The following is a 144,179-nucleotide window of genomic DNA, read 5'->3' as shown; positions in this document are numbered from 1 at the left end:
TCATGAGTTTACACTTTTGCTGATCAGAACTGCCTTCAAAATTGTCACAACATATCGTCTGGCGATAACTGTAGATGGTGCAGGTATAGAACTTGGCATGAAAGTTTAGGTATAACTGACATTCCTCCACGGCGAGCACTAAAGAAAACAGGGAAATGTGACAGTTCCATAGTGCAACAGTGTATAGCAGCTCATCAGTTTACCACCTGAAAAAAAATATAACAGATCTCTTGTGTTACTAACTACTAGTATTAGATGTTTTGTCACAGCAGTAAGTAATAGCCTATCAACTTGAGCTGTATTTTTGTGCTACGCTAGCAAACTCTATGTGTAAACATAGAGTTACCTAGCGAAGCACAAAAAAAGTATTAAAGTATAAATACCGCCGTCACTGTCTTTACCAATAAGATTTTACCATCATAGTTTTATTACTCTACTTCAACCTTCCAAATCTAATGGTTAGTTATCGATACAACATTTGCTGTACTCTAACTGTATGTAGGGCAAACCTGACAATAACTCATTTACCATAAAACTTTGCAATTGATCAGGTACCATAGCACCTTACAATAGAGAAAATACATATCTTTCTATCAATGCTAGTCACTTTTATATGTTTACACGCAAAATAAAAATCACCTTTAGTCAGGAAAAATGGAAAAACTTTAGAAACGTACCTCAAGCCTAATCATTATTTCGCAATTCATGAATTTACACTCTTGCTGATCAGAACTGCCTTCAAAATTGTCACAACCTATCGTGTGGCGATAACTGTAGATGGTGCAGGTATAGAACTTGGCATGAAAGTTTAGGTATAACTGACATTCCTCCACGGCGAGCACTAAAGAAAACAGGGAAATGTGACAGTTCCATAGTGCAACAGTGTATAGCAGCTCATCAGTTTACCACCTGAAAAAAAATATAACAGATCTCTTGTGTTACTAACTACTAGTATTAGATGTTTTGTCACAGCAGTAAGTAATAGCCGATCAACTTGAGCTGTATTTTTGTGCTACGCTAGCAAACTCTATGTGTAAACATAGAGTTACCTAGCGTAGCACAAAAAAAGTATTAAAGTACAAATACAGCCGTCACTGTCTTTACCAATAAGATTTTACCATCATAGTTTTTTTACTCTACTTCAACCTTCTAAATATAATGGTTAGTTATCGATACACCATTTGCTGTACTCTAACTGAGTGAAGGGCGAACCTGACAATAGCTCAGTTACTATAGAACTTTGCAAATGATCAGGTACCATAGAACCTTACAATTGATCAAGTACCAAAAACCTTACGATACATCAGGTACTACAGAGCCTTACAATATATCAGGTACCATAAAGCTTCATAATAGATAAGATACCATAGAACCTAACAATATATCAGGTACAATAGATGATTGTTTGACTTATAGAATAAAGAAGTAACTTGTACTGGTAAATATCAGCATTACTTACAAGAGCTTAACACTTTCACTATATCTGAACCAATAATATTTGAATTAGCACTTACAAGTTAAGTAAAAGTGCACAAACTAAACATAGTCAAAATAGAATAATATGACAAGCAAATTCAACACTCATGTTTATTTGAAAACAACTGTTTTAAAACTATCTGGTGATGTCAATTCTACATTGTCAGGTTGACTGGTACCTTTGCAGTAGAGAACAGCGAGCTGACTTTTTGGATTTATCAGATCTTGTGGGAAGTTGAGCTTTTTACCAGTAGGTGTTACTGGTATGACAGTAAGCGGGTGTATGGTAACTGGTATGGTAAGCGTGTGACCTCATTAAGGTTGATAACAGCTTGTCCTCACTGTCAAAGGCATGCAGAAGCAAAAGGTTCCAAATGTCCTCTGCTACTCTGAATTAAAGAAAAAATAACCATGTCATAAAAACCAATCATATGTTAACTAGTTTCAAAAGAATTCTCAACTTTAACCAGATGTGAAGCAATTGAACAGTTTCTTTTTCAGTGAATAATTTAGTGAGCATACTCAATGAATAATATGCAACATGTGCATTCTATGCTATCATATGAGTCGTGTCCTTTTGTCTGTCTGAAACAACAATTACAGGTTTAGAAAAACATTACATTGCGTAGGATTCGAATTTGCAACCTTCAATCCACTACACCCAAATAGAATAGATACCATAGAACCTTACAATATATCAGATACCATTGAACCTGATAATATATCAGATATCATAAAACTTTGCAATCGGTCAGGTACCATAAAACTTTAAAATAGAGAAAATACATATCTTTCTATCAATGCTAGCCACTTATTAAAATTTACACGCAAAATAAAAATTACTTTTAGTCAGGAAAAATGGAACAACTCTAGGAACGTACCTCAAGCTGAATCATTATTTCGCAATTCATGAATTTATACTCTTGCTGATCGGAACTGCCTGCAAAACTGTCACAATCTATCGGGTGGCGATAACTGTAGATGGTGCAGGTATAGAACTTGGCATGAAAGTTTAGGTATAACTGACATTCCTCCTCGGCGAGCACTAAAGAAAACAGGGAAATGTGACAGTTCCATAGTGCAACAGTGTATAGCGGCTCATCAGTTTACCACCTCAAAAAATATAACAGATCTCTTGTGTTACTAACTACTAGTAAAAGAGGTTTTGTCACAGCAGTAAATAATATCAACTTGAACTGTATTTTTGTGCTACGCTAGGTAATTCTATGTGTAAACATAGAGTTACCTAGCGTAGCACAAAAAATGTATTAAAGTATAAATACCGCCGTCACTGTCTTTACCAATAAGATTTTACCATCATAGTTTTATTACTCTACTTCAACCTTCCAAATCTAATGGTTAGTTATCGATACAACATTTGCTGTACTCTAACTGTATGTAGGGCAAACCTGACATTAGCTCATTTACCATAGAACTTTGCAATTGATCAGGTACCATAAAACTTTAAAATAGAGAAAATACATATCTTTCTATCACTGCTAGCCACTTATTAAAATTTACACGCAAAATAAAAATTACTTTTAGTCAGGAAAAATGGAACAACTCTAGGAACGTACCTCAAGCTGAATCATTATTTCGCAATTCATGAATTTATACTCTTGCTGATCGGAACTGCCTGCAAAATTGTCACAATCTATCGGGTGGCGATAACTGTAGATGGTGCAGGTATAGAACTTGGCATGAAAGTTTAGGTATAACTGACATTCCTCCTCGGCGAGCACTAAAGAAAACAGGGAAATGTGACAGTTCCATAGTGCAACAGTGTATAGCGGCTCATCAGTTTACCACCTCAAAAAAATATAACAGATCTCTTGTGTTACTAACTACTAGTAAAAGAGGTTTTGTCACAGCAGTAAATAATATCAACTTGAACTGTATTTTTGTGCTACGCTAGGTAATTCTATGTGTAAACATAGAGTTACCTAGCGTAGCACAAAAAATGTATTAAAGTATAAATACCGCCGTCACTGTCTTTACCAATAAGATTTTACCATCATAGTTTTATTACTCTACTTCAACCTTCCAAATCTAATGGTTAGTTATCGATACAACATTTGCTGTACTCTAACTGTATGTAGGGCAAACCTGACATTAGCTCATTTACCATAGAACTTTGCAATTGATCAGGTACCATAGCACCTTACAATAGAGAAAATACATAGCTTTCTATCAATGCTAGTCACTTTTATATGTTTACACGCAAAATAAAAATCACCTTTAGTCAGGAAAAATGGAAAAACTTTAGAAACGTACCTCAAGCCTAATCATTATTTCGCAATTCATGAATTTACACTCTTGCTGATCAGAACTGCCTTCAAAATTGTCACAACCTATCGTGTGGCGATAACTGTAGATGGGGCAGGTATAGAACTTGGCATGAAAGTTTAGGTATAACTGACATTCCTCCACGGCGAGCACTAAAGAAAACAGGGAAATGTGACAGTTCCATAGTGCAACAGTGTATAGCAGCTCATCAGTTTACCACCTGAAAAAAAATATAACAGATCTCTTGTGTTACTAACTACTAGTATTAGATGTTTTGTCACAGCAGTAAGTAATAGCCTATCAACTTGAGCTGTATTTTTGTGCTACGCTAGGTAATTCTATGTGTAAACATAGAGTTACCTAGCGTAGCACAAAAAATGTATTAAAGTATAAATACCGCCGTCACTGTCTTTACCAATAAGATTTTACCATCATAGTTTTATTACTCTACTTCAACCTTTCAAATCTAATGGTTAGTTATCGATACAACATTTGCTGTACTCTAACTGTATGTAGGGCAAACCTGACATTAGCTCATTTACCATAGAACTTTGCAATTGATCAGGTACCATAAAACTTTCAAATAGAGAAAATACATATCTTTCTTTCAATGCTAGTCACTTTTATATGTTTACACGCAAAATAAAAATCACCTTTAGTCAGGAAAAATGGAAAAACTTTAGAAACGTACCTCAAGCCTAATCATTATTTCGCAATTCATGAATTTACACTCTTGCTGATCAGAACTGCCTTCAAAATTGTCACAACCTATCGTGTGGCGATAACTGTAGATGGTGCAGGTATAGAACTCGGCATGAAAGTTTAGGTATAACTGACATTCCTCCACGGCGAGCACTAAAGAAAACAGGGAAATGTGACAGTTCCATAGTGCAACAGTGTATAGCAGCTCATCAGTTTACCACCTGAAAAAAAATATAACAGATCTCTTGTGTTACTAACTACTAGTATTAGATGTTTTGTCACAGCAGTAAGTAATAGCCTATCAACTTGAGCTGTATTTTTGTGCTACGCTAGCAAACTCTATGTGTAAACATAGAGTTACCTAGCGTAGCACAAAAAATGTATTAAAGTACAAATACAGCCGTCACTGTCTTTACCAATAGGATTTTACCATCATAGTTTTATTACTCTACTTCAACCTTCTAAATATAATGGTTAGTTATCGATACACCATTTGCTGTACTCTAACTGAGTGAAGGGCGAACCTGACAATAGCTCAGTTACTATAGGACTTTGCAAATGATCAGGTACCATAAAGCCTTACAATTGATCAAGTACCAAAAACCCTACGATACATCAGGTACTACAGAGCCTTACAATATATCAGGTACCATAAAGCTTCATAATAGATAAGATACCATAGAACCTAACAATATATAAGGTACAATAGATGATTGTTTGACTTATAGAATAAAGAAGTAACTTGTACTGGTAAATATCAGCATTACTTACAAGAGCTTAACACTTTCACTATATCTGAACCAATAATATTTGAATTAGCACCTACAAGTTAAGTAAAAGTGCACAAACTAAACATAGTCAAAATAGAATAATATGACAAGCAAATTCAACACTCATGTTTATTTGAAAACAACTGTTTTAAAACTATCTTGTGATGTCAATTCTACATTGTCAGGTTGACTGGTACCTTTGCAGTAGAGAACAGCGAGCTGACTTTTTGGATTTATCAGATCTTGTGGGAAGTTGAGCTTTTTACCAGTAGGTGTTACTGGTATGACAGTAAGCGGGTGTATGGTAACTGGTATGGTAAGCGTGTGACCTCATTAAGGTTGATAACAGCTTGTCCTCGCTGTCAAAGGCATGCAGAAGCATAAGGTTCCAAATGTCCTCTGCTACTCTGAATTAAAGAAAAAATAACCATGTCATAAAAACCAATCATATGTTAACTAGTTTCAAAAGAATTCTCAACTTTAACCAGATGTGAAGCAATTGAACAGTTTCTTTTTCAGTGAATAATTTAGTGAGCATACTCAATGAATAATATGCAACATGTGCATTCTATGCTATCATATGAGTCGTGTCCTTTTGTCTGTCTGAAACCACAATTACAGGTTTAGAAAAACATTATATTGCGTAGGATTTGAATTTGCAACCTTCAATCCATTACACCCAAATAGAATAGATACCATAGAACCTTACAATATATCAAATACCATTGAACCTGATAATATATCAGATATCATAAAACTTTACAATCGGTCAGGTACCATAAAACTTTAAAATAGAGAAAATACATATCTTTCTATCAATGCTAGCCACTTATTAAAATTTACACGCAAAATAAAAATTACTTTTAGTCAGGAAAAATGGAACAACTCTAGGAACGTACCTCAAGCTGAATCATTATTTCGCAATTCATGAATTTACACTCTTGCTGATCAGAACTGCCTTCAAAATTGTCACAACCTATCGTCTGGCGATAACTGTAGATGGTGCAGGTATAGAACTTGGCATGAAAGTTTAGGTATAACTGACATTCCTCCTCGGCGAGCACTAAAGAAAACAGGGAAATGTGACAGTTCCATAGTGCAACAGTGTATAGCGGCTCATCAGTTTACAACCTCAAAAAAATATAACAGATCTCTTGTGTTACTAACTACTAGTAAAAGAGGTTTTGTCACAGCAGTAAATAATATCAACTTGAACTGTATTTTAGTGCTACGCTAGGTAATTCTATGTGTAAACATAGAGTTACCTAGCGTAGCACAAAAAAAGTATTAAAGTATAAATACCGCCGTCACTGTCTTTACCAATAAGATTTTACCATCATAGTTTTATTACTCTACTTCAACCTTCCAAATCTAATGGTTAGTTATCGATACAACATTTGCTGTACTCTAACTGTATGTAGGGCAAACCTGACATTAGCTCATTTACCATAGAACTTTGCAATTGATCAGGTACCATAGCACCTTACAATAGAGAAAATACATATCTTTCTATCAATGCTAGTCACTTTTATATGTTTACACGCAAAATAAAAATCACCTTTAGTCAGGAAAAATGGAAAAACTTTAGAAACGTACCTCAAGCCTAATCATTATTTTGCAATTCATGAATTTACACTCTTGCTGATCAGAACTGCCTTCAAAATTGTCACAACCTATCGTGTGGCGATAACTGGAGATGGTGCAGGTATAGAACTTGGCATGAAAGTTTAGGTATAACTGACATTCCTCCTCGGCGAGCACTAAAGAAAACAGGGAAGTGTGACAGTTCCATAGTGCAACAGTGTATAGCGGCTCATCAGTTTACCACCTCAAAAAAATATAACAGATCTCTTGTGTTACTAACTACTAGTAAAAGAGGTTTTGTCACAGCAGTAAATAATATCAACTTGAACTGTATTTTTGTGCTACGCTAGGTAATTCTATGTGTAAACATAGAGTTACCTAGCGTAGCACAAAAAATGTATTAAAGTATAAATACCGCCGTCACTGTCTTTACCAATAAGATTTTACCATCATAGTTTTATTACTCTACTTCAACCTTCCAAATCTAATGGTTAGTTATCGATACAACATTTGCTGTACTCTAACTGTATGTAGGGCAAACCTGACATTAGCTCATTTACCATAGAACTTTGCAATTGATCAGGTACCATAAAACTTTCAAGTAGAGAAAATACATATCTTTCTTTCAATGCTAGTCACTTTTATATGTTTACACGCAAAATAAAAATCACCTTTAGTCAGGAAAAATGGAAAAACTTTAGAAACGTACCTCAAGCCTAATCATTATTTCGCAATTCATGAATTTACACTCTTGCTGATCAGAACTGCCTTCAAAATTGTCACAACCTATCGTGTGGCGATAACTGTAGATGGTGCAGGTATAGAACTCGGCATGAAAGTTTAGGTATAACTGACATTCCTCCACGGCGAGCACTAAAGAAAACAGGGAAATGTGACAGTTCCATAGTGCAACAGTGTATAGCAGCTCATCAGTTTACCACCTGAAAAAAAATATAACAGATCTCTTGTGTTACTAACTACTAGTATTAGATGTTTTGTCACAGCAGTAAGTAATAGCCTATCAACTTGAGCTGTATTTTTGTGCTACGCTAGCAAACTCTATGTGTAAACATAGAGTTACCTAGCGTAGCACAAAAAATGTATTAAAGTACAAATACAGCCGTCACTGTCTTTACCAATAGGATTTTACCATCATAGTTTTATTACTCTACTTCAACCTTCTAAATATAATGGTTAGTTATCGATACACCATTTGCTGTACTCTAACTGAGTGAAGGGCGAACCTGACAATAGCTCAGTTACTATAGGACTTTGCAAATGATCAGGTACCATAAAGCCTTACAATTGATCAAGTACCAAAAACCCTACGATACATCAGGTACTACAGAGCCTTACAATATATCAGGTACCATAAAGCTTCATAATAGATAAGATACCATAGAACCTAACAATATATAAGGTACAATAGATGATTGTTTGACTTATAGAATAAAGAAGTAACTTGTACTGGTAAATATCAGCATTACTTACAAGAGCTTAACACTTTCACTATATCTGAACCAATAATATTTGAATTAGCACCTACAAGTTAAGTAAAAGTGCACAAACTAAACATAGTCAAAATAGAATAATATGACAAGCAAATTCAACACTCATGTTTATTTGAAAACAACTGTTTTAAAACTATCTTGTGATGTCAATTCTACATTGTCAGGTTGACTGGTACCTTTGCAGTAGAGAACAGCGAGCTGACTTTTTGGATTTATCAGATCTTGTGGGAAGTTGAGCTTTTTACCAGTAGGTGTTACTGGTATGACAGTAAGCGGGTGTATGGTAACTGGTATGGTAAGCGTGTGACCTCATTAAGGTTGATAACAGCTTGTCCTCGCTGTCAAAGGCATGCAGAAGCATAAGGTTCCAAATGTCCTCTGCTACTCTGAATTAAAGAAAAAATAACCATGTCATAAAAACCAATCATATGTTAACTAGTTTCAAAAGAATTCTCAACTTTAACCAGATGTGAAGCAATTGAACAGTTTCTTTTTCAGTGAATAATTTAGTGAGCATACTCAATGAATAATATGCAACATGTGCATTCTATGCTATCATATGAGTCGTGTCCTTTTGTCTGTCTGAAACCACAATTACAGGTTTAGAAAAACATTATATTGCGTAGGATTTGAATTTGCAACCTTCAATCCATTACACCCAAATAGAATAGATACCATAGAACCTTACAATATATCAAATACCATTGAACCTGATAATATATCAGATATCATAAAACTTTACAATCGGTCAGGTACCATAAAACTTTAAAATAGAGAAAATACATATCTTTCTATCAATGCTAGCCACTTATTAAAATTTACACGCAAAATAAAAATTACTTTTAGTCAGGAAAAATGGAACAACTCTAGGAACGTACCTCAAGCTGAATCATTATTTCGCAATTCATGAATTTACACTCTTGCTGATCAGAACTGCCTTCAAAATTGTCACAACCTATCGTCTGGCGATAACTGTAGATGGTGCAGGTATAGAACTTGGCATGAAAGTTTAGGTATAACTGACATTCCTCCTCGGCGAGCACTAAAGAAAACAGGGAAATGTGACAGTTCCATAGTGCAACAGTGTATAGCGGCTCATCAGTTTACAACCTCAAAAAAATATAACAGATCTCTTGTGTTACTAACTACTAGTAAAAGAGGTTTTGTCACAGCAGTAAATAATATCAACTTGAACTGTATTTTAGTGCTACGCTAGGTAATTCTATGTGTAAACATAGAGTTACCTAGCGTAGCACAAAAAAAGTATTAAAGTATAAATACCGCCGTCACTGTCTTTACCAATAAGATTTTACCATCATAGTTTTATTACTCTACTTCAACCTTCCAAATCTAATGGTTAGTTATCGATACAACATTTGCTGTACTCTAACTGTATGTAGGGCAAACCTGACATTAGCTCATTTACCATAGAACTTTGCAATTGATCAGGTACCATAGCACCTTACAATAGAGAAAATACATATCTTTCTATCAATGCTAGTCACTTTTATATGTTTACACGCAAAATAAAAATCACCTTTAGTCAGGAAAAATGGAAAAACTTTAGAAACGTACCTCAAGCCTAATCATTATTTCGCAATTCATGAATTTACACTCTTGCTGATCAGAACTGCCTTCAAAATTGTCACAACCTATCGTGTGGCAATAACTGGAGATGGTGCAGGTATAGAACTTGGCATGAAAGTTTAGGTATAACTGACATTCCTCCTCGGCGAGCACTAAAGAAAACAGGGAAGTGTGACAGTTCCATAGTGCAACAGTGTATAGCGGCTCATCAGTTTACCACCTCAAAAAAATATAACAGATCTCTTGTGTTACTAACTACTAGTAAAAGAGGTTTTGTCACAGCAGTAAATAATATCAACTTGAACTGTATTTTTGTGCTACGCTAGGTAATTCTATGTGTAAACATAGAGTTACCTAGCGTAGCACAAAAAATGTATTAAAGTATAAATACCGCCGTCACTGTCTTTACCAATAAGATTTGACCATCATAGTTTTATTACTCTACTTCAACCTTCCAAATCTAATGGTTAGTTATCGATACAACATTTGCTGTACTCTAACTGTATGTAGGGCAAACCTGACATTAGCTCATTTACCATAGAACTTTGCAATTGATCAGGTACCATAAAACTTTCAAATAGAGAAAATACATATCTTTCTTTCAATGCTAGTCACTTTTATATGTTTACACGCAAAATAAAAATCACCTTTAGTCAGGAAAAATGGAAAAACTTTAGAAACGTACCTCAAGCCTAATCATTATTTCGCAATTCATGAATTTACACTCTTGCTGATCAGAACTGCCTTCAAAATTGTCACAACCTATCGTGTGGCGATAACTGTAGATGGTGCAGGTATAGAACTTGGCATGAAAGTTTAGGTATAACTGACATTCCTCCACGGCGAGCACTAAAGAAAACAGGGAAATGTGACAGTTCCATAGTGCAACAGTGTATAGCAGCTCATCAGTTTACCACCTGAAAAAAAATATAACAGATCTCTTGTGTTACTAACTACTAGTATTAGATGTTTTGTCACAGCAGTAAGTAATAGCCTATCAACTTGAGCTGTATTTTTGTGCTACGCTAGCAAACTCTATGTGTAAACATAGAGTTACCTAGCGTAGCACAAAAAATGTATTAAAGTACAAATACAGCCATCACTGTCTTTACCAATAGGATTTTACCATCATAGTTTTATTACTCTACTTCAACCTTCTAAATATAATGGTTAGTTATCGATACACCATTTGCTGTACTCTAACTGAGTGAAGGGCGAACCTGACAATAGCTCAGTTACTATAGGACTTTGCAAATGATCAGGTACCATAGAGCCTTACAATTGATCAAGTACCAAAAACCTTACGATACATCAGGTACTACAGAGCCTTACAATATATCAGGTACCATAAAGCTTCATAATAGATAAGATACCATAGAACCTAACAATATATAAGGTACAATAGATGATTGTTTGACTTATAGAATAAAGAAGTAACTTGTACTGGTAAATATCAGCATTACTTACAAGAGCTTAACACTTTCACTATATCTGAACCAATAATATTTGAATTAGCACCTACAAGTTAAGTAAAAGTGCACAAACTAAACATAGTCAAAATAGAATAATATGACAAGCAAATTCAACACTCATGTTTATTTGAAAACAACTGTTTTAAAACTATCTTGTGATGTCAATTCTACATTGTCAGGTTGACTGGTACCTTTGCAGTAGAGAACAGCGAGCTGACTTTTTGGATTTATCAGATCTTGTGGGAAGTTGAGCTTTTTACCAGTAGGTGTTACTGGTATGACAGTAAGCGGGTGTATGGTAACTGGTATGGTAAGCGTGTGACCTCATTAAGGTTGATAACAGCTTGTCCTCGCTGTCAAAGGCATGCAGAAGCATAAGGTTCCAAATGTCCTCTGCTACTCTGAATTAAAGAAAAAATAACCATGTCATAAAAACCAATCATATGTTAACTAGTTTCAAAAGAATTCTCAACTTTAACCAGATGTGAAGCAATTGAACAGTTTCTTTTTCAGTGAATAATTTAGTGAGCATACTCAATGAATAATATGCAACATGTGCATTCTATGCTATCATATGAGTCGTGTCCTTTTGTCTGTCTGAAACCACAATTACAGGTTTAGAAAAACATTATATTGCGTAGGATTCGAATTTGCAACCTTCAATCCATTACACCCAAATAGAATAGATACCATAGAACCTTACAATATATCAAATACCATTGAACCTGATAATATATCAGATATCATAAAACTTTACAATCGGTCAGGTACCATAAAACTTTAAAATAGAGAAAATACATATCTTTCTATCAATGCTAGCCACTTATTAAAATTTACACGCAAAATAAAAATTACTTTTAGTCAGGAAAAATGGAACAACTCTAGGAACGTACCTCAAGCTGAATCATTATTTCGCAATTCATGAATTTACACTCTTGCTGATCAGAACTGCCTTCAAAATTGTCACAACCTATCGTCTGGCGATAACTGTAGATGGTGCAGGTATAGAACTTGGCATGAAAGTTTAGGTATAACTGACATTCCTCCTCGGCGAGCACTAAAGAAAACAGGGAAATGTGACAGTTCCATAGTGCAACAGTGTATAGCGGCTCATCAGTTTACAACCTCAAAAAAATATAACAGATCTCTTGTGTTACTAACTACTAGTAAAAGAGGTTTTGTCACAGCAGTAAATAATATCAACTTGAACTGTATTTTAGTGCTACGCTAGGTAATTCTATGTGTAAACATAGAGTTACCTAGCGTAGCACAAAAAAAGTATTAAAGTATAAATACCGCCGTCACTGTCTTTACCAATAAGATTTTACCATCATAGTTTTATTACTCTACTTCAACCTTCCAAATCTAATGGTTAGTTATCGATACAACATTTGCTGTACTCTAACTGTATGTAGGGCAAACCTGACATTAGCTCATTTACCATAGAACTTTGCAATTGATCAGGTACCATAGCACCTTACAATAGAGAAAATACATATCTTTCTATCAATGCTAGTCACTTTTATATGTTTACACGCAAAATAAAAATCACCTTTAGTCAGGAAAAATGGAAAAACTTTAGAAACGTACCTCAAACCTAATCATTATTTCGCAATTCATGAATTTACACTCTTGCTGATCAGAACTGCCTTCAAAATTGTCACAACCTATCGTGTGGCGATAACTGGAGATGGTGCAGGTATAGAACTTGGCATGAAAGTTTAGGTATAACTGACATTCCTCCTCGGCGAGCACTAAAGAAAACAGGGAAGTGTGACAGTTCCATAGTGCAACAGTGTATAGCGGCTCATCAGTTTACCACCTCAAAAAAATATAACAGATCTCTTGTGTTACTAACTACTAGTAAAAGAGGTTTTGTCACAGCAGTAAATAATATCAACTTGAACTGTATTTTTGTGCTACGCTAGGTAATTCTATGTGTAAACATAGAGTTACCTAGCGTAGCACAAAAAAAGTATTAAAGTATAAATACCGCCGTCACTGTCTTTACCAATAAGATTTTACCATCATAGTTTTATTACTCTACTTCAACCTTCCAAATCTAATGGTTAGTTATCGATACAACATTTGCTGTACTCTAACTGTATGTAGGGCAAACCTGACATTAGCTCATTTACCATAGAACTTTGCAATTGATCAGGTACCATAAAACTTTAAAATAGAGAAAATACATAGCTTTCTATCAATGCTAGCCACTTATTAAAATTCACACGCAAAATAAAAATTACTTTTAGTCAGGAAAAATGGAACAACTCTAGGAACGTACCTCAAGCTGAATCATTATTTCGCAATTCATGAATTTATACTCTTGCTGATCGGAACTGCCTGCAAAATTGTCACAATCTATCGGGTGGCGATAACTGTAGATGGTGCAGGTATAGAACTTGGCATGAAAGTTTAGGTATAACTGACATTACTCCACGGCGAGCACTAAAAAAAACAGGGAAATGTGACAGTTCCATAGTGCAACAGTGTATAGCAGCTCATCAGTTTACCACCTGAAAAAAAATATAACAGATCTCTTGTGTTACTAACTACTAGTATTAGATGTTTTGTCACAGCAGTAAGTAATAGCCTATCAACTTGAGCTGTATTTTTGTGCTACGCTAGCAAACTCTATGTGTAAACATAGAGTTACCTAGCGGAGCACAAAAAATGTATTAAAGTACAAATACAGCCGTCACTGTCTTTACCAATAAGATTTTACCATCATAGTTTTATTACTCTACTTCAATCTTCTAAATATAATGGTTAGTTATCGATACACCATTTGCTGTACTCTAACTGAGTGAAAGATGAACCTGACAATAGCTCAGTTACTATAGGACTTTGCAAATGATCAGGTACCATAGAGCCTTACAATTGATCAAGTACCAAAAACCTTACGATACATCAGGTACTACAGAGCCTTACAATATATCAGGTACCATAAAGCTTCATAATAGATAAGATACCATAGAACCTAACAATATATCAGGTATAATAGATGATTGTTTGACTTATAGAATAAAGAAGTAACTTGTACTGGTAAATATCAGCATTACTTACAAGAGCTTAACACTTTCACTATATCTGAACCAATAATATTTGAATTAGCACCTACAAGTTAAGTAAAAGTGCACAAACTAAACATAGTCAAAATAGAATAATATGACAAGCAAATTCAACACTCATGTTTATTTGAAAACAACTGTTTTAAAACTATCTTGTGATGTCAATTCTACATTGTCAGGTTGACTGGTACCTTTGCAGTAGAGAACAGCGAGCTGACTTTTTGGATTTATCAGATCTTGTGGGAAGTTGAGCTTTTTACCAGTAGGTGTTACTGGTATGACAGTAAGCGGGTGTATGGTAACTGGTATGGTAAGCGTGTGACCTCATTAAGGTTGATAACAGCTTGTCCTCGCTGTCAATGGTATGCAGAAGTATAAGGTTCCGGATGTCCTCTGCTACTCTGAATTAAAGAAAAAATAACCATGTCATAAAAACCAATCATATGTCAACTAGTTTCAAAAGTATTCTCAACTTTAACCAGATGTGAAGCAATTAAACAGTTTCTTTTCAGTGAATAATTAAGTGAGCATACTCAATGAATAATATGCAACATGTGCAATCTATGCTATCATAAGAGTCGTGTCTTTTTGTCTGTCTGAAACCACAACTAAAGGTTTGGAAAAATATTACATTGCGTAGGATTCGAATTTGCAACCTTCAATCCACTACACCCAAATAGATTAAATACCATAGAACATTACAATATATCAGATACCATTGAACATTATAATATATCAGATATCATAAAACTTTACAATTGATCAGGTACCATAGCACCTTACAATCGAGAAAATACATAACTTTCTATCAATGCTAGTCACTTTTTAATGTTTACAAACAAAATTAAAATTACCTTTAGTCAGGAAGAATGGAACAACTCTAGGAACGTACCTCAAGCTGAATCATTATTTCCCAACTCATGAATTTATACTTTTGCTGATCGGCACTGCCTGCAAAATTGTCACAATTTATCGGTTGGCGACAACTGCAGATGGTGCAGGTATAGAACTTGGCATGAAAGTTTAGGTATAACTGACATTCCTCCTCGGCGAGCACTAAAGAAAACAGGGAAATGTGACAGTTCCATAGTGCAACAGTGTATAGCAGCTCATCAGTTTACCACCTGAAAAAAAATATAACAGATCTCTTGTGTTACTAACTACTAGTATTAAATGTATTGTCACAGCAGTAAGTGATATCAACTTGAACTGTATTTTTGTGCTACGCTAGCAAACTCTATGTGTAAACATAGAGTTACCTAGCGTAGCACGAAAAATGTATTAAAGTATAAATACAGCAGTCACTGTCTTCACCAATAAGATTTTTACCATCATAGTTTTATTACTCTACTTCAACCTTCCAAATCTAATGGTTAGTTATCGATACAGCCTTTGCTGTACTCTAACTGTATGAAGCAAACCTGACAATAGCTCAGTTACCATAGAATTTCGCAATTGATCAGGTACCATAGAGCCTTACAATTGATCAAGTACCAAAAACCTTACAATACATCAGGTACTACAGAGCCTTACAATATATCAGGTACCAATAAGCTTTATAATAGATAAGATACCATAGAACCTAACAATATATCAGGTACAGTAGATGATTGTTCAACTTATAGAATAAAGAAGTAACTTGTACTGGTAAATATCAGCATTACATACAATAGCTTAACACTTTCACTATATCTGAACCATTAATATTTAATTTATCACTTACAAGTTAAGTAAAGTGCACAAACTAAACATAGTCAAAATAGAATAATATGACAAGTAAACTCGACACTGATGTTTATTTAAAAACAACTGTTTAAAACTATCTTGTGATGTCAATTCTGCATTGTCAGGTTGGCTGGTACCTTTGCAGTAGAGAACAGCGAGCTGACTTGTTGGATTTATCAGATCTTTTGGGAAGTTGAGATTTACCAGTAGGTGTTACTGGTATGCAAGCGTGTGACCTCATTAAGGTTGATAACAGCTTGTCCTCGCTGTCAAAGGCATGCAGAAGCATAAGGTTCCAAATGTCCTCTGCTACTCTGAATTAAAGAAAAAATAACCATGTCATAAAAACCAATCATATGTTAACTAGTTTCAAAAGAATTCTCAACTTTAACCAGATGTGAAGCAATTGAACAGTTTCTTTTTCAGAGATTAATTTAGTGAGCATACTCAATGAATAATATGCAACATGTGCATTCTATGCTATCATATGAGTCGTGTCCTTTTGTCTGTCTGAAACCACAATTACAGGTTTAGAAAAACATTACATTGCGTAGGATTCGAATTTGCAACCTTCAATCCACTACACCCAAATAGAATAGATACCATAGAACCTTACAATATATCAGATACCATTGAACCTGATAATATATCAGATATCATAAAACTTTACAATCGGTCAGGTACCATAAAACTTTAAAATAGAGAAAATACATATCTTTCTATCAATGCTAGCCACTTATTAAAATTTACACGCAAAATAAAAATTACTTTTAGTCAGGAAAAATGGAACAACTCTAGGAACGTACCTCAAGCTGAATCATTATTTCGCAATTCATGAATTTATACTCTTGCTGATCGGAACTGCCTGCAAAATTGTCACAATCTATCGGGTGGCGATAACTGTAGATGGTGCAGGTATAGAACTTGGCATGAAAGTTTAGGTATAACTGACATTCCTCCTCGGCGAGCACTAAAGAAAACAGGGAAATGTGACAGTTCCATAGTGCAACAGTGTATAGCGGCTCATCAGTTTACCACCTCAAAAAAATATAACAGATCTCTTGTGTTACTAACTACTAGTAAAAGAGGTTTTGTCACAGCAGTAAATAATATCAACTTGAACTGTATTTTTGTGCTACGCTAGGTAATTCTATGTGTAAACATAGAGTTACCTAGCGTAGCACAAAAAATGTATTAAAGTATAAATACCGCCGTCACTGTCTTTACCAATAAGATTTTACCATCATAGTTTTATTACTCTACTTCAACCTTCCAAATCTAATGGTTAGTTATCGATACAACATTTGCTGTACTCTAACTGTATGTAGGGCAAACCTGACATTAGCTCATTTACCATAGAACTTTGCAATTGATCAGGTACCATAAAACTTTCAAATAGAGAAAATACATATCTTTCTTTCAATGCTAGTCACTTTTATATGTTTACACGCAAAATAAAAATCACCTTTAGTCAGGAAAAATGGAAAAACTTTAGAAACGTACCTCAAGCCTAATCATTATTTCGCAATTCATGAATTTACACTCTTGCTGATCAGAACTGCCTTCAAAATTGTCACAACCTATCGTGTGGCGATAACTGTAGATGGTGCAGGTATAGAACTTGGCATGAAAGTTTAGGTATAACTGACATTCCTCCACGGCGAGCACTAAAGAAAACAGGGAAATGTGACAGTTCCATAGTGCAACAGTGTATAGCAGCTCATCAGTTTACCACCTGAAAAAAAATATAACAGATCTCTTGTGTTACTAACTACTAGTATTAGATGTTTTGTCACAGCAGTAAGTAATAGCCTATCAACTTGAGCTGTATTTTTGTGCTACGCTAGCAAACTCTATGTGTAAACATAGAGTTACCTAGCGTAGCACAAAAAATGTATTAAAGTACAAATACAGCCGTCACTGTCTTTACCAATAGGATTTTACCATCATAGTTTTATTACTCTACTTCAACCTTCTAAATATAATGGTTAGTTATCGATACACCATTTGCTGTACTCTAACTGAGTGAAGGGCGAACCTGACAATAGCTCAGTTACTATAGGACTTTGCAAATGATCAGGTACCATAGAGCCTTACAATTGATCAAGTACCAAAAACCTTACGATACATCAGGTACTACAGAGCCTTACAATATATCAGGTACCATAAAGCTTCATAATAGATAAGATACCATAGAACCTAACAATATATAAGGTACAATAGATGATTGTTTGACTTATAGAATAAAGAAGTAACTTGTACTGGTAAATATCAGCATTACTTACAAGAGCTTAACACTTTCACTATATCTGAACCAATAATATTTGAATTAGCACCTACAAGTTAAGTAAAAGTGCACAAACTAAACATAGTCAAAATAGAATAATATGACAAGCAAATTCAACACTCATGTTTATTTGAAAACAACTGTTTTAAAACTATCTTGTGATGTCAATTCTACATTGTCAGGTTGACTGGTACCTTTGCAGTAGAGAACAGCGAGCTGACTTTTTGGATTTATCAGATCTTGTGGGAAGTTGAGCTTTTTACTAGTAGGTGTTACTGGTATGACAGTAAGCGGGTGTATGGTAACTGGTATGGTAAGCGTGTGACCTCATTAAGGTTGATAACAGCTTGTCCTCGCTGTCAAAGGCATGCAGAAGCATAAGGTTCCAAATGTCCTCTGCTACTCTGAATTAAAGAAAAAATAACCATGTCATAAAAACCAATCATATGTTAACTAGTTTCAAAAGAATTCTCAACTTTAACCAGATGTGAAGCAATTGAACAGTTTCTTTTTCAGTGAATAATTTAGTGAGCATACTCAATGAATAATATGCAACATGTGCATTCTATGCTATCATATGAGTCGTGTCCTTTTGTCTGTCTGAAACCACAATTACAGGTTTAGAAAAACATTATATTGCGTAGGATTCGAATTTGCAACCTTCAATCCATTACACCCAAATAGAATAGATACCATAGAACCTTACAATATATCAAATACCATTGAACCTGATAATATATCAGATATCATAAAACTTTACAATCGGTCAGGTACCATAAAACTTTAAAATAGAGAAAATACATATCTTTCTATCAATGCTAGCCACTTATTAAAATTTACACGCAAAATAAAAATTACTTTTAGTCAGGAAAAATGGAACAACTCTAGGAACGTACCTCAAGCTGAATCATTATTTCGCAATTCATGAATTTACACTCTTGCTGATCAGAACTGCCTTCAAAATTGTCACAACCTATCGTCTGGCGATAACTGTAGATGGTGCAGGTATAGAACTTGGCATGAAAGTTTAGGTATAACTGACATTCCTCCTCGGCGAGCACTAAAGAAAACAGGGAAATGTGACAGTTCCATAGTGCAACAGTGTATAGCGGCTCATCAGTTTACAACCTCAAAAAAATATAACAGATCTCTTGTGTTACTAACTACTAGTAAAAGAGGTTTTGTCACAGCAGTAAATAATATCAACTTGAACTGTATTTTAGTGCTACGCTAGGTAATTCTATGTGTAAACATAGAGTTACGTAGCGTAGCACAAAAAAAGTATTAAAGTATAAATACCGCCGTCACTGTCTTTACCAATAAGATTTTACCATCATAGTTTTATTACTCTACTTCAACCTTCCAAATCTAATGGTTAGTTATCGATACAACATTTGCTGTACTCTAACTGTATGTAGGGCAAACCTGACATTAGCTCATTTACCATAGAACTTTGCAATTGATCAGGTACCATAGCACCTTACAATAGAGAAAATACATAGCTTTCTATCAATGCTAGTCACTTTTATATGTTTACACGCAAAATAAAAATCACCTTTAGTCAGGAAAAATGGAAAAACTTTAGAAACGTACCTCAAGCCTAATCATTATTTCGCAATTCATGAATTTACACTCTTGCTGATCAGAACTGCCTTCAAAATTGTCACAACCTATCGTGTGGCGATAACTGGAGATGGTGCAGGTATAGAACTTGGCATGAAAGTTTAGGTATAACTGACATTCCTCCTCGGCGAGCACTAAAGAAAACAGGGAAGTGTGACAGTTCCATAGTGCAACAGTGTATAGCGGCTCATCAGTTTACCACCTCAAAAAAATATAACAGATCTCTTGTGTTACTAACTACTAGTAAAAGAGGTTTTGTCACAGCAGTAAATAATATCAACTTGAACTGTATTTTTGTGCTACGCTAGGTAATTCTATGTGTAAACATAGAGTTACCTAGCGTAGCACAAAAAATGTATTAAAGTATAAATACCGCCGTCACTGTCTTTACCAATAAGATTTTACCATCATAGTTTTATTACTCTACTTCAACCTTCCAAATCTAATGGTTAGTTATCGATACAACATTTGCTGTACTCTAACTGTATGTAGGGCAAACCTGACATTAGCTCATTTACCATAGAACTTTGCAATTGATCAGGTACCATAGCACCTTACAATAGAGAAAATACATAGCTTTCTATCAATGCTAGTCACTTTTATATGTTTACACGCAAAATAAAAATCACCTTTAGTCAGGAAAAATGGAAAAACTTTAGAAACGTACCTCAAGCCTAATCATTATTTCGCAATTCATGAATTTACACTCTTGCTGATCAGAACTGCCTTCAAAATTGTCACAACCTATCGTGTGGCAATAACTGTAGATGGTGCAGGTATAGAACTTGGCATGAAAGTTTAGGTATAACTGACATTCCTCCACGGCGAGCACTAAAGAAAACAGGGAAATGTGACAGTTCCATAGTGCAACAGTGTATAGCGGCTCATCAGTTTACCACCTGAAAAAAAATATAACAGATCTCTTGTGTTACTAACTACTAGTAAAAGAGGTTTTGTCACAGCAGTAAATAATATCAACTTGAACTGTATTTTTGTGCTACGCTAGGTAATTCTATGTGTAAACATAGAGTTACCTAGCGTAGCACAAAAAAAGTATTAAAGTATAAATACCGCCGTCACTGTCTTTACCAATAAGATTTTACCATCATAGTTTTATTACTCTACTTCAACCTTCCAAATCTAATGGTTAGTTATCGATACAACATTTGCTGTACTCTAACTGTATGTAGGGCAAACCTGACATTAGCTCATTTACCATAGAACTTTGCAATTGATCAGGTACCATAAAACTTTAAAATAGAGAAAATACATAGCTTTCTATCAATGCTAGCCACTTATTAAAATTCACACGCAAAATAAAAATTACTTTTAGTCAGGAAAAATGGAACAACTCTAGGAACGTACCTCAAGCTGAATCATTATTTCGCAATTCATGAATTTATACTCTTGCTGATCGGAACTGCCTGCAAAATTGTCACAATCTATCGGGTGGCGATAACTGTAGATGGTGCAGGTATAGAACTTGGCATGAAAGTTTAGGTATAACTGACATTACTCCACGGCGAGCACTAAAAAAAACAGGGAAATGTGACAGTTCCATAGTGCAACAGTGTATAGCAGCTCATCAGTTTACCACCTGAAAAAAAATATAACAGATCTCTTGTGTTACTAACTACTAGTATTAGATGTTTTGTCACAGCAGTAAGTAATAGCCTATCAACTTGAGCTGTATTTTTGTGCTACGCTAGCAAACTCTATGTGTAAACATAGAGTTACCTAGCGGAGCACAAAAAATGTATTAAAGTACAAATACAGCCGTCACTGTCTTTACCAATAAGATTTTACCATCATAGTTTTATTACTCTACTTCAATCTTCTAAATATAATGGTTAGTTATCGATACACCATTTGCTGTACTCTAACTGAGTGAAAGATGAACCTGACAATAGCTCAGTTACTATAGGACTTTGCAAATGATCAGGTACCATAGAGCCTTACAATTGATCAAGTACCAAAAACCTTACGATACATCAGGTACTACAGAGCCTTACAATATATCAGGTACCATAAAGCTTCATAATAGATAAGATACCATAGAACCTAACAATATATCAGGTATAATAGATGATTGTTTGACTTATAGAATAAAGAAGTAACTTGTACTGGTAAATATCAGCATTACTTACAAGAGCTTAACACTTTCACTATATCTGAACCAATAATATTTGAATTAGCACCTACAAGTTAAGTAAAAGTGCACAAACTAAACATAGTCAAAATAGAATAATATGACAAGCAAATTCAACACTCATGTTTATTTGAAAACAACTGTTTTAAAACTATCTTGTGATGTCAATTCTACATTGTCAGGTTGACTGGTACCTTTGCAGTAGAGAACAGCGAGCTGACTTTTTGGATTTATCAGATCTTGTGGGAAGTTGAGCTTTTTACCAGTAGGTGTTACTGGTATGACAGTAAGCGGGTGTATGGTAACTGGTATGGTAAGCGTGTGACCTCATTAAGGTTGATAACAGCTTGTCCTCGCTGTCAATGGTATGCAGAAGTATAAGGTTCCGGATGTCCTCTGCTACTCTGAATTAAAGAAAAAATAACCATGTCATAAAAACCAATCATATGTTAACTAGTTTCAAAAGTATTCTCAACTTTAACCAGATGTGAAGCAATTAAACAGTTTCTTTTCAGTGAATAATTAAGTGAGCATACTCAATGAATAATATGCAACATGTGCAATCTATGCTATCATAAGAGTCGTGTCTTTTTGTCTGTCTGAAACCACAACTAAAGGTTTGGAAAAATATTACATTGCGTAGGATTCGAATTTGCAACCTTCAATCCACTACACCCAAATAGATTAAATACCATAGAACATTACAATATATCAGATACCATTGAACCTTATAATATATCAGATATCATAAAACTTTACAATTGATCAGGTACCATAGCACCTTACAATCGAGAAAATACATAACTTTCTATCAATGCTAGTCACTTTTTAATGTTTACAAACAAAATTAAAATTACCTTTAGTCAGGAAGAATGGAACAACTCTAGGAACGTACCTCAAGCTGAATCATTATTTCCCAACTCATGAATTTATACTTTTGCTGATCGGCACTGCCTGCAAAATTGTCACAATTTATCGGTTGGCAACAACTGCAGATGGTGCAGGTATAGAACTTGGCATGAAAGTTTAGGTATAACTGACATTCCTCCTCGGCGAGCACTAAAGAAAACAGGGAAATGTGACAGTTCCATAGTGCAACAGTGTATAGCAGCTCATCAGTTTACCACCTGAAAAAAAATATAACAGATCTCTTGTGTTACTAACTACTAGTATTAAATGTATTGTCACAGCAGTAAGTGATATCAACTTGAACTGTATTTTTGTGCTACGCTAGCAAACTCTATGTGTAAACATAGAGTTACCTAGCGTAGCACGAAAAATGTATTAAAGTATAAATACAGCAGTCACTGTCTTCACCAATAAGATTTTTACCATCATAGTTTTATTACTCTACTTCAACCTTCCAAATCTAATGGTTAGTTATCGATACAGCCTTTGCTGTACTCTAACTGTATGAAGGGCAAACCTGAAAATAGTTCAGTTACCATAGAATTTCGCAATTGATCAGGTACCATAGAGCCTTACAATTGATCAAGTACCAAAAACCTTACAATACATCAGGTACTACAGAGCCTTACAATATATCAGGTACCAATAAGCTTTATAATAGATAAGATACCATAGAACCTAACAATATATCAGGTACAGTAGATGATTGTTCAACTTATAGAATAAAGAAGTAACTTGTACTGGTAAATATCAGCATTACATACAATAGCTTAACACTTTCACTATATCTGAACCATTAATATTTAATTTATCACTTACAAGTTAAGTAAAGTGCACAAACTAAACATAGTCAAAATAGAATAATATGACAAGTAAACTCGACACTGATGTTTATTTAAAAACAACTGTTTAAAACTATCTTGTGATGTCAATTCTGCATTGTCAGGTTGGCTGGTACCTTTGCAGTAGAGAACAGCGAGCTGACTTGTTGGATTTATCAGATCTTTTGGGAAGTTGAGATTTACCAGTAGGTGTTACTGGTATGCAAGCGTGTGACCTCATTAAGGTTGATAACAGCTTGTCCTCGCTGTCAAAGGCATGCAGAAGCATAAGGTTCCAAATGTCCTCTGCTACTCTGACTTAAAGAAAAAATAACCATGTCATAAAAACCAATCATATGTTAACTAGTTTCAAAAGAATTCTCAACTTTAACCAGATGTGAAGCAATTGAACAGTTTCTTTTTCAGTGAATAATTTAGTGAGCATACTCAATGAATAATATGCAACATGTGCATTCTATGCTATCATATGAGTCGTGTCCTTTTGTCTGTCTGAAACCACAATTACAGGTTTAGAAAAACATTACATTGCGTAGGATTCGAATTTGCAACCTTCAATCCGCTACACCCAAATAGAATAGATACCATAGAACCTTACAATATATCAGATACCATTGAACCTGATAATATATCAGATATCATAAAACTTTACAATCGGTCAGGTACCATAAAACTTTAAAATAGAGAAAATACATATCTTTCTATCAATGCTAGCCACTTATTAAATTTTACACGCAAAATAAAAATTACTTTTAGTCAGGAAAAATGGAACAACTCTAGGAACGTACCTCAAGCTGAATCATTATTTCGCAATTCATGAATTTATACTCTTGCTGATCGGAACTGCCTGCAAAATTGTCACAATCTATCGGGTGGCGATAACTGTAGATGGTGCAGGTATAGAACTTGGCATGAAAGTTTAGGTATAACTGACATTCCTCCTCGGCGAGCACTAAAGAAAACAGGGAAATGTGACAGTTCCATAGTGCAACAGTGTATAGCAGCTCATCAGTTTACCACCTGAAAAAAAATATAACAGATCTCTTGTGTTACTAACTACTAGTATTAAATGTATTGTCACAGCAGTAAGTGATATCAACTTGAACTGTATTTTTGTGCTACGCTAGCAAACTCTATGTGTAAACATAGAGTTACCTAGCGTAGCACGAAAAATGTATTAAAGTATAAATACAGCAGTCACTGTCTTCACCAATAAGATTTTTACCATCATAGTTTTATTACTCTACTTCAACCTTCCAAATCTAATGGTTAGTTATCGATACAGCCTTTGCTGTACTCTAACTGTATGAAGGGCAAACCTGAAAATAGTTCAGTTACCATAGAATTTCGCAATTGATCAGGTACCATAGAGCCTTACAATTGATCAAGTACCAAAAACCTTACAATACATCAGGTACTACAGAGCCTTACAATATATCAGGTACCAATAAGCTTTATAATAGATAAGATACCATAGAACCTAACAATATATCAGGTACAGTAGATGATTGTTCAACTTATAGAATAAAGAAGTAACTTGTACTGGTAAATATCAGCATTACATACAATAGCTTAACACTTTCACTATATCTGAACCATTAATATTTAATTTATCACTTACAAGTTAAGTAAAGTGCACAAACTAAACATAGTCAAAATAGAATAATATGACAAGTAAACTCGACACTGATGTTTATTTAAAAACAACTGTTTAAAACTATCTTGTGATGTCAATTCTGCATTGTCAGGTTGGCTGGTACCTTTGCAGTAGAGAACAGCGAGCTGACTTGTTGGATTTATCAGATCTTTTGGGAAGTTGAGATTTACCAGTAGGTGTTACTGGTATGCAAGCGTGTGACCTCATTAAGGTTGATAACAGCTTGTCCTCGCTGTCAAAGGCATGCAGAAGCATAAGGTTCCAAATGTCCTCTGCTACTCTGACTTAAAGAAAAAATAACCATGTCATAAAAACCAATCATATGTTAACTAGTTTCAAAAGAATTCTCAACTTTAACCAGATGTGAAGCAATTGAACAGTTTCTTTTTCAGTGAATAATTTAGTGAGCATACTCAATGAATAATATGCAACATGTGCATTCTATGCTATCATATGAGTCGTGTCCTTTTGTCTGTTTGAAACCACAATTACAGGTTTAGAAAAACATTACATTGCGTAGGATTCGAATTTGCAACCTTCAATCCGCTACACCCAAATAGAATAGATACCATAGAACCTTACAATATATCAGATACCATTGAACCTGATAATATATCAGATATCATAAAACTTTACAATCGGTCAGGTACCATAAAACTTTAAAATAGAGAAAATACATATCTTTCTATCAATGCTAGCCACTTATTAAATTTTACACGCAAAATAAAAATTACTTTTAGTCAGGAAAAATGGAACAACTCTAGGAACGTACCTCAAGCTGAATCATTATTTCGCAATTCATGAATTTATACTCTTGCTGATCGGAACTGCCTGCAAAATTGTCACAATCTATCGGGTGGCGATAACTGTAGATGGTGCAGGTATAGAACTTGGCATGAAAGTTTAGGTATAACTGACATTCCTCCTCGGCGAGCACTAAAGAAAACAGGGAAATGTGACAGTTCCATAGTGCAACAGTGTATAGCGGCTCATCAGTTTACCACCTCAAAAAAATATAACAGATCTCTTGTGTTACTAACTACTAGTAAAAGAGGTTTTGTCACAGCAGTAAATAATATCAACTTGAACTGTATTTTTGTGCTACGCTAGGTAATTCTATGTGTAAACATAGAGTTACCTAGCGTAGCACAAAAAAAGTATTAAAGTATAAATACCGCCGTCACTGTCTTTACCAATAAGATTTTACCATCATAGTTTTATTACTCTACTTCAACCTTCCAAATCTAATGGTTAGTTATCGATACAACATTTGCTGTACTCTAACTGTATGTAGGGCAAACCTGACATTAGCTCATTTACTATAGAACTTTGCAATTGATCAGGTACCATAGCACCTTACAATAGAGAAAATACATAGCTTTCTATCAATGCTAGTCACTTTTATATGTTTACACGCAAAATAAAAATCACCTTTAGTCAGGAAAAATGGAAAAACTTTAGAAACGTACCTCAAGCCTAATCATTATTTCGCAATTCATGAATTTACACTCTTGCTGATCAGAACTGCCTTCAAAATTGTCACAACCTATCGTGTGGCGATAACTGTAGATGGTGCAGGTATAGAACTTGGCATGAAAGTTTAGGTATAACTGACATTCCTCCACGGCGAGCACTAAAGAAAACAGGGAAATGTGACAGTTCCATAGTGCAACAGTGTATAGCGGCTCATCAGTTTACCACCTGAAAAAAAATATAACAGATCTCTTGTGTTACTAACTACTAGTATTAGATGTTTTGTCACAGCTGTAAGTAATAGCCTATCAACTTGAGCTGTATTTTTGTGCTACGCTAGCAAACTCTATGTGTAAACATAGAGTTACCTAGCGTAGCACAAAAAATGTATTAAAGTACAAATACAGCCGTCACTGTCTTTACCAATAAGATTTTACCATCATAGTTTTATTACTCTACTTCAACCTTCTAAATATAATGGTTAGTTATCGATACACCATTTGCTGTACTCTAACTGAGTGAAGGGCGAACCTGACAATAGCTCAGTTACTATAGGACTTTGCAAATGATCAGGTACCATAGAGCCTTACAATTGACCAAGTACCAAAAACCTTACGATATATCAGGTACTACAGAGCCTTACAATATATCAGGTACCATAAAGCTTCATAATAGATAAGATACCATAGAACCTAACAATATATCAGGTACAATAGATGATTGTTTGACTTATAGAATAAAGAAGTAACTTGTACTGGTAAATATCAGCATTACTTACAAGAGCTTAACACTTTCACTATATCTGAACCAATAATATTTTAATTAGCACCTACAAGTTAAGTAAAAGTGCACAAACTAAACATAGTCAAAATAGAATAATATGACAAGCAAATTCAACACTCATGTTTATTTGAAAACAACTGTTTTAAAACTATCTTGTGATGTCAATTCTACATTGTCAGGTTGACTGGTACCTTTGCAGTAGAGAACAGCGAGCTGACTTTTTGGATTTATCAGATCTTGTGGGAAGTTGAGCTTTTTACCAGTAGGTGTTACTGGTATGCAAGCGTGTGACCTCATTAAGGTTGATAACAGCTTGTCCTCGCTGTCAATGGCATGCAGAAGTATAAGGTTCCGGATGTCCTCTGCTACTCTGAATTAAAGAAAAAATAACCATTATAAACTGTTAAAAAAGAAATTTCTAATAGTCCAGTATTATGTACCTTTGAAATAAATGCTAAACATAGAGTTTCTGCCGATGCTAGTAGAAATGCACTAGGCACAGTTTTGTTACAGTATAACGAAGAAGATGCGTGGCAACCTGTAGAATATGCTTCTAGGAAACTGACTGAAACTGACAGTAGATATGCCATAGTTGAAAAGGAAGCTTTAGCTACGGTATGGGCATGTGAGAAGTTTGATTAATATTTAGTTGGTAGAAAATTTGAAATAGAAACTGACCACAAGCCTTTAATTGCAATTTTAGGTGAAAAGGATTTGTCTAAGCTACCTGTAAGAGGACAACGTTTTAAGTTAAGACTAATGAAATATGATTATGACATTTTTCACACTCCTGGAAAAGATATGTTTATTGCTGATTTGCTTAGCCGTCCGAACAGTGGGGCTGTTTGTGATGAGGTAAGTAAAACTGTTTGTAATAAGCTAGAAGCTTATGTCAACTCGATAGTTTGCTCTTCTGAATATGGGGATGTTAAAGAAGAGAAACTAAGAGAAGAGGTTAGTAAAGATTCAGACGCTCTCAAGTGTATAGAGTATTTTTAATCTGGTTGGCAATCTGAATTGGATGATTTTCATAAAGAACTGATAGGTTTATATGGATCGTGAGAGATTAAGTAGTTATAATAATATATTGTTATATGACTCTAGGCTGTATATTCCTAAGTCATTAGGACTAAAGTATTTAGAAATTTGTCATGAAAGTCATCAGGGCATAATGAAACGTCGTAGACGAGCTCAGTGCCATTTTTGGTTGTCTGGTTATAGTAAGGAAATTGCAGATTATATAAATAGATGTAATGTTTGCATTACGCATAGTAAAGTCAAACACCAGCCTATGGTGATAGGTTCGGATATACTTATGTTTGATAACGAATATTATCTGATAGCTATAGACTATTATTCAAAGTGGATAGAATGTCTGCATATAGAATCACAAACTGCTAGAGAGATAATTCGAGTACTCAAGTATCTGTTTTCTTGATTTGGTATACCCAACGTTATCAGGTTTGCTAATGGAACTTGTCATGCTAGTAAACAATTTAAAAACTTTTGAGAGAAAATGGGTTTCATTCTAACTACTAGTAGCCCACGGTATCCTTGTTCTAATGGTTTAGCAAAAAGTGCCGTAAAATTGTTAAAGGATTATGGGAGAAAAGTCGAGATAAAGATGTGGCTTTGTCTGCATATAGGACTACACTTTTGGCTTCAGGATATACGCCAAGTGATCTGATTTTTAGTCAAGCTATTAGATCAAACTTGAGCTTCCCATTAGAAAGTGATGAAGACTATGAACTGTTTGAAGAAAATGAAGTTAGCCGCAAAAACAAAATTAGGAAACATTGGGATAAAAAGTATAGTTTCTAAGTTAGACCAGTTAAAAGCTGGTCAAATGGTTTATGCAAAACCCTCTACTGATGTAGGTTCAAAAGGTATAGTTTTGAGAAAGGATAAATCTTCTGAAAGTTACTGGGTCAATGTAGGCATGAGTGAAATACGCAGAAATAGAAAACATTTGTTTTTGTTGAAATCTGATGACGAAAATACATCGTTTGACTCTTCTGATGATATTGTCTTCCCTTGGGTAGCTACTCCTAAAAAAATGACAACTCTGAAGTAGTAGAAAATGCCAACGGTTTATCTGAAAGTCAGGAGAACATGATCCCTGATTTAGAGCTTCTTGAACAAGGGCAGGAAACACCTGGTGTGGCTGAGCACGTGGAGGAAACTCCCGACATCGGTGAACACGAGGAGGAGACTTCTGTTGTTGAGAATAGACTTGTTCTAGAAAATAGTAATGTTTGCCTAGAAGAAATTCTAGAAATGGAATTGTGCCTCTTAGTAAAAGACCTGCCGTCACTATCTCAGGTCGAGTTAGTAAACCACCTAAGAAATACGATATGGAATATTATAAATGTTTTTGTTATAGTTTCAGATTGATATCTGACAAATCTTACTTCTCACTGGACTATCACTTATGAATAGTGCTGGCGATTCGCCGGGAGGTGGTGGTGCCGAGAGCAGCCGTGTAAGTAGAGGCAGGGGTGGGGTGTGAAGGTGACAAAGGATTCGGAGGGTAACACGGTGTTTAGTAAGCAGAAGGTGAGCGAGTCGGGTAAGAATGAGGGCGAAGGTAAGAAAGAAGTGTACGGTAAGCCAGGTAACATTAAGTGTGTTGTCTGCAAAAGCATTAAAGACCATTAGGCTGCTCAGTGTCCTGGATTTATTTGTTATAAATGTAAAGTTCAAGGACATTATGCTGTAGGTTTCAAAAAGATATTGTGTAGATTTCGTGGGAAGTTAGACCATGGACTTGAAGGTTGTAATTTTTGTGGGTCTTCCTATAGAGATATTGCAGCGGGTATTAAGCGTAGAGTGGAGGAGGGTAACAATAGGGGACCAGACTCTAAGTTGAAGAAGCCTAGTTCGAGTTTACCCTCTGTTGCTAAGATGGATAGTTTTGCAGAACAGATGGAGACAGAGTATGTTTCGACTGAGACTACCATCAGGCAGAGGAAAGCTATGATGTTGCATAGGAGGAGGCAAGTAGAGGAGCAGTACAAGCACGCATTGTCTGCTATAAAGAAAGACATAAGAGAGTTGGAGGAGGAGATTAAGAGTGAGGAGTATAGAGAGGCTCTGTTGCACTTGTCTGCTGTAAAGCAAAAGAGGGCTCAGAGGAGGGGTGCAAGGGACGCGAGTTCTGTAACGATTACCGGAAAGGAGAGTAAGGTTGAGGAATCCAAAGAGGAGATCCAATCTGAAACCTCCGTTGTGAGAGTAGTCCCTAGCAGAGATGCTAGTTTTGAGAAGAGTAAGGTTGAGGAACCCAAAAAGGAGGTCCAACCTGAAAGCTCCGGAAAGAGTGGCAATGACGACCAGCTCGCTGGTTCCGAGCTAGAAGTTCAGAGTGGCAACAACGACCAGTTCGCTGGTTCTGAGTCAAAAGTTTAGAGTGGAAATGACGACCAGCTTGCTGGTTCCGAGCCAAAAGTTTCAGATAACCCGGTGGTAATGGAGGCGAAACCTGAGAAGGCCAATTGGTATGGGGATATTGTCAGTATGAAGGTGATTTGGGTAAATGAAGATGAGATAGATTGAGACGGACTGGGTTGCGAGTAAAACTGTTAAATTTGCGATAACTGATGACTGAAGAAAAGACGAGTAATTAAACAGAATATTGGGTGAGTAGAAAGATTTTTATCTCATCTTCGATACGGTAACTATGATTTGAAGCTTTTGTGACTAACTAACCTGCTTGGCTTGATAACCCCGCGTCATTGAATTTAACTCTCTTCTTGAGAGATTATTTGTTCTGCTGATTGTGGTTGCACTTGGGTGAATTTGAGTGTATTGGAGTCAAAGTTTGTATTTTGGATTAGGCAGTGTAGTCTTGAGAAAAAAAGAGCATGTTATATATTCATACCGTAACATGTTCAGCAATAAAGAGCCACAGCTAAATCAGGGGTTCCCAACCAAGAGGGAATTGCCCCCTGGGGGGAATTTTGAACATACAGGGTGGAACAAAGAGGTGTTTGACTTTTTAGAGTTTTGTTGGTACCCTTTAGTGTAAGCTCGAGTGCCTTCCTCTAACAATTTCCACTTTCCACCATAAGTAAAACTAATCAACTGCTGTAATGTTTTTGAATAATAATTGTGAAATTTTATAACGTAAATTCTGGTCAACTTGTTTATTATCAGCTAGCTGCCAATCCATAAATGTAATGATATAACCACAAGTGCAAACCAGTCTGCAATCAAGTCCAAAGCCTTATCGCTGCCGATTCTTATTCAAATGGACAACCACAAGCTGCTCTAATTGTTTACCTTGGTAAGATTCACCACTCTTCAGCATCCTCCTACCTTTAAAAATAGCTGTTTTTAGTTTTGCTCCACAAAGTAAAAGAAATAAATGAAATCACTGCTGCTCTTATGTTGTCACTATTTGTTATACGATTATTTCCCTCCAATTTTATATAAATTTTAAGCAACCGTTGTCTCATTCATTTCATATTATACTCTCAGAAAGTGTAGACTTTTTAATAACTAAAAAGAAATAAAACTGATTGTATACCTAACTCTCTCCTGGAAAGGAGTGAAAAAGGTATGTCTATCTATACGTATTCCTTTATTTTTTAGATTAATGTTGTTTATCTATGTCTTTAGTTTCTGCAATTCTTGTCAACATTTAACATTATGTTTTATTAGCTAAATGTCATATGTTAATCAAGTTTTAAAAACCTAATTTCACGGTGTTAAGATGTAAATATACCACAACAAATGCATCTATACATCTGTTCGGAACTTCATTCCTAATTTTGGGAGGGCAGTTACAACTGCCATGCTGACATGTTCAGCTACATCCAGGCATGAATGCTTTGCTTATACAGTGTACCCTCGAGATATGATTACCCTGATATACGATTCTTTCACCTTACGAAGTCGAATATTGTGAGATCTTTACCTCGCTATACGAGTTTTATTTCACCATACGATTTTGAAAGAAGTTTTGCCCGTGTTAAAATTTGGCGGTCGGTGTGCTCATAACGCATGGCGAAATAAAAAAGACACCAAAATATAGTTTGCCGAATACATTTTCAGAACGTTTAGAAGAGACACGATGATCGACTTCTCTCACGGCATCATTCCGCGTGGAAAGTTTCGTGTGAAATTCACAAGAGGGCAAATATTCATTTGCAGCGTTATAATATATTTTACTATAAACTATGATATATGAACTATAAACTATAAATATGATCGTAGCCAATCATCATTTGCAATTATTATCAAAACAAGAACTCCATTAAAGCAAGCACAGGAAGGAGCTTACGACTGAAGATTCAAAGCAGTTAGAAGGCCATGCACTCGACCAGCATTCCAAATGAGCAAACATTTAGCAAGGACGAGGAAGTAGAAGATACAGCAATCCCCACATCGGCAGAAATATTTCAAGTGATTAATTTAGTTATATGGACTGGTATATTAAAACAATGCATGTATAATATTTTATCTCTTGTGTGACAGGTTTTTCATATTTTATTCATTTTATTTGTTTCCTTCTGATTTTATGTTTTATTTCCTTGTTTAACCATGTCTTTGCAGGTAGGCTTGTTATCTCCTACGTGAATACAATTCATCATATGTATGTAACTCATATATCTAACTACTCAAGATAGTTGACGCATCCACTTTACTTTCTGAAACTTGTTAAAGCCCTGTCCTCTACGGTATAAATACGTACAAACTTTGTACGTATGGCTACATTGATTCTTGTGCACATTTCATACAAAAAAAATACTGTAGCACTCTCTCTGGATCCTTCTACAAGAGTTAGCTAGTTAGCAGTTTTTTTTTAAACTAGGAGAAAAATTGGACAGGACTAGACAACTTCTTTAGACTGCTAAAAACTCCATTTCATTAAATATTAAATTAATCTTCAAGTGTACAGCAACATAATTAGCATTGATACGTTTTTCCCTCATTTCTGCTTCATTTGCTATATGTGCCAGCTAGAGTCAAGTTACTCCAAAGGTATGTATGTCCTGCATAGTAAATAAAATCTCATTTTTGTCGGTAACCATTAAATGGTCAGGCGTGTGAGAGGCCGCTTTCGATAACTGCATCGCTCGGCCTTTCTTATTAATTTTGGTTAAAAAAAATGTCTCAACCAGACATGCTAAATTTTATAATGAAAGTGAAGACAGAAACTTATGAATGATAAAACTTTGTGATAAACAGTTGAAATTCAGTAAAATAGTTCAAAATACATACTAAAACTCAGTTTAAAGTGTAAGTTTTGCAAGCCAAACTTATTCGAAGTGAATTCAATGCTTATGTTATGTGTACATTTTGAAGGTAAGAACTTCTTACTGTACAATCTGCATTTGGTAAACAGATTATACGTAATTTTGCGTTTTACAGTATTGCAGATTATAATCACTAGGTGCTCTTAATATAATGTAGCTACTGTATGTAACTATAGTTACTAAAGTTAACATACCATTTTGTTACTAAATTTCAATATGTACCGCATTTTTATAAAAATTTGGACGATTTTTACCTTTTTTTTCTTTGTATAATTACAATGGTTTCTATACCCGGACATACAATTTTTTCACCATACGATGCCAATCTTGGAACGGATTAACATCGTATCTCGAGGGTGCACTGTAGTACGATAAGGCAACCAGGGGAATTCCCCTATGGTTGGGAACTCCTGTAGTATGATGTTTAGTAGTGCTGCATTTTTATTGGCTGCTTGTACCAAGTAATAGTGGATGTTAATTACAGTAATTACTCTACAGTCAACAGGGAAGCTGCAGTACAGTACATTCTGATTTTCATCAGGTCAGTACCATAAGTCCTCATGCTCAAGCCGTGGGCTTATGCTCACAAACAGATGACTCATGACGGAAAAATAACTCTCAAATAAGCTGTCAGTGGTATCTAGCCGCCCTTACCAACAAGCCCCATATGCTCACAGAACACGCGGCTAACGACTGAAGTTTTGTCATCATTGACTCTTTCGGGAGCGAGTGTTGAGACGGGTTTCGCTATACTTGTGTCCTTTTGAATAAGAAAACAGGCTACATCAGTGCATGTGAAAAGAATTTTCGTTCACTTCCATGTTCAAATTAAAATTCCTGAACCCTTGCATCAAGAACTCACTTGCCATGTCTCAGCTAGATCATTATTGCACTGTTAGAGGGCTTCATCTTTATGAAAAGATGCCGGTCAAGAATGAAAAGGTGTTAATAATCTATGACTGTGGTGAGCTAAACATACCTCATCATCTTCATAGATAAAAATTTCGTTTGGAATTTAAATTTACTTTTAAAAAATACCGAAAAAACACCCAAGAATTTGAGTGTCATGAATTCAAACTAAACAAATTCTTCATTGATAATTCACTGATAATTCATCTCGACTTGGGCGATAAATTCTTCTTTAGTGTAAAGTATTCCTTAAACATGTTCTTGAAAATAAACAAGTAGGTTGCCAAGACCCCATACATAAAAGTTTATTATGAATGCGCTTCTATGGTTATAGTGCGGCAACTGAGCAGAGACCGCATTTATCGAGAAGCCGCCCTGAGCTCCACATAAGTTTTAAAAGAATGGCCTTAGCCACGCCTGTCTATGACCTTGAACCAGAAGCCATGCCCAACGACAAGCCGCGCGACTTGAGCACGAGAACTTACGGTATATATTATATAATTTGCATTTGTGTATTTGGGATGTAATACAGTGTGTAATATTGTTCTTACTACAGATTTCATGTTAAAATGCGGCCTAAATATTGAACTAATAATATCTTTCATTACAGAATGAGTACTAGCAAGAAACAAAAATATGATGCAAGCTACATGCAATATTTATTTCAATGTCTAGTTAGCAAGGGTGAAGAAAAGCCAAATGTATGTAATGCATAAAAGTATTGGGCAATGATTCAATACGACCTAACAAATTGAAGCATCATCTCTCCTCAGCAAAGGAACAAAACTTCTTTGAGCGACATGGAAAACCGCTCAAGCAGATGAGGCTAGACACAATTGGGGCTTTTCATGAATGAAACTCCAAACTACTGGAAGCCTCCGTACAAGGTAGCATATGAAATCGCTAATCAGAAAAAACCCCATACCATTGGAGAAGATTTATTAAAGCCATGTACACTGATGATGGCGAAACCTATATTGGGAAAGGAGGCTGAGAAGAAGCTGGCTGCAGTGTCATTGTCTAATAACACAGTGCAGAGAAGAAATTGCAGCATGGTCAATGACATTAAAGATCAGGTTGTCCAGCAGATAATGTTATCTCCATTTGGGCTCTTTGCTATTCAGTTGGATGAGTCAACTGATGTAGCTTCATGCTCACAGTTAATGGTGTATGCCCGCTATGTACACAACGAAGAAATAAAAAAGGATTTTCTGTTTCGTGTACCTCTGGAAACCACAACCAAAGCTAAAGACATTTTTAATGTTGTCTCCAACTTTTTTGATGAAGTAGATCTAAAATCGGAAAATGTTATTAGCTGTTGTACAGATGGGGCACCAGCTATGCTAGGCACAAAATCAGGCTTTCAAGCTCTTGTAAAAAAGTTTCACTTAATGTAGAGAGCACTCACTGTATGCTGCACCGGCATGCATTGGCAGTTGGAACCCTTCCTTCATCTCTTTCCATTGTCTTACAGGAGGTAATCGAATTAATTAACTACATGAAGAGCAATGCACTGCACACAAGGCTATTTAAGGTACTTTGCAAAGACATGGATGTTGAGCACCAAACACGTTTGTATCACACACATGTTTGTTGGTTATCACGAGGTAATGTCACAGCTCGAGTTTACAGCCTCCGAAATGAACTGATATTGTTTACCGAGCAACAGGGAAAAGAGAGTTTCCATAAGCATCTCACAGACAACAACTGGATTATTCAGATTGCATATCTAGTAGATATTTTTGAGCAGTTTAATTAACTAAATCTGAAGATGCAGGGTCCTAATACTGACATGATCATATTTATCAACCAGCTGAATGCTTTTCAAGCAAAGCTGATGAGCTAGAAGAGGAAAGTCTGCTGTGGAAACTTTGCAATGTTTAAAGCTTAGACAACTTGCTGGACAGTGGCAACTTGGATCTTCCTCCTGAAATCCAGGACGAGATTACAGAACATCTAGAACACCTTCACACAGAGTCCAAAAGATATTTCCCTAAAATACCTAGCGAAGACTTGGATCTGACCATCCATTTCAGTGTGAAGTCAACATGGTACCAGATGACTGTCAGAAAAAGTTTCTAGAGTTAAAACTTGAGTCGGCTGCAAAACTTTCATTTGGAATAACGTCCATTGCTGACTTTTAGCCAACAATGACCGCATGTTATCCCAAGGTAGTGAAAATTGAACTCCACAAACTGCTGCCATTTGTGACTACATAACTGTGCGAGTCAGGCTTCTCAACATTACACGTACTTCCCATTCAGTCTAAAACTTGTGATCAATTGATCGTACAAAATGATCAGCGCTGTGCTCTGTCCAAAACAAAGCCTCTCGTTGAAGTACTGTGCGCGAATGAGCGGCAACAGAATTCTCAATAATTACATAGTTACATGTTGTATAAAAATATTTTGTTATGTGTTTGCAAATGTACAATAAAGTCTCATTATAATTTGTATTAGTCTTCCTTTTTAGCCATGAAGTATGTGTGGAGGAATTCAAATTTCTGAACATGTCTGAGGGGGAACATAGTAAAAAAGGTTGGGAACCCCTGGGCTAAATAGACTACTAGAAGTTATAGCTACTAGAAGCTACGGCTTAGTCGGCTATTAGGCTGCGGCTTAAACGCCTAGGAGACACGTGACCCCCATGGATATATAGTGACTGGAGACAAAGCTGACAAAGGCCTCTTGTGATCTTGAGTCAACGGTGAGTGCTTAATCGCTCCCCCGAGCAATATAACAATATACCTTACAAAAATATACCAAAAATAACACCGCATGAACGATAAGCAAACAATGACAACGATGGTCCAGCACTGCAAGCAAATGTGATGAAAAGGTACAGCAACAATTTCAAAATCTCACAATATCTTAGTAAATCCACCATTGAATTTCCCTCTGACAATTTCTATATTTGACAGTACCCTAACAAGACAATCTACTTCTAAACTACTTGGCTTCATCATCAACGACGCTTTATCATGGCTAGACCACATCTCATTCATTTCAAATAAAATATAATCTAACCTAAGTTTATTTTATAACATTCGTCATCTTATGAACTTTGATACTGCCAGACTATATCACTATAATTTTATCCATTCCTATCTTATATATGGCCTGCATGTGTTTTACCCTACAACACCTGTAAAATATACCAACACACTATTTATTTTACAAAAAAGCTTTACGACTTATATGCAAAGACCTAAACATACCCCATAAAAACCAGCACTTACCATCTACCAACTTAATAACAAGCACTGCCGGTGTTCTTCCCTTACCTAAGCTATCACATTACTTCACCTGCCTCGCTGCTCATTAAATACTCCATGATAACTGCCCTAAATATCTCAGCTATAGCTTTCAAACCGTAAACCATAGTCACAAAACCAGAAACAGATTCAAATTACCTAGTGCCATAAGCCACAACAAACTCAACAGCAACCTGCTAAATTCATTTAATAATCTCTGCACTCATTTAAGAACTCTTCCTCTGCAATCTTTTAAAAAAAAACTCAAACTACATCTACTTTCCTCTGACCAATAATACCATTCACCATATAGCCTTACCTATTTTAACCATTTCATATTACACTTTGTTTTCATGACTAGAAAACTTGTCATTTATTTGTATACTATTTTCACTGAGCTATTATTTGTCCACTTTTTGTTTAAACAATACTCATATCAATCTTCAAGCTTGTGTTCTACATATTTTATGCATTCAGTTCTAATATTATTATATTAGTTAGACTATTCACTATATATATATATTCGAATCTGTCCAATACGCCCGAGGGCATTATATGAACATAAAATTTGAGATAAAATGATTGATAAGAACGCTAAAACCTAATTTGTTGCAACACTAAGATCGTATTAAAAACTGAGGGAGTCATCAACGCCCTGACCCACAACATTCGGTGCCATTCTATTATAAAAAGAGTGCCTATATTGGTCTATCCTAAAATGTGGGTGGACTACTCCATGACGGGTTTGGTGGGATGGGTTAAAAGAGATATAGTTATTGAGGTCTAGTTCATATAGACCAAACTCAATTCTTTTTAAAAATTTCAAATCCAAATCTTCTCTTCTATCTTTTAGTTCTTGGATGTTATTTACACGCATGCACTCTGTGACACTATCCATAGGCCCGAGTCTGAAAATCCATCGAACCCCCCGTCTTTGAATTGTTTCTAATTTGTCAGTTAAGCCTTTTGCGTGCGGTGACCATACCTGACAGGCATATTCGAGTAATGGTCGAACAATTGTGTTATAGGCGACAATTTTTGTTGATATGCTTGCATTAAAAAGGCAGCGTCGGATAAGTCCGAGTGCCTTATTACTTTTCTTAGTAATGTTTAAAATATGCTCGTGCCACTTGATGTCGCTTTGTATGAAAACCCCCAAATATTTCAGACCATTCGCCTGTGGTATAAAAATTCCGTTCATAAAAAGTTTAAAATCTGGTGTCGACCTGCCCACCTGCATGTGGATACACTTTTCTGGATTAAATGTCATGCCCCACTGTGTGGCCCAATGCTGTAATGCTGTAACGTTAGTCTGCAAAGCCAGCTGGCTGGTGTTTGTCAAATCCATGCACAGCAGAGTATCATCGGCATACAGTCGACAGTCAGCGTCTTTCACACAGAGTGGCAAGTCATCGATGTAAAGAATAAACAATAGGGGTCCCAGCACTGAGCCCTGAGGTACTCCTGATTTAATACTAAAATTATGTGATGTATAACCATTCACTTGAACCACAGAAGCTCTGTTTCTGAGCCACGCTTCTATCCATTTGAGGGTACCTGTATCAAATCTGTAAGCCTTCAATTTGTGTATTAAAAGTTGGTGGGGCACCTTGTCGAAGGCCTTTGCAAAATCAAACGAGACTATGTGATACTCTCGGCGTTCTGCCAGTGCTTTAGAAGCAAAATGTGTAACATCCAATAATTGGGTGGTAGTGCTAAAATGTTTGCGAAAGCCGTGCTGATTGTCACTTAAAAGGTTAAGACTACTTAAATGCTGCCACATAGAACTAGAGATAATGTGCTCAATTATCTTTGAGGTTATTGAGGTCAAACTTATTGGCCTGTAGTTTTGCGGTAGGTCCCGCCTACCACTCTTAAAAATTGGGACAATATCAGCCAGTTTCCAGTCGAGAGGCACATAGGATTGCTCTAAACTGGCCCTCAGCACCGAAACAAAAACGGGTAAAAATTTTGGAACGTTCTTACTGAACTCTTTAAGACAATAAGATGATATTTTTATTTTTTTAGTTAGTTTTTTAGTTAGACTATAGTTTCTTTGCAGTCCTTTTTATTTTTTTTGTTGTACACCGCTTTTTAGTTAGTTTACTTGCCGTGGTACCTTGTGGAAAACATATTGTAAAATATGACTATTGATTACCACAATAAAGATTGCTCATATGTAACAAGGCGAGGTTTAAATGACACGTACGCCATTGACACGCGATAAACAAAACAAGATATAATGACTTAATACAAAGTTGTAGGGCTACTTGACCTTTGTTTTACTCACACTATGGAAAAGTTTATTGCACAGTGGAAACCGTTCATAATACTAGCTGTGAATGGTTTGCTAATAGCCTGGCCACGGTTATTATGAGCGATTTGTTTTTGTATAAACGTACAACAATGGACACGTTATGACGGCAGAGTTCCTTGACATTTACGTTACGCTAACTATTTTTTGACACATAAGCTCGCAAGTGCAATCACATACACGCTCTATGTCATTAACTAATTAAGTAGGCGGAGCTTAGTAACGAAGCTGTTTGAATCCAGTCTGCCATCGTAATAACGGGAGGCTGTGTAATGCGAGGGATTGTTTGTATGTCACAGATGACATTTGCTTCAGGTGTGTTATTTTTTCAGTTGTTTGGTAAGCCTTACTGGCGACAAGGGCTACACGAATTAACCTAAAAGACTTGATTTACAATATTGATCTGACTTTTTCTACAGATAAGGAAAATTAAATTTGCTTTCGTTATTCTCATTGATCTTTTACTTGAAAATTTAGTCATACTAACGACTAACAAACAATAAGTTCAATAGTAATTTCAATGATCATTTTGTTCGTTTAAAATTTGATCACACGGCTATAATCAAAAATAGTAAATAGTGAATTTTCAATAGCTTTTTATGCATTATATCATTTCGAAAAACCAGAAGATTTCAAGAGATCAGATGGTTAGTTTGTATAAAAAGTGTTGAGAAAGTCGGTGTCGACCAGCCACTGGTGAGTTTGTTCGGCGTCCGAGTTGTCTTACAAGGGATAAGTAAGAGCTTTCATGCACAACCTCAATCGCTGCAAGCAACACCACCGGTTGCTCAGTATGGCTCCGCATTCTTCATATTTTACAGTAAGGATGAAAAGGTAGATAGCAATCAAATACATCTGGATAATATCAAACATAATACTGAAATGGGTGTACATTAGTAAGTACCCAAATAGTTACACAAGCAAATGCAAACATTTACATGGTGTATATTCGAACCCCGCTGTGCAGAGGTCTATCATTGTTACCGCAGTGTGGTCTTTTAGGTGACTTAAAAAGTACCTTTCTTTGTAGTTGTCAATTTCGCTACTCTTTGCTTCATTGTTCACAGGTTTTTCATTCTCTCTTTTATCTCTACCAGCATTTTGGGTTGCCATTGTTTTTTTATAGAAAGTCTTGTTTTCTGTCATTTGATTTTTTATGCAAGCTGATTTTTGTATTATTAATTGAAACATTTCTAGTCATTGGGATAGTTTTAAGTCTTGTAGTTTGTTTAAATTCATTGCTTTGCTCAGTTTGCTTACAGAATAAAATTATGTGCGCAAATGTTTGTAACGGAAATTTTAGTTCCTGTAAAAGATACCGTAGATTGTGATATCAGTTAATGTAAATACATAAGCTGATAAAACTGTATCATCTATTAAACCATAACTGTCACGAGCAACTTTTATTGTATTTACTAGGTAAATCAGACACGCTGATTTCGATTTTGTACTCAAAATAAAGATTAGTCCACTAACCTTCAAAGTCATTTAGGCTTTTTTAAAGCGTTTCAATATCCGTTTCGAAAACAACACAATCGGCATTACAAGCTCCGCCCATAAATATGTGACGAAACCTAGCTTTTTCAGAAACGGAAGTTAGGAAAGTTTAGTCCGATTTAAAATAATAGAGATGGGTGTCTTAAAACCCATTATTGTCTAAATCCAGCCTGTAAAATAATTTCAGTTTTTTTATGAAAGGGATATAAACTATTTAAAATTGCTCGCAGCTTGTTACATGACGTTTAAATGGGCTGGACGCCGAGAAAAAGGAGCTCAAAAAGCGCGGTTTTATCACGAGCTAGCGTTGTTATCGCGCTTTTTAAATACGCAATGCTGAATAGCTTATCTATCTTTCAGAAAAAACTGATATTATTTTTAAAGCTGGATTTAGATATTAATAGATTTTAAAACACCCATCTCTATTATTCTAAATCGGTCTAAACATCTTTACGTAACTTCTGTTCCTAAAAAGCTAGGTTACATCAAGTATTTACGGGCGGAGCTTGTTATGCCGATCGTGTTGTTTTCGAGACCGATATTAAAACGCTATAAAAAATCCTTTATTACTCTGAAAGTTAGTGGCCTAATCTTTATTTTGATTACAAAATCGGAATCAGCATGTCTGATTTACCGAGTAAATACGATAAAAGTTGTTCGTGGCAGTTATGGTTTAAGTTGATAAGAAAAGCTGTGATAAGAGCTTTTCAGAAAGATGAAACTTCTTAGCTTGATTGCACTAATACGAATTCTGCCTTGAGACAAATTGAAATGATTTAAGTGTATGTAACAAGTTAATTGTTAAGAATTTGTTCTGAATTTTTTACAGAATCATATTTTTTTATTAGTTTATGCTATGATTTCCTGTCATAGATAAAAGTATGCTTGTTTGTGCCTTTATAACGGGAAGATTCAGGTTAAACTATAATCATTGTTTAACCATTTCCCATAGATGTTGGTGAAATAATTGCTGTCACTGTTTAAACATCCGCTCTGGGTTGCTATTGGATGTCAGGTGAAACAAACAAACAGACAATTAGGGGTATAAAGAAGTATACAATTTGATAATAACATGTAAAATATTTTAGGGTGCAGACTGTTTAGTTGTAAGGATTTGTCTTTGTTAATAATTTTAAAGTATGACCTAGTACATGAAAACACTGAAACTACAAACTTAATATTTGAGTGTCTGATCACAACCTTCTATATTTTAACATGAAAACATTAACTGCCAGAAGAAAATAGTAGTAATAGTAATAAAGACAAGCATTTAATACTAATTACAAAAGAACCAGCATTTCTAAGCTATGAAAAAGTTTGGGCGCCTTTTAATTGGAAGCAGTAGTTTGTGCTGTGAGAAATGGGCTAATCATCTACTGAGAATTCAGATGTTGTGTAAAATTGAAGTGTGGTGGTAAAACAAGAACTTCTTAGTAGATAATATCTGGTGAAATGCAACTCTATAGGTTTATTGCCTATTTTAAGCCCATTAAGGAGGCTGCTATAAAAATATGACCATGTACACGTTTATTTTATACAATGAATAATCTATCATATTCAAGTGCGGATTAGCTGCTCTGATAAAACACACTCACAACAGCTAATATGGTAACAAGACACAACACTCACTTATCATGGCCTGTTTAAAAGTACAGTGATGACACAAACTGTTACTGTATTAATAATCAGAGATAACATTACAGATTAGTGGTTGAGTAATATTGTTGTGTAACTTTAAACATGTACTGGTTTTTATCAACTTTTTAAATTGTAAAAATAGACAGAGCTTTGGGAAATTTTGACTAGAAATAGTTGCAATATTATATAATCATATTAAAACGTTCATTTTTAAACTTGACTATCTTTGAGCATGAAGGCAAAGCAAGTGTTTATAAGATGGAAGCAATTCTCAAGCATTAAAACTGACACATCTTCTAAGCTTATTGTTTAAAACTTGTGTTTTGAACAAACAATTTGAGAATAGCTAATTCTACGAACCCTACGACTTTGATGAATTCGAGTTTTCTAATGGACCCGTTTGTGTAAAAGAACATTCTGCTAGCTCACAAGCTGGTTAGTAGAATTCTATAACCTCCACTTAAAAGTTAATGCTGGGCGTATAAATACGAAGCAACCTTTTTCGAACTTTGTGGAATATGTTTCCACCTCACATTATGATTATCTGCCATTTTTGGCAATCAAAGCCTTCAGTTTGACATCTGGATGATAGAAAATGTGTAAAAATATATTGCAATCATACATTGCTCATCCTCGGTATTGACATCACATATAATATGTCTGTGTTTTACCAAACAAGTGACCTTGTGTCACAGCATAGAGCTTCCATCATAATTATTTTGTGTTTTCCAAACTGTTTTGATTTTTCAAGTTCAAAATCTTTGGTGAACAAGGATATATCATTATTATAATTGGAGAAATTAAAATCATTTTAAAATGCTGTCATTTAACATTCAAGGTTTTGTTGAAGGTCGTTTCATAATCACGAAGCACTTTTGCTGTGTAGAATTAACCAATCGAAAAGGAAGTTTAAAGCAATAAAACAACGAGTTAGCTGTATTTTTGATGCTCTCCATCTGGCTAGTTCATTGTTACAGCAAAGCTGAGTCCATTATCACATGAAACATCTGGTTTCAGTTTAAAGAACACATCTTCTAAACCTTTTACCACCATAAGCCAATGAGTTATATGGCAATGCCTGTCTTTCCTATTTGCACAGACGTTTTCTATAAGTATCAAACAGAATAAAGAATATCAAGCTAAAATCAGATAATTATAACTTTAGTGTCAATAAAGGTAATGAATGTTTGAGATAAGATAACAATTTCCTTTCCCACATCGAATCAAATTTGTAAAATAATATCCATTAAAATCTTTGTCTATATGTCAGTGTGTAGTTATTTAAAAAAAGTATGATAAAAAAAACATTTTAAAAAAGCCAGATGATGTACAAATAGTATCTCTTTGGGATTTTTTGTGACAGAACTGATACTAGAGGAAATGCACTTTTTTTAGCATTCAATTATTTTCACATTAGGTACTCATATAGTCATATGTTTAATTAATTATGGATTATTAATCGAATAATTAAACGACAAATTTTAATAATTTGCCAAGTATGTTTTTAAACCCTATGATTTACTTCTACTGAAAATTCACAAACTGTCTTGAGAATTACTGTTAATAATAGATGTAAGTTAGTTGCTTATTAATTTATATATATTCCCAACCAAGGTTGAGTTTGGTTGTTAAAATTGTCTTCTATTGCTTTATACACAATCAATATTATTCATAATGATTATGATATGTATTTCCAACAAAATAGTTGGTCCAACCTCATCTGTAACATGTGAATACCAGATTTGTGTTTGTCCAAAACTTGGACAAGTTAAGGCAAAATAAGTCTAAAGAACGAGATTTTAGTCATTTTGCTAAGCCAATCATAAGCTAGTACTGAACACTAAGTGTCAGTACCTATCTACAACTGTCTACAAAGCTTCAGTTCTTTAGTCCTAGTTTATAGTATTAATATACTTACCTTGATAAATTATAGTACAGAGTATTTGCTCATAGAACAACTTACTTTTGTGGCTTCACACGTCCTCTGGTATTGAATGATCTGTACCACATTATTGTGGTAAGTTCAATTCCTTCTAGAACAGCCTGGCAGGTTACCATATTAAATTGTTTTTATTGAGATAGTCAGTAAATATATTTTAATTTCCAAAAATAAATGAACATACATTAAAAGAAATATAATCATCTCAGACCATTAGCCTTATGAATAGGCATAATTGTATATATTTGTATCGATTGACCAAATCATTCACAGATTAATATAAGTTGTACAATCATTCTACTGAGAGTTATTATTTTACTTTTTTAGTAATAATAATGTTGCACGCTGTAATAATATTAATTGCTCGTCTGAGATGAACGTGCTTGCGGTAGAAGCTAAACTGGCTTTGAAAATGTCCAAGCAATTCCTGCAAAACATTTCGGACATTTTTGTGGTTGGTAAAACCAATTTATGCTGATTAACTGTACAGTATATCGGAATACATTAAAAGGTTTACACCTTTAAATAAACTTTAAAGGTTGACTCGCAACAAAGTTCACATTACAGTTATTTGGTATCAAAAGATTCACCATGTCTTACTCTGCTGTGTTGTAGGTGCAAAATATGGGGAAATCTGATTACAAGCTCTTATAAGCTCAAAAACGAACAGTTAATCGCCGTCATCACAAAACGCTGTAAGTTGGAATTAGTTTATTTCTCTGACGTATTCAAACAATTTGATTATTGTTTTGACATGTGATGTTATCACGTTAATTGAACGGCTAATAAAAAGTTCAATATAAAACGTTTTGTAACACTAGTTTATGACAAACACTTCGGGGGTTCTACCGAAAAGCCCGTGTCAAATCTAGATGCTCGCTACTTTGCAGTTCTGTTTCGGATTGGTCTAATCGTCTAGTCGTAATCTGATCATGTGACCCATACTTCCTGCCAAGCAGCGCAAATAATTTTATGCAGCATTTTTCGACTATCACAGGTAATCAACAGGCTCGTCATGTTTATCAGAGGATGATATGCACTCCTAGGAGCTAAGGTTAAAAGATTAAGCAAATTTTTACGTTAGGTTTTGAAATATCGATGCTCAAAATGACAGCATTACAATGATTATGTAATTGACGCGTAATGACAATATGCATGGTTCTATTGAATGCTTGAAGTATATTTGTGAAAATTTTTTGACGAATAAGGTTGCATGAAAGTGTAACCGGGAGCCATCTCGTTCAACTACGTCCCATTTGAGCCGTTTTGCAAAGGGATTTTAATCCACAGCGTTTTTGTAATGGCCGCAATTAACCGTTTGTTTTTGAGCTCTCAAGAGCTTGTAATCACATTTCCACATATTTTGCATCTATAACACAGCAGAGTAAGACATAGTGAATCTTTTGATACCAAATAACTGTAATGGAAATTTTGTTGCTAGTCAACCTTTAAAGACCGTGCTGTTCAAAAGCTTTGAACTTTGGATGCACCTTAATGAAATATTAGGTTTTAACAAGTATGTAAGTATGTCCTAGTGAAAAAAAATTAATTTGAGAACAAAAAAGTGAAGTAGATTCTGTCAGCTTTACGTGCAAGGTCATACAGTGAGAACTCTACTTGTTTACCTATAGTTTCATTTCCTGTTTATGATCAGTTGCTATCTATATTCAACATGTCCATGTATTTGTATATATATCATATCTGTATCTACACTTGTGTCAAACTATCTATTGTTTTAACGAATTTATTGTGTGCTTACCAAGTAGTTTTATATGCCTCCAAGTTTCTCTTTATATCACAACAAACACTCTATTGTTAGCTTTAGTAAACTAAGTGAAGTCTCTGTTACAATTTGGTGATAGATTTATCTGAAATATTTCAAAACCTTCAAATGTCGTATGTAAAATTGTGTATGTGATACATAGTTTGTACACTTTTGCTAATATGTGCATGCTTATATGAAATGACACATAGTTGTCACGGTAGCGCATAGTAGTAACACGTACCACAGTTTCAATATGGTAGTCATTGTAAAATCAGGTTTCGCCAGCCAAATCTAGATTCAGCTAAACTCCACATATGAAAAGCCAGCAGTCCTTACACAGGGCTAACAAAGGTGACACGAAGCCATGCCTCAATGTTATGTAATGCGTGTACATCTTACTCTGGTTATTGTCACTGCTCTTATTATAAAAATACTTTTATAATAGTTTATAGTAATAAACTGCTCCAAACTGACATAGACCCACATCATCTCTTGTAAGTTTAACTTTATTAATAATAATATTTATATCTTTAGTTAGTTGTAACTAGTTTAGGCCTTTGTATCATTATAAGCACTGGGTATACATGCTATCACTCTATTTGTATTTACTTTGTAGATCAGAACAGGAGAAGGTAGTGTTTGATATCACAGGTTGTCTCCATCTTTCTATAACCAAAATGATGCACTTTATAGCTGGCTGTATAGGATGTATGTACTGTATGTCATTACTATACTTGAGTAGATACTGATAGAATTGGATAAGGTTACATCTTTGACAGTCAACTTTGTTTATAGATATACCCATAGATCCTGTCTATAAATCTTGACAACTCTGAACATTCAGTTGTCCAGTCGTTCGTTCGATACGCCAGGCCTGTCTGAAGAATGATGGCTCTGACCAATAGATGTTGTCATGACAGACGAGCCAAGTGATGCGGGCTAGTGATCTTTAACCAGTTTCTTAGGTGCCGATATTAGTCCGAACAACTAGGGTTGCCTATAGTAACATAATCTGCTGCCTCCAATTTTAAAACATGCAGAAGCTAAAAAGGGTATTAGAACTCTGAGGTGAACTTTAGTGTTCCCTTTAAGTGCAACTCTTTGATATGCTGGCCGTTGATCACATCACTGTCTTAGTTAGTCCCATGCTATCCCATGCATAAGGGCCATTCCATGGGGACTGGTCCAATGTGTGTGCTGACCTGTCACAGATATGGTTAAAACTAATTCTATGTTAAAGAGCATGTCAAACTTGGTGGGAATCTAAATTTCTTAGCCTCTCAACATTTAGTGGCGCTGCCGGCATCACCTCAAATTTTGCCATTCAGGAGGGGCAACTCCGAGTCGGATTTGTTAGGTTTTTTGATAACAAATATCTCGAAAACTATATCTTCTAATAATCTGAATTTTTAGTTGTCTTCTTCCACATGTGATCTATCATTTTCATTTAAAAACTTTTCTGTCGGAGGCTGTCATTTAGGGTCAGAGGTCGCTAAAGTAGGTCAGCGGGCCTTATTTTTATCAAGTTTTGTAGATTCAAGCTATTTTAGCGTCACGTAAAACTCAAATTTTTTTTCATTTTCTGGCAATGTAACTCTTGATATATGCTTATTAATGTATTTTTTACATAAAAATAATTTATATTTGTCAGATTTCATTCTCGTGCAAACATGATATTACTATGGTCATAGCTGGTCACATAGTATCACAATCATAACTGGTCACAAGCCATCATTTGACCATGATAGCTTGTGACCACATATGACCATGATACCACGTGACCAACTAAGGAGTTCTACCATGTGACCAGCTATGACTGTTTTACCTTACATCATGCTATGTGGCCGAATGCTCCTGCATCATTGCTGGTCACTTCGATCATATGGTATCACAATCATAGCTGATCACATGGTATCATGTTCATAACTAGTCACATGATATCACAGTCAAAGCTGATCACACGGTGTCATAGCCATTGCGGGTCAGAATCAACAAAGTAATATCTAGCCCATTAACTTTGTTTGATTTAGGAATAGCTGATTGCCTGGCAACTCACTCTCTGAATACCGTTAAGGTTAGTCGGCGTCTCACTGGTGTTTCATTCATTGTTCCGCCTCACTCCTAGCTGTTAACTCAAAGCACCAAACTTTCTTCACAAGCTTGTCTCAGTAATTCTAACATTACAAGCCATCATTTTATGTTTTAATAATTCAACCATAAAGTACCACATTTGTATAATATGGTATATTAGACATGTTCATGTAGTATATAAACTCAGTATATTATTTGATTAATAGTTGATGTTTATCTCACTGTCAACTTATAAGAAATTTCTCTCTATAAACTCTAAATCTGTAGAGGAATAGTTGGGTACTAGTTAAAATGTTGCTGTTAAGCTTGTGTTATCTATAGAGAATGTCTCTTAGATTTGAGAGTTACCTCTATTGCAGCTGGATCCATAGTGCCAACCACATGTTTTTATCGGAGGTTCATTGATTGCTGTGATCCTGTTCAATCAACTCCGGGACATTGGGTTGTCTTCAAAGATGGATTGTCAATCTCAACTCCGTTCTATCCGGTATTATTAGTAAGTACAAATATCTTGTGATTTAGTACAAGGTCTTAAATGAAGCTATAACTCATGCTTTCTGAAACTAACTTTAACATAGAGCAATGCACACAAGTTAGTTTTAATCTAATTGAAGGTCGTGAACCTAGCGCCAGAGATGCAACTAGCTTTACTTTAACGTAAGTTACTCAGGCTAACAATAATCTAATGCAAGTTTTTGCTTTGATATATGTATTCTATTGTTACATCCTCGATCAAGATCAAATTTAATGTCAGTATTGTAAGATTATATGGTACCTGATTTATTATAAGCCGCAATGGTACATGATAAATTGTAAAGTTATATGGTATCTGATCTATTGTACGATTATATGGTACCCGATCTATTGTAAGGTTCTATGACCTTTACCCGTACAGTGCATTTCGGGAAGGTTTTGCCTGCGGTCGTTTGCGAAATTTGAACAGCGCTAAACTATTGCGATGCCGCCGGCAACTACCGGCGATCCTCGGCGGTCCTCGGCGCATACGTTCCCATTTCATCGCTAATAGCCTGCGGTGTGTCGCCGGTGCTTTGCGACGTATATGGGAACCCGGCTTTAGGTGCTATGATTGCTGATCTTTGTAACATTCTATGCTGTTTGATCTATTGTAAGGTTCTATGGTATTCTGGTATGGTATGGTGGTTCTAGTTTCACGTTAGTTAGCTAATTTTCCTTTGTTTCGCTCTCACGACCAGCTGGCTGTTTAACCGAAACCTGTCTAAGGACATTTGCCTTTGTCGCCCTTTCAATATGTTGCAATTAGGACAAACACATGTGTCATCACAAAGGGTTAATGCACGACCACTAACCAGCTTGTCCGAATGTCTATTTTTTATAGTTGTGATAGATATCACCGGCTTTTTCACATAGCATCGTTTCAGTTACGCCGTCGCCGGCCAATTGTTTGTCTTTAATTCAATACCTGAGCAGTCTCTCCATCAGCGGTCGTGAAGATCGCTGTGTTGTGTAGAAACTATGGTTGGCCTTTAGCAAACTAAATGCCCTGAACATAAACTTTCTGTTTGATAATTGTGGATGTATTTCTGTCATTTTACTGAGCTAGCTCAATCACGCATACAAATTTCGCCTATTTTTCAATACTTGTCCATTTAATATCAATTGCTATCATTCAGTTTTTTTTGCATTATTATTTATTTTACTGGCAAAAACTCGGTCGACGCACAGTACTTTTAATTCACATGATTCTGCACTGAAAATTGCGCACAACAAAAACACAGTACAAAAGTGTAACCAGAGCAAATGAAAAATATAGCGCGATGCTGTTCTCATAAAACACCTTCGACGTACTGGGCAACTGATTCAGGTGCTCATATATCAAACATGGCTCGTATGGTAGTGCTAAAACTTGCTTGAAAGCTGACTCGTATCTCAAGTTTCTCGTAAGTTGGGGCACTCGTAAGTTGAAGTATATTGTAAGGTTTTCAAGCTAGTTCTAACCGAGTACTATGTGAGAAACTTTGGAATACACTGAGAAAATATTATTGATCAGAAGGTTAGAAATATATTAGTGTAGATATTGGAAAATCTCTCTCAAGTAGAGAAGACTGATTGTGCCTAACAGGAAGTTTCAAAGAACAGACTAGTGCATTGTGGGTGTTAGTGTGTCTTGAGTGTAGTTCTGTTAGTTCTAGTCACTTTATTAAAGCTCCTCTCCTCTGGTCACAGCTTAGTAGACAGTAAGCTGTGACCAGAGCTCTATCACTGGTGGTTAGTAATACAAAAATTTGTTATATTTTCTTCAGGTAGTCAACTGATGAGCTGTTTTTCTCTGTAATTTGTTGAACCAAAGAACTGTCATGTTGTACCTTACCCTGTCTCCTTTAGTGTTAGCTGAAGAGGATTGTCAAGAGTACCTCAACTTCCAGACCAAGTTCTATACCTTCACCATCTACAGTCGTATTCAACCTATAGATTGTGACAGATTTGAATGCCTTTCACATCAGGAAGCGTATAAATTTATGAATTGCAAAATAGTGAGACAGCTGGAGGTACGTTCCAAGATTTGTTCCATTTTTTCTGACTGCAGTTAATTCTTATTTGGCGTGTAAACATAACATATTGATCAGTATTTATGGAAAACCATTAAAATAGTTCATTAACAGTTTGGACTCTAGTGAACTGGTCCCATTCACCAGAGCAGGGTACCAGCTATAGTGAGTGGAATCCCAACAGAGAATCCCACTCACTGCGAGATCTTCTGTTGGGATCCCTCAGCTTACTGTAGGATCCCAAAAGCTTTCTGACAGTTCCCACTCATAGTTATTTTTTAACATTTGAAAGTAGGTATATCACAAACATTTATTGATGGTAACGTCTGCATAAAACCTAAGATGAACCAAATATATCTATGCGTCTGTATATTTTTGTTTTACCGCTATCTCCTTCACCCCATGGTTTACAAACTGACTATATTGGTGGTTATTAATATGTGTGCAAGGTCAAGGACAAATGTAACATTGCGCGCCCAAGTCATTAGAATATAACGGCTGTAATTATTGTACAGTGATATGGTTGTAACATAAATGACACCTCCTAAATACATTAGTATGCACACGTGCTAAATAGATATCCCCCATATGAAGAGAATTTCAAAGAATGTTTAAGATAGACTTGCAACAAAATTCATTTTACAGTTATTTGGTATCAAAATATTCACCATGTCTTACTCTGCTGTGTTGTAGGTGCAAAATATGAGGAAATGTGGTTACAAGATCTTAAAAGCTCAAGATCTTTTTTAAAGAAATTTTAATCTGCAGCGGTTTTGTGATGGCGGCGATTATTTGTTCGTTTTTGAGCTTTTTAGAGCTTGTAATCACATTTCCACATATTTGGCACCTGCAACACAGCAGAGTGAGACATAGTTAATTTTCCGATACCAAATTACTGTAATGTGAATTTTGTTGCAAGTCAACCTTTAACATTAAAGCTCATAAATTACATAATTTTTTTATGGTATATTTCAATACATTAGAGTCTTGGCTTTCAAATTAGCTATTGTTTGCCATAGTGAGACAGACATTGGTTGGTGTTTATAGGATTTCCCTAGAGCTCTACCGCGAAAGAGTTTACTGGCATAGTCTCGAAAATTGTGATGTCGCAATTCTCATATTCGTTGTTGTGTGCTCTTATTGTTTATTTATCAACTACGATAATGGCGATAATGACGCTAGTGGCAGGCCAAGGTAGGATAACTCCAGAGAACGAATGAAGATGAAAAATCAGTCAGTGTCATTAGTTCTCCACGTACATATTATTTCTATGATAAGTACCTCAGACTCAAAGCACCATACTATAATTTCCCGATGATATTATGCGCTAGCTCTTTATTTTTAATGTAATGTTGAGGGTGACGACTGAGACTAATTAATTTTAAGCATTGCGTGATCTCGGCGAAAATGCGGTTGACATTTATTCTAAGGGCCACGCAACCGCAGGTCATAATTTAATCGATGTGATTTCATTACCTCTATCAACAACAGTACATTTATTGAAGCATAATTAATTAACCCAGAACATGTGTTTGTATTGGTTGGGCGTTAGCACGATCGCGGGCATTGTTGATTATCTAGAATCTTAGTTTATTATTAGCGCTCTCCGGATTTAACAGCATCGATTGTCACAGATAAACGCGGCCTCAATGGCGGCAAAAGGGATTGACGACCTAAAGCTAAATGAGAATTAGGGCGTCACATTTTGAGTACCTGAACCAAGTGTTTTTTTTTGCAGGACGTACTTTTGACACCCCGTTTTTTTATAGTTCTATCATTCTTTGTGTATTGAATATAGGCTCATTCGAAAGCCAAGACTCCGATGTATTAAAATACAAAATAAAAATATTATGTAATTTACGTGCTTTAAAATAGATACAAAGAATGTAACTAATAACAAGCCCTTTGTCTTTAAAAAGAGAATCTTTACTACCAGAGTAGTTGTTTGTTCTGTTATCTACACACCATCTATACAATGTAGATGTTGGTGGCCAGAATGGTAATAATTAAAGAGTGAGTCATTTTGGTGACTTTCACAACTTGTTTTGTTTATATTAGGTTAAGATAACACGAGAAGGTAAACACAACTCCTGATGATAGCGATATCAATGTAACAAGAACAAAGTCAATATGGTGGTCATTTTCGAAGCTGGTTAAACCAGCCATATCAAGATTCACCTAAACTCTACTTATGAAAATTCAGCAGTCCTTACACAGGGCTAACAAAGGTTGCATGACGTCATGCCTCAATGTTATATAATGTGTGTACATCTTACTCTGGTTATTGTCACTGCTCTTATTTTAAAAATACTTTTATAATAGTTTATAGCAATAAAGTGCTCCACGCTGACATAGACTCACATCATCTCTTGTAAGTTTAACTTTATTAATAACAATATTTAGATCTATAGTTAGTTGTAACTAGTTCAGGCCTTTGTATCATTATAAGCACTGGACATACATACTATCACTCTATTTGTATTTACTTTGTAGATCAGAAGAGGTGAGATTTCTATAACCATCATGGTGTACTTTATAGCTAGCTGTTTAGGAGGTATGTACTGTATATCACTTTTTTAAAACTTGAGTAGATTATAGCTTTTAATCAGGTCGTATCTTCTGACAGCCAACTTTGATAGCAGTTATAGTCATAGACCTTCTGTCTCTGCTCTTAAAATAACTACAGACTAAAAAGGATATTTGATCTCCTCGCTGTATGGACTCACTTTCAATCTAACTCTTTGATGTCCTGACTGTCGAGCACATTGCAGTCATAGCGGGTCACTTGGTATAACAGTCACAGCTGGTCACATCGTATCACATTCATAGCTGCTCACAGGATATAATTTTTATAGCTGGTAACATGGTATAACTCCCCTACCTAGTCACACGGTATCATGATCACAGCTGGTCACAAGCTATCATAGTTATAGCTAGTCGAATGCTCTGGTAGTCATTGCTGGTCACATGGTATAACGGGCATACCTGGCCATATGGTATCACGGCTTAGCTGGTCACGTGGTATCAAAATCATAACGGGTCACATGGTATCATGATCATAGCTGGGTATCATCATCAACCCCTCCCCTTAGCATTCAACTAGATGTGAATATCCAACCGTGCCATAGTTACTATGGTAAAACTAACTGACTTGTTGTGAACAACTGTGACACTGTGAACAACTTTGGTGGTCCCAAGTAATTCAGTAAAGCCTGGTTCCCAAATACGTCGCAAAGCACCCTATCAGTACCGCAAGCTATTAGCGGTGAAATGGGAATTTACGCGCCGGGTACGGCCGGTAGTTGCCGGCGGCATCGCAATAGTTTTGCACTGCTCAAATTTCGCCAAAGACCGCAGGCAAAACTTTCCCGAAATGCACTGTACGGGTACAGGTCACCATTATAGAAACGGCATTGGAGTATTTTATTTGATAACGCAATTATGTTTACGATATTATTAACGATGTGGCTTTATGTGAACAGATGCGAGCGAGCGGCGCAAGCGATTTGCTGGGCGTGTTACTGCCGGAGTCTTGCAATCGATATGGGAACCAGGCTTATGGAAGAACTTGTTAAATCTGGCAAATTGCCATCTTATTGGCATACTGCAGACTAGTGACCTTTTGTAAAACAAAATCTTTTCTAGATATGTCCACATGGTAGTCTTACAACAGCTTCTGTGATTGGATGGATTAATCTTGTAGTCAGACCTATATACCCTAGGACATTTATGTATTCACCACATCTAACCTTCGTATTTTCGCGGAGTCATCCTCCCGCGAAAATTTAATGTGCGAAACTAAACTATCATAACGAATGAGCGAAAACGCGAAATTAAATAGCTTTGTTCATTGATAGTCCAAAAAACAAATGGCAGCAAGCGATCAAATTGCATTTTCGACCTCGCCCACGCCATTCTACCTGCAGTTCACAATTACCCGCAATTATTCACAGTTCCCAAATTGAAATGTTTTTCTTATCGATGAACCAGGCCCGTATTCCCTGGGGCGGCTGGCCAGCTGAGCCATTCCAACTTTTTAGGAACTTTTTGCGGCTAAGTACAGTCAAACTCGGATAACTCGCCCTCAAATAAAATGTAACATTTCATCTCAAACACAAGGTTAACTCGAACGGATTTGTTTGGTCCATTCCCACACAATGATAAATTGCTTCAGATAACTCGACCTCAATCCCGTTTATTCGAAAAGTTATTTGCCCAACGGCTATGGAAACTGTTTTTATCGCTGTAGAATATCACTTTATTCGAAGCCATACAGACAAACATCACCTTTCAGTAGTTCTTAGGCATCATTATTATCCTCATCAGTGGCAAAATATTCTTGTTCGCGATCTTTATAAAGGTTTGCAAAATATCAATTTTACCAAACATCCGTTTGGCCATGTTCCATCGAAAGCGTGGAAATCTCCGTATAAACTTAAAATAAAATCGGCAAAATTGATCTTTGTTAAAACGCTCAAAAGAAAAAGATCTCTTTTTTCTGAGCGTTTCAACTGCGGTCAAGTTTTGCCTATTTCAATTTAAAGACGTCTCGTCAATTACATCACCTAAAACAAAACAAATCTCAAAAAGATAGAAAAATGTTGATATTTTCCGATAATTTTTTTTTAAAACCTAACACAATAGGCCCGGCTGAGGCCCTACTTAAAAAAAACCTGTTGGTGGCTTCCACCGCCCCCTCCACACCCCCAGGTGTTCATAACCAGTCGCCTAACATTAGCCACCCCAACTTGCAACTAGTGAATACAGGCCTGCAGTGAACTGAACTTGTGGAATCTAATTGTTTGTTCCACTGCTTTTATTTTCACATCACTATATTTTCGCACTCTCCAGCGCTGCGAAGTTAAGTTGCAGTAATACTTTACTCTGTATGCTACTCACGAAACTAAATATTAGCGAATTATAGGGTAACTATGTCCTAGGGTAACTAATATTTAACCCATAATCTTTGTGGGATGTTGTAGCATGGCTACCCACCCTCTCGGCAGACAGGTTCTTTCATACATAGATCTACTTTTGATCAACTTGTATTTTGCTATCGTATTCTTCAAATGCTACAGAGTATTTATCTTCCCTTGTAGGTAGAACAAATACCGATTTTTTGAAACTAATTTATCTCTTCACTTGCCCTTTAGCTGTGGACAGATGATATTCGAGAAAGATGGCTGCCGTGGTTTAAACTAAGGGATACTGCCAACTCTACTGTGTTGCTCTCCTGGCTTGGCATCTCACTCATAAGTACCTGCATTGATGGAACAGGTCACACCACCAGGTAGGTGGAGCTTAGTTTCATAGACTTATTTACATAGACATTGTTTACACATGCATTCTGTTTGATATGTGATTCAGAACTAAAAGACTAACATAATCATCCTATTATTTAGTTGAAATAATTTATTTCTTAGTTTTTATTTGAAATAATTCTGATTATCCAGGTAGCTATAAAGATGGCTGCTGTGGTTCAAATCAAAGGATGCTGGTTTGCTCTCATGTTTTTGCATTTACATTTCACTAATGAGTACCTTCATCAACTAAACAGGTCACACCACCAGGTAGGTGGAGCTTTGTTTCATAGACTTCCTCACATAGACAATGTTTACACATTCACTCTGATTGATATGAGATTCTGAACTAGAAGAATAAAATAATCAATTTTTAATCGAGTTTCATTACTTCATACTACTAAACAAGTTCTCATATTTAATATGATACTTTAATATACTACCAAAGCAGTGAATAGGAATTTAATGTGTAAAAGAGGAACAAATATAACGGCACCATATTGCCGAGTGAGAATGAGATGGACCTATTTAACGATGAATTCCTTTATCAATGGGTTTTCTATAATGAATTACCTTTGTTAAAAGAGATCTAATATACAATTAACATTTGGTATAAATTTGTTTGAAACAAATATTAAATCCTTGTTTGATTGTTTAGTTTCCCTAGAACATTAATCTACTTTCTGTATTCTCCCAACATACTGAAAATCAGCCTGTCTGACTCATTTACAGCTAAGGACTTGTTATTCTCATAGAGAGTGACCAATCTGGTATCTCTTTATGGCAGGTGGAATCACTAGATGTACTTTATGGGCAGTCTTCTATCCAACCAATGTAATGTAATGGCAATTTTGTACAAAATCTTTGACTTTTTGTCAAATTTTCTAAAATTGCAGATTTATGAAGTACTGTAAGCAGTAGAATGTGCTCTTTCAACAGGTATGCATTTTATTGACAGAAACTAATGCAAACTATACAAATAAGCCTTATATTGCGACCCTGTAATAAACCAAACCGCAAGAAAACCGCAAAAAATGCAACCCTTACGACCTGTTTATTGGCATAATAAATGGCTCCTTATCGGCCGTTATCAAATGAAATCTATACACCAAGCGAAAGCTCAACACGTGATCTTTTCAATCGTACTGATAATATTCACTTTCAATCAACCAATAAAGAGTGAGAGCCTTTTTATTCCCGCCAAAAGAATAACCTTGAAGCAAGTGAAACCTGCTAGTTTGATTTGCGTCGGAGCTGCTTTTTTCTTATCAAATGAAATCAACGCATAATTAAAATTGACCAATGGAATGCCGCGGTGCGGATGTAGCTAGCGATTGTAAACATTGCGAAGCCATTGATAAGCTCATTTCTTTTGTCTCTGACCGAAGACCCAATTGTACGCGTTTCTAAAACTCTCACACATTATTACAAGTTGCTATTTCGAATTACAAGATGGTGAAGACATATACACCCAGTTCATACGGCAAGAAGAAAAAGAAAAGAGTCTTTCATCTAAAAAAACTGATGATGATGTTAGTATTCTCGTCTTGCTATTTTTTATTTATTTCGATTCAATCTTTTGTCGCTATGACTAGTTCTAATTAGTTACTAGATATCTTTTCAGCGTCCATCTATTTCATTAGGCTAAACCAAAGAATTCAACAGTATCAAATATAAAATGTTGGTTATGTATCGATAATACCTAGTTGGTGTTATGCTATTCGCTACAAAACATTCGTGTTGGAGATTTCCTATTAGCGCTTCTATCAGTGGTGAAGTTAGCTATGGTGCTTCAGTATGCTTTTTATGTTGTCTACATGGCCGAATATGAACTCAAGATAAATGTGAAGGCTCAGCAAAAAAATTAATTATCCGTAACCGATAATTCCTAAGCATCATTATTTTTTTTATTTCTAGAAAATTGATGCCGCCACAACACCGCCGAGCACATCTCTTCTGTCACCAGCACCATCAACATTTTATGCTCCAGTTTGTGCTGATTCAGATTCTGCTGCTGCTTCAGATTCTGCTGCTGCTACAGATTCTGCTGCTGTTCCAGTTTCTGCTGCTACTCCAGTTGCTGCGTCCAAGCGCAAGCTGGAGACCTTCAGGGAATATACTGCTGGCCACCCTATTTATGCTAGTGCCGACATTCTTTCTGGTGATGCTGCCGCAAGCAGTGTCTGTGCAGGCAGCTATAGGGTAGTTAGTTTAGAATTTCTAAATAGCATAGTATCTTATATAGTTTGTTACACCTGTTCTAGTACGAATGTAGGGTTAGTTGAGAATGCTAATGTCTACGGTATGTCTAGTTTATTTGAAGTAGTTTGTCAAGATTGTGAGGCCACAATTATGTCGCAGCACACATCCCCGAGTGTGGTAATTGGTAGGGCTTATGATATCAATGATGTTTATTCTTGTAAGAGTAACGGGGTAGGATATGCACAGGCGTGTAGCTTTATTTCAGATCTAAATTTACCTCAGCCTACTACTTCTTGTGCATACTACACTAAGTTAGATAAGTTAACTACTGCATGCACTAAAGCTTTAGAGAAGCATTTTAGAATCATTAGGATTATTGTAAAGGAAGAGCATCTAAAGCTTGAGGAACGTAGGACTGATGTTGATGTAGATACTGTAGATATAGCTGTAAGTTATGACGGTACATGGCAGAAGCGTGGAAATAGTTCACACAATGGTGTATTTGTTGTTATAGATGTTCTTACTGGATATGTTGTAGACTTTGAAGTGATGTCAAACTACTGCCAGGTATGTGAGAAAGGACCGAAGAAGGATGACAGTGATTACAATGAGTTCTGGAAGAAACACCAAGATGCTTGCGAGAAGAACCATGGGGGCTCGAGCGGTGCTATGGAGAGACGCAGCAAAGATCATCTGGCAGAGATCTACAACAGGGCCTTTACGATATACTGCTTTTCTTGGTGATGGTGACAGTTTAGCGTATGATGCGGTGTGTAGTCTAAACGTATACGGTGATGTCAGTGTCAAGAAGGAAGAGTGTATAAATCATGTTGCTAAACGTTTGAGGACTCACTTGAAAAATCTCAACGTTTCATATAAAAAGACGTTGACGCCTATTTCCGGTAAAGGCAAGCTTGCAGACACATTGATGCGAGATTTGCAGTCTTATTATCGCAACGCCATCACTCAGAATTCAGGCGACATTGACGGAATGAAAAAAGCAATTTCTGCCGCGCTGTATCACATCACGTATGATTACTCGCACCCGCAGCATGATTATTGCCCTCGTGATAGCTAGTGCTGGTATAAGAATCTCGGCATGTTGCCTTCGAAACCTGACTTGCCGATTGCGATGTTGAGTATGATCTTGTATACAAATGATTGTCAGACGAGAGATTGTTGGAGCGGTGTGCGAATGTGAGTACTCAGAATGCGAACGAATGCTTGAATGGGAAAATCTGGTGACGCTGCCCAAAGACCCAGTGGTATGGTAAGCGTGCAGTGACAGTGGGTTTGACGATGGCTGTGATGGTCTTCAATGGTGTTAGAACTGAAGTATTTAGGGTACAAAAGTGATTCGGTCTGCTTGTAGGTGAGAAGTCATTACTGCATGCAGATACCAAAGATGAGGACAGATTGAAGAGAAAGATCGTCAGTGGCAGCCAGAGGAAGTCGAAAGTACGTCGCAGAACTACAAAACAACAAAGACAGCGGCATAAAGAAGGAGTAACCTATGCGGCCGGAAGATTTGGTGTCTAATTCAGAGGTATAGCAAAATGCTAGTTAGAGTATTATACATAGTAGTATTCAATAGCAGTAAGATTAAAGTATATAGAGTGCAAACTTATTTTGGTTGGGTTGTAGGTAAGAAGAAATAGTTGCATGCGAGATGAGCAGAGATTGAAGATAAGGAGAATCAGTCAAGACCGAATAAGTCAATAGCATGGTATGGTTTACTTTCTGCTGTAGGTCATTGGCCTTTTTGTTTTGAAATATGTGAAAAAAAGGCTAATTGTCTGTAGCAGTAAGTCAACAGCACCTCGCAGAACTACTGAGCAACAGAGACAGCGGCATAAAGAGCAGAAGTTGAAGATAGTATTGGTAAGGTTGACTTTATTTTGCAGTTGGTTAGGAACAATCTCTTGAAAGAGTTGAGATTATTTTCATCCATCTGCCAAAGTAGATCAACAGCATGTTGCAGAACTACTGAGCAACAGAGACAGTGGCATAAAGAGCTGAAGTTGAAAAGGGAATCGGTAAGGTTTACTTTCTTTCGCAGTTGCTCAGTTTCATACTCTTGAAAAGGTTGAGTAGCGAATTGACCAACTGCTGAAGTAAGTCAACAGCAACTACAAACAAGCAGTTGAAGATAGGATTGGTAAGGTTGACTTTCTCTCGCAGTTGGTTGGGAACATTCTCTTGAAAGATTCGAGAAACTTTGCTTGCATACCTGAAATCGATACCTTTTTTGTTATTCTGTAAATCATCGGTTACAGTTTTGTCATATCGATCGGTATCAATTCTTATGCTCAAAAATTAGTTTTGTAGTCGATATCAAAATTCTGTTTCTATGACGTTTGGAAGCACATTCTGAGCTTCACTTTGACATCAAGAACAAGCATTTTGATGTAGCAGCTGATTCACAAAATCTGAATGGGTAGACCTTTCGCTGTAGCGTATCATTTCACGATCTAGCAAACATTTACCTATCTAAACCTTGGCTTAGCCATGTACTGTACAAAATCTAGTCGTTTTCTGTTAGTATCTAGTGAAATATTTAATCTGTTTTGTTTCTTGCCATCGGTTATGTTTATATATAATAAATTCTAGTTGCTAACGCGTAGCCTGAATACGTCTTGTAGCATAAAAATGTAAAACTATTGTTTTTGTTACTTTACAAAAGTTGACTCCATTCTAGAGTAACGGCTGGAATAATGCTATCTGATGGCATGTAGCATAGCAAGGTGCTGTTGTTGCTGTTGTTGCTGTTGTTGCGCTTGCATGCAAGATGAAACCTGGTGCGTTGGGTCTTCATGTAACACATATTTGTAAATATTTCATAGAAAACTCATTATGCATTCGATGAGTTGTCAAATCTTCCTTCATAATGCTAGCTTTATGCGTGCAACAGGAAGTACATATATGTACATTCTTTCTTATGTCGAGTAACAGCGGAGTGTAAGTCGAACATGCAGTGTACCGTATAAACACAGTACAACTTTTTATTCATACATAATAACCAGTGTTTGTGGTATTACCTAGTGCAGAGTGTGCAGTGTTGATACAGTAGTAGTGTTGCTAGTACATACATGTATATTACAGTGCCAGCTTATAAAAAGTGACAGGTCATGTAGTCAGTACTGGCTAAGTTGACTAATTAGCCAATGTCAAAATAAGCAAGATGACTATTTTGAGTAACATAAACTTGTCTAAATATTTACTATTCTAAGAGCCATGCAGCCAGTTTGTAATCGTTACGTGTCATGAATAAGTAATGAATAGTTAAGTAATGAATATGACCACGATTATTACTATGTTTAGCTATTTAGCAGCTTAGCCTAGTAAAGAGAATTTCTGCTTGTAATCTTGGAGGATCGGAGTTCAAATTCAGTGCGATGTAGATTTTTCGCTCCTACAACTGTATCGCTATAACTTGACACAAAACTCAGTGACCAACAATCAGACAAACACCGATATTAATTTAGATTCATTATTATATGCTAGATGGTTTATTACTGAAATTTATTTTGTGTGACATTTCCAACATTTTTTTGAGCATGACACTCATCAGTCTCTGACTATTCTGTGATTGTATGTTTTGAATTAGCTTCAAAGCTGCTAGAAGCAAACACTTTAGTAGTTACCAAATATATTTGTTACACAGTAAGTGGTAAGTTATCATAGTTTACAAACAAGACTCAGTTTACAGCAGGAATGATACATTATTACTAGTGCTCGTGTCTAAGGTATAGAAACTCCACTCAGTTATCATACACCACTTTGTACTCTCATCATTGTAACAACCATTTAGACTCCTTTGTAAGTGGGATGAGCATGTGATTGTCATTTAGATCAACGATGATTACTATATCATGTAATCATCAAAATTACGACAACAAAAACTATATCTCGAATGGTAAAGTCATCATTGCTCATTCTTGCATATTATCAAAACCAATCATGATGCCTGTGCCTATCCAATACTCATTGTCAGGATTATCCTGGTGCAGATATAGCTGAGCGCATCACAACCCATTGATTAAAATCCTATATTTTCGTGTAAGAGGATTGAGATAAAGAATTTGTGACAAAATGACTAGTATAAACATGAGTAAGTTTCTACAGGGTCAAGGCCATAGATTATATGATGGTGAAGCATATTCTCATCCAGCCCAGATTTTTGCTACACCTTATCACTTTTTGGAAGTTCAGACACTATTTCCGAGATTTGTACATAGTGAAGTTGTTAATAGCTTCTAATCTACAGGGTGTTATGTGACTGGGGGTTTAATATAAACCCTACTTCTTAATACTAGGTAGTAAAAAATGACGTACTAGCTAGCTAGTTTGGGTGGCTGCTTAGAGAAGTCAGTTTATCCTGAAGTTATTTTTTATTCAGCTCTGTTTAACTACATGTATGTCTTGGTCTCTTACCAAACACTTTAGAACTTGAATAAGATTAGGTCGAGGCAGTTTTGTCCTCTTATGGAGTGTGACTGAAACCAGCTATCTCTGGCTTCTAATACTGTTAGGGACCTCATACTTACATAGGTCAAGTCTGTGTAGTGATATTTTTGTACACATCACTTTAACAAGTCAAGGTTTGGATGCATGATCATTTCTAAACTCATTTCTTTCATACTGCAAAGGAAAGAATACCTTAGTGATGTAACGAAACACTAGTTTTAGCATTAGATACGAATGTGCTGTCACCATATTGTTTTTATAATGCACATCATAACCGAGTCTTAGTAAATTTTCTCTGTTGAAATAGCTCTTCTAATATTCTTAAGCCAAGTAAAAGTTCTAATGTAAACAAGAGGCCATAGAATTAGTACATCATGAATCCATGTTTATATATAGCTAATAACATAAAATCCTTCTGTTACTCAAATCAACAATCTTAAACATTTTCACTTTCAGTAAGAAAGTGTTAGGCATGATTTATTAGTTTGATGAAGCTGATATAGCAATATAAAGTATTTTGTTGCATACATGGCACAGAATAAGGTATATACCACCTGTGATACCATAAAATAGTGATAAGGCTACAAATAGCTGACATAGAGCTCTGGGGTTGATCAGTATTTGCATTATGTGAGCTTTTGCATTACAGTCGACCCTCCACTTTTACTTTACAGTCGACCTTCCGCTTTTACCTTTCAGTTGGCCCTATGCTTTTACAATACGGTCAACCCTCCCCTCTTTCAGATTTCTTTTTCTTCAACTTTAAATTGTTCAGGCAATATCTCGAATTTAGACTCTGGTTCGCTGCAACTTTTTCTATCCGAAGGATGACTTGACCAATAGAAAACTTGTTATGTTGCTAGCATTGCATGTTCCAGAGTATAGGCGAACTTTTCAAATGTTTTGTCAGTGTTTGTGAATAAATCTGAAAGAATTTGCGTTATTATTTACTGTGCTATTACTGGGTTATAACTGTGTAGTAGTCAATTTTTAATGTCCAAACTTTTTAAATGTTTAGATATGACTTACTGCTTCTTAGTTTGAACACACCTTATGCTTATTCTGCCTCGTTTCTAATGAACATTATCTCACCACCAAGTTCACCACCCAGTTCACTACTGGCTCTGCACTTAGTCGGCTTCCTGTTGCTGACCCTTAAAAGAGATGACCTTGACTAAATAGAAATTAAGTAGGTGGCATCTACACATCATCGTCACTGATTACGAATTGTAATCACCAAATATGGAATACTAATCAATTCCTTATCTATTACTGATAAGAATATAGAGTTAAGTGTCAAGCACCCAGTTCATAACGACAGCCAATCAGCAGTTAGAACAAGTAAATATTATTCCCTCTCAAAATGGCATCAGCCACAACATTTGACAAAGAAGAAGAGTGTTCTCACTGTTGGGGAAAGCTACCAAAGCTGACAGAACCTCGTGTCCTACCATGTGGTCGTATCAGCTGCACCCCGTGTTTAGAGGCAAAGTACAAGATACATAAAGGTGTTAGATGTGAAACCTGCCAGTAAGTAAAACCTTGTAATATGTAGTCAATGTAATTTTTAGATATTTACACTCACTTGAATAGCAATAGTACTGAAGTATTGTTTGAAAGTGAGCCAATAGAATATTCAACAAGGTCGCAAACCTAATAGAATATTCAATAGAATATATTACCACATAGCTTTACTTCATCCCTTTTACCATGTACCATAGTAATACCTAACAGCAAAGCTGTATGAAAGAGGATGGAAACTTTTATCTAGTATCTGAGGCTTTCTGTGATTTAATTTGCAAATGTCCATCAATAAGTACTGTAGGTAATAGTAAAAACATGCTCTCACCTTATTGGTCTGTTATAGGAAAAGCTACTTTCACTCTGGTAATCTGACAATTTCTATCTATGTTCAAGAAGTAAATATGATTCAATAGAGTCCATTACAGCGCATAATAACTTCATATCTCATAACTATAATTATGAGATGCTATTGTTAATATATATTCCGAATTTACACCAACTTACATGCTATAGCTGGCACTAGTCGGTGTGATACATCTTGAAATTTGACTGCATATATATTTAGCAAAGGTGTACAAGAAGCTTGACATTCAGAGTCTGCTGATTGCGATGTTTCATGAGTCAGAGCATCCAACAACAGTGGCCTGTGATAGACCGACATGTAATAATACAGCATACAACTTCTGTGTAGACTGTGGAGAGAAAGTTTGCAATGATGACCTTGAGGTATATTGTCATTTATTTAAAATGTCCTGATACTGTTTAATAGCTTCAAGCAATTATAATTACACATTATGTTAATATATTCAATTTTACACTAAACAATGAATCAAACTCCTGTTAGTGTGGACAGAGTTGAGGTTTGGTAACTAAACTTGAAAATTACATTTACCTGTGTTCAAATAGAAGGCGAGCGAATGGAATATTATAGGCAGTAACCACTATCATGGGTCAGAACTATTTGTTATCATAAAGTTACTGTTTGAGAAACATTTTCGTAACTGCTACACATATGGCAGTAGATCACACTTTAAGTTACGTGCTGTACCACACACTGACACTCAGTGAGTGAATAGTTTATGGTAGACCTGCAATAATTATGGTAATTGAAAATTGGGAATGTTTAGTTCTGTAGAATAGCTCTTGTACTGAATACTAACAGGTTTTTTATTTCATAATGATAATCAAATGAGTCTGTTGATAATACTTGCAGTTTATGAGGAAACTAGACACAAAGATACATTACAGTGCAATCATGTGTGATACTAACTAATTCAAAACTCTTTTTGCTTAATTAAAGGTTGACTTGTAACAAAATTCACATTACAGTTATTTAATATGAAAATATTCACCATGGCTTACTCTGTTGCGCTGGAGGTGCAAAATATGTGGAAATGTGATTACAAGCTCTCGAAAGCCAAAAAAGGAACAGTTAATTGCAGCCACACGAGATCACTGAAGTTTGGATTCTTTTGCCAAAACGGCTCAATATGACATAGCTGTGGTAGATGGTTTTTGTTTACACTGTCATGCAACCTTATATGTCAAAATATTTTCACAAATATACTTCACGCATTCAATAAAACCATGTCTATTGTTATTACACTTCTGTTTCATCCTCATTGTAATGTTGTCAGATTTAGCACTGATCTCTTGTAACGAATCATAAAAATTTGTTAACCTTTTTAACTTTAGCTCAAAGGCGTACATATCATTGTCTGATGAGCATGACGAGCCTGTTGGTCAACTGTGATAATTGAAAAGTGCTGCAAAAATTATTTTCAAAGTATTGGGTCACATGATCAGATTACGACTCGACAATTAGTTCAAGCCGAAACAAAACTGTAAAGTAGCGAGCATCTATAGTTGACACGGGGTCTTTGGTAAAACCCGAAGTGTTTGTCATATACTAGTGCTACGATAAGTTTTTATTGAGCTTGTTATTAGTCTTTCAATTCACGTGAGAACATCGCGCCACAAGACAATAACCAAACTATCATGACTACGTCAGAGAAATAAAAAGATTCCAATTTACACTGGCTTTTCGTTTTTGAGATTTTTAGAGCTTGTAATCACATTTCTACACTTTTGGGCCCTACAACTGTGGTGGAACACCAAGTTTCTATCCTTCTTGTACAGTTTCTAACTGGAGTTATGTTCCCTTTTTATCCTTTTGCAGTCACGCCCCTAAGGGAGGCTGGTCTTAGCATCTCATTTGCATAATTTGATGTACTTAAGGCAGGGCCTCGGCTCTTTATGTTCGTTCAATACATGCAGTGCATTTGGAACCATACTCTTTCTGCTACCTTGCGTGATACCAGAACTACCCCGGCATATAGCTATCTCTAAGGACCTAGTCTATGGACTGTGCTGTGGGGATAGACTCATAAAAACACTGTCGACCTCGTCGACCTCCGGTCGACCTTGTCGCTTTGTCGACCTTGTCGAGGCTTGGTTTGGCTGCACCGGAGAAAGGAACCCTCTAGCCAGGTGGCCCGGTGGCTGGAAAGCCTAGCCGAGCACAAGTATCGAATCATCCATCGAAAAGGCGTTAAGCACGGTAACGCCGATGGGTTGAGTCGACAACAGTGCATCGAGTGCCGGCAGTGTGCTGCCATTGAGAAGTGGGATCGGGGGCCAACTAGGTTACAAGTGTGTGACTCGCTAGTACCCCCAGGGACTAATTGGGAAACTACTGTACTAGTGGACCAAGTTCCAGTACAACCACCAAGAGGTACGGGAGAACCCAGTCCTAGCGCCCACCAGTTGGACAAAGACGAATGGCCTCGACTACCCAGCAGCAGACATACATCAGGGCCTAGCCTCCTGACTCCCACACCAGCCAGCCAAGTTCCAGTACGGCTGCCATGCGGTGCGGGGTCACCCAGAGTGTTGGACAACCCCCTCAAAAAGTCTCAAAACCCTCGGTTACGGGCCATCAAGGTGGCAGGTGAGCCAGGACTCGGCGTGGAGAATGACTAAGTTGCAGTACAATCAGACGCTAGAGCCACGAGTTTAGATCTCTCACCGCCAGCTGCCCCAAAGGTTCCAGAATTGTTGACAGTAGTGCATACCTCACTAGATGAAGTACGAGCATTGCAACAGAAACCTGCTACCGACCTAGGGATAATTTACCAGGCCGTCAGGAACCGGAAAAGAGTCGAAGAGGCAGTATTACAAGTAGGCAGCTCCGAGTTGCAGCGGTTGGCCCGGATGTTCCATCAGCTCTAGATTGACGAATCAGGTGTATTGACCCTTCATCTCATTCAGAATGGGCGAGAAAGGGTGGTGGTGGTATGCCCCCAAACTCTGCGACAGGAGATCTTGTGGAAGGCCCACGAACAAACTCACTGCGGTGTGGAAAGGACCCTGAAGCGCGTCCAGCTGGATTGGTACTGGCCGGGCATGACTGGAGATATCAGGAAGGCAGTTCTCTCCTGTGAAGTTTGCCAGCGGGCTAAGACGGGAAAGGCCCGGACCTCCGGGAATCGACAACGGTTGTACGCTGGGAGGCCATGGCAACGTCTAGCAGTCGATTTAGTGGGACCCCTAACTCAGACACCTCGAGGAAATAGCTGGGGGTTGTTACTCACTGACCATTTCACTCGGTGGTTGGATGCCTTAGCTATCCCTGAGGCTACAGCTCCAACGGTGGCCCAAGTCTTGGATGAAAGAGTATTCAGTTACTTCGGTCTGCCCGAAATTATCTACACCGACCAGGGGAGCCAATTCGAGTCCTCTTTGTTTCAAGAGCTATGTGACTTGTGGGGAGTCGACAAATCTAGGACCACTCCGTACCACCCCGAAGGAAATGGTGTGGTTGAAAGAAACAATCGAATATTGGGTGACTCCCTACGAGCACTTTTACTGGGCAGAGGACAAGAGGACTGGGATCAATTATTGCCACAGATCATGCAGACGCTGCGAGGGCTACCGCACTCCGCCACTAAGGAAACACCCAATTATTTGATGTTGGGTCGAGAGCTTCGTCTTCCTGACCAATTGCTGCATGGAAATAGGTTGGAGTCATTTACGGGCACACACGAGTATGTCCAGACTGTTCACGACCGGTTGATACAAGCTCATACTCTCCTCCGAGATAGACAGAAAGAAATTGTATCAACCGATGTGAGAGAGCCTCCGCTGTTCAATGAGGGTGACCTCGTATGGTTGCTAAGCAAGCGGCGAAGAAAAGGGGAAAATCCGAAATTAGCGGCCAAGTATGTGGGGCCCAATCGCGTACTAAGGAGTCACGAAAATCATACGTACGAAGTAGAAAGATATGGACAGCGATCCACTCAGGCCGAAGGAAGATTAAGGCTCTGTCGCCCTAGCCCGGTGCAACAAGGTCGAGCCCCAGCTGAAGTCAAACCTGCCCGACGTCCCAACATGAGAGGTTATCCCCGGAGACGAGTATCACGGGAAAACGGTAATCCAGATGCCGTTATTTCCGAATCACTTCTGCCTAGTCGATTAATAGATTTACCAATACCACAATCGCCAGGAAGATTGGAACCACCTCGGCTCCCCAGCGAAGATTTTTTTGGTCTCTCCAAGTGAACACAACTCTGACTCGAGGGCTGGCCTCGACACTGGCTGCGAATTGGCGACCAAAGAAGCAAGAGCTACGGGGAATGAAGGAGTCCAGGCTAGTACCACTGGGACCGGAAACACCACGCGGCCTCAACGAATAAGAAAGCCCCCTGCGTATCTAGCGGATTATGACACCAATACTGTCCAATTAGGAGAGGCCAGAAGGAGTCAAGGCCAAAGGACGGCCATTTTGGAAACCGAAGAAAGCTCTCTCACTGTTTGTTATCAGCTCGACACGCAAACACACGCATATTTACACCCTCCAGCCATGGAAGTGATTAAAGAGACCATTAAGGAAGCTTCTCCAATTACCGGAGCTCTACCCTTGCTATCGGAGCTAGTGACTCCATTAGAACTACACTCGGCTCCCAATGAAACGTTGGATGGTATGGATTCCGACTCGACGAAGGAAGATTCCTCCCCGAGCTCTCGCCTACCGACCAAGTGGGTCTCAGAGGAGACGACCAGGAAAATAATGAAGTTATGTCAGGAAGACGGTGTCTACTGTCCGTTGTGCCAGCAGTCATTATCCACCCCCTGACAGCGCCGGATCCACATTGCACAACATTTTACGAGGTTCTTCTGCAAATGTGGGAGAAATTCTACCTCGAGAGATACAATCGCCAAGCACCAATCGAGGGTGAAGGGCGTGGAGAACCGGAAAAACCACGGTGAAACGCTATCCCACATGGATCAGGAGGGTCCAATTAATCAACCCACCGGCCTTCGAGAAACCTATGCCTTATGGTCCGGTTAAGATGAAGCCACCTGTGAGGAGAGGACCGCAGGCACCCTTTCCCTTTCCCCCGAAGGAAAAGCGGATAGATCGGAAATGTAGTCCGCTCAAGAAGGGGAAACCCATACCTGCTCCCAGGAAGACGCTAACGACGGTCGGGAGCATCCAATGTCGACTGGGAGATGTCCGACCCCGAGCCACGGTGGACGCCCTTCGAGAAGAGGCCTCTAGCCTCAGACGAACGGCCCGTCGCCTGGAAGAGTTGGCTAACCAGATGTCGACCAAGTGAAAGATTGCGACACGAATCCCGTTAAAAACATTGACTATCCCTATCTTGTAGTATATTCTAGTTGTTTGTGTTTTCTTTTATTATTTTATTTTTTTGGTTTTTTTTTATTATAGCCGATTGCTGTCTATAGGGGCGGCGTGTGTGGTGAAACACCAAGTTTCTATCCTTTTGTACAGTTTCTAACTGGAGTTATGTTCCCTTTTTATCCTTTTGTAGCCACGCCCCTAAGGGAGGCTGGTCTTAGCATCTCATTTGCATAATTTGATATACTTAAGACAGGGCCTCGGCTCTTTATGTTCGTTCAATACATGCAGTGCATTTGGAACCATACTCTTTCTGCTACCTTGTGTGATACCAGAACCACCCCGGCATATAGCTATCTCCAAAGACCTAGTCTATGGACTGTGCTGTGGTGATAGACTCATAAAAACACTGTCGACCTCGTCGACCTCCGGTCGACCTTGTCGACCTAGTATAAAACCTCTCTGGGCGCAATCCCTTGTGTGGGGTGGTTAATATTGACCGGTGGAGTAAGCCGACCTAGTCGTCTCTGCGTGTTGGTCACGGGAAACCACTACACAGCTCCTGAGAGGGGTGAATGCAGACCGGTAGAGTAAGCCGACCCAGTCGCCTCTACGTGTTGGTCGCAGGAACCAACACACAACGCAACAGAGTAAGACATGGTGAACCTTTTGATATCAAATAACTGTAATGTGAATTTTGTGGCAAGTCAACCTTTAACTAGATTTTCACTTTGTAGATGATGCACACTTTAAGTTACTCCGTGATGAGTGTTACAATAAATATTCACATGTCGTATGTTAACTCGGACACTTTAAAAAAAGGAATTCTTCATTGCTTTAGCACTTTTTATTCGTTTTAAAGCTGCTCGTAGCTTGTTCTCCTGATGAGCAGCTCTGCTAAACTTCTAACAATCTCTTGGTTCGTCTGAAACTTTCTGTCAATGAGCTTTTGTAAATCAGGTTTGTTTATCAGAGACAGTAATGTAAATGCCTCTTTGTCCCTGAATGGAGTGTTGGGGTATACAGTTTAAAAGCATAAGTATTATGTCTGAAAGTTATATTTTGAGTTGGAGCACATGAAACTGCCCGAGTCCAAATTGAAACAACTCAATTGCGAAAATGATAAAAATGGATAAGCTTGCCTGGCATATTCTTACGCGGAATTTGCTAGTGAAATATCTTTCTTCAGAAAGCACGAAACATTTGATAAAAGATTTCAGCTACTAAAACTCGCTTGACTTTTTGCTATTTGTCACTCAAAAATGACGCAGACTCACAAATTACCAGCATCATGGAAGCTCACATATTGGCTAGCTGCTAGATGTAGGAAGTGGGTATAGATCAACACTGACCAGTTTGTGTGTACATCTTGGAAGTTCACTCTAAAGAATTTTCTTTAAAACTTAATTTTCTTTAAAACTAGCTATTGTCAAAAGTCATGTGTTTAAAACGTGTAAGCGTTTGCTCTGCTTCCAAGAGTAAGGATTTTGAACGTAATATCAAGTTCCACAACCGAACAACTTTAATAAATATATATAGTGTCACAGCTGTTTCCATTCCATATTTTGCACATCGCAAATATTTCTGTTTAGTTTCATAGCTTGAAAGTATTGATAGAACTTATTACTTTGTGTAATAAAAATTCTGATGTAAGTTAATTTGTAATACTGTTTCTCAGAAGACTTGTTATTGCTTCTTAATTGGCAGTGTACCAATGAGAGCAGTCACATGCAGTAGTTGTCAAATTAACATACATAGTCCTTGGTACAGTAATTGACTACCACTTGTGTCTGATTGATGAGTCACTAAATCAGCGCTCTCTAATGATAGGCTGGTTCATTCATCTATTATTACTGTCATAGAGTGATGCGAGTACTTGTCAATTTTTCAGCTGCATGATAGATATTTCCGAGGAGGTCACAAGTTCATATCTATGAAAGAATTTGAACAGACAGCAGGCAAATACCAAAAAGCTTTCTGTAAAGATAACAAAAACGAGCAGCTGATAAAAGCCTGTGAGAAATGTAAAAAGTTCATCTGTAACCTGTGTGACAGAACAGAAGGAGAATGTTCAGGTGAGATGCCAGAATACAAAAGTAGCAGAGATCACTCAGTACAGTAGTTTCTTGATGACATACGAACATTTCATTCAAAGTTTTTAAATTTTTGGTAATGTGCTAAACACGCTAACATTAATAGATAAAGAAGTAAATTTAATTCAAGGGGAGATTATCTTGAATGGAGAAATATATGGCAGATATTAAGTAGGTGAATAACCAATTAACAGCCTCTATTTATAAAATCAGCTGCTATTAATAGCGGTAAACAGAAGACTTGATTAGTGATTAGGTCCTTGACCTCAATGTCTCGAGTCATACTGATATATCAAATTACTTATCTCCCCCCCCCCCCCCCCCCGACCAAATGAGCGGAAGCGAAGTTTGATTTGAGAGTTTTAATGATAAATGCATGTGCACACAACTTACGAAAATTATTCATTATTAACGTCGCAACTCTTGTTTCAAAATCTCATCAACAATTTTTAAAATCATTTTGTAGAGTTGTTAAAGTATAATAGCAATACAAAACACATATAAACCTATTCAAATATATTACCAAGTCTTTGTAAATTGTCGAAATTATCTTAAAACTTACCCATCTGAACGGATTATACACAAATAGACAAATTAGTTTGGCTGAAATTCTTTTCAAAACGCTTGACAAGTTTGGTTTAATAAAAGTTAAGACTGGAAATTGAAACGCCTAGCAACAGAGAATAGAACGATTAAGTTGTGCGCATTTCACGGAAAAATAATGTGCGCATCTCATTAGTCTATAGCATTGTCGAAATGTCGAAGGTTTTTGTAATTAACGTAGGAGTACTGAAATCATTTCATGAAAGTTTCATTTATGCCAATTTCAAAGTAACTGATATTTTAGACAGTCTTGAATGCTTTAGTATTCTAGCTGATGTCCAACGCAATGTAAGTAAAGGAAATGGCAATGATTTTTTTTCTAACTATCCTTATGAGGTTATTACAATATTTAATTATAAGTTTGGATGACTACAGAACAATGACTACGTAGTACAGAATTTCTAAAAATATATATAAATATCACAACTTCTTGATATTGCTAGCTATGACGTTTTGAAATGTAAACAAAATTGTGCATTGGTTTTATACTATTACTATAATAATAATATTGGTCATGCTATTGATATCAGTGCACTTTACTTCTAATATTGGCCAATATTGCATTTCTCCTATTGCAGGGTGAGAGATATAAACATATAATCTTTTCCTTTCATTATTGCTTTTTGTTGTATATAATAACACCCAGTACTCTGGGTGTTATTATACTGGGTGTTATAATAACACCAAGTACTCTGTTTTACTCTGGTTATATGGATCTATAAAGTGATATTTAGTTGTTCTCTTACATATTGTTACCATGTTTAGTGCACCGCTACATGTGATGGTTCAGTTACTTTTCCAGGTACTTTTGTGACGTGATCTGGATGGGTTTTGATATCTCACACCAGGCTTCTCAAAGAGTGCTCTCTTCTATTTAGTATAGATCATGGTGAGTGGTTACAAATTTTGGGAAAATGGTTAAGGGAAAATAGCTTAATTTTAATTGGAAACAAGTTCCTTGACAAATTTTTAATCATTTGGCACAGTTGCACGCGAGAAGTAGCTTAGATAATTGACAAATGCTAATGATGGTTTTTTAATTATATATATTGTAGATGACAAACAACTCAACTAATTAAAAATGACCTTGCGAAAATTGATCTCCATTGCTTTTTCCCAGATTACAGGTTTGAGCTTCCTAAACAAATGTTGTAAGAGGTTTCCATTTTTAATGCACCCAATTATACATAGCTTGCCCAAAAACATCCTTTTTGTTATACATAAACAAGCCTATCATGAAAGTGATTAGCCTATTTAATTGTTGTTTTTTTGAAGGCTAATGTGGTTCAAATCTTTATTTTGTGACCACAGTATCGTCGTGCACCAACAGTAAATATATCAAAGTTCAGTTATAAATAGCATGAGGATGCTAGATACGCCAAACAACTTCAAATGTTGTTAAACATTGTGACATTTTAAGAAAAAAAGATCTTTATTAAGCTGAGGCATAAATTGCTGTACATACCAAGAGACAGATAAAGAAGACAACTCTAGAGGCTGGTTACAAAGACTGTAAACACTCACATCTGCATTATTGTGTTGACTAATTCTTTGAAGTACATGTATATCCTAAAGGAGAGTGAAAGAAATAGTAAGTAATGTACATTCTCAGCATAGCCAGTAAATTAGTGTCTGACAAACACACTGAAGGACATGTTTGAAATGGGTAGCTCGAGTGAGAAGAACCAGAACAAACAGCATAGTTTTGTACTGTAGTAGCTGCATGCAATTAAACTAATGGTGTGTTATTTTAGAATCATGATGTAGCACATGCTACTGGGCATGTAGACCTTATCATATCTTAATATGTACGAATCACGCTTTCATTTATATTTTTGTTTTAATCATTTTTGTAACTATATATATTTCACTAAATGCTATATTTTTACTAGTTGATGAAATAAAACACACACACGCAGCCAAACTCCAGGGTTACAAGTACAATCACGTTATTATTTCTTTGTTTCTGGTAAACCAATCTAGCTCACTGTCCAAACTTATTTCATTAGGTGGTAAAAGGCTATTATCCTAGTTACTTGTCTTGCAATCTGGAACCATCTATTATTATGCTAGGAACCATTATGTGAAATATGTGTTTGATACTTTATTGCTGGGTGGTTGTCATGCAGAACTGTACAAAGGAAGTTGTGTATATCCAATCCTACTGTAGTGAACCTTAAAATTGAGAAATAATTCTAGCTTACAAACTCTTTAAAATGAGCGATGGTCTTAAAAAAGTCCATCTACTAGAGTGAAAGGGTTGGAAAAATACAGCGCCATAGGGCTCAAATAGAGGTTTCATATTATATCCCAAATATTTTCAGCCTTCCTTTGAATAGAACTTTTGTTGCTCTTCAGAGAAGATAGGATATTCAGTACCATAAAATAGGCTTAGGTCAAGGCATCGCCGTCGGGTTCTAATGAACCAATCGCTACAGCAGAAAAAATTGTTGATCAGTCATTTTCCATCGTCCCAGCTATTCAATTATTCTCAAACATGACATTTTTTGCTACGAGCCTTAGTTCTTTTAACCAGAGTAAATCAAAACTTGCAGAAAACCCTTAGTCATCATATTATATTGTATCAAATACCTGTCTGTTTATACTTGGTACAAGTGGCTGACTCAACAGCACCTAGACTAGTTGTTAGTTTAACATAATCTTGATTTCTAGTTTTCTTTGAGAATGATGACCAATTGGCTTTCCATCAATGTCTTGCAGAGCATGTCTAGTTTGCAAAACCTGTTACCATATAGATTAAACTGGGCAACCAAGTTTCAAAGAATTTTTGCTCGCCAAACCAAGTTAGCTATTTTCCGTCAAGTTTTTTGTGCTAAATACAAATATCCCCATAGAAAATCGAGAGGATTTTGGTTAGCGAGCTAAAAGAGGTTGTCTGATCCTTGACCCTCTGTTTACAGATATCGTAACTCTAAACCTACTGCTGGCTTTAAAGGGAAAATACCACTTCTTTCCTGACAAGTTGAAAATACCAAGGAGACGCAACTGTTCTGCTGGTGCAAGATGGTAAACTCTTGGAAAAAACAAGCCAAGTTGGTGTAATTCAAAAAATTGCTGACTTACTCACATATTGAAGATGATACTTGCCAGTGCATTGTGATGCTGATGCAATTTACAGTATCGCCAACATAGTGACTTGTCAAAGATGACGCTTGCTTGAGCAATGTGAACGCTGGTGCAGTTTAGGATAATTTTCTGTTATTATCTAAAAGTTGCTGGTTTTTTTCAAATCACAGCAACCTAATGTAAACATGGGGGATCATTGATAACAAACCTTACTAACCTGACTAACCCTGAGCTTATCTACGGTAGCTAAGCTCAGAGATCCTTAAATGTTTTTTTCTTTGTATAGCAGAAGCTTTTCGCAGCTAGCTACTTTCTCTAACTTTGGATGACCATGTAATTTTCTTTTTCCAAAAATTCACTGCTATTATAATTTCATGGTTTAGTGCAACAGCCAGTATAACTCAATTACTGTATGGCTGTATCAATAGAATTGTATATCGAATTGTAGGGAAGCTCTTGACATGAGTGTCTTTAGGGATGGGAGTAGATGCTTAGTTATACATGTTCTTTATGTCTATGTTATTACGACTAACTCCTTTTGGAACACGTTAGTTATGATCTTGATGTTCTCTATTTTGTCTCATACTAACTTACCTTGTCATATTTTTGAGGAGGAATGAAACTTGCAGGCCACCTTTGGCATTGGAAATACCAAGGGCTTTTCACTATGAAATACCAATACCTTTTTGCTATAGAAATACCAAGAGCCTTTTACTATAGAAATACCGATAGCAATTCAATATGTATATTTTTGCTTAAACATGTTGTCTATATGCTATTCAGTTTAGATTTTTAGCAACTGAACAGTCAGAGATTCTATCAAGTATTAAGTTTTGTCCTTTACTTAATAAGAGCCGATGTGTTTTAGTCTTAAAGATTGACTTGCGACAAAATTCATATAACAGTTATTTTGTATCAGAAGGTTCACTATGTTTTACTCTGCTGTTTGGTAGGTGCAAAAAAGGTAGAACTGTAATTATAAGCTCTTCAAAGCTACAAAGCAAACAGTGAATCACAGCCATCACAAAAGCGCCGTAGTTTGGAATACCTTTATTTCAATGACGTACTCATTTCAATGGGGTGATTTTTTGATGCACATGCTGTTATCCACTGAATTGAAAGGCCATTAAAAAGCTCCATAGAAAATCTTTTGTAGCATTAATTTATCCTAAACACTTTGGGTTTTACTGAAAATCTCTTATCAAATATAGATGCTCGCTACTTTACAGTTTCGTTTTAGCTTGGTCTAATCATCTAGTCGTAATCTGATCATATCCACATACTTCCGGTCAAATAGCGAGAACGATTTCTGCAGCATGTTTCGACTATCACGGATGACCAACAGGCTTGTCATGTTTATCAATGGATGATATGCATTCCTTTGAACTAAAACTAAAAAATTAAACTAATTTTTATCGTAGGCTTTGAGATATCAGTGATCAAAATAACAGCATTACAATGACGATGAAATAGACGCGTAAGGACAATAGACATGGTTTTATTGAATGTGTGAAGTATAATTGCAAATATATTTTTACTAATGAGATTGCGTCAAAGTGTAAAAGGAAGCACATCGTGTTCAACTAAGGTTAACTGGAGTCGTTTTGGGAAGAGATTCCAACCTATGGCCACAATTTACGCATTTGTGTTGGCTGTGTTTAACTGCTTGTTTTTGAACTTTGAAGACCTTGTAATCACATTTCCACATATTTTGCACCTACAGCACAGCAGAGTGAGACATGGTAAACCTTTTGATACCAAATAACTGTAATGTAAATTTTGTTGCAAGTCAACCTTTAACAAAAAATATTTGTTATCTTGGTTTGTAACAGGTGTTTATTCACATTGCAAGATTTTTAATATTAGACTAGCTGCTGAGTTAATAATGAAGAGACCAAATCGGAAGTCAGCCAACTGCTGTTTTTTTGACAAATTGTGCTTCACACTTTATGCAAAAGTTGTGAAGCTAATTTTTGAATGCACCTGTCAGTTATGGTCGCCATATAAAAAACCCCTAGTAGATATGCTAGAAACTAAGTCTTAGTCTTATGCATTACCGGGGCAACATCATCAAAAGGACAACTAAACAACCCCATGATTTGCGGCTCAGGAGAAAACCATTCTCTACAAACATTTCGAGTAAAACAAGAATACGAATGCTCAACGGACACCAGCAAACAATCAGACATGGCACCCCAGAAATTTAACGTTACTACCTACAAAAAGAATATGATCAAGCAAAAGACTATCGCCTACCGGTGCACGAAGTTCACCGCACATGTCATGACACAAATTTAATTTTTCAGAGACATTAAGACCAGGACAACCTCAAGCAGAACCCAGAAAGTAACCTTAGAAGAATGCACTGACATGGTAATACATAAGAAGTGCTAAGCTGGATTTTTACATAGAGGAGATGGAATGTATATTACGAATGAACCAACCAACGCCATGTATGTATGGTGCTGCCAACAGAAAACCTTCAGCGCTAAGCAATGCAGTTATGTGGCAACTTACCTATACAAGAGACACGAATCTGACAAATTTTAAAGTACAACCGGAGACGTCATTTACTGCAATTACAACAACGGCTCTTGTGAATTAAACGACAGATCAATGCTTATGTGGGACCTGGACATAGTCGAAACATGTGAATACCCGCCATGGTTCAACGAAAAAGAATAATTTTTCGACGCACATTTTGTCTCCAATAAACAAGATTTAGCTCTGACATTTTATAACTCGAGACTGAATTCACATAAAGGCTGTAACAACTCTAATGTTTCGCTTTCGGACCAAGGCCTTATAGTGAAATTTCTCACACCATTGACGAATGTCACAATTAACGATACGATAAAGGCAAGAGTATCAGCAGTGGGTCAAAACGCTGCCTTCTTCAATACAATGCTACAGTCACTTGCCTACCAGCAAACTAAGATGACTCAAAAACTATTTTGGTCAGCTTACTTCTACGCCTGCTACAATCTAGCTGAGATTTTACAGATAGTTACCATGTTAATAGGAGAACACTCGACACTCAGCGCAAGATATTTACTGGAAAACCCAAACGTTATTGGTACAGCAGGTCCGGGTTTCCTCCAAGTTTACCCTTGTACTATACTTAACTACAGTCAATACGAAATACTGCCAATGGAAGAGAATAATTGCACAGAATTTATTCCGATGATGATCAAAATAGCCGGTACAAAAAAAATTAGATATTTTAATCCAAAAGACAATGTGATACACCCAGATACCTATACAGTCAATTGCAAGACAAAAGAGGCACATTGATGATGCTGGAAGGTAACATCTCTGAATACTTTCCGAACGGGACGATTTCGCCAATTAAGGAAACCACCGTCTTGAGCATTCCAGACATCAACCTCTGCAGCCAGCCCCTACAAATACAAGAAACAATATTTAGCAGAGCACATATGTTAAGATGGTCAAACACAGACGATTACGGAGAACTGAATGAAATCCTATCTACCTTAGACAGACAGAAAAGAGTACTAAAGGCTATGGGAATCGTCACGAACCGCCATAACACCCTACATTACAACACCGTAGAGAGCAGAGAGAAACTATTTGGCCCTTCACTATTCAGCTTTCTATTTGGAGGACACGTAACCTCAGGTTATGAGCTCTGGACGTTCGCTTGCAACATCATTCTTACATTAATGGTTTTATCAACAGTCATCGGAGGAATCACAAAAGGATGCTTTGTGTACAGAGCAAGGAAGAGTGCAACGGTAAACGCTTTACATGTGGAGACGGCACTGGAACTAACCGACATGCCCGAACGAGAAGATAAATCTGAAAAATAGTTCGATGATGACCCATCCACACCACCGGAAGACTTAGAAATCGAATTATCATTAGAAGACTTAAGCAGTGCACCACCATCATATAAACCCTACGTACCCAAATACTCACGACCAGGAGCAACTGACGAAAAACGTGAATGATTGAGGGCATGGAATGACTACTTTTCGCAGGCATACAATATACAAACTTCGCGAAGATAACCCGAACAGGTTAATGGTGTTACCAAAGCCTCAAATAAAGATTGTAGAAGAGCCACAATAGATGTGAAGATCAATGGATTTATCTGCACATCACTCGTCGACGCAGAAGCTACGATAAGCCTTATCAATACAAGACTTGCTCGCGATGTTAATGTTAATGTGCACAGGAATGTTCATAGGCAGTGGAAGGTAGCAGAAAACTTTGCCTGCACATCCAACTCGGTTTCTTTCATAACTCAAGGCTGGAGTACATCTTGTCTCCTATCTATGAAAATACAACAATAAAGGATCAATAGGTATAAAAAGATCTCGTTCTACATAACATTCTTGACCAGCTTCCTCAGCTAAAAAGGAGAAAGTAAGACCATTAAAACACGAGTGAATATAAAAACCCACACTTCTGGTCAAGAGGGACAGCCATACCTCCTACTGGCGCTTAGCCTTTATATCTGAGAGCAATCTCTAAGGCGTCCCAATCGCCCATTGAGGAAGTGACCAGCCAGTGAACAGATCGGTCAAGCACTCCCTCGAACAGTCCGAGAAAATGACATACCTCTCTGCTCTGCTTGTACCTCATCTGCAACACACGATTCATTCAGTACATTCTACATATTCACATATCTATATATTTTCTGGTAGCATTCTATAAATATTATTTAAGAGTATGTTATACATTGTTTGATGGTAACTTGAATGCACTATGGTAGTACCAAAAATATGCTATGTTAGTATCCTGGATACACAATAATAGCTAATATTAATAACAATAACAGTAACAGCTAACAACAATAGGATACACTCTGTCTTCACCTGCCAACTCCACCTGCCAATAGCGCTATCTTGGAAACCTAAAGCCCGTTTAAACTGTTAAATACGTTTAAACGCCTTCACTTCTATATCTAATTGTTTTTACACAAAATCTTTATTGACAAAATAAATATGCAATGAGCCAGGTAATGGGGCTGCTCCTACAGCAAGCAGACGAGGTCTAATAAATATGCAATGAGCCAGGCAATTGTCTGCTCCTGCAACAATAGGATGAGGTCTAATAAAAACTAGGAGCAAATAATAACCATTATATAAAAACAGAAAAAGGTATTTTCAAGTAAACAGTGATATCTCTGCCAACCTGAACATACATGTAGTTGCGCCATCTAAAAAGAAGTGATCGGGCAAATAGCAGTTGAAGACATAGGTGAAGACATTCTTCATGCTGTTGAGATCATTGAACATCCTACCTGGCTAATCGGGTGTAGCCCCTGGGACAAACCTGCAGTGTGGTAATGATTATGCTAAATGATGTTTTGAAAAAGTATTAAAATTCCTTTTTATGAATTCCATATGCAAAGTGAGTTATTTTAGCAGAAATTATAATGACTAAGTAGCATTTGCTATTATGAAGTTCGCAAAAATCTTTTTTCAATTTTTTTGTCATTTGCATTCATTTGTGCTTATTTATTTGAGGCTATCAAAGTAGAATTCACATTCACACTTTATTCTGCACTTTATGATATTTGTATGCAATGCACTTGTAGATGATTGGAATGGAGAAATATATTCAGAACACCTCTTTGCAGATAATTCAACTGAATATTCCATAGTATCTTTTTAATTTGCTTTCCCTAACTCTTTCGACAGTTTAAATTCAGTAATATATACCAAGCATATGGTTCAAAACATCTAACATTAGTATACACCTGCATGTTGTCTTTTTATATTGATATTCAACTTTTTCATAATGAAGCCATGCCATGTTTTGAACATTTCTTTTATTTTTAGCACCTAAGATTGTCATCTACAACAATGCTTGTGCATTACCCAGGTGTGCTCTCAATCGAAATCCGGGCTTCTTCAGAGAGACAAAGTTTCTGGTAGATAGATTTTACTGGCACAACCATACTGGTAAGTGGCGTATAAATATAGTCATCATAAATAGTATAACAGTATTTAGTAATATTGTTATATTACATTTTTTGCTATATTACAATATTTGCGTCATTGAGAGACGCATCTGTATTGCTGATCATGCTTGACTAATTCTGATTTCAGGATGCTGTGGTGGATATAATATAAATGCATACGACCATCTAAAAACTATCAACACTCAAGCTGAAGAGCAACGGAACGCAACACTTGTGAAGCTAAAATCTTCTATAAGCTATCAGCATCAAGACAAATTCTTTCTTAGCTTACAAACATTCTTATCCTTCCGTAACATAATCCATTCACTTCAACTACGAGAGGCACTTACTAACTCTGAGTTTATTATTAAGCAGCTGGTACATGTATCTTTCCTAAAATGAACTTTGAATAAGGTGATTTGCAGTTAGAATTTATTAGTATTTTAAATGGCAATCTAAAAAGCTATTACTCTACTAGATTTTATTTTTCATCTTGCATTTCATCTCAGGGTTTGGTGTTAGCCAAATGTATAAAATTTTTTTACTTAAACCATTAGTTAATGTTTTTATTCATATTGCTTTATTTCGCTAGAAATAAAGCTGGTACCCACTTGGCATTTAATTCCTTGTTTAAAATCTGATTTTTTTATGGATATGTCCGAATGCCACTGTAGGAAAGCTCCATAAAACTGATTGGTAACCAAGGGGATAATACATATTAGACAAGTTCAAATCATGAAAGGAATTTTGTGAACCTTGTTGTTTGAGTTGCTTGTCCGCGGGCAGGCAACTCCAGCAAGGTTGTTCACACGACTTGAACTAATGTTAGACATCCATGCAGTAATTTTTAGTGCGGAAATACAGTCTTTTGACCCATCAATTGATAATGTGTTTGCACATATGGAACAAGTTGTAGATGAGATGCTTGTGACAAAGCAGAGAATGCCGTCAGACATACAAATATGTCTGACTGCATGTTTGTATTTGGAGTTGCCTTTTCAATAAAATTGTAAATTCTGATATTGCATAGATATATGTTAAACTAACCATTACAAAACTCCGCCAGATTATTAATAAGAATTTTATATCAAAATATTTTTATAACGTTAAAGTAAAAACCTGTATGTATAGGTTGTTTATTAAAATAAAGGGAGGACAACTTCTGTAAAGAAACTATCCAGTTGCTAAGATAGCCTAATTGCAAAGTTTGTCATCAATTTTTTGTCCGACAATAGCAATACTGCTTGTTAATAAATAATATCACTTGCGTGATGATTATTATAATATATTTTTTAAAGCATTGAATTTGGTGATAAAAAAAGTAAAAGTAGCAAGACGTATGTATAATGCATACATGTTCGAAAGTTAGAATTGTCCTAGTTATGTAATTATTATAGCAGTCAACTGATATTGCTTAATTAACGATTAATAAGAATTCGGGATGTACCATTTTTTTTAACAAAATGTTTTCAACTAGCAGATTACCATAAAATTTGACAACAAAGAAATTTTTTTTCAATACAGCCAATTTGAAGATTTTCAGTTCGCTTAACATCTTCAATTTTTTATTGTTAGTTCTCTGTATAACAACGGGACATCTGCGATTGGAGTGGTTTGAGTCTGATACAAAAGGGACTAGCTGTAAAACACACCGCAGATTTCCATTGTTTTCACCCTATCATTGACATGCAGGAATGCTTACGACACGTATAAAAACTGTGTGATCAGGGCAAACATTTTCAGTAGACCATATATATGGAGTTGTTTTACGGTATGAAAGACCACTGTCAATAGAACTTAAGCTATGTGTGTGTCTGTTCTGGTGGACAGGTGAAAACGTTTTATGAAAAGGTATTCTAACCTGAAATACTTTAATAAGAAATCATGACCACCCCTAACTTCACGGATACTGTTAACATGACGGATTACCATAAAACTTGACATTGCAGCCTATAATCGTGAAATATCATGATCCAAACGATTTTAATAAGAAATTGTACCTCAAACACAATACAAACCATAAAGACAATAAACCTACAGATATATAAACCACTAGCTAGGAAAACCAATGAAGTCTTAATATCATTTGACAAAACAGTTTTCAAGTCAACCAGAGCTCATCTATTCACCATGTGAACATAGTTTACTCTAGTTTTCCAACAGATCAAATTTGCAAGAATGTTGAGCTAATAAATTTCATATAAGTCAGTATGTCGTATGCTTATACAACTGTGTAAGTGAACATGTATAAAGTGAAGTATATATATAAAGCAGTCCAATGAATGCTATCGAAGCAGATGGTTCTGAGGCACTTCAACTAAATAATTCAAAAAACTTTAACAAGGTAAAATAAAATTATTTGAAGTTAGCTTGTAGCCTTAATATGCATCAGAATCTTATAGAGTCAATACTGTATTCAATAGTAAAAATTGTGATTCCACATGAACACAAGGCCCTGGGTGTATTGAGCAAAAGAATTATCTCCCCTTGATTTATTTTCACTGTGAGTTGAATAAGAGGTCCCATTTATAGTTTAAGCATTAGGACCGTTTTATCTTATAGCCCGATTCTCTATCAACCTCAGATGAACATTGAGTTCCCAGAAAGTGAATCAAATGCATGCGCTAAGTAATAGAGTTGTCTCTTCTTAGACTATACTCTGGTTGCATTCAATAATAGAGTTGCCTCTCTTTATTCAATATACTGACAGCTAATGATTTCTCAGCAAAATATGAATATTCACCGAGTTTTCATTGCAGTGATTCCACTATGAACAGGTTATCTACACATGTCTTTTGTGGGTCGATCCTTCATCGATAGTTCTTCCATGAGCATTCCTCGAGTTTCATCAATCAAAATCAGTCCACATAATCTACTGAGGTCAACCCATGGCTATATTTTATTGATCATATAATATATTGACTTTTTATCAATCAACTCATGAATCTATACAGTATGAAGATAATATTTGTTGATAGGGTTGATCTTTCTAACTGGCAATCTAATTGCATTTTCATGATCTAGCGAGGTCATCTATATTTTGGTCAATCACCCACTGTATCGACCTTTTGCTTGTCAATTTATGAATGCATACCGTACGAGATAATTTTTTGTTGAAAGCATCGAGCTTTCAAATTGCAGAAATATAATTGCATTTATATAATTTAGTGATGTTATCTATTTTGTCAACATATGGATATATAACATACAAAGATAATACTTGGACAAAATTAGCTCCCTCTCGATCTATAATGATTTGAGAATTAATAATAGCCATTCATCTCATAATAAATGTTATCATTCTCGATGGCATCTCTCGAGTATCAGTAGCCTTAGAACTGGTTAATGAACAGGTGGCATGCCATCACGCCGTCACATCTTTTCCTAGCCATTCTTAAACTGCTGGAAGTCAAACAGTGACTCATTGTTAATATATCAATAGTTGATGCACTGGTTAGTGCCTCGCTCTACTAGGAATATAAAACTATATTTTACCCTACAGGATGAAATTATTCGTGGAATTGAATTTCGCGAAAATGGTCTTTTCAAGCATATTCGCGGACTAAATTATTCGCGGATGAACACATTCGCAAATAAATTAATCCGTGAAAGCAGTTAGCAATAGAGTAAGACCTTCACATGCGTATACCACTTGTTTAGGTTTATATTTAGCTGAGAAATTTATGTTTGTATGAAATTTATTTTTTGCCGCATTCAGAGATTTTCATGAATGTTCATCGATGTGAAAGCCTTTAGTGAACCAACAATTTGTGGTGGTAAGTTATGAGTTTTTTCATTGTATAGAACTGGAAGAGATTTTTTCAATGATGATGCCATGCCAAATTCCGAATAACTTGCGACAAGGTTGAAAAATTTGGCAAAGACGTGTGATGCATTAGCAATGGGCTTACATGTATTTCAAAGCCCCAGCGGCGATTTGAAAAAATTTGGAACTTGGCTATGTTTACTAACTCTGTCTAGCAGCTAGTTTTCAATTTGAGGTGCAGTCATACTTCGACATACGCGCTTAATGCGTTCCGAGACTGAGCTCGTATGTCAATTTACTCGCATGTTGGTGCAATCTATTTACATATAGAACAATTAAATATGCAATAATTGGTTTCTATACTTTAAAAATGCTAATAAAACACTCAAAACAAGATATTGTAACAGAAAAAACATGTTGGTTATTGTCCTAACTTACCACATGCTTTCAAAAAGTAACAAATAAAAAAACAAGGCAAGAGGAAATGTGATTAATTAAAATGTAAAATTAAATACATACAGTAGCAGCTAACGCTAGCATTTGCCAGAGAGGGCGATATACGTGTTATTCTTTGTTACAACAGTTGACTTTGATAAATTTGGGTTTTATCAAAGCCTTCAAAGACAAACTTAAAAGCAAACCTAAAAGCAAACTTTCATTTTTCGTAATTGAAACTTCTTCGGCGCTAGAAATGCTCCAATTGAGCTAATTAGCTTATTGTGAGAATATTACAAACGTCTAACAAAATTGAAAAATGTAAATTTCCAATTTCAACCAAACATGCTAGAAATGCTCCAATTGAGCTAATTAGCTTATTGTGAGAATATTGCAATTGTCTGACAGAAGTGAAAAATGTAAATTTGCAATTTCAACCAAACATGCTAGAAATGCTCCAATTTAGCTAATTAGCTTATTGTGAGAATATTACAAACGTCTGACAACACTGAAAAATGTAAATTTCCAATTTCAACCAAACATGCTAGAAATGCTCCAAATGAGCTAATTAGCTTATTGAGAGAATATTGCAATTGTCTGACAAAAGTGAAAAAAGTAAATTTCCAATTTCAACCAAACATGCTAGAAATGCTCCAATTGAGCTAATTAGCTTATTGTGAGAATATTGCAATTGTCTGACAAAAGTGAAAAATGTAAATTTCCAATTTCAACCAAACATGCTAGATTTGCTCCAATTGAGCTAATTAGCTTACTGTGAGATTATTGCATTTGTCTGACAAAAGTGAAAAATGTAAATTTCCAATTTCAACCAAACATGCTAGAAATGCTCCAATTGAGCTAATTGGCTTATTGTGAGAATATTACAATTGTCTGACAAAAGTGAAAAATGTAAATTTCCAATTTCAACCAAACGTGCTAGAAATGCTCCAATTGAGCTAATTAGCTTATTGTGAGAATATTACAAACGTCTGACAAAAGTGAAAAATGTAAATTTCCAATTTCAACCAAACATGCTAGAAATGCTCCAATTGAGCTAATTAGCTTATTGAGAGAATATTGCAATTGTTTGACAAAAGTGAAAAATGTAAAATTCCAATTTCAACCAAACATGCTAGAAATGCTCAAATTGCGCAAATAAGCCTACTGTAAGAATTTTACAAACGTCTGACAAAAGTGAAAAATGTAAATTTCCAATTTCAACCAAACATGCTAGAAATGCTCCAATTGAGCTAATTAGCTTATTGAGAGAATATTGCAATTGTTTGACAAAAGTGAAAAATGTAAAATTCCAATTTCAACCAAACATGCTAGAAATGCTCAAATTGCGCAAATAAGCCTACTGTAAGAATTTTACAAACGTCTGACAAAAGTGAAAAATGTAAATTTCCAATTTCAACCAAACATGCTAGAAATGCTCCAATTGAGCTAATTAGCTTATTGTGAGAATATTACAAACGTCTGACAAAACTGAAAAATGTAGATTTCCAATTTCAACCAAACATGCTAGAAATGCTCCAATTGAGCTAATTAGCTTATTGTGAGAATATTACAAACGTCTGACAACACTGAAAAATGTAAATTTCTAATTTCAACCAAACATGCTAGAAATGCTCCAATTGAGCTAATTAGCTTATTGTGAGAATATTACAAACGTCTGACAAAACTGAAAAATGTAAATTTCCAATTTCAACCAAACATGCTAGAAATGCTCCAATTGAGCTAATTAGCTTATTGTGAGAATATTGCAATTGTCTGACAAAAGTGAAAAATGTAAATTTGCAATTTCAACCAAACATGCTAGAAATGCTCCAATTGAGCTAATTAGCTTATTGTGAGAATATTACAAACGTCTGACAAAAGTGAAAAATGTAAATTTCCAATTTCAACCAAACATGCTAGAAATGCTCCAATTGAGCTAATTAGCTTATTGTGAGAATATTGCAATTGTCTGACAAAAGTGAAAAATGTAAGTTTCCAATTTCAACCAAACATGCTAGAAATGCTCCAATTGAGCTAATTAGCTTATTGTGAGAATATTACAAACGTCTAACAAAATTGAAAAATGTAAATTTCCAATTTCAACCAAACATGCTAGAAATGCTCCAATTGAGCTAATTAGCTTATTGTGAGAATATTGCAATTGTCTGACAGAAGTGAAAAATGTAAATTTGCAATTTCAACCAAACATGCTAGAAATGCTCCAATTGAGCTAATTAGCTTATTGTGAGAATATTGCAATTGTCTGACAAAAGTGAAAAAAGTAAATTTCCAATTTCAACCAAACATGCTAGAAATGCTCAAATTGCGCAAATAAGCCTACTGTAAGAATTTTACAAACGTCTGACAAAACTGAAAAATGTAAATTTCCAATTTCAACCAAACATGCTAAAAATGCTCCAATTGAGCTAATTAGCTTATTGTGAGAATATTACAAACGTCTGACAACACTGAAAAATTTAAATTTCTAATTTCAACCAAACATGCTAGAAATGCTCTAATTGAGCTAATTAGCTTATTGTGAGAATATTACAAACGTCTGACAAAAGTGAAAAATGTAAATTTCCAATTTCAACCAAACATGCTAGAAATGCTCCAATTGAGCTAATTAGCTTATTGTGAGAATATTGCAATTATCTGTCAAAAGTGAAAAATGTAAATTTCCAATTTCAACCAAACATGCTAGAAATGCTCCAATTGAGCTAATTAGCTTATTGTGAGAATATTACAAACGTCTAACAAAGTTGAAAAATGTAAATTTCCAATTTCAACCAAACATGCTAGAAATGCTCCAATTGAGCTAATTAGCTTATTGTGAGAATATTGCAATTGTCTGACAGAAGTGAAAAATGTAAATTTGCAATTTCAACCAAACCTGCTAGAAATACTCCAATTTAGCTAATTAGCTTATTGTGAGAATATTACAAACGTCTGACAACACTGAAAAATGTAAATTCCCAATTTCAACCAAACATGCTAGAAATGCTCCAATTGAGCTAATTAGCTTATTGTGAGAATATTGCAATTGTCTGACAAAAGTGAAAAAAGTAAATTTCCAATTTCAACCAAACATGCTAGAAATGCTCAAATTGCGCAAATAAGCCTACTGTAAGAATTTTACAAACGTCTGACAAAACTGAAAAATGTAAATTTCCAATTTCAACCAAACATGCTAGAAATGCTCCAATTGAGCTAATTAGCTTATTGTGAGAATATTACAAACGTCTGACAAAACTGAAAAATGTAGATTTCCAATTTCAACCAAACATGCTAGAAATGCTCCAATTGAGCTAATTAGCTTATTGTGAGAATATTGCAATTGTCTGACAAAAGTGAAAAAAGTAAATTTCCAATTTCAACCAAACATGCTAGAAATGCTCCAATTGAGCTAATTAGCTTATTGTGAGAATATTACAAACGTCTAACAAAATTGAAAACTGTAAATTTCCAATTTCAACCAAACATGCTAGAAATGCTCCAATTGAGCAAATTAGCTTATTGTGAGAATATTGCAATTGTCTGACAAAAGTGAAAAAAGTAAATTTCCAATTTCAACCAAACATGCTAGAAATGCTCCAATTGAGCTAATTAGCTTATTGTGAGAATATTGCAATTGTCTGACAAAAGTGAAAAAAGTAAATTTCCAATTTCAACCAAACATGCTAGAAATGCTCCAACTGAGCTAATTAGCTTATTGTGAGAATATTACAAACGTCTAACAAAATTGAAAAATGTAAATTTCCAATTTCAACCAAACATGCTAGAAATGCTCCAATTGAGCTAATTAGCTTATTGTGAGAATATTGCAATTGTCTGACAAAAGTGAAAAAAGTAAATTTCCAATTTCAACCAAACATGCTAGAAATGCTCCAACTGAGCTAATTAGCTTATTGTGAGAATATTACAAACGTCTAACAAAATTGAAAAATGTAAATTTCCAATTTCAACCAAACATGCTAGAAATGCTCCAATTGAGCTAATTAGCTTATTGTGAGAATATTGCAATTGTCTGACAGAAGTGAAAAATGTAAATTTGCAATTTCAACCAAACATGCTAGAAATGCTCCAATTGAGCTAATTAGCTTATTGTGAGAATATTGCAATTGTCTGACAAAAGTGAAAAAAGTAAATTTCCAATTTCAACCAAACATGCTAGAAATGCTCCAATTGAGCTAATTAGCTTATTGTGAGAATATTACAAACGTCTAACAAAATTGAAAAATGTAAATTTCCAATTTCAACCAAACATGCTAGAAATGCTCCAATTGAGCTAATTAGCTTATTGTGAGAATATTGCAATTGTCTGACAAAAGTGAAAAATGTAAATTTCCAATTTCAACCAAACATGCTAGAAATGCTCCAATTGAGCTAATTAGCTTATTGTGAGAATATTACAAACGTCTAACAAAATTGAAAAATGTAAATTTCCAATTTCAACCAAACATGCTAGAAATGCTCCAATTGAGCTAATTAGCTTATTGTGAGAATATTACAAACGTCTAACAAAATTGAAAACTGTAAATTTCCAATTTCAACCAAACATGCTAGAAATGCTCCAATTGAGCAAATTAGCTTATTGTGAGAATATTGCAATTGTCTGACAAAAGTGAAAAAAGTAAATTTCCAATTTCAACCAAACATGCTAGAAATGCTCCAATTGAGCTAATTAGCTTATTGTGAGAATATTGCAATTGTCTGACAAAAGTGAAAAAAGTAAATTTCCAATTTCAACCAAACATGCTAGAAATGCTCCAACTGAGCTAATTAGCTTATTGTGAGAATATTACAAACGTCTAACAAAATTGAAAAATGTAAATTTCCAATTTCAACCAAACATGCTAGAAATGCTCCAATTGAGCTAATTAGCTTATTGTGAGAATATTGCAATTGTCTGACAAAAGTGAAAAAAGTAAATTTCCAATTTCAACCAAACATGCTAGAAATGCTCCAACTGAGCTAATTAGCTTATTGTGAGAATATTACAAACGTCTAACAAAATTGAAAAATGTAAATTTCCAATTTCAACCAAACATGCTAGAAATGCTCCAATTGAGCTAATTAGCTTATTGTGAGAATATTGCAATTGTCTGACAGAAGTGAAAAATGTAAATTTGCAATTTCAACCAAACATGCTAGAAATGCTCCAATTGAGCTAATTAGCTTATTGTGAGAATATTGCAATTGTCTGACAAAAGTGAAAAAAGTAAATTTCCAATTTCAACCAAACATGCTAGAAATGCTCCAATTGAGCTAATTAGCTTATTGTGAGAATATTACAAACGTCTGACAGAAGTGAAAAATGTAAATTTGCAATTTCAACCAAACATGCTAGAAATGCTCCAATTGAGCTAATTAGCTTATTGTGAGAATATTACAAACGTCTGACAACACTGAAAAATGTAAATTTCCAATTTCAACCAAACATGCTAGAAATGCTCCAATTGAGCTAATTAGCTTATTGAGAGAATATTGCAATTGTTTGACAAAAGTGAAAAATGTAAGTTTCCAAATTCAACCAAACGTGCTAGAAATGCTCCAATTGAGCTAATTAGCTTAATGTGAGAATATTACAAACGTCTGACAAAAGTGAAAAATGTAAATTTCCAATTTCAACCAAACATGCTAGAAATGCTCCAATTGAGCTAATTAGCTTATTGTGAGAATATTGCAATTGTCTGACAAAAGTGAAAAATGTAAATTTCCAATTTAAACCAAACATGCTAGAAATGCTCCAATTGAGCTAATTAGCTTATTGTGAGAATATTGCAATAGTCTGACAAAAGTGAAAAAAGTAAATTTCCAATTTCAACCAAACATGCTAGAAATGCTCAAATTGCGCAAATAAGCCTACTGTAAGAATTTTACAAACGTCTGACAAAACTGAAAAATGTAAATTTCCAATTTCAACCAAACATGCTAGAAATGCTCCAATTGAGCTAATTAGCTTATTGTGAGAATATTACAAACGTCTGACAACACTGAAAAATGTAAATTTCCAATTTCAACCAAACATGCTAGAAATGCTCCAATTGAGCTAATTAGCTTATTGAGAGAATATTGCAATTGTTTGACAAAAGTGAAAAATGTAAATTTCCAATTTCAACCAAACATGCTAGAAATGCTCCAATTGAGCTAATTAGCTTATTGAGAGAATATTGCAATTGTTTGACAAAAGTGAAAAAAGTAAATTTCCAATTTCAACCAAACGTGCTAGAAATGCTCCAATTGAGCTAATTAGCTTATTGTGAGAATATTACAAACGTCTGACAGAAGTGAAAAATGTAAATTCCCAATTTCAACCAAACATGCTAGAAATGCTCCAATTGAGCTAATTAGCTTATTGTGAGAATATTACAAACGTCTGACAACACTGAAAAATGTAAATTTCCAATTTCAACCAAACATGCTAGAAATGCTCCAATTGAGCTAATTAGCTTATTGAGAGAATATTGCAATTGTTTGACAAAAGTGAAAAATGTAAGTTTCCAAATTCAACCAAACGTGCTAGAAATGCTCCAATTGAGCTAATTAGCTTAATGTGAGAATATTACAAACGTCTGACAAAAGTGAAAAATGTAAATTTCCAATTTCAACCAAACATGCTAGAAATGCTCCAATTGAGCTAATTAGCTTATTGTGAGAATATTGCAATTGTCTGACAAAAGTGAAAAATGTAAATTTCCAATTTCAACCAAACATGCTAGAAATGCTCCAATTGAGCTAATTAGCTTATTGTGAGAATATTACAAACGTCTAACAAAATTGAAAAATGTAAATTTCCAATTTAAACCAAACATGCTAGAAATGCTCCAATTGAGCTAATTAGCTTATTGTGAGAATATTACAAACGTCTGACAACACTGAAAAATGTAAATTTCCAATTTCAACCAAACATGCTAGAAATGCTCCAATTGAGCTAATTAGCTTATTGAGAGAATATTGCAATTGTTTGACAAAAGTGAAAAATGTAAGTTTCCAAATTCAACCAAACGTGCTAGAAATGCTCCAATTGAGCTAATTAGCTTAATGTGAGAATATTACAAACGTCTGACAAAAGTGAAAAATGTAAATTTCCAATTCCAACCAAACATGCTAGAAATGCTCTAATTGAGCTAATTAGCTTATTGTGAGAATATTACAAACGTCTAACAAAATTGAAAAATGTAAATTTCCAATTTAAACCAAACATGCTAAAAATGCTCCAATTGAGCTAATTAGCTTATTGTGAGAATATTACAAACGTCTGACAACACTGAAAAATGTAAATTTCTAATTTCAACTAAACATGCTAGAAATGCTCCAAATGAGCTAATTAGCTTATTGAGAGAATATTGCAATTGTCTGACAAAAGTGAAAAAAGTAAATTTCCAATTTCAACCAAACATGCTAGAAATGCTCTAATTGAGCTAATTAGCTTATTGTGAGAATATTACAAACGTCTGACAAAAGTGAAAAATGTAAATTTCCAATTTCAACCAAACATGCTAGAAATGCTCCAATTGAGCTAATTAGCTTATTGTGAGAATATTGCAATTATCTGTCAAAAGTGAAAAATGTAAATTTCCAATTTCAACCAAACATGCTAGAAATGCTCCAATTGAGCTAATTAGCTTATTGTGAGAATATTACAAACGTCTAACAAAATTGAAAAATGTAAATTTCCAATTTCAACCAAACATGCTAGAAATGCTCCAATTGAGCTAATTAGCTTATTGTGAGAATATTACAAACGTCTGACAACACTGAAAAATGTAAATTTCTAATTTCAACCAAACATGCTAGAAATGCTCCAATTGAGCTAATAAGCCTACTGTAAGAATTTTACAAACGTCTGACAAAACTGAAAAATGTAAATTTCCAATTTCAACCAAACATGCTAGAAATGCTCCAATTGAGCTAATTAGCTTATTGTGAGAATATTACAAACGTCTGACAACACTGAAAAATGTAAATTTCCAATTTCAACCAAACATGCTAGAAATGCTCCAATTGAGCTAATTAGCTTATTGAGAGAATATTGCAATTGTTTGACAAAAGTGAAAAATGTAAATTTCCAATTTCAACCAAACATGCTAGAAATGCTCCAATTGAGCTAATTAGCTTATTGAGAGAATATTGCAATTGTTTGACAAAAGTGAAAAAAGTAAATTTCCAATTTCAACCAAACGTGCTAGAAATGCTCCAATTGAGCTAATTAGCTTATTGTGAGAATATTACAAACGTCTGACAGAAGTGAAAAATGTAAATTTGCAATTTCAACCAAACATGCTAGAAATGCTCCAATTGAGCTAATTAGCTTATTGTGAGAATATTACAAACGTCTGACAACACTGAAAAATGTAAATTTCCAATTTCAACCAAACATGCTAGAAATGCTCCAATTGAGCTAATTAGCTTATTGAGAGAATATTGCAATTGTTTGACAAAAGTGAAAAATGTAAGTTTCCAAATTCAACCAAACGTGCTAGAAATGCTCCAATTGAGCTAATTAGCTTAATGTGAGAATATTACAAACGTCTGACAAAAGTGAAAAATGTAAATTTCCAATTTCAACCAAACATGCTAGAAATGCTCCAATTGAGCTAATTAGCTTATTGTGAGAATATTGCAATTGTCTGACAAAAGTGAAAAATGTAAATTTCCAATTTAAACCAAACATGCTAGAAATGCTCCAATTGAGCTAATTAGCTTATTGTGAGAATATTGCAATAGTCTGACAAAAGTGAAAAAAGTAAATTTCCAATTTCAACCAAACATGCTAGAAATGCTCAAATTGCGCAAATAAGCCTACTGTAAGAATTTTACAAACGTCTGACAAAACTGAAAAATGTAAATTTCCAATTTCAACCAAACATGCTAGAAATGCTCCAATTGAGCTAATTAGCTTATTGTGAGAATATTACAAACGTCTGACAACACTGAAAAATGTAAATTTCCAATTTCAACCAAACATGCTAGAAATGCTCCAATTGAGCTAATTAGCTTATTGAGAGAATATTGCAATTGTTTGACAAAAGTGAAAAATGTAAATTTCCAATTTCAACCAAACATGCTAGAAATGCTCCAATTGAGCTAATTAGCTTATTGAGAGAATATTGCAATTGTTTGACAAAAGTGAAAAAAGTAAATTTCCAATTTCAACCAAACGTGCTAGAAATGCTCCAATTGAGCTAATTAGCTTATTGTGAGAATATTACAAACGTCTGACAGAAGTGAAAAATGTAAATTCCCAATTTCAACCAAACATGCTAGAAATGCTCCAATTGAGCTAATTAGCTTATTGTGAGAATATTACAAACGTCTGACAACACTGAAAAATGTAAATTTCCAATTTCAACCAAACATGCTAGAAATGCTCCAATTGAGCTAATTAGCTTATTGAGAGAATATTGCAATTGTTTGACAAAAGTGAAAAATGTAAGTTTCCAAATTCAACCAAACGTGCTAGAAATGCTCCAATTGAGCTAATTAGCTTAATGTGAGAATATTACAAACGTCTGACAAAAGTGAAAAATGTAAATTTCCAATTTCAACCAAACATGCTAGAAATGCTCCAATTGAGCTAATTAGCTTATTGTGAGAATATTGCAATTGTCTGACAAAAGTGAAAAATGTAAATTTCCAATTTCAACCAAACATGCTAGAAATGCTCCAATTGAGCTAATTAGCTTATTGTGAGAATATTACAAACGTCTAACAAAATTGAAAAATGTAAATTTCCAATTTAAACCAAACATGCTAGAAATGCTCCAATTGAGCTAATTAGCTTATTGTGAGAATATTGCAAACGTCTGACAACACTGAAAAATGTAAATTTCCAATTTCAACCAAACATGCTAGAAATGCTCCAATTGAGCTAATTAGCTTATTGAGAGAATATTGCAATTGTTTGACAAAAGTGAAAAATGTAAGTTTCCAAATTCAACCAAACGTGCTAGAAATGCTCCAATTGAGCTAATTAGCTTAATGTGAGAATATTACAAACGTCTGACAAAAGTGAAAAATGTAAATTTCCAATTCCAACCAAACATGCTAGAAATGCTCTAATTGAGCTAATTAGCTTATTGTGAGAATATTACAAACGTCTAACAAAATTGAAAAATGTAAATTTCCAATTTAAACCAAACATGCTAAAAATGCTCCAATTGAGCTAATTAGCTTATTGTGAGAATATTACAAACGTCTGACAACACTGAAAAATGTAAATTTCTAATTTCAACTAAACATGCTAGAAATGCTCCAAATGAGCTAATTAGCTTATTGAGAGAATATTGCAATTGTCTGACAAAAGTGAAAAAAGTAAATTTCCAATTTCAACCAAACATGCTAGAAATGCTCTAATTGAGCTAATTAGCTTATTGTGAGAATATTACAAACGTCTGACAAAAGTGAAAAATGTAAATTTCCAATTTCAACCAAACATGCTAGAAATGCTCCAATTGAGCTAATTAGCTTATTGTGAGAATATTGCAATTATCTGTCAAAAGTGAAAAATGTAAATTTCCAATTTCAACCAAACATGCTAGAAATGCTCCAATTGAGCTAATTAGCTTATTGTGAGAATATTACAAACGTCTAACAAAATTGAAAAATGTAAATTTCCAATTTCAACCAAACATGCTAGAAATGCTCCAATTGAGCTAATTAGCTTATTGTGAGAATATTACAAACGTCTGACAACACTGAAAAATGTAAATTTCTAATTTCAACCAAACATGCTAGAAATGCTCCAATTGAGCTAATTAGCTTATTGTGAGAATATTACAAACGTCTGACAACACTGAAAAATGTAAATTCCCAATTTCAACCAAACATGCTAGAAATGCTCCAATTGAGCTAATTAGCTTATTGTGAGAATATTGCAATTGTCTGACAAAAGTGAAAAAAGTAAATTTCCAATTTCAACCAAACATGCTAGAAATGCTCAAATTGCGCAAATAAGCCTACTGTAAGAATTTTACAAACGTCTGACAAAACTGAAAAATGTAAATTTCCAATTTCAACCAAACATGCTAGAAATGCTCCAATTGAGCTAATTAGCTTATTGTGAGAATATTACAAACGTCTGACAAAACTGAAAAATGTAGATTTCCAATTTCAACCAAACATGCTAGAAATGCTCCAATTGAGCTAATTAGCTTATTGTGAGAATATTGCAATTGTCTGACAAAAGTGAAAAAAGTAAATTTCCAATTTCAACCAAACATGCTAGAAATGCTCAAATTGCGCAAATAATCCTACTGTAAGAATTTTACAAACGTCTGACAACACTGAAAAATGTAAATTTCTAATTTCAACCAAACATGCTAGAAATGCTCCAAATGAGCTAATTAGCTTATTGAGAGAATATTGCAATTGTCTGACAAAAGTGAAAAAAGTAAATTTCCAATTGCAACCAAACATGCTAGAAATGCTCCAATTGAGCTAATTAGCTTATTGTGAGAATATTACAAACGTCTAACAAAATTGAAAAATGTAAATTTCCAATTTCAACCAAACATGCTAGAAATGCTCCAATTGAGCTAATTAGCTTATTGTGAGAATATTGCAATTGTCTGACAAAAGTGAAAAAAGTAAATTTCCAATTTCAACCAAACATGCTAGAAATGCTCAAATTGCGCAAATAATCCTACTGTAAGAATTTTACAAACGTCTGACAAAAGTGAAAAATGTAAATTTCCAATTTCAACCAAACATGATAAAAATGCTCCAATTGAGCTAATTAGCTTATTGTGAGAATATTACAAACGTCTGACAACACTGAAAAATGTAAATTTCTAATTTCAACCAAACATGCTAGAAATGCTCCAAATGAGCTAATTAGCTTATTGAGAGAATATTGCAATTGTCTGACAAAAGTGAAAAAAGTAAATTTCCAATTGCAACCAAACATGCTAGAAATGCTCCAATTGAGCTAATTAGCTTATTGTGAGAATATTACAAACGTCTGACAAAAGTGAAAAATGTAAATTTCCAATTTCAACCAAACATGCTAGAAATGCTCCAAATGAGCTAATTAGCTTATTGAGAGAATATTGCAATTGTCTGACAAAAGTGAAAAAAGTAAATTTCCAATTTCAACCAAACATGCTAGAAATGCTCCAATTGAGCTAATTAGCTTATTGTGAGAATATTACAAACGTCTAACAAAATTGAAAAATGTAAATTTCCAATTTCAACCAAACATGCTAGAAATGCTCCAATTGAGCTAATTAGCTTATTGTGAGAATATTGCAATTGTCTGACAGAAGTGAAAAATGTAAATTTGCAATTTCAACCAAACATGCTAGAAATGCTCAAATTGCGCAAATAAGCCTACTGTAAGAATTTTACAAACGTCTGACAAAACTGAAAAATGTAAATTTCCAATTTCAACCAAACATGCTAGAAATGCTCCAATTGAGCTAATTAGCTTATTGTGAGAATATTACAAACGTCTGACAACACTGAAAAATGTAAATTTCTAATTTCAACCAAACATGCTAGAAATGCTCCAAATGAGCTAATTAGCTTATTGAGAGAATATTGCAATTGTCTGACAAAAGTGAAAAAAGTAAATTTCCAATTTCAACCAAACATGCTAGAAATGCTCCAATTGAGCTAATTAGCTTATTGTGAGAATATTACAAACGTCTGACAAAAGTGAAAAATGTAAATTTCCAATTTCAACCAAACATGCTAGAAATGCTCCAATTGAGCTAATTAGCTTATTGTGAGAATATTGCAATTATCTGACAAAAGTGAAAAATGTAAATTTCCAATTTCAACCAGACATGCTAGAAATGCTCCAATTGAGCTAATTAGCTTATTGTGAGAATATTACAAACGTCTAACAAAATTGAAAAATGTAAATTTCCAATTTCAACCAAACATGCTAGAAATGCTCCAATTGAGCTAATTAGCTTATTGTGAGAATATTGCAATTGTCTGACAGAAGTGAAAAATGTAAATTTGCAATTTCAACCAAACATGCTAGAAATACTCCAATTTAGCTAATTAGCTTATTGTGAGAATATTACAAACGTCTGACAACACTGAAAAATGTAAATTCCCAATTTCAACCAAACATGCTAGAAATGCTCCAATTGAGCTAATTAGCTTATTGTGAGAATATTGCAATTGTCTGACAAAAGTGAAAAAAGTAAATTTCCAATTTCAACCAAACATGCTAGAAATGCTCAAATTGCGCAAATAAGCCTACTGTAAGAATTTTCCAAACGTCTGACAAAACTGAAAAATGTAAATTTCCAATTTCAACCAAACATGCTAGAAATGCTCCAATTGAGCTAATTAGCTTATTGTGAGAATATTACAAACGTCTGCCAAAACTGAAAAATGTAGATTTCCAATTTCAACCAAACATGCTAGAAATGCTCCAATTGAGCTAATTAGCTTATTGTGAGAATATTGCAATTGTCTGACAAAAGTGAAAAAAGTAAATTTCCAATTTCAACCAAACATGCTAGAAATGCTCCAATTGAGCTAATTAGCTTATTGTGAGAATATTGCAATTGTCTGACAAAAGTGAAAAAAGTAAATTTCCAATTTCAACCAAACATGCTAGAAATGCTCCAATTGAGCTAATTAGCTTATTGTGAGAATATTGCAATTGTCTGACAGAAGTGAAAAATGTAAATTTGCAATTTCAACCAAACATGCTAGAAATGCTCCAATTGAGCTAATTAGCTTATTGTGAGAATATTGCAATTGTCTGACAAAAGTGAAAAAAGTAAATTTCCAATTTCAACCAAACATGCTAGAAATGCTCAAATTGCGCAAATAAGCCTACTGTAAGAATTTTACAAACGTCTGACAAAACTGAAAAATGTAAATTTCCAATTTCAACCAAACATGCTAAAAATGCTCCAATTGAGCTAATTAGCTTATTGTGAGAATATTACAAACGTCTGACAACACTGAAAAATGTAAATTTCTAATTTCAACCAAACATGCTAGAAATGCTCCAAATGAGCTAATTAGCTTATTGAGAGAATATTGCAATTGTCTGACAAAAGTGAAAAAAGTAAATTTCCAATTGCAACCAAACATGCTAGAAATGCTCCAATTGAGCTAATTAGCTTATTGTGAGAATATTACAAACGTCTGACAAAAGTGAAAAATGTAAATTTCCAATTTCAACCAAACATGCTAGAAATGCTCCAATTGAGCTAATTAGCTTATTGTGAGAATATTGCAATTGTCTTACAAAAGTGAAAAATGTAAATTTCCAATTTCAACCAAACATGCTAGAAATGCTCCAATTGAGCTAATTAGCTTATTGTGAGAATATTACAAACGTCTAACAAAATTGAAAAATGTAAATTTCCAATTTCAACCAAACATGCTAGAAATGCTCCAATTGAGCTAATTAGCTTATTGTGAGAATATTGCAATAGTCTGACAAAAGTGAAAAAAGTAAATTTCCAATTTCAACCAAACATGCTAGAAATGCTCAAATTGCGCAAATAAGCCTACTGTAAGAATTTTACAAACGTCTGACAAAACTGAAAAATGTAAATTTCCAATTTCAACCAAACATGCTAGAAATGCTCCAATTGAGCTAATTAGCTTATTGTGAGAATATTACAAACGTCTGACAACACTGAAAAATGTAAATTTCCAATTTCAACCAAACATGCTAGAAATGCTCCAATTGAGCTAATTAGCTTATTGTGAGAATATTACAAGTGTCTGACAAAACTTAAAAATGTAAATTTCCAATTTCAACCAAACATGCTAGAAATGCTCCAATTGAGCTAATTAGCTTATTGAGAAAATATTGCAATTGTCTGACAAAAGTGAAAAATGTAAATTTCCAATATCAACCAAACGTGCTAGAAATGCTCCAATTGAGCTAATTAGCTTATTGTGAGAATATTACAAACGTCTGACAAAAGTGAAAAATGTAAATTTCCAATTTCAACCAAACATGCTAGAAATGCTCCAATTGAGCTAATTAGCTTATTGAGAGAATATTGCTATTCTTTGACAAAAGTGAAAAATGTAAATTTCCAATTTCAACCAAACATGCTAGAAATGCTCCAATTGAGCTAATTAGCTTATTGTGAGAATATTGCAATTGTCTGACAAAAGTGAAAAATGTAAATTTCCAATTTCAACCAAACATGCTAGAAATGCTCCAATTGAGCTAATTAGCTTATTGTGAGAATATTTCAAACGTCTAACAAAATTGAAAAATGCAAATTTCCAATTTCAACCAAACATGCTAGAAATGCTCCAATTGAGCTAATTAGCTTATTGTGAGAATATTGCAATTGTCTGACAGAAGTGAAAAATGTAAATTTCCAATTTCAACCAAACATGCTAGAAATGCTCCAATTTAGCTAATTAGCTTATTGTGAGAATATTACAAACGTCTGACAACACTGAAAAATGTAAATTTCCAATTTCAACCAAACATGCTAGAAATGCTCCAATTGAGCTAATTAGCTTATTGTGAGAATATTGCAATTGTCTGACAAAAGTGAAAAAAGTAAATTTCCAATTTCAACCAAACATGCTGGAAATGCTCAAATTGCGCAAATAAGCCTACTGTAAGAATTTTACAAACGTCTGACAAAACTGAAAAATGTAAATTTCCAATTTCAACCAAACATGCTAAAAATGCTCCAATTGAGCTAATTAGCTTATTGTGAGAATATTACAAACGTCTGACAACACTGAAAAATGTAAATTTCTAATTTCAACCAAACATGCTAGAAATGCTCCAAATGAGCTAATTAGCTTATTGAGAGAATATTGCAATTGTCTGACAAAAGTGAAAAATGTAAATTTCCAATTTCAACCAAACATGCTAGAAATGCTCCAATTGAGCTAATTAGCTTATTGTGAGAATATTGCAATTGTCTGACAAAAGTGAAAAATGTAAATTTCCAATTTCAACCAAACATGCTAGAATTGCTCCAATTGAGCTAATTAGCTTACTGTGAGATTATTGCAATTGTCTGACAAAAGTGAAAAATGTAAATTTCCAATTTCAACCAAACATGATAGAAATGCTCCAACTGAGCTAATTGGCTTATTGTGAGAATATTACAAACGTCTGACAACACTGAAAAATGTAAATTTCCAATTTCAACCGAAGATGCTAGAAATGCTCCAATTGAGCTAATTAGCTTATTGTGAGAATATTGCAATTCTCCGACAAAAGTGAAAAATGTAAATTTCCAATTTCAACCAAACGTGCTAGAAATGCTCCAATTGAGCTAATTAGCTTATTGTGAGAATATTACAAACGTCTGACAAAAGTGAAAAATGTAAATTTCCAATTTCATTCAAACATGCTAGAAATGCTCCAATTGAGCTAATTAGCTTATTGTGAGAATATTGCAATTGTCTGACAAAAGTGAAAAATGTAAATTTGCAATTTCAACCAAACATGCTAGAAATGCTCCAAATGAGCTAATTAGCTTATTGAGAGAATATTGCAATTGTCTGACAAAAGTGAAAAAAGTAAATTTCCAATTTCAACCAAACATGCTAGAAATGCTCCAATTGAGCTAATTAGCTTATTGTGAGAATATTACAAACGTCTAACAAAATTGAAAAATGTAAATTTCCAATTTCAACCAAACATGATAGAAATGCTCCAACTGAGCTAATTAGCTTATTGTGAGAATATTACAAATGTCTGACAACACTGAAAAATGTAAATTTCCAATTTCAACCGAAGATGCTAGAAATGCTCCAATTGAGCTAATTAGCTTATTGTGAGAATATTGCAATTCTCCGACAAAAGTGAAAAATGTAAATTTCCAATTTCAACCAAACGTGCTAGAAATGCTCCAATTGAGCTAATTAGCTTATTGTGAGAATATTACAAACGTCTGACAAAAGTGAAAAATGTAAATTTCCAATTTCATTCAAACATGCTAGAAATGCTCCAATTGAGCTAATTAGCTTATTGTGAGAATATTGCAATTGTCTGACAAAAGTGAAAAATGTAAATTTGCAATTTCAACCAAACATGCTAGAAATGCTCCAAATGAGCTAATTAGCTTATTGAGAGAATATTGCAATTGTCTGACAAAAGTGAAAAAAGTAAATTTCCAATTTCAACCAAACATGCTAGAAATGCTCCAATTGAGCTAATTAGCTTATTGTGAGAATATTACAAACGTCTAACAAAATTGAAAAATGTAAATTTCCAATTTCAACCAAACATGCTAGAAATGCTCCAATTGAGCTAATTAGCTTATTGTGAGAATATTGCAATTGTCTGACAGAAGTGAAAAATGTAAATTTCCAATTTCAACCAAACGTGCTAGAAATGCTCCAATTGAGCTAATTAGCTTATTGTGAGAATATTACAAACGTCTGACAAAAGTGAAAAATGTAAATTTCCAATTTCAACCAAACATGCTAGAAATGCTCCAATTGAGCTAATTAGCTTATTGAGAGAATATTGCAATTGTTTGACAAAAGTGAAAAATGTAAAATTCCAATTTCAACCAAACATGCTAGAAATGCTCAAATTGCGCAAATAAGCCTACTGTAAGAATTTTACAAACGTCTGACAAAAGTGAAAAATGTAAATTTCCAATTTCAACCAAACATGCTAGAAATGCTCCAATTGAGCTAATTAGCTTATTGTGAGAATATTACAAACGTCTGACAAAACTGAAAAATGTAGATTTCCAATTTCAACCAAACATGCTAGAAATGCTCCAATTGAGCTAATTAGCTTATTGTGAGAATATTACAAACGTCTGACAACACTGAAAAATGTAAATTTCTAATTTCAACCAAACATGCTAGAAATGCTCCAATTGAGCTAATTAGCTTATTGTGAGAATATTACAAACGTCTGACAAAACTGAAAAATGTAAATTTCCAATTTCAACCAAACATGCTAGAAATGCTCCAATTGAGCTAATTAGCTTATTGTGAGAATATTGCAATTGTCTGACAAAAGTGAAAAATGTAAATTTGCAATTTCAACCAAACATGCTAGAAATGCTCCAATTGAGCTAATTAGCTTATTGTGAGAATATTACAAACGTCTGACAAAAGTGAAAAATGTAAATTTCCAATTTCAACCAAACATGCTAGAAATGCTCCAATTGAGCTAATTAGCTTATTGTGAGAATATTGCAATTGTCTGACAAAAGTGAAAAATGTAAGTTTCCAATTTCAACCAAACATGCTAGAAATGCTCCAATTGAGCTAATTAGCTTATTGTGAGAATATTACAAACGTCTAACAAAATTGAAAAATGTAAATTTCCAATTTCAACCAAACATGCTAGAAATGCTCCAATTGAGCTAATTAGCTTATTGTGAGAATATTGCAATTGTCTGACAGAAGTGAAAAATGTAAATTTGCAATTTCAACCAAACATGCTAGAAATGCTCCAATTGAGCTAATTAGCTTATTGTGAGAATATTGCAATTGTCTGACAAAAGTGAAAAAAGTAAATTTCCAATTTCAACCAAACATGCTAGAAATGCTCAAATTGCGCAAATAAGCCTACTGTAAGAATTTTACAAACGTCTGACAAAACTGAAAAATGTAAATTTCCAATTTCAACCAAACATGCTAAAAATGCTCCAATTGAGCTAATTAGCTTATTGTGAGAATATTACAAACGTCTGACAACACTGAAAAATTTAAATTTCTAATTTCAACCAAACATGCTAGAAATGCTCTAATTGAGCTAATTAGCTTATTGTGAGAATATTACAAACGTCTGACAAAAGTGAAAAATGTAAATTTCCAATTTCAACCAAACATGCTAGAAATGCTCCAATTGAGCTAATTAGCTTATTGTGAGAATATTGCAATTATCTGTCAAAAGTTAAAAATGTAAATTTCCAATTTCAACCAAACATGCTAGAAATGCTCCAATTGAGCTAATTAGCTTATTGTGAGAATATTACAAACGTCTAACAAAGTTGAAAAATGTAAATTTCCAATTTCAACCAAACATGCTAGAAATGCTCCAATTGAGCTAATTAGCTTATTGTGAGAATATTGCAATTGTCTGACAGAAGTGAAAAATGTAAATTTGCAATTTCAACCAAACCTGCTAGAAATACTCCAATTTAGCTAATTAGCTTATTGTGAGAATATTACAAACGTCTGACAACACTGAAAAATGTAAATTCCCAATTTCAACCAAACATGCTAGAAATGCTCCAATTGAGCTAATAAGCTTATTGTGAGAATATTGCAATTGTCTGACAAAAGTGAAAAAAGTAAATTTCCAATTTCAACCAAACATGCTAGAAATGCTCAAATTGCGCAAATAAGCCTACTGTAAGAATTTTACAAACGTCTGACAAAACTGAAAAATGTAAATTTCCAATTTCAACCAAACATGCTAGAAATGCTCCAATTGAGCTAATTAGCTTATTGTGAGAATATTACAAACGTCTGACAAAACTGAAAAATGTAGATTTCCAATTTCAACCAAACATGCTAGAAATGCTCCAATTGAGCTAATTAGCTTATTGTGAGAATATTGCAATTGTCTGACAAAAGTGAAAAAAGTAAATTTCCAATTTCAACCAAACATGCTAGAAATGCTCCAATTGAGCTAATTAGCTTATTGTGAGAATATTACAAACGTCTAACAAAATTGAAAACTGTAAATTTCCAATTTCAACCAAACATGCTAGAAATGCTCCAATTGAGCAAATTAGCTTATTGTGAGAATATTGCAATTGTCTGACAAAAGTGAAAAAAGTAAATTTCCAATTTCAACCAAACATGCTAGAAATGCTCCAATTGAGCTAATTAGCTTATTGTGAGAATATTGCAATTGTCTGACAAAAGTGAAAAAAGTAAATTTCCAATTTCAACCAAACATGCTAGAAATGCTCCAACTGAGCTAATTAGCTTATTGTGAGAATATTACAAACGTCTAACAAAATTGAAAAATGTAAATTTCCAATTTCAACCAAACATGCTAGAAATGCTCCAATTGAGCTAATTAGCTTATTGTGAGAATATTGCAATTGTCTGACAAAAGTGAAAAAAGTAAATTTCCAATTTCAACCAAACATGCTAGAAATGCTCCAACTGAGCTAATTAGCTTATTGTGAGAATATTACAAACGTCTAACAAAATTGAAAAATGTAAATTTCCAATTTCAACCAAACATGCTAGAAATGCTCCAATTGAGCTAATTAGCTTATTGTGAGAATATTGCAATTGTCTGACAGAAGTGAAAAATGTAAATTTGCAATTTCAACCAAACATGCTAGAAATGCTCCAATTGAGCTAATTAGCTTATTGTGAGAATATTGCAATTGTCTGACAAAAGTGAAAAAAGTAAATTTCCAATTTCAACCAAACATGCTAGAAATGCTCCAATTGAGCTAATTAGCTTATTGTGAGAATATTACAAACGTCTAACAAAATTGAAAAATGTAAATTTCCAATTTCAACCAAACATGCTAGAAATGCTCCAATTGAGCTAATTAGCTTATTGTGAGAATATTGCAATTGTCTGACAAAAGTGAAAAATGTAAATTTCCAATTTCAACCAAACATGCTAGAAATGCCCCAATTGAGCTAATTAGCTTATTGTGAGAATATTACAAACGTCTAACAAAATTGAAAAATGTAAATTTCCAATTTCAACCAAACATGCTAGAAATGCTCCAATTGAGCTAATTAGCTTATTGTGAGAATATTGCAATAGTCTGACAAAAGTGAAAAAAGTAAATTTCCAATTTCAACCAAACATGCTAGAAATGCTCAAATTGCGCAAATAAGCCTACTGTAAGAATTTTACAAACGTCTGACAAAACTGAAAAATGTAAATTTCCAATTTCAACCAAACATGCTAGAAATGCTCCAATTGAGCTAATTAGCTTATTGTGAGAATATTACAAACGTCTGACAACACTGAAAAATGTAAATTTCCAATTTCAACCAAACATGCTAGAAATGCTCCAATTGAGCTAATTAGCTTATTGAGAGAATATTGCAATTGTTTGACAAAAGTGAAAAATGTAAATTTCCAATTTCAACCAAACATGCTAGAAATGCTCCAATTGAGCTAATTAGCTTATTGAGAGAATATTGCAATTGTTTGACAAAAGTGAAAAAAGTAAATTTCCAATTTCAACCAAACGTGCTAGAAATGCTCCAATTGAGCTAATTAGCTTATTGTGAGAATATTACAAACGTCTGACAGAAGTGAAAAATGTAAATTTGCAATTTCAACCAAACATGCTAGAAATGCTCCAATTGAGCTAATTAGCTTATTGTGAGAATATTACAAACGTCTGACAACACTGAAAAATGTAAATTTCCAATTTCAACCAAACATGCTAGAAATGCTCCAATTGAGCTAATTAGCTTATTGAGAGAATATTGCAATTGTTTGACAAAAGTGAAAAATGTAAGTTTCCAAATTCAACCAAACGTGCTAGAAATGCTCCAATTGAGCTAATTAGCTTAATGTGAGAATATTACAAACGTCTGACAAAAGTGAAAAATGTAAATTTCCAATTTCAACCAAACATGCTAGAAATGCTCCAATTGAGCTAATTAGCTTATTGTGAGAATATTGCAATTGTCTGACAAAAGTGAAAAATGTAAATTTCCAATTTAAACCAAACATGCTAGAAATGCTCCAATTGAGCTAATTAGCTTATTGTGAGAATATTGCAATAGTCTGACAAAAGTGAAAAAAGTAAATTTCCAATTTCAACCAAACATGCTAGAAATGCTCAAATTGCGCAAATAAGCCTACTGTAAGAATTTTACAAACGTCTGACAAAACTGAAAAATGTAAATTTCCAATTTCAACCAAACATGCTAGAAATGCTCCAATTGAGCTAATTAGCTTATTGTGAGAATATTACAAACGTCTGACAACACTGAAAAATGTAAATTTCCAATTTCAACCAAACATGCTAGAAATGCTCCAATTGAGCTAATTAGCTTATTGAGAGAATATTGCAATTGTTTGACAAAAGTGAAAAATGTAAATTTCCAATTTCAACCAAACATGCTAGAAATGCTCCAATTGAGCTAATTAGCTTATTGAGAGAATATTGCAATTGTTTGACAAAAGTGAAAAAAGTAAATTTCCAATTTCAACCAAACGTGCTAGAAATGCTCCAATTGAGCTAATTAGCTTATTGTGAGAATATTACAAACGTCTGACAGAAGTGAAAAATGTAAATTTGCAATTTCAACCAAACATGCTAGAAATGCTCCAATTGAGCTAATTAGCTTATTGTGAGAATATTACAAACGTCTGACAACACTGAAAAATGTAAATTTCCAATTTCAACCAAACATGCTAGAAATGCTCCAATTGAGCTAATTAGCTTATTGAGAGAATATTGCAATTGTTTGACAAAAGTGAAAAATGTAAGTTTCCAAATTCAACCAAACGTGCTAGAAATGCTCCAATTGAGCTAATTAGCTTAATGTGAGAATATTACAAACGTCTGACAAAAGTGAAAAATGTAAATTTCCAATTTCAACCAAACATGCTAGAAATGCTCCAATTGAGCTAATTAGCTTATTGTGAGAATATTGCAATTGTCTGACAAAAGTGAAAAATGTAAATTTCCAATTTCAACCAAACATGCTAGAAATGCTCCAATTGAGCTAATTAGCTTATTGTGAGAATATTACAAACGTCTAACAAAATTGAAAAATGTAAATTTCCAATTTAAACCAAACATGCTAGAAATGCTCCAATTGAGCTAATTAGCTTATTGTGAGAATATTACAAACGTCTGACAACACTGAAAAATGTAAATTTCTAATTCCAACCAAACATGCTAGAAATGCTCTAATTGAGCTAATTAGCTTATTGTGAGAATATTACAAACGTCTAACAAAATTGAAAAATGTAAATTTCCAATTTAAACCAAACATGCTAAAAATGCTCCAATTGAGCTAATTAGCTTATTGTGAGAATATTACAAACGTCTGACAACACTGAAAAATGTAAATTTCTAATTTCAACTAAACATGCTAGAAATGCTCCAAATGAGCTAATTAGCTTATTGAGAGAATATTGCAATTGTCTGACAAAAGTGAAAAAAGTAAATTTCCAATTTCAACCAAACATGCTAGAAATGCTCTAATTGAGCTAATTAGCTTATTGTGAGAATATTACAAACGTCTGACAAAAGTGAAAAATGTAAATTTCCAATTTCAACCAAACATGCTAGAAATGCTCCAATTGAGCTAATTAGCTTATTGTGAGAATATTGCAATTATCTGTCAAAAGTGAAAAATGTAAATTTCCAATTTCAACCAAACATGCTAGAAATGCTCCAATTGAGCTAATTAGCTTATTGTGAGAATATTACAAACGTCTAACAAAATTGAAAAATGTAAATTTCCAATTTCAACCAAACATGCTAGAAATGCTCCAATTGAGCTAATTAGCTTATTGTGAGAATATTACAAACGTCTGACAACACTGAAAAATGTAAATTTCTAATTTCAACCAAACATGCTAGAAATGCTCCAAATGAGCTAATTAGCTTATTGAGAGAATATTGCAATTGTCTGACAAAAGTGAAAAAAGTAAATTTCCAATTTCAACCAAACATGCTAGAAATGCTCTAATTGAGCTAATTAGCTTAATGTGAGAATATTACAAACGTCTGACAAAAGTGAAAAATGTAAATTTCCAATTTCAACCAAACATGCTAGAAATGCTCCAATTGAGCTAATTAGCTTATTGTGAGAATATTGCAATTATCTGTCAAAAGTGAAAAATGTAAATTTCCAATTTCAACCAAACATGCTAGAAATGCTCCAATTGAGCTAATTAGCTTATTGTGAGAATATTACAAACGTCTAACAAAATTGAAAAATGTAAATTTCCAATTTCAACCAAACATGCTAGAAATGCTCCAATTGAGCTAATTAGCTTATTGTGAGAATATTGCAATTGTCTGACAGAAGTGAAAAATGTAAATTTGCAATTTCAACCAAATATGCTAGAAATACTCCAATTTAGCTAATTAGCTTATTGTGAGAATATTACAAACGTCTGACAACACTGAAAAATGTAAATTCCCAATTTCAACCAAACATGCTAGAAATGCTCCAATTGAGCTAATTAGCTTATTGTGAGAATATTGCAATTGTCTGACAAAAGTGAAAAAAGTAAATTTCCAATTTCAACCAAACATGCTAGAAATGCTCAAATTGCGCAAATAAGCCTACTGTAAGAATTTTACAAACGTCTGACAAAACTGAAAAATGTAAATTTCCAATTTCAACCAAACATGCTAGAAATGCTCCAATTGAGCTAATTAGCTTATTGTGAGAATATTACAAACGTCTGACAAAACTGAAAAATGTAGATTTCCAATTTCAACCAAACATGCTAGAAATGCTCCAATTGAGCTAATTAGCTTATTGTGAGAATATTGCAATTGTCTGACAAAAGTGAAAAAAGTAAATTTCCAATTTCAACCAAACATGCTAGAAATGCTCCAATTGAGCTAATTAGCTTACTGTGAGAATATTGCAATTGTCTGACAAAAGTGAAAAAAGTAAATTTCCAATTTCAACCAAACATGCTAGAAATGCTCCAATTGAGCTAATTAGCTTATTGTGAGAATATTGCAATTGTCTGACAAAAGTGAAAAAAGTAAATTTCCAATTTCAACCAAACATGCTAGAAATGCTCAAATTGCGCAAATAATCCTACTGTAAGAATTTTACAAACGTCTGACAAAACTGAAAAATGTAAATTTCCAATTTCAACCAAACATGATAAAAATGCTCCAATTGAGCTAATTAGCTTATTGTGAGAATATTACAAACGTCTGACAACACTGAAAAATGTAAATTTCTAATTTCAACCAAACATGCTAGAAATGCTCCAAATGAGCTAATTAGCTTATTGAGAGAATATTGCAATTGTCTGACAAAAGTGAAAAAAGTAAATTTCCAATTGCAACCAAACATGCTAGAAATGCTCCAATTGAGCTAATTAGCTTATTGTGAGAATATTACAAACGTCTGACAAAAGTGAAAAATGTAAATTTCCAATTTCAACCAAACATGCTAGAAATGCTCCAAATGAGCTAATTAGCTTATTGAGAGAATATTGCAATTGTCTGACAAAAGTGAAAAAAGTAAATTTCCAATTTCAACCAAACATGCTAGAAATGCTCCAATTGAGCTAATTAGCTTATTGTGAGAATATTACAAACGTCTAACAAAATTGAAAAATGTAAATTTCCAATTTCAACCAAACATGCTAGAAATGCTCCAATTGAGCTAATTAGCTTATTGTGAGAATATTGCAATTGTCTGACAGAAGTGAAAAATGTAAATTTGCAATTTCAACCAAACATGCTAGAAATGCTCAAATTGCGCAAATAAGCCTACTGTAAGAATTTTACAAACGTCTGACAAAACTGAAAAATGTAAATTTCCAATTTCAACCAAACATGCTAGAAATGCTCCAATTGAGCTAATTAGCTTATTGTGAGAATATTACAAACGTCTGACAACACTGAAAAATGTAAATTTCTAATTTCAACCAAACATGCTAGAAATGCTCCAAATGAGCTAATTAGCTTATTGAGAGAATATTGCAATTGTCTGACAAAAGTGAAAAAAGTAAATTTCCAATTTCAACCAAACATGCTAGAAATGCTCCAATTGAGCTAATTAGCTTATTGTGAGAATATTACAAACGTCTGACAAAAGTGAAAAATGTAAATTTCCAATTTCAACCAAACATGCTAGAAATGCTCCAATTGAGCTAATTAGCTTATTGTGAGAATATTGCAATTATCTGACAAAAGTGAAAAATGTAAATTTCCAATTTCAACCAGACATGCTAGAAATGCTCCAATTGAGCTAATTAGCTTATTGTGAGAATATTACAAACGTCTAACAAAATTGAAAAATGTAAATTTCCAATTTCAACCAAACATGCTAGAAATGCTCCAATTGAGCTAATTAGCTTATTGTGAGAATATTGCAATTGTCTGACAGAAGTGAAAAATGTAAATTTGCAATTTCAACCAAACATGCTAGAAATACTCCAATTTAGCTAATTAGCTTATTGTGAGAATATTACAAACGTCTGACAACACTGAAAAATGTAAATTCCCAATTTCAACCAAACATGCTAGAAATGCTCCAATTGAGCTAATTAACTTATTGTGAGAATATTGCAATTGTCTGACAAAAGTGAAAAAAGTAAATTTCCAATTTCAACCAAACATGCTAGAAATGCTCAAATTGCGCAAATAAGCCTACTGTAAGAATTTTCCAAACGTCTGACAAAACTGAAAAATGTAAATTTCCAATTTCAACCAAACATGCTAGAAATGCTCCAATTGAGCTAATTAGCTTATTGTGAGAATATTACAAACGTCTGCCAAAACTGAAAAATGTAGATTTCCAATTTCAACCAAACATGCTAGAAATGCTCCAATTGAGCTAATTAGCTTATTGTGAGAATATTGCAATTGTCTGACAAAAGTGAAAAAAGTAAATTTCCAATTTCAACCAAACATGCTAGAAATGCTCCAATTGAGCTAATTAGCTTATTGTGAGAATATTGCAATTGTCTGACAAAAGTGAAAAAAGTAAATTTCCAATTTCAACCAAACATGCTAGAAATGCTCCAATTGAGCTAATTAGCTTATTGTGAGAATATTACAAACGTCTAACAAAATTGAAAAATGTAAATTTCCAATTTCAACCAAACATGCTAGAAATGCTCCAATTGAGCTAATTAGCTTATTGTGAGAATATTGCAATTGTCTGACAGAAGTGAAAAATGTAAATTTGCAATTTCAACCAAACATGCTAGAAATGCTCCAATTGAGCTAATTAGCTTATTGTGAGAATATTGCAATTGTCTGACAAAAGTGAAAAAAGTAAATTTCCAATTTCAACCAAACATGCTAGAAATGCTCAAATTGCGCAAATAAGCCTACTGTAAGAATTTTACAAACGTCTGACAAAACTGAAAAATGTAAATTTCCAATTTCAACCAAACATGCTAAAAATGCTCCAATTGAGCTAATTAGCTTATTGTGAGAATATTACAAACGTCTGACAACACTGAAAAATGTAAATTTCTAATTTCAACCAAACATGCTAGAAATGCTCCAAATGAGCTAATTAGCTTATTGAGAGAATATTGCAATTGTCTGACAAAAGTGAAAAAAGTAAATTTCCAATTGCAACCAAACATGCTAGAAATGCTCCAATTGAGCTAATTAGCTTATTGTGAGAATATTACAAACGTCTGACAAAAGTGAAAAATGTAAATTTCCAATTTCAACCAAACATGCTAGAAATGCTCCAATTGAGCTAATTAGCTTATTGTGAGAATATTGCAATTGTCTTACAAAAGTGAAAAATGTAAATTTCCAATTTCAACCAAACATGCTAGAAATGCTCGAATTGAGCTAATTAGCTTATTGTGAGAATATTACAAACGTCTAACAAAATTGAAAAATGTAAATTTTCAATTTCAACCAAACATGCTAGAAATGCTCCAATTGAGCTAATTAGCTTATTGTGAGAATATTGCAATAGTCTGACAAAAGTGAAAAAAGTAAATTTCCAATTTCAACCAAACATGCTAGAAATGCTCAAATTGCGCAAATAAGCCTACTGTAAGAATTTTACAAACGTCTGACAAAACTGAAAAATGTAAATTTCCAATTTCAACCAAACATGCTAGAAATGCTCCAATTGAGCTAATTAGCTTATTGTGAGAATATTACAAACGTCTGACAACACTGAAAAATGTAAATTTCCAATTTCAACCAAACATGCTAGAAATGCTCCAATTGAGCTAATTAGCTTATTGTGAGAATATTACAAGTGTCTGACAAAACTTAAAAATGTAAATTTCCAATTTCAACCAAACATGCTAGAAATGCTCCAATTGAGCTAATTAGCTTATTGAGAAAATATTGCAATTGTCTGACAAAAGTGAAAAATGTAAATTTCCAATATCAACCAAACGTGCTAGAAATGCTCGAATTGAGCTAATTAGCTTATTGTGAGAATATTACAAACGTCTGACAAAAGTGAAAAATGTAAATTTCCAATTTCAACCAAACATGCTAGAAATGCTCCAATTGAGCTAATTAGCTTATTGAGAGAATATTGCTATTCTTTGACAAAAGTGAAAAATGTAAATTTCCAATTTCAACCAAACATGCTAGAAATGCTCCAATTGAGCTAATTAGCTTATTGTGAGAATATTGCAATTGTCTGACAAAAGTGAAAAATGTAAATTTCCAATTTCAACCAAACATGCTAGAAATGCTCCAATTGAGCTAATTAGCTTATTGTGAGAATATTACAAACGTCTGACAACACTGAAAAATGTAAATTTCCAATTTCAACCAAACATGCTAGAAATGCTCCAATTGAGCTAATTAGCTTATTGTGAGAATATTGCAATTGTCTGACAAAAGTGAAAAAAGTAAATTTCCAATTTCAACCAAACATGCTGGAAATGCTCAAATTGCGCAAATAAGTCTACTGTAAGAATTTTACAAACGTCTGACAAAACTGAAAAATGTAAATTTCCAATTTCAACCAAACATGCTAAAAATGCTCCAATTGAGCTAATTAGCTTATTGTGAGAATATTACAAACGTCTGACAACACTGAAAAATGTAAATTTCTAATTTCAACCAAACATGCTAGAAATGCTCCAAATGAGCTAATTAGCTTATTGAGAGAATATTGCAATTGTCTGACAAAAGTGAAAAATGTAAATTTCCAATTTCAACCAAACATGCTAGAAATGCTCCAATTGAGCTAATTAGCTTATTGTGAGAATATTGCAATTGTCTGACAAAAGTGAAAAATGTAAATTTCCAATTTCAACCAAACATGCTAGAATTGCTCCAATTGAGCTAATTAGCTTACTGTGAGATTATTGCAATTGTCTGACAAAAGTGAAAAATGTAAATTTCCAATTTCAACCAAACATGATAGAAATGCTCCAACTGAGCTAATTAGCTTATTGTGAGAATATTACAAACGTCTGACAACACTGAAAAATGTAAATTTCCAATTTCAACCGAAGATGCTAGAAATGCTCCAATTGAGCTAATTAGCTTATTGTGAGAATATTGCAATTCTCCGACAAAAGTGAAAAATGTAAATTTCCAATTTCAACCAAACGTGCTAGAAATGCTCCAATTGAGCTAATTAGCTTATTGTGAGAATATTACAAACGTCTGACAAAAGTGAAAAATGTAAATTTCCAATTTCATTCAAACATGCTAGAAATGCTCCAATTGAGCTAATTAGCTTATTGTGAGAATATTGCAATTGTCTGACAAAAGTGAAAAATGTAAATTTGCAACTTCAACCAAACATGCTAGAAATGCTCCAAATGAGCTAATTAGCTTATTGAGAGAATATTGCAATTGTCTGACAAAAGTGAAAAAAGTAAATTTCCAATTTCAACCAAACATGCTAGAAATGCTCCAATTGAGCTAATTAGCTTATTGTGAGAATATTACAAACGTCTAACAAAATTGAAAAATGTAAATTTCCAATTTCAACCAAACATGCTAGAAATGCTCCAATTGAGCTAATTAGCTTATTGTGAGAATATTGCAATTGTCTGACAGAAGTGAAAGATGTAAATTTGCAATTTCAACCAAACATGCTAGAAATACTCCAATTTAGCTAATTAGCTTATTGTGAGAATATTACAAACGTCTGACAACACTGAAAAATGTAAATTCCCAATTTCAACCAAACATGCTAGAAATGCTCCAATTGAGCTAATTAGCTTATTGTGAGAATATTACAAACGTCTGACAAAACTGAAAAATGTAGATTTCCAATTTCAACCAAACATGCTAGAAATGCTCCAATTGAGCTAATTAGCTTATTGTGAGAATATTGCAATTGTCTGACAAAAGTGAAAAAAGTAAATTTCCAATTTCAACCAAACATGCTAGAAATGCTCCAATTGAGCTAATTAGCTTATTGTGAGAATATTGCAATTGTCTGACAAAAGTGAAAAAAGTAAATTTCCAATTTCAACCAAACATGCTGGAAAGGCTCAAATTGCGCAAATAAGCCTACCGTAAGAATTTTACAAACGTCTGACAAAACTGAAAAATGTAAATTTCCAATTTCAACCAAACATGCTAAAAATGCTCCAATTGAGCTAATTAGCTTATTGTGAGAATATTACAAACGTCTGACAAAAGTGAAAAATGTAAATTTCCAATTTCAACCAAACATGCTAGAAATGCTCCAATTGAGCTAATTAGCTTATTGTGAGAATATTGCAATTGTCTTACAAAAGTGAAAAATGTAAATTTCCAATTTCAACCAAACATGCTAGAAATGCTCCAATTGAGCTAATTAGCTTATTGTGAGAATATTACAAACGTCTAACAAAATTGAAAAATGTAAATTTCCAATTTCAACCAAACATGCTAGAAATGCTCCAATTGAGCATTGAAATTGCAAATTTACATTTTTCACTTCTGTCAGACAATTGCAATATTCTCACAATAAGCTAATTAGCTCAATTGGAGCATTTCTAGCATGTTTGGTTGAAATTGGAAATTTACATTTTTCAATTTTGTTAGACGTTTGTAATATTCTCACAATAAGCTAATTAGCTCAATTGGAGCATTTCTAGCATGTCTGGTTGAAATTGGAAATTTACATTTTTCACTTTTGTCAGATAATTGCAATATTCTCACAATAAGCTAATTAGCTCAATTGGAGCATTTCTAGCATGTTTGGTTGAAATTGGAAATTTACATTTTTCACTTTTGTCAGACGTTTGTAATATTCTCACAATAAGCTAATTAGCTCAATTGGAGCATTTCTAGCATGTTTGGTTGAAATTGGAAATTTACTTTTTTCACTTTTGTCAGACAATTGCAATATTCTCTCAATAAGCTAATTAGCTCATTTGGAGCATTTCTAGCATGTTTGGTTGAAATTGCAAATTTACATTTTTCACTTCTGTCAGACAATTGCAATATTCTCACAATAAGCTAATTAGCTCAATTGGAGCATTTCTATCATGTTTGGTTGAAATTGGAAATTTACATTTTTCACTTTTGTCAGACAATTGCAATAATCTCACAGTAAGCTAATTAGCTCAATTGGAGCATTTCTAGCATTTTGGTTGAAATTGGAAATTTACATTTTTCACTTTTGTCAGACAATTGCAATATTCTCACAATAAGCTAATTAGCTCAATTGGAGCATTTCTAGCATGTTTGGTTGAAATTGGAAATTTACATTTTTCACTTTTGTCAGACGTTTGTAATATTCTCACAATAAGCTAATTAGCTCAATTGGAGCATTTTTAGCATGTTTGGTTGAAATTGGAAATTTACATTTTTCAGTTTTGTCAGACGTTTGTAAAATTCTTACAGTTGGCTTTTTTGCGCAATTTGAGCATTTCTAGCATGTTTGGTTGAAATTGGAAATTTACTTTTTTCACTTTTGTCAGACAATTGCAATATTCTCACAATAAGCTAATTAGCTCAATTGGAGCATTTCTAGCATGTTTGGTTGAAATTGGAAATTTACATTTTTCACTTTTGTCAAACAATTGCAATATTCTCTCAATAAACTAATTAGCTCAATTGGAGCATTTCTAGCATGTTTGAATGAAATTGGAAATTTACATTTTTCACTTTTGTCAGACGTTTGTAATATTCTCACAATAAGCTAATTAGCTCAATTGGAGCATTTCTAGCACGTTTGGTTGAAATTGGAAATTTACATTTTTCACTTTTGTCGGACAATTGCAATATTCTCACAATAAGCTAATTAGCTCAATTGGAGCATTTCTAGCATCTTCGGTTGAAATTGGAAATTTACATTTTTCAGTGTTGTCAGACGTTTGTAATATTCTCACAATAAGCTAATTAGCTCAGTTGGAGCATTTCTATCATGTTTGGTTGAAATTGGAAATTTACATTTTTCACTTTTGTCAGACAATTGCAATAATCTCACAGTAAGCTAATTAGCTCAATTGGAGCAATTCTAGCATGTTTGGTTGAGATTGGAAATTTACATTTTTCACTTTTGTCAGACAATTGCAATATTCTCACAATAAGCTAATTAGCTCAATTGGAGCATTTCTAGCATGTTTGGTTGAAATTGGAAATTTACATTTTCACTTTTGTCAGACAATTGCAATATTCTCTCAATAAGCTAATTAGCTCATTTGGAGCATTTCTAGCATGTTTGGTTGAAATTAGAAATTTACATTTTTCAGTGTTGTCAGACGTTTGTAATATTCTCACAATAAGCTAATTAGCTCAATTGGAGCATTTTTAGCATGTTTGGTTGAAATTGGAAATTTACATTTTTCAGTTTTGTCAGACGTTTGTAAAATTCTTACAGTAGGCTTATTTGCGCAATTTGAGCATTTCTAGCATGTTTGGTTGAAATTGGAAATTTACTTTTTTCACTTTTGTCAGACAATTGCAATATTCTCACAATAAGCTAATTAGCTCAATTGGAGCATTTCTAGCATGTTTGGTTGAAATTGGAAAATTACATTTTTCAGTGTTGTCAGACGTTTGTAATATTCTCACAATAAGCTAATTAGCTAAATTGGAGCATTTCTAGCATGTTTGGTTGAAATTGCAAATTTACATTTTTCACTTCTGTCAGACAATTGCAATATTCTCACAATAAGCTAATTAGCTCAATTGGAGCATTTCTAGCATGTTTGGTTGAAATTGGAAATTTACATTTTTCACTTTTGTCAGACAATTGCAATATTCTCACAATAAGCTAATTAGCTCAATTGGAGCATTTCTAGCATGTTTGGTTGAAATTGGAAGTTTACATTTTTCACTTTTGTCAGACGTTTGTAATATTCTCAATATAAGCTAATTAGCTCAATTGGAGCATTTCTAGCACGTTTGGTTGAAATTGGAAATTTACATTTTTCACTTTTGTCAAAGAAAAGCAATATCCTCTCAATAAGCTAATTAGCTCAATTGGAGCATTTCTAGCATGTTTGGTTGAAATTGGAAATTTACATTTTTCACTTTTGTCAGACGTTTGTAATATTCTCACAATAAGCTAATTAGCTCAATTGGAGCATTTCTAGCACGTTTGGTTGAAATTGGAAATTTACATTTTTCACTTTTGTCAAAGAATAGCAATATTCTCTCAATAAGCTAATTAGCTCAATTGGAGCATTTCTAGCATGTTTGGTTGAAATTGGAAATTTACATTTTTCACTTTTGTCAGACGTTTGTAATATTCTCACAATAAGCTAATTAGCTCAATTGGAGCATTTCTAGCACGTTTGGTTGAAATTGGAAATTTACATTTTTCACTTTTGTCAAAGAATAGCAATATTCTCTCAATAAGCTAATTAGCTCAATTGGAGCATTTCTAGCATGTTTGGTTGAAATTGGAAATTTACATTTTTCACTTTTGTCAGACAATTGCAATATTCTCTCAATAAGCTAATTAGCTCATTTGGAGCATTTCTAGCATGTTTGGTTGAAATTGGAAATTTACATTTTTCAGTTTTGTCAGACGTTTGTAAAATTCTTACAGTAGGCTTATTTGCGCAATTTGAGCATTTCTAGCATGTTTGGTTGAAATTGGAAATTTACTTTTTTCACTTTTGTCAGACAATTGCAATATTCTCACAATAAGCTAATTAGCTCAATTGGAGCATTTCTAGCATGTTTGGTTGAAATTGCAAATTTACATTTTTCACTTCTGTCAGACAATTGCAATATTCTCACAATAAGCTAATTAGCTCAATTGGAACATTTCTAGCATGTTTGGTTGAAATTGGAAATTTACATTTTTCAATTTTGTTAGACGTTTGTAATATTCTCACAATAAGCTAATTAGCTCAATTGGAGCATTTCTAGCATGTTTGGTTGAAATTGGAAATTTACATTTTTCACTTTTGTCAAACAATTGCAATATTCTCTCAATAAGCTAATTAGCTCAATTGGAGCATTTCTAGCATGTTTGATTGAAATTGGAAATTTAAATTTTTCACTTTTGTCAGACGTTTGTAATATTCTCACAATAAGCTAATTAGCTCAATTGGAGCATTTCTAGCACGTTTGGTTGAAATTGGAAATTTACATTTTTCACTTTTGTCAGACAATTGCAATATTCTCTCAATAAGCTAATTAGCTCAATTGGAGCATTTCTAGCATGTTTGGTTGAAATTGGAAATTCACATTTTTCAGTTTTGTCAGACGTTTGTAATATTCTCACAATAAGCTAATTAGCTCAATTGGAGCATTTCTAGCATGTTTGGTTGGAATTAGAAATTTACATTTTTCAGTGTTGTCAGACGTTTGTAATATTCTCACAATAAGCTAATTAGCTCAATTGGAGCATTTCTAGCATGTTTGGTTGGAGTTAGAAATTTACATTTTTCAGTGTTGTCAGACGTTTGTAATATTCTCACAATAAGCTAATTAGCTCAATTGGAGCATTTCTAGCATGTTTGGTTGAAATTGGAAATCTACATTTTTCAGTTTTGTCAGACGTTTGTAATATTCTCACAATAAGCTAATTAGCTCAATTGGAGCATTTCTAGCATGTTTGGTTGAAATTGGAAATTTACTTTTTTCACTTTTGTCAGACAATTGCAATATTCTCACAATAAGCTAATTAGCTCAATTGGAGCATTTCTAGCATGTTTGGTTGAAATTGGAAATTTACTTTTTTCACTTTTGTCAGACAATTGCAATATTCTCACAATAAGCTAATTAGCTCAATTGGAGCATTTCTAGCATGTTTGGTTGAAATTGGAAATCTACATTTTTCAGTTTTGTCAGACGTTTGTAATATTCTCACAATAAGCTAATTAGCTCAATTGGAGCATTTCTAGCATGTTTGGTTGAAATTGGAAATTTACATTTTTCAGTTTTGTCAGACGTTTGGAAAATTCTTACAGTAGGCTTATTTGCGCAATTTGAGCATTTCTAGCATGTTTGGTTGAAATTGGAAGTTTACTTTTTTCACTTTTGTCAGACAATTGCAATATTCTCACAATAAGCTAATTAGCTCAATTGGAGCATTTCTAGCATGTTTGGTTGAAATTGGGAATTTACATTTTTCAGTGTTGTCAGACGTTTGTAATATTCTCACAATAAGCTAATTAGCTAAATTGGAGTATTTCTAGCATGTTTGGTTGAAATTGCAAATTTACATTTTTCACTTCTGTCAGACGTTTGTAATATTCTCACAATAAGCTAATTAGCTCAATTGGAGCATTTCTAGCATGTTTGGTTGAAATTGGAAATTTACATTTTTCAATTTTGTCAGACAATTGTAATATTCTCTCAATAAGCTAATTAGCTCATTTGGAGCATTTCTAGCATGTTTGGTTGAAATTGGAAATTTACATTTTTCACTTTTGTCAAACAATTGCAATATTCTCTCAATAAGCTAATTAGCTCAATTGGAGCATTTCTAGCATGTTTGGTTGAAATTGGAAATTTACATTTTTCAGTGTTGTCAGACGTTTGTAATATTCTCACAATAAGCAAATTAGCTCAATTGGAGCATTTCTAGCATGTTTGGTTGAAATTGGAAATTTACATTTTTCAGTTTTGTCAGACGTTTGTAATATTCTCACAATAAGCTAATTAGCTCAATTGGAGCATTTCTAGCATGTTTGGTTGAAATTGGAAATTTACATTTTTCACTTTTGTCAGACGTTTGTAATATTCTCACAATAAGCTAATTAGCTCAATTGGAGCATTTCTAGCATGTTTGGTTGAAATTGGAAATTTACTTTTTTCACTTTTGTCAGACAATTGCAATATTCTCTCAATAAGCTAATTAGCTCATTTGGAGCATTTCTAGCATGTTTGGTTGAAATTAGAAATTTACACTTTTCAGTGTTGTCAGACGTTTGTAATATTCTCACAATAAGCTAATTAGCTCAATTGGAGCATTTTTAGCATGTTTGGTTGAAATTGGAAATTTACATTTTTCAGTTTTGTCAGACGTTTGTAAAATTCTTACAGTAGGCTTATTTGCGCAATTTGAGCATTTCTAGCATGTTTGGTTGAAATTGGAAATTTACTTTTTTCACTTTTGTCAGACAATTGCAATATTCTCACAATAAGCTAATTAGCTCAATTGGAGCATTTCTAGCATGTTTGGTTGAAATTGCAAATTTACATTTTTCACTTCTGTCAGACAATTGCAATATTCTCACAATAAGCTAATTAGCTCAATTGGAACATTTCTAGCATGTTTGGTTGAAATTGGAAATTTACATTTTTCAATTTTGTTAGACGTTTGTAATATTCTCACAATAAGCTAATTAGCTCAATTGGAGCATTTCTAGCATGTTTGGTTGAAATTGGAAATTTACATTTTTCACTTTTGTCAAACAATTGCATTATTCTCTCAATAAGCTAATTAGCTCAATTGGAGCATTTCTAGCATGTTTGATTGAAATTGGAAATTTAAATTTTTCACTTTTGTCAGACGTTTGTAATATTCTCACAATAAGCTAATTAGCTCAATTGGAGCATTTCTAGCACGTTTGGTTGAAATTGGAAATTTACATTTTTCACTTTTGTCAGACAATTGCAATATTCTCTCAATAAGCTAATTAGCTCCATTTGAGCATTTCTAGCATGTTTGGTTGAAATTGGAAATTTACTTTTTTCACTTTTGTCAGACAATTGCAATATTCTCACAATAAGCTAATTAGCTCAATTGGAGCATTTCTAGCATGTTCGGTTGAAATTGGAAATTTACTTTTTTCACTTTTGTCAGACAATTGCAATATTCTCACAATAAGCTAATTAGCTCAATTGGAGCATTTCTAGCATGTTTGGTTGAAATTGGAAATCTACATTTTTCAGTTTTGTCAGACGTTTGTAATATTCTCACAATAAGCTAATTAGCTCAATTGGAGCATTTCTAGCATGTTTGGTTGAAATTGGAAATTTACATTTTTCAGTTTTGTCAGACGTTTGGAAAATTCTTACAGTAGGCTTATTTGCGCAATTTGAGCATTTCTAGCATGTTTGGTTGAAATTGGAAGTTTACTTTTTTCACTTTTGTCAGACAATTGCAATATTCTCACAATAAGCTAATTAGCTCAATTGGAGCATTTCTAGCATGTTTGGTTGAAATTGGGAATTTACATTTTTCAGTGTTGTCAGACGTTTGTAATATTCTCACAATAAGCTAATTAGCTAAATTGGAGTATTTCTAGCATGTTTGGTTGAAATTGCAAATTTACATTTTTCACTTCTGTCAGACAATTGCAATATTCTCACAATAAGCTAATTAGCTCAATTGGAGCATTTCTAGCATGTTTGGTTGAAATTGGAAATTTACATTTTTCAATTTTGTTAGACGTTTGTAATATTCTCACAATAAGCGAATTAGCTCAATTGGAGCATTTCTAGCATGTCTGGTTGAAATTGGAAATTTACATTTTTCACTTTTGTCAGATAATTGCAATATTCTCACAATAAGCTAATTAGCTCAATTGGAGCATTTCTAGCATGTTTGGTTGAAATTGGAAATTTACATTTTTCACTTTTGTCAGACGTTTGTAATATTCTCACAATAAGCTAATTAGCTCAATTGGAGCATTTCTAGCATGTTTGGTTGAAATTGGAAATTTACTTTTTTCACTTTTGTCAGACAATTGCAATATTCTCTCAATAAGCTAATTAGCTCATTTGGAGCATTTCTAGCATGTTTGGTTGAAATTAGAAATTTACATTTTTCAGTGTTGTCAGACGTTTGTAATATTCTCACAATAAGCTAATTAGCTCAATTGGAGCATTTTTAGCATGTTTGGTTGAAATTGGAAATTTACATTTTTCAGTTTTGTCAGACGTTTGTAAAATTCTTACAGTAGGCTTATTTGCGCAATTTGAGCATTTCTAGCATGTTTGGTTGAAATTGGAAATTTACTTTTTTCACTTTTGTCAGACAATTGCAATATTCTCACAATAAGCTAATTAGCTCAATTGGAGCATTTCTAGCATGTTTGGTTGAAATTGCAAATTTACATTTTTCACTTCTGTCAGACAATTGCAATATTCTCACAATAAGCTAATTAGCTCAATTGGAGCATTTCTAGCATGTTTGGTTGAAATTGGAAATTTACATTTTTCAATTTTGTTAGACGTTCGTAATATTCTCACAATAAGCTAATTAGCTCAATTGGAGCATTTCTAGCATGTTTGGTTGAAATTGGAAATTTACATTTTTCACTTTTGTCAAACAATTGCAATATTCTCTCAATAAGCTAATTAGCTCAATTGGAGCATTTCTAGCATGTTTGGTTGAAATTGGAAATTTAAATTTTTCACTTTTGTCAGACGTTTGTAATATTCTCACAATAAGCTAATTAGCTCAATTGGAGCATTTCTAGCACGTTTGGTTGAAATTGGAAATTTACATTTTTCACTTTTGTCAGACAATTGCAATATTCTCTCAATAAGCTAATTAGCTCAATTGGAGCATTTCTAGCATGTTTGGTTGAAATTGGAAATTCACATTTTTCAGTTTTGTCAGACATTTGTAATATTCTCACAATAAGCTAATTAGCTCAATTGGAGCATTTCTAGCATGTTTGGTTGGAATTAGAAATTTACATTTTTCAGTGTTGTCAGACGTTTGTAATATTCTCACAATAAGCTAATTAGCTCAATTGGAGCATTTCTAGCATGTTTGGTTGAAATTGGAAATCTACATTTTTCAGTTTTGTCAGACGTTTGTAATATTCTCACAATAAGCTAATTAGCTCAATTGGAGCATTTCTAGCATGTTTGGTTGAAATTGGAAATTTACATTTTTCAGTTTTGTCAGACGTTTGTAAAATTCTTACAGTAGGCTTATTTGCGCAATTTGAGCATTTCTAGCATGTTTGGTTGAAATTGGAAAATTACATTTTTCACTTTTGTCAAACAATTGCAATATTCTCTCAATAAGCTAATTAGCTCAATTGGAGCATTTCTAGCATGTTTGGTTGAAATTGGAAATTTACATTTTTCAGTGTTGTCAGACGTTTGTAATATTCTCACAATAAGCTAATTAGCTCAATTGGAGCATTTCTAGCATGTTTGGTTGAAATTGGAAATTTACATTTTTCAGTTTTGTCAGACGTTTGTAAAATTCTTACAGTAGGCTTATTTGCGCAATTTGAGCATTTCTAGCATGTTTGGTTGAAATTGGAAATTTACTTTTTTCACTTTTGTCAGACTATTGCAATATTCTCACAATAAGCTAATTAGCTCAATCGGAGCATTTCTAGCATGTTTGGTTGAAATTGGAAATTTACATTTTTCAATTTTGTTAGACGTTTGTAATATTCTCACAATAAGCTAATTAGCTCAATTGGAGCATTTCTAGCATGTTTGGTTGAAATTGGAAATTTACATTTTTCATTTTTGTCAGACAATTGCAATATTCTCACAATAAGCTAATTAGCTCAATTGGAGCATTTCTAGCATGTTTGGTTGAAATTGGAAATTTACATTTTTCACTTTTGTCAGACGTTTGTAATATTCTCACAATAAGCTAATTAGCTCAATTGGAGCATTTCTAGCATGTTTGGTTGCAATTGGAAATTTAAATTTTTCACTTTTGTCAGACGTTTGTAATATTCTCACAATAAGCTAATTAGCTCAATTGGAGCATTTCTAGCACGTTTGGTTGAAATTGGAAATTTACATTTTTCACTTTTGTCAGACAATTGCAATATTCTCTCAATAAGCTAATTAGCTCAATTTGAGCATTTCTAGCATGTTTGGTTGAAATTGGAAGTTTACTTTTTTCACTTTTGTCAGACAATTGCAATATTCTCACAATAAGCTAATTAGCTCAATTGGAGCATTTCTAGCATGTTTGGTTGAAATTGGGAATTTACATTTTTCAGTGTTGTCAGACGTTTGTAATATTCTCACAATAAGCTAATTAGCTAAATTGGAGTATTTCTAGCATGTTTGGTTGAAATTGCAAATTTACATTTTTCACTTCTGTCAGACAATTGCAATATTCTCACAATAAGCTAATTAGCTCAATTGGAGCATTTCTAGCATGTTTGGTTGAAATTGGAAATTTACATTTTTCAATTTTGTTAGACGTTTGTAATATTCTCACAATAAGCTAATTAGCTCAATTGGAGCATTTCTAGCATGTCTGGTTGAAATTGGAAATTTACATTTTTCACTTTTGTCAGATAATTGCAATATTCTCACAATAAGCTAATTAGCTCAATTGGAGCATTTCTAGCATGTTTGGTTGAAATTGGAAATTTACATTTTTCACTTTTGTCAGACGTTTGTAATATTCTCACAATAAGCTAATTAGCTCAATTGGAGCATTTCTAGCATGTTTGGTTGAAATTGGAAATTTACTTTTTTCACTTTTGTCAGACAATTGCAATATTCTCTCAATAAGCTAATTAGCTCATTTGGAGCATTTCTAGCATGTTTGGTTGAAATTAGAAATTTACATTTTTCAGTGTTGTCAGACGTTTGTAATATTCTCACAATAAGCTAATTAGCTCAATTGGAGCATTTTTAGCATGTTTGGTTGAAATTGGAAATTTACATTTTTCAGTTTTGTCAGACGTTTGTAAAATTCTTACAGTAGGCTTATTTGCGCAATTTGAGCATTTCTAGCATGTTTGGTTGAAATTGGAAATGTACTTTTTTCACTTTTGTCAGACAATTGCAATATTCTCACAATAAGCTAATTAGCTCAATTGGAGCATTTCTAGCATGTTTGGTTGAAATTGCAAATTTACATTTTTCACTTCTGTCAGACAATTGCAATATTCTCACAATAAGCTAATTAGCTCAATTGGAGCATTTCTAGCATGTTTGGTTGAAATTGGAAATTTACATTTTTCAATTTTGTTAGACGTTTGTAATATTCTCACAATAAGCTAATTAGCTAAATTGGAGCATTTCTAGCATGTTTGGTTGAAATTGGAAATTTAAATTTTTCACTTTTGTCAGACGTTTGTAATATTCTCACAATAAGCTAATTAGCTCAATTGGAGCATTTCTAGCACGTTTGGTTGAAATTGGAAATTTACATTTTTCACTTTTGTCAGACAATTGCAATATTCTCTCAATAAGCTAATTAGCTCAATTGGAGCATTTCTAGCATGTTTGGTTGAAATTGGAAATTCACATTTTTCAGTTTTGTCAGACATTTGTAATATTCTCACAATAAGCTAATTAGCTCAATTGGAGCATTTCTAGCATGTTTGGTTGGAATTAGAAATTTACATTTTTCAGTGTTGTCAGACGTTTGTAATATTCTCACAATAAGCTAATTAGCTCAATTGGAGCATTTCTAGCATGTTTGGTTGAAATTGGAAATCTACATTTTTCAGTTTTGTCAGACGTTTGTAATATTCTCACAATAAGCTAATTAGCTCAATTGGAGCATTTCTAGCATGTTTGGTTGAAATTGGAAATTTACATTTTTCAGTTTTGTCAGACGTTTGTAAAATTCTTACAGTAGGCTTTTTGCGCAATTTGAGCATTTCTAGCTTGTTTGGTTGAAATTGGAAATTTACATTTTTCACTTTTGTCAAACAATTGCAATATTCTCTCAATAAGCTAATTAGCTCAATTGGAGCATTTCTAGCATGTTTGGTTGAAATTGGAAATTTACATTTTTCAGTGTTGTCAGACGTTTGTAATATTCTCACAATAAGCTAATTAGCTCAATTGGAGCATTTCTAGCATGTTTGGTTGAAATTGGAAATTTACATTTTTCAGTTTTGTCAGACGTTTGTAAAATTCTTACAGTAGGCTTATTTGCGCAATTTGAGCATTTCTAGCATGTTTGGTTGAAATTGGAAATTTACTTTTTTCACTTTTGTCAGACTATTGCAATATTCTCACAATAAGCTAATTAGCTCAATCGGAGCATTTCTAGCATGTTTGGTTGAAATTGGAAATTTACATTTTTCAATTTTGTTAGACGTTTGTAATATTCTCACAATAAGCTAATTAGCTCAATTGGAGCATTTCTAGCATGTTTGGTTGAAATTGGAAATTTACATTTTTCACTTTTGTCAGACAATTGCAATATTCTCACAATAAGCTAATTAGCTCAATTGGAGCATTTCTAGCATGTTTGGTTGAAATTGGGAATTTACATTTTTCAGTGTTGTCAGACGTTTGTAATATTCTCACAATAAGCTAATTAGCTAAATTGGAGTATTTCTAGCATGTTTGGTTGAAATTGCAAATTTACATTTTTCACTTCTGTCAGACAATTGCAATATTCTCACAATAAGCTAATTAGCTCAATTGGAGCATTTCTAGCATGTTTGGTTGAAATTGGAAATTTACATTTTTCAATTTTGTTAGACGTTTGTAATATTCTCACAATAAGCTAATTAGCTCAATTGGAGCATTTCTAGCATGTCTGGTTGAAATTGGAAATTTACATTTTTCACTTTTGTCAGATAATTGCAATATTCTCACAATAAGCTAATTAGCTCAATTGGAGCATTTCTAGCATGTTTGGTTGAAATTGGAAATTTACATTTTTCACTTTTGTCAGACGTTTGTAATATTCTCACAATAAGCTAATTAGCTCAATTGGAGCATTTCTAGCATGTTTGGTTGAAATTGGAAATTTACTTTTTTCACTTTTGTCAGACAATTGCAATATTCTCTCAATAAGCTAATTAGCTCATTTGGAGCATTTCTAGCATGTTTGGTTGAAATTAGAAATTTACATTTTTCAGTGTTGTCAGACGTTTGTAATATTCTCACAATAAGCTAATTAGCTCAATTGGAGCATTTTTAGCATGTTTGGTTGAAATTGGAAATTTACATTTTTCAGTTTTGTCAGACGTTTGTAAAATTCTTACAGTAGGCTTATTTGCGCAATTTGAGCATTTCTAGCATGTTTGGTTGAAATTGGAAATTTACTTTTTTCACTTTTGTCAGACAATTGCAATATTCTCACAATAAGCTAATTAGCTCAATTGGAGCATTTCTAGCATGTTTGGTTGAAATTGCAAATTTACATTTTTCACTTCTGTCAGACAATTGCAATATTCTCACAATAAGCTAATTAGCTCAATTGGAGCATTTCTAGCATGTTTGGTTGAAATTGGAAATTTACATTTTTCAATTTTGTTAGACGTTTGTAATATTCTCACAATAAGCTAATTAGCTCAATTGGAGCATTTCTAGCATGTTTGGTTGAAATTGGAAATTTACATTTTTCACTTTTGTCAAACAATTGCAATATTCTCTCAATAAGCTAATTAGCTCAATTGGAGCATTTCTAGCATGTTTGGTTGAAATTGGAAATTTAAATTTTTCACTTTTGTCAGACGTTTGTAATATTCTCACAATAAGCTAATTAGCTCAATTGGAGCATTTCTAGCACGTTTGGTTGAAATTGGAAATTTAAATTTTTCACTTTTGTCAGACGTTTGTAATATTCTCACAATAAGCTAATTAGCTCAATTGGAGCATTTCTAGCACGTTTGGTTGAAATTGGAAATTTACATTTTTGACTTTTGTCAGACAATTGCAATATTCTCTCAATAAGCTAATTAGCTCAATTGGAGCATTTCTAGCATGTTTGGTTGAAATTGGAAATTCACATTTTTCAGTTTTGTCAGACATTTGTAATATTCTCACAAAAAGCTAATTAGCTCAATTGGAGCATTTCTAGCATGTTTGGTTGGAATTAGAAATTTACATTTTTCAGTGTTGTCAGACGTTTGTAATATTCTCACAATAAGCTAATTAGCTCAATTGGAGCATTTCTAGCATGTTTGGTTGAAATTGGAAATCTACATTTTTCAGTTTTGTCAGACGTTTGTAATATTCTCACAATAAGCTAATTAGCTCAATTGGAGCATTTCTAGCATGTTTGGTTGAAATTGGAAATTTACATTTTTCAGTTTTGTCAGACGTTTGTAAAATTCTTACAGTAGGCTTTTTGCGCAATTTGAGCATTTCTAGCATGTTTGGTTGAAATTGGAAATTTACATTTTTCACTTTTGTCAAACAATTGCAATATTCTCTCAATAAGCTAATTAGCTCAATTGGAGCATTTCTAGCATGTTTGGTTGAAATTGGAAATTTACATTTTTCAGTGTTGTCAGACGTTTGTAATATTCTCACAATAAGCTAATTAGCTCAATTGGAGCATTTCTAGCATGTTTGGTTGAAATTGGAAATTTACATTTTTCAGTTTTGTCAGACGTTTGTAAAATTCTTACAGTAGGCTTATTTGCGCAATTTGAGCATTTCTAGCATGTTTGGTTGAAATTGGAAATTTACTTTTTTCACTTTTGTCAGACTATTGCAATATTCTCACAATAAGCTAATTAGCTCAATCGGAGCATTTCTAGCATGTTTGGTTGAAATTGGAAATTTACATTTTTCAATTTTGTTAGACGTTTGTAATATTCTCACAATAAGCTAATTAGCTCAATTGGAGCATTTCTAGCATGTTTGGTTGAAATTGGAAATTTACATTTTTCACTTTTGTCAGACAATTGCAATATTCTCACAATAAGCTAATTAGCTCAATTGGAGCATTTCTAGCATGTTTGGTTGAAATTGGAAATTTACATTTTTCAGTGTTGTCAGACGTTTGTAATATTCTCACAATAAGCTAATTAGCTCAATTGGAGCATTTCTAGCATGTTTGGTTGAAATTGGAAATCTACATTTTTCAGTTTTGTCAGACGTTTGTAATATTCTCACAATAAGCTAATTAGCTCAATTGGAGCATTTCTAGCATGTTTGGTTGAAATTGGAAATTTACATTTTTCAGTTTTGTCAGACGTTTGTAAAATTCTTACAGTAGGTTTATTTGCGCAATTTGAGCATTTCTAGCATGTTTGGTTGAAATTGGAAATTTACATTTTTCACTTTTGTCAAACAATTGCAATATTCTCTCAATAAGCTAATTAGCTCAATTGGAGCATTTCTAGCATGTTTGGTTGAAATTGGAAATTTACATTTTTCAGTGTTGCCAGACGTTTGTAATATTCTCACAATAAGCTAATTAGCTCAATTGGAGCATTTCTAGCATGTTTGGTTGAAATTGGAAATTTACATTTTTCAGTTTTGTCAGACGTTTGTAAAATTCTTACAGTAGGCTTATTTGCGCAATTTGAGCATTTCTAGCATGTTTGGTTGAAATTGGAAATTTACTTTTTTCACTTTTGTCAGACTATTGCAATATTCTCACAATAAGCTAATTAGCTCAATCGGAGCATTTCTAGCATGTTTGGTTGAAATTGGAAATTTACATTTTTCAATTTTGTTAGACGTTTGTAATATTCTCACAATAAGCTAATTAGCTCAATTGGAGCATTTCTAGCATGTTTGGTTGAAATTGGAAATTTACATTTTTCATTTTTGTCAGACAATTGCAATATTCTCACAATAAGCTAATTAGCTCAATTGGAGCATTTCTAGCATGTTTGGTTGAAATTGGAAATTTACATTTTTCACTTTTGTCAGACGTTTGTAATATTCTCACAATAAGCTAATTAGCTCAATTGGAGCATTTCTAGCATGTTTGGTTGCAATTGGAAATTTACATTTTTCACTTTTGTCAGACGTTTGTAATATTCTCACAATAAGCTAATTAGCTCAATTGGAGCATTTCTAGCACGTTTGGTTGAAATTGGAAATTTACATTTTTCACTTTTGTCAGACAATTGCAATATTCGCTCAATAAGCTAATTAGCTCAATTGGAGCATTTCTAGCATGTTTGGTTGAAATTGGAAATTCACATTTTTGAGTTTTGTCAGACGTTTGTAATATTCTCACAATAAGCTAATTAGCTCAATTGGAGCATTTCTAGCATGTTTGGTTGGAATTAGAAATTTACATTTTTCAGTGTTGTCAGACGTTTGTAATATTCTCACAATAAGCTAATTAGCCCAATTGGAGCATTTCTAGCATGTTTGGTTGAAATTGGAAATCTACATTTTTCAGTTTTGTCAGACGTTTGTAATATTCCCACAATAAGCTAATTAGCTCAATTGGAGCATTTCTAGCATGTTTGGTTGAAATTGGAAATTTACATTTTTCAGTTTTGTCAGACGTTTGTAAAATTCTTACAGTAGGCTTATTTGCGCAATTTGAGCATTTCTAGCACGTTTGGTTGAAATTGGAAATTTACATTTTTCACTTTTGTCAAACAATTGCAATATTCTCTCAATAAGCTAATTAGCTCAATTGGAGCATTTCTAGCATGTTTGGTTGAAATTGGAAATTTACATTTTTCAGTGTTGTCAGACGTTTGTAATATTCTCACAATAAGCTAATTAGCTCAATTGGAGCATTTCTAGCATGTTTGGTTGAAAGTGGAAATTTACATTTTTCAGTTTTGTCAGACGTTTGTAAAATTCTTACAGTAGGCTTATTTGCGCAATTTGAGCATTTCTAGCATGTTTGGTTGAAATTGGAAATTTACTTTTTTCACTTTTGTCAGACTATTGCAATATTCTCACAATAAGCTAATTAGCTCAATCGGAGCATTTCTAGCATGTTTGGTTGAAATTGGAAATTTACATTTTTCAATTTTGTTAGACGTTTGTAATATTCTCACAATAAGCTAATTAGCTCAATTGGAGCATTTCTAGCATGTTTGGTTGAAATTGGAAATTTACATTTTTCACTTTTGTCAGACAATTGCAATATTCTCACAATAAGCTAATTAGCTCAATTGGAGCATTTCTAGCATGTTTGGTTGAAATTGGAAATTTACATTTTTCACTTTTGTCAGATGTTTGTAATATTCTCACAATAAGCTAATTAGCTCAATTGGAGCATTTCTAGCATGTTTGGTTGCAATTGGAAATTTACTTTTTTCACTTTTGTCAGACAATTGCAATATTCTCTCAATAAGCTAATTAGCTCATTTGGAGCATTTCTAGCATGTTTGGTTGAAATTAGAAATTTACATTTTTCAGTGTTGTCAGACGTTTGTAATATTCTCACAATAAGCTAATTAGCTCAATTGGAGCATTTTTATCATGTTTGGTTGAAATTGGAAATTTACATTTTTCAGTTTTGTCAGACGTTTGTAAAATTCTTACAGTAGGCTTATTTGCGCAATTTGAGCATTTCTAGCATGTTTGGTTGAAATTGGAAATTTACTTTTTTCACTTTTGTCAGACAATTGCAATATTCTCACAATAAGCTAATTAGCTCAATTGGAGCATTTCTAGCATGTTTGGTTGAAATTGCAAATTTACATTTTTCACTTCTGTCAGACAATTGCAATATTCTCACAATAAGCTAATTAGCTCAATTGGAGCATTTCTAGCATGTTTGGTTGAAATTGGAAATTTACATTTTTCAATTTTGTTAGACGTTTGTAATATTCTCACAATAAGCTAATTAGCTCAATTGGAGCATTTCTAGCATGTTTGGTTGAAATTGGAAATTTACTTTTTTCACTTTTGTCAGACAATTGCAATATTCTCACAATAAGCTAATTAGCTCAATTGGAGCATTTCTAGCATGTTTGGTTGAAATTGGAAATTTACTTTTTTCACTTTTGTCAGACAATTGCAATATTCTCACAATAAGCTAATTAGCTCAATTGGAGCATTTCTAGCATGTTTGGTTGAAATTGGAAATCTACATTTTTCAGTTTTGTCAGGTGTTTGTAATATTCTCACAATAAGCTAATTAGCTCAATTGGAGCATTTCTAGCATGTTTGGTTGAAATTGGAAATTTACATTTTTCAGTTTTGTCAGACGTTTGTAAAATTCTTACAGTAGGCTTATTTGCGCAATTTGAGCATTTCTAGCATGTTTGGTTGAAATTGGAAATTTACTTTTTTCACTTTTGTCAGACAATTGCAATATTCTCACAATAAGCTAATTAGCTCAATTGGAGCATTTCTAGCATGTTTGGTTGAAATTGGGAATTTACATTTTTCAGTGTTGTCAGACATTTGTAATATTCTCACAATAAGCTAATTAGCTAAATTGGAGTATTTCTAGCATATTTGGTTGAAATTGCAAATTTACATTTTTCACTTCTGTCAGACAATTGCAATATTCTCACAATAAGCTAATTAGCTCAATTGGAGCATTTCTAGCATGTTTGGTTGAAATTGGAAATTTACATTTTCCAATTTTGTTAGACGTTTGTAATATTCTCACAATAAGCTAATTAGCTCAATTGGAGCATTTCTAGCATGTTTGGTTGAAATTGGAAATTTACATTTTTCACTTTTGACAGATAATTGCAATATTCTCACAATAAGCTAATTAGCTCAATTGGAGCATTTCTAGCATGTTTGGTTGAAATTGGAAATTTACATTTTTCACTTTTGTCAGACGTTTGTAATATTCTCACAATAAGCTAATTAGCTCAATTAGAGCATTTCTAGCATGTTTGGTTGAAATTGGAAATTTACATTTTTCACTTTTGTCAGACAATTGCAATATTCTCTCAATAAGCTAATTAGCTCATTTGGAGCATTTCTAGCATGTTTGGTTGAAATTAGAAATTTACATTTTTCAGTGTTGTCAGACGTTTGTAATATTCTCACAATAAGCTAATTAGCTCAATTGGAGCATTTCTAGCATGTTTGGTTGAAATTGGAAATTTACATTTTTCAATTTTGTTAGACGTTTGTAATATTCTCACAATAAGCTAATTAGCTCAATTGGAGCATTTCTAGCATGTTTGGTTGAAATTGGAAATTTACTTTTTTCACTTTTGACAGATAATTGCAATATTCTCACAATAAGCTAATTAGCTCAATTGGAGCATTTCTAGCATGTTTGGTTGAAATTGGAAATTTACATTTTTCACTTTTGTCAGACGTTTGTAATATTCTCACAATAAGCTAATTAGCTCAATTAGAGCATTTCTAGCATGTTTGGTTGAAATTGGAAATTTACTTTTTTCACTTTTGTCAGACAATTGCAATATTCTCTCAATAAGCTAATTAGCTCATTTGGAGCATTTCTAGCATGTTTGGTTGAAATTAGAAATTTACATTTTTCAGTGTTGTCAGACGTTTGTAATATTCTCACAATAAGCTAATTAGCTCAATTGGAGCATTTTTAGCATTTTTGGTTTAAATTGGAAATTTACATTTTTCAATTTTGTTAGACGTTTGTAATATTCTCACAATAAGCTAATTAGCTCAATTGGAGCATTTCTAGCATGTTTGTTGAAATTAGAAATTTACATTTTTCAGTGTTGTCAGACGTTTGTAATATTCTCACAATAAGCTAATTAGCTCAATTGGAGCATTTCTAGCATGTTTGGTTTAAATTGGAAATTTACATTTTTCAATTTTGTTAGACGTTTGTAATATTCTCACAATAAGCTAATTAGCTCAATTGGAGCATTTCTAGCATGTTTGGTTGAAATTGGAAATTTACTTTTTTCAATTTTGTTAGACGTTTGTAATATTCTCACAATAAGCTAATTAGCTCAATTGGAGCATTTCTAGCATGTTTGGTTTAAATTGGAAATTTACATTTTTCAATTTTGTTAGACGTTTGTAATATTCTCACAATAAGCTAATTAGCTCAATTGGAGCATTTCTAGCATGTTTGGTTGAAATTGGAAATTTACATTTTTCACTTTTGTCAGACGTTTGTAATATTCTCACATTAAGCTAATTAGCTCAATTGGAGCATTTCTAGCACGTTTGGTTGAATTTGGAAACTTACATTTTTCACTTTTGTCAAACAATTGCAATATTCTCTCAATAAGCTAATTAGCTCAATTGGAGCATTTTTAGCATGTTTGGTTGAAATTGGAAATTTACATTTTTCAGTGTTGTCAGACGTTTGTAATATTCTCACAATAAGCTAATTAGCTCAATTGGAGCATTTCTAGCATGTTTGGTTGAAATTGCAAATTTACATTTTTCACTTCTGTCAGACGTTTGTAATATTCTCACAATAAGCTAATTAGCTCAATTGGAGCATTTCTAGCACGTTTGGTTGAAATTGGAAATTTACATTTTTCACTTTTGTCAAACAATTGCAATATTCTCTCAATAAGCTAATTAGCTCAATTGGAGCATTTCTAGCATGTTTGGTTGAAATTGGAAATTTACATTTTTCACTTTTGTCAAACAATTGCAATATTCTCTCAATAAGCTAATTAGCTCAATTGGAGCATTTCTAGCATGTTTGGTTGAAATTGGAAATTTACATTTTTCAATTTTGTTAGACGTTTGTAATATTCTCACAATAAGCTAATTAGCTCAATTGGAGCATTTCGAGCATGTTTGTTGAAATTAGGAATTTACATTTTTCAGTGTTGTCAGACGTTTGTAATATTCTCACAATAAGCTAATTAGCTAAATTGGAGTATTTCTAGCATATTTGGTTTAAATTGCAAATTTACATTTTTCACTCCTGTCAGACAATTGCAATATTCTCACAATAAGCTAATTAGCTCAATTGGAGCATTTCTAGCATGTTTGGTTGAAATTGGAAATTTACATTTTCCAATTTTGTTAGACGTTTGTAATATTCTCACAATAAGCTAATTAGCTCAATTGGAGCATTTCTAGCATGTTTGGTTGAAATTGGAAATTTACATTTTTCACTATTGACAGATACTTGCAATATTCTCACAATAAGCTAATTAGCTCAATTGGAGCATTTCTAGCATGTTTGGTTGAAATTGGAAATTTACATTTTTCACTTTTGTCAGACGTTTGTAATATTCTCACAATAAGCTAATTAGCTCAATTAGAGCATTTCTAGCATGTTTGGTTGAAATTGGAAATTTACTTTTTTCACTTTTGTCAGACAATTGCAATATTCTCTCAATAAGCTAATTAGCTCATTTGGAGCATTTCTAGCATGTTTGGTTGAAATTAGAAATTTACATTTTTCAGTGTTGTCAGACGTTTGTAATATTCTCACAATAAGCTAATTAGCTCAATTGGAGCATTTCTAGCATGTTTGGTTGAAATTGGAAATTTACATTTTTCAATTTTGTTAGACGTTTGTAATATTCTCACAATAAGCTAATTAGCTCAATTGGAGCATTTCTAGCATGTTTGGTTGAAATTGGAAATTTACATTTTTCACTTTTCACAGATAATTGCAATATTCTCACAATAAGCTAATTAGCTCAATTGGAGCATTTCTAGCATGTTTGGTTGAAATTGGAAATTTACATTTTTCACTTTTGTCAGACGTTTGTAATATTCTCACAATAAGCTAATTAGCTCAATTAGAGCATTTCTAGCATGTTTGGTTGAAATTGGAAATTTACTTTTTTCACTTTTGTCAGACAATTGCAATATTCTCTCAATAAGCTAATTAGCTCATTTGGAGCATTTCTAGCATGTTTGGTTGAAATTGGAAATTTACATTTTTCAGTGTTGTCAGACGTTTGTAATATTCTCACAATAAGCTAATTAGCTCAATTGGAGCATTTTTAGCATGTTTGGTTTAAATTGGAAATTTACATTTTTCAATTTTGTTAGACGTTTGTAATATTCTCACAATAAGCTAATTAGCTCAATTGGAGCATTTCTAGCATGTTTGTTGAAATTAGAAATTTACATTTTTCAGTGTTGTCAGACGTTTGTAATATTCTCACAATAAGCTAATTAGCTCAATTGGAGCATTTCTAGCATGTTTGGTTTAAATTAGAAATTTACATTTTTCAATTTTGTTAGACGTTTGTAATATTCTCACAATAAGCTAATTAGCTCAATTGGAGCATTTCTAGCATGTTTGGTTGAAATTGGAAATTTACATTTTTCACTTTTGTCAAACAATTGCAATATTCTCTCAATAAGCTAATTAGCTCAATTGGAGCATTTCTAGCATGTTTGGTTGAAATTGGAAATTTACATTTTTCAGTGTTGTCAGACGTTTGTAATATTCTCACAATAAGCTAATTAGCTCAATTGGAGCATTTCTAGCATGTTTGGTTGAAATTGCAAATTTACATTTTTCACTTCTGTCAGACGTTTGTAATATTCTCACAATAAGCTAATTAGCTCAATTGGAGCATTTCTAGCACGTTTGGTTGAAATTGGAAATTTACATTTTTCACTTTTGTCAAACAATTGCAATATTCTCTCAATAAGCTAATTAGCTCAATTGGAGCATTTCTAGCATGTTTGGTTGAAATTGGAAATTTACATTTTTCACTTTTGTCAAACAATTGCAATATTCTCTCAATAAGCTAATTAGCTCAATTGGAGCATTTCTAGCATGTTTGGTTGAAATTGGAAATTTACATTTTTCAGTGTTCTCAGACGTTTGTAATATTCTCACAATAAGCTAATTAGCTCAATTGGAGCATTTCTAGCATGTTTGGTTGAAATTGGAAATTTACATTTTTCAGTTTTGTCAGACGTTTGTAAAATTCTTACAGTAGGCTTATTTGCGCAATTTGAGCATTTCTAGCATGTTTGGTTGAAATTGGAAATTTACTTTTTTCACTTTTGTCAGACTATTGCAATATTCTCACAATAAGCTAATTAGCTCAATTGGAGCATTTCTAGCATGTTTGGTTGAAATTGGAAATTTACATTTTTCAATTTTGTTAGACGTTTGTAATATTCTCACAATAAGCTAATTAGCTCAATTGGAGCATTTATAGCATGTTTGGTTGAAATTGGAAATTTACATTTTTCACTTTTGTCAGACAATTGCAATATTCTCACAATAAGCTAATTAGCTCAATTGGAGCATTTCTAGCATGTTTGGTTGAAATTGGAAATTTACATTTTTCACTTTCGTCAGACGTTTGTAATATTCTCACAATAAGCTAATTAGCTCAATTGGAGCATTTCTAGCATGTTTGGTTGAAATTGGAAACTTACATTTTTCACTTTTGTCAGACAATTGCAATATTCTCACGATAAGCTAATTAGCTCAATTGGAGCATTTCTAGCATGTTTGGTTGAAATTGGAAATTTACATTTTTCAATTTTGTTAGACGTTTGTAATATTCTCACAATAAGCTAATTAGCTCAATTGGAGCATTTCTAGCATGTTTGGTTGAAATTGGAAATCTACATTTTTCACTTTTGTCAAACAATTGCAATATTCTCTCCATAAGCTAATTAGCTCAATTGGAGCATTTCTAGCATGTTTGGTTGAAATTGGAAATTTACTTTTTTCACTTTTGTCAGACAATTGCAATATTCTCACAATAAGCTAATTAGCTCAATTGGAGCATTTCTAGCATGTTTGGTTGATATTGGAAATCTACATTTTTCAGTTTTGTCAGACGTTTGTAATATTCTCACAATAAGCTAATTAGCTCAATTGGAGCATTTCTAGCATGTTTGGTTGAAATTGGAAATTTACATTTTTCAGTTTTGTCAGACGTTTGTAAAATTCTTACAGTAGGCTTATTTGCGCAATTTGAGCATTTCTAGCATGTTTGGTTGAAATTGGAAATTTACTTTTTTCACTTTTGTCAGACAATTGCAATATTCTCACAATAAGCTAATTAGCTCAATTGGAGCATTTCTAGCATGTTTGGTTGAAATTGGGAATTTACATTTTTCAGTGTTGTCAGACATTTGTAATATTCTCACAATAAGCTAATTAGCTAAATTGGAGTATTTCTAGCATATTTGGTTGAAATTGCAAATTTACATTTTTCACTTCTGTCAGACAATTGCAATATTCTCACAATAAGCTAATTAGCTCAATTGGAGCATTTCTAGCATGTTTGGTTGAAATTGGAAATTTACATTTTCCAATTTTGTTAGACGTTTGTAATATTCTCACAATAAGCTAATTAGCTCAATTGGAGCATTTCTAGCATGTTTGGTTGAAATTGGAAATTTACATTTTTCACTTTTGACAGATAATTGCAATATTCTCACAATAAGCTAATTAGCTCAATTGGAGCATTTCTAGCATGTTTGGTTGAAATTGGAAATTTACATTTTTCACTTTTGTCAGACGTTTGTAATATTCTCACAATAAGCTAATTAGCTCAATTAGAGCATTTCTAGCATGTTTGGTTGAAATTGGAAATTTACATTTTTCACTTTTGTCAGACAATTGCAATATTCTCTCAATAAGCTAATTAGCTCATTTGGAGCATTTCTAGCATGTTTGGTTGAAATTAGAAATTTACATTTTTCAGTGTTGTCAGACGTTTGTAATATTCTCACAATAAGCTAATTAGCTCAATTGGAGCATTTCTAGCATGTTTGGTTGAAATTGGAAATTTACATTTTTCAATTTTGTTAGACGTTTGTAATATTCTCACAATAAGCTAATTAGCTCAATTGGAGCATTTCTAGCATGTTTGGTTGAATATGGAAATTTACATTTTTCACTTTTGACAGATAATTGCAATATTCTCACAATAAGCTAATTAGCTCAATTGGAGCATTTCTAGCATGTTTGGTTGAAATTGGAAATTTACATTTTTCACTTTTGTCAGACGTTTGTAATATTCTCACAATAAGCTAATTAGCTCAATTAGAGCATTTCTAGCATGTTTGGTTGAAATTGGAAATTTACTTTTTTCACTTTTGTCAGACAATTGCAATATTCTCTCAATAAGCTAATTAGCTCATTTGGAGCATTTCTAGCATGTTTGGTTGAAATTAGAAATTTACATTTTTCAGTGTTGTCAGACGTTTGTAATATTCTCACAATAAGCTAATTAGCTCAATTGGAGCATTTTTAGCATTTTTGGTTTAAATTGGAAATTTACATTTTTCAATTTTGTTAGACGTTTGTAATATTCTCACAATAAGCTAATTAGCTCAATTGGAACATTTCTAGCATGTTTGTTGAAATTAGAAATTTACATTTTTCAGTGTTGTCAGACGTTTGTAATATTCTCACAATAAGCTAATTAGCTCAATTGGAGCATTTCTAGCATGTTTGGTTTAAATTGGAAATTTACATTTTTCAATTTTGTTAGACGTTTGTAATATTCTCACAATAAGCTAATTAGCTCAATTGGAGCATTTCTAGCATGTTTGGTTGAAATTGGAAATTTACTTTTTTCAATTTTGTTAGACGTTTGTAATATTCTCACAATAAGCTAATTAGCTCAATTGGAGCATTTCTAGCATGTTTGGTTTAAATTGGAAATTTACATTTTTCAATTTTGTTAGACGTTTGTAATATTCTCACAATAAGCTAATTAGCTCAATTGGAGCATTTCTAGCATGTTTGGTTGAAATTGGAAATTTACATTTTTCACTTTTGTCAGACGTTTGTAATATTCTCACATTAAGCTAATTAGCTCAATTGGAGCATTTCTAGCACGTTTGGTTGAATTTGGAAACTTACATTTTTCACTTTTGTCAAACAATTGCAATATTCTCTCAATAAGCTAATTAGCTCAATTGGAGCATTTTTAGCATGTTTGGTTGAAATTGGAAATTTACATTTTTCAGTGTTGTCAGACGTTTGTAATATTCTCACAATAAGCTAATTAGCTCAATTGGAGCATTTCTAGCATGTTTGGTTGAAATTGGAAATCTACATTTTTCAGTTTTGTCAGACGTTTGTAATATTCTCACAATAAGCTAATTAGCTCAATTGGAGCATTTCTAGCATGTTTGGTTGAAATTGGAAATTTACTTTTTTCACTTTTGTCAGACAATTGCAATATTCTCACAATAAGCTAATTAGCTCAATTGGAGCATTTCTAGCATGTTTGGTTGAAATTGGGAATTTACATTTTTCAGTGTTGTCAGACATTTGTAATATTCTCACAATAAGCTAATTAGCTAAATTGGAGTATTTCTAGCATATTTGGTTGAAATTGCAAATTTACATTTTTCACTTCTGTCAGACAATTGCAATATTCTCACAATAAGCTAATTAGCTCAATTGGAGCATTTCTAGCATGTTTGGTTGAAATTGGAAATTTACATTTTTCACTTTTGACAGATAATTGCAATATTCTCACAATAAGCTAATTAGCTCAATTGGAGCATTTCTAGCATGTTTGGTTGAAATTGGGAATTTACATTTTTCAGTGTTGTCAGACATTTGTAATATTCTCACAATAAGCTAATTAGCTAAATTGGAGTATTTCTAGCATATTTGGTTGAAATTGCAAATTTACATTTTTCACTTCTGTCAGACAATTGCAATATTCTCACAATAAGCTAATTAGCTCAATTGGAGCATTTCTAGCATGTTTGGTTGAAATTGGAAATTTACATTTTCCAATTTTGTTAGACGTTTGTAATATTCTCACAATAAGCTAATTAGCTCAATTGGAGCATTTCTAGCATGTTTGGTTGAAATTGGAAATTTACATTTTTCACTTTTGACAGATAATTGCAATATTCTCACAATAAGCTAATTAGCTCAATTGGAGCATTTCTAGCATGTTTGGTTGAAATTGGAAATTTACATTTTTCACTTTTGTCAGACGTTTGTAATATTCTCACAATAAGCTAATTAGCTCAATTAGAGCATTTCTAGCATGTTTGGTTGAAATTGGAAATTTACATTTTTCACTTTTGACAGATAATTGCAATATTCTCACAATAAGCTAATTAGCTCAATTGGAGCATTTCTAGCATGTTTGGTTGAAATTGGAAATTTACATTTTTCACTTTTGTCAGACGTTTGTAATATTCTCACAATAAGCTAATTAGCTCAATTAGAGCATTTCTAGCATGTTTGGTTGAAATTGGAAATTTACTTTTTTCACTTTTGTCAGACAATTGCAATATTCTCTCAATAAGCTAATTAGCTCATTTGGAGCATTTCTAGCATGTTTGGTTGAAATTAGAAATTTACATTTTTCAGTGTTGTCAGACGTTTGTAATATTCTCACAATAAGCTAATTAGCTCAATTGGAGCATTTTTAGCATTTTTGGTTTAAATTGGAAATTTACATTTTTCAATTTTGTTAGACGTTTGTAATATTCTCACAATAAGCTAATTAGCTCAATTGGAGCATTTCTAGCATGTTTGTTGAAATTAGAAATTTACATTTTTCAGTGTTGTCAGACGTTTGTAATATTCTCACAATAAGCTAATTAGCTCAATTGGAGCATTTCTAGCATGTTTGGTTTAAATTGGAAATTTACATTTT

At 34.0% G+C, this 144,179-nt stretch overlaps 1 protein-coding gene across 1 annotated transcript; it reads left to right on the top strand.

Annotated features, from left to right (window-relative positions):
• Window positions 1-36,038: 36,038 nt before the first annotated feature.
• On the top strand, window positions 36,039-36,473 carry LOC137407862 (protein FAM200C-like). Its single transcript, XM_068094242.1, has one exon. It carries the CDS (start codon window positions 36,039-36,041, stop codon window positions 36,471-36,473), a length of 435 nt encoding a protein of 144 aa, XP_067950343.1.
• Window positions 36,474-144,179: the final 107,706 nt, after the last annotated feature.

Source organism: Watersipora subatra, chromosome 11 (assembly GCF_963576615.1).
Source record: "Watersipora subatra chromosome 11, tzWatSuba1.1, whole genome shotgun sequence".
Taxonomy (NCBI): domain Eukaryota; kingdom Metazoa; phylum Bryozoa; class Gymnolaemata; order Cheilostomatida; family Watersiporidae; genus Watersipora; species Watersipora subatra.
Note: the sequence above shows the minus strand (reverse complement) of the source record. Positions and strands in the feature narration are given on the sequence as shown.

What these genes read in the sequence shown, in the direction of transcription:
- LOC137407862 (XM_068094242.1), top strand. Translation starts at nt 36,039, where the DNA reads ATGGCGAAACCTATATTGGGAAAGGAGGCTGAGAAGAAGCTGGCTGCA.